This window comes from Callionymus lyra, chromosome 18 (genome assembly GCF_982586985.1).
Source record: "Callionymus lyra chromosome 18, fCalLyr1.hap1.1, whole genome shotgun sequence".
Classification (NCBI taxonomy): Eukaryota; Metazoa; Chordata; class Actinopteri; order Syngnathiformes; family Callionymidae; genus Callionymus; species Callionymus lyra.
In genome coordinates, this window is record NC_141835.1 from 11347314 (window position 1) to 11491492 (window position 144179).

Genomic DNA, 144179 nt, shown 5'->3' on the forward strand with positions numbered 1-144179 from the left:
TCTAGTGGACTCTGAAGATAATGACACTGCTTCATGAAGCTTCATCAACACACTAGGACTAACTATTTCAGTTTTTATAAGAAGTAACTTAATCAGTTTTTCATAGAAATCATTTTCCTGTTGATTATTATGTTTCTTGTGCAATTTTCTTCTGTTTTTTCAGCATTTTTCCCCCATTTTCCATTTTTCTGCTTTATGAAACATATCTTTTGTCGTATATTTTTGAATGAATGATGTGAGACTAGTTTTATGTATTTTAAACCTAAATATAATGGATAAAAAAACCTGAAAATTCTAGCTCTTCGCAGAAAACTCTCAGCCTCTCGCTAACTTCCCGCCGACTTGACAATCAACAGCGAAATCAGCGATGATGTCACTCGCCGCGGAAAATATGCTTTTTTTTTTTTTTTTTTTTTCCTCCATCTCTTCTCGGGTGGACGTGAACTCTCCGTTCGTCCTGTGAGCTCTGGAGACGCTCGGTCTCGACCCGAGCAGCCCCGGTTTTCGCGAACGTCGGTCAAATTCCTGAGCGACGCCCTCACGACCTTCAGGTGTTCAAACACGGCTGACCTTGAGGTCAATTATTCAGTTGATGCTTCGTAGAAAGTGTCGTTTATAAATCATATTTAACAATAAAAACCAACTAAAATATATATTTAATTAAGATTTGATGTGATTTTATTTGTGCTTCATCAGCTGAATCGTCGTAAAAGTAAAAAAAACATTTTTATGATGCATGAGCTGCAGCGACTGAACATGAATCAAACATATTTAATAAGATGAAGTATGTCATCAGAAGATGAGCTCATGGATCTGGTCACTGAACCACAAACATGTGGCTTTAGAAAAGTTCCACACGAGCTTTGTCTCCATGGTAACCTTGAATCTCATTGTTTAAAAAAAAAAAAAAGAGGAAAAAGTAGTAGTTTTAAATTGTTTGCGGTTTAAAAAAAGACTGGAATGATCGTGTTGTGAAAATGATTCACTAAGTTTGTCAATTCCGACATATCGGAGCTTGAAGATATTTCACAACAAAGTCCTTCGTTAAACACCAAAATAGTCGGAAATCTAAAGTAAAGTTGTATTCTTTTAATTTTTTTACACTCATCGCATAATGAATGTCGGTCGATAATCCATCCTCACTATCATATTCATCACTGTGGCAAACAAGCAGCAGCGAGACAAACAAAAATATGTACTCAACAGTATTTACAAAGTATGAGGGGAAAAAAAAAAATCATTTTTGGGGCGTTAACTAGTGATGTGTTGATGAAGCTTCATGAAGCAGTGTCATGTTTAGAGGTCAGTAATTGGCGCCATCAGTTTAAAAATGATGTTGTATTAGAACAGTTGTTCATGAGAAAATAAAATAGTGCAGAGACCGCCATCTAGTGGACTCTGAAGATAATGACACTGCTTCATGAAGCTTCATCAGACCGTAACCAGGACTAACTATTTCAGTTTTTATAAGAAGTAACTTAATCAGTTTTTTCTGTTTTTCGTAGAAATCATTTCCTGTTAATTATTACGTTTCCAGTGCAATTTTTTTTTAGCATTTTTTCCCATTTGTTTTGCTGTATGAAACATATCTTTTGTCATATTTTTATTTTTGTGTGTGCCACTTTTGTTTATGTTATTCCTTTTTCCGTCTTTGTTTACAGACATGTGGTCAGACATGACGAGTGGAGAACCGTCGGTGGAAACTTCTCTTCTGCTCTCTGGTCCTCGGTTCTATTCCCGCCGCCCTCAAGAGAAGCTGCTTCTGCGAAAAAGCGCTGAAATCCAGATAGTTTTCCTCAAACACCTGCCGCGAGACGTCACTCGCCTGCATGGCTGTCTCGCACAGTTAATCGCTGATTTGGCAACACGTCTGGTGACAACATGCTCAGGTCCAGTTTCACTCACACACACACACACACACATACTCTGTGTCACGGCTGACCTCTGACCCTCACGTGCACACACACACTTTCACTTCAGCTGCAGACACTGGAACCTCCAGACAATCTTTAATTTCCCTGCGACCGAAATAATGTCCAGTGTTTCCAGACTGAGGCTGTAATTTTCAACGTAAGTCCTGATGAGAAATCTCCCAGCATGCATCAGTCACAGATCCCAGACACCCCCCTGTTGATCCCAGAACCTCCTCCCGTCTCATCATCAACATCCATGTATTGACATATTTAATCCTCCTTCAGCTTCTCCTTCTTTTTCTACATCAAGTTTAACCAAATATGTGAGACCCGTGGGCCATATGAGGCCCCACGACTGCACACCTGAGGCCAGAATTAAACTATGTAACTAATGTAAATGTTTTGACTATTTTTGAGTCGAGTGTTCATCACCTTAATTACATTTTTTTTGTTGCCAATTGAAAGTAAATCACAAGGATTAAAAAATGCCTCAAAATTGTTTTTCTTAAAGAGTTAAAACATTTTTTTTTTCCTTCAAGACTCATTTATTACATGTTCTATCTTTTTGTGCGAGAGTTTTATCCCGATCAGACATTAATATTACAACCATAACAACAAACAAAAAAGAATATTTTCCTGTGGATTTAGAACTTTTATTTTATTTTCATTGGATTTATTTATCCATGAGTTTTTCTTTTAAATTTTATTTGCCTGACTTTTTTTTTTTTTTAAACTGGATTTTCATTTTTTTGTGGATAATTTTACTTTCCAGATTTATTTTTTATTTCTGATTAAAAAGAGAATGTTTTACTTTCTCTAGGATTTTTTTAAATTTATTCTTGCATTAGATTGAATTTCTTGATTTTTTTTTTTTTAAAGAATAATTATTTGTTTTCTTTTTAATTTTTTCCTAAACATTGCTTTTTGGCTACTAATACATTTTTTTAATTATTTTATTTTATTTATTTATTACTTTTTACTTTATGATTTAATTTTGAAAACTTTTTTTTTTTATTCTTTAATTTGACCCTGAGATAACACGAGTTGAATGTATTTCTTAAAAAAAAAAAATATTTGTGGATTCTGGTATCATCTCTATGATTATTATTAAATATTTTTAATTTATCTGTATTTTTTAATTTGATTTACTTTATTATTACTTTTGTCAGCTGCTGTAGAAGTCTTTTGCTGACACTCCTTCGTAGTGTTTCATCAGAAAAGTTTCATATTGTGACATCACTACCATGGGCGGGCATGTGGAGGAGAAGGAGGGATGGAGATGGAGGGATAAAAAAGGAGCGAAGGAGGAGAGCTGGAAAAGGAGGGATAGAAATGAGAGCTGGAAAGAAGGAGGGATGTAGGAGGAGAGCTGGAGAGGTCGAGGGATGGAGGAGAGAGCTGAGAGAAGGAGGGGTGGAGGAGGAGAACAGCTGGAAAGAAGGAGGGATGGAGGAGAACAGTTGGAGGGATGGAGGAGAGAGAGAGAGCTGGAAAGAAGGAGGGATGGAGGAGAAGAGCTGGAAAGAAGGATGGATGGAGGAGAGAGAGAGCTGGAAAGAAGGAGGGATGGAGGAGAAGAGCTGGAAAGAAGGAGGGATGGAGGAGAAGAGCTGGAAAGAAGGAGGGATGGAGGAGAAGAGCGAGCTGGAAAGAAGGAGGGATGGAGGAGAAGAGCGAGCTGGAAAGAAGGAGGGATGGAGGAGAAGAGCTGGAAAGAAGGAGGGATGGAGGAGAGAGAGAGAGAGAGAGCTGGAAAGAAGGAGGGATGGAGGAGAGAGAGAGAGAGCTGGAGAGAAGGAGGGATGGAGGAGAGAGAGAGCTGGAAAGAAGGAAGGATGGAGGAGAAGAGCTGGAAAGAAGGGGGGATGGAGGAGAAGAGCTGGAAAGCGTCCACCGGTGCAAACGCCTCCTGCCACAGCAACAGTGGTCGAGCAAACAAGTCTCTCTCACTCACTGGTGAATGAAGCACTTGAGCTGCAGGAAGTTCCATCGAGGGACAGGATGTTCCCCTCAGGAGGCACTTGAGGTGGGCCGGGCGCCAAAGACCCGCTTTCTCCTGTCGCCGTCCAGCTCTGGTGGCTTCAGGGTCCGGGCCACCGACCCGCCGGGGCTGCTGGGAAATGTAGCGACACGAGGAGGCGGAAGGAGAAGGAGTCGCTTCGACGACCAGTTCGTCCAAGAAAATGTGTCGACGTTTGTTTCACAGAGAAGATGAAAAGACTTGCTTTGATTCTGACCATAAAAACTGGTTTGAAACGTTACTTTGAGCTGATTATTGTTGAACTTCTGTGACGCCAAAAATGTTTTTGCAGAAAACGGGATAAGAAACAAGGACACGCCTCCATCACGGAGGAATTGTGGGTAATGTGGGTCATTGTCAGAACCACGATTATTTTATTGCCTTTGTTTTTTTGTTTTTTTTCTTTGGACTTTAAGTTTTTCTATCCGTTTGAAAAAAATATTTTCTAATCTTTCAATTTAAAATAAAATAAAAATAATAATAAGACTAACTTTATGTTAAATATAATTTTTTTACTTTGGGTTTTTCAATGTAATTCCTGTTTTGTTTTTTTAAACTGTGTGTTTTTCTTTATTTATCAGTTTATCAACTTTTTTCTTTTTATAATTTCTTCTTGGAATTGGTTTATTTCCATGATTTATTGTTTTAAACATTAGTTATATTTTTGTGAGCTTTATTATCTTTGTTTTTACCTTAAAACGTCCATCAGTGGATTATCTTTTGGATTTTTTTTTAAAACTTGTTTAAAAATCGTAAAAATTCAAGATTCGAAAATGTATTTTAATTTGATTTAAAATAAAATCGACTAACTTTATGTTAAATATTTTTTTCTTTGTTTTTTTTCCGTTTAATTTCCGTTTCTTTTAACTGCGGGGTTTTCATTATTTTGTGGATATTTTACTTTTCTCATTTCTCTCATTTCCGTGATAAGAAAAAAAACAAAACTTTTTTTTTTGTCAAATAAATGTTTATTTTTCAATTGTTTATTTTTAAATTTCTTCTTGGAAATGGTTTCATTTCTTGATTCATTGTTTTAACCATCAGTTATAAATTAATGAGTTTTATTATCTTTGTTTTACCCTTAAAACTTGTGTAAATCTGTGGATTTTCTTTATTTTTCATAACATTTTTGTGGAATTCAATAAGAAGTCTTGTTTCGGAAGCTGCTTTAGATGTCTTTTGCTGACCCTGCTGTCAATTTAATTGAACGTAAAAGTGTATAATATTGCGACATTAATACAAGATCAATTATTTACTTATTTGTTTCGCACTTTATTTTGTTTATTCTATGTAAAATTCCAAAAATAAAGCACTACTTTCTCTACAGAAAAAACCATGAAAAACACCAACATCATGTTCTAGCTCTTTAATAAAAAAGAAAGCAGGTAGTTATGAATAAGAAACTCTCACCATAGGAAGAGTTTCTTCCACAGCATGAAGAATAAATAAAACAGCGTCTGTTTCATTCCTCGACACAAGAGCTTCCGTCGCCTTCAGCTTCGAACTCGCAACCTTCTCTCCGTCTTACATTCAAACACTTCAGGCACTTCATGGGTTCGACGGGAAAACAAACTTGTGCAAGAATTTCACTTTCAACGTCCGTCGTGTTTGAAAAACTCAACAATTAAACGACGATTTGAAAGCACTCGACGTCCGAGGAAGTGTTTTTGATTGACAGGCCGTTGAAAAGTGTCATCTCCGGTTTTCATCAATATTCCCTTTTTTTAAAAGAAATTACACAAAAACAACCCTGATGCCGTTTCAGTCCACGAGCGACTGGACATAAACTTTTAAAATCCGTGTTTTAGGTTCTGAACAACTCAGTGAAAGAGACTTTAAGACAAATTTGGCAAAACAAGAACGATTCACCCGACACTTGTATATATTTTTATATATATATATATTTATATATATATATATTGATCGATCAAATGTTGCTGCGACACAACATGCCTTCATTTCAGTTGAAATACTTCAACGACAAACTCAACATCTGCAGCTTCAACATCATGATCGAGGAAGACATTCTTTTGTAATTCATCCGATTAATATATTATTAATTTATTGTTTCTCCGACTTCTATTTTAATTTCTGTTTCTGTTTGGATTTTTTTTTTTTTTTTTTCAGATTGTATTTTTATTTATAATTTTCAATAAAATAATTTCGTATTTCTCTATTCTGAGTTAAATTTCTCAATGAATTTTTGTATTTAAATTAAACTGTAGGTGTTTTAATTTATTTTTTAGATCGGATTTTTTCTTTTTCAAACTTCTTTCTCATGTTTAAAATGTTAAGTTTATTCTTAATTGTTTTTGTTTTGTTTCGCAGTGTATTTTAACGTTTATTTTTAAGTAAAGTAAAATTGAAGCATTTTTTTTAATTAAAATTTCTTCCTTCATTTTTTTCCCAATCTCTCTTATTTGAATGAGTTGAAAATTTTATAGTTATTTTTCTTTCAAATTTCCTATAAATTTTCGTAATTTACACAAAAAAACTTTACAAATTAAACATGAAAATAATCCACAGATTTGTTCAAAATATTTCATTAAAAGGCAGTTATTGCAACTTCCAAAAATACTTGTTTCTCTTAAAAAAATTGTTACAATTATGTGTCAAAGCTTATTTTTTTTAAATAATTCAAAACTATTTTGACGCTACTATTTTGGTCAGAACGCACAATTTGGCTAGTTGGTCGCTAGCTTTCTAGTTAGCATGAATTAGCTTCACCTGCGGCTTCAGAATGGATTAAATGGAAGAAAACGTCATCATAATGTTGGAATATAATCTCTAAACAACTTTAAAGTTAAAGCAATATTAAATAATTCAGTTTAAGAAATAAAACAAACGTTAACGGATCTCGCTAGTTAGCGCAAACTAGTTAGCGCTAGCTTGCGCGGCTAGCTAACGTTAAGCTCCGTTAACGTTTGTTACTTCATCTCCTCTGGTTCATGCTGTGAAGCTGCTTCATGAAGAGTTCGTCGTTGCTCGTAATCCAGATTAAAAAATAATCTCTACAGTCCAGAGATCCATGAGTTCGTAAAATCCTCCATTTCTGAAGAAAAAAAAACAAACAAAAAAACACGCAGAAGTCTGCTAGTCGTGACGATAACTTCTGTGAAATAAGTTACAACGTAAATTGAAATAAAAATCTTTTCGTACAGTACTAAAACTCTAGACCTCTTCAACTTAAACATGTTTAGTCTATAAATATCTTTACAAATATACAAGTTAATAATTCAAATAAAACCTTTTTTTTCTCGCTTGTAGATGATTAAACGTTTTTTTTTTAAAGACAGTGTTTTTTTTTGTTTTTTTCTTAAAGTAATCTTCAACCCTAAAAGTTTTTCTGATGGAAATATGATACATATTTGCATCAATTTATTTACAATAAATCTTTTGTTTCTAAATATACATTTATATAAATCCTGTGGAGACCAGTCTTGCCAAACAAGAACATCTGAGTAGTTTTTTTTTGTTCATATTTAGGTGATTATCTTTATTTTAAAGTATTTTAAAATAAAAATCTTTCATGATTTAAACTTGAAATTATTTAGATAAATCTTTAATTCATAATTATTTAAGTTGTTGCTTTTTATTTTAAGTGCATTTGAGTGAAAATATTGACTTAAATGTTTCTATTTAAAGTCATACTTTTTTTTTTACCAAAATGTACTACTTTAAACTAAAAACTTTGCCCCTCCCCCACTTAACACGTGTTAAAAATTAAACTTTCAAATCCACTGATCCGACAAAGACTGATTTACGAAAATAAAAATACTGAAAACATCCCGGATGATCGTCATGACGACGACACGTTTAGAATCTACTGCCGAGATTCTCGTGTCGACGCAAGTTTTTCTTCTTTTTTCTTTAAAGCTGGTGTTTTTGTTTCTTTTTCCGGTGCTCGACGAACGAATGCCCTTCATTTCTCCTCCAACATCTTCTGGTCAAAGTCTCAGAAGTTTTGATCACAGTAGGCACGGAATGGTCCCCCCCCCCCCAGAAAAGACTGGCCCGAGTATAAAAATAGAATTTCTGGAAAAAAGAAAGAAGTCCTTCAATGGTGAGTGGACCAGGAGTTAAGACGGAGTATTGCAGGCGGGGGTCGCTGAGAGGAGGCGTCCACACACGCCGAGGTTTTATCGTCCGGGGTCTCAGGTCTCAAGTCCTGATGGATCCGTTGCTGGCCGGCGGTTTGGGAAGACAAGGCTCGTCGGGGAGCGGGTCGTGAGCGAACACCGAGTCGTCGCCGGAGGAGCAGGTGCTGTTGGAGTCCTGGCAGGTCGGGGAGTACTGCTCGAAGGGCACCGACAGATCCAGGTACTCCTGGTGAGGAGAAGATCAAGTCCTTCGTTAGCGTTGGACGGAAGGAAGGTTTGGCTCCCACAATGCATTGCAACAGTTTAAAGAAAATAGAAACGTGATGATAAAGAGGCGTAAGAAACTATCAATATTGAAATATTTTATTTTTATTGTTTACATCCAATTATTCAGTGTTCATTTTTGTGTTTCTATTAAACTTCCAGCCACTAGATGGCGGCAGTTATGTCCTCCGCAATCTAAAGAATCGTGGCGATGACTGAGGATGAGAGGATCCAGTCTCTCGTTTTCAAGCTGGTGTTTCGACATATTTCTCTACATGGTAGCAGTCGTTAAATTGTGATTCTGGCGACGACTGAGGGCGAGAGGATACAGTCGACTCCAGCAGCTTTTAAAGCTGATGTTTGGACATATTTTGCTAAAGTAACGATGACTGAGGACGAGAGGATACAGTCACTAGTTTTTAAGAAGATGTTTCGACATATTTCGCTACGCTTAATTGAGATCCTGGCAATGACTGAGGATAAGAGGATACAGTCGACTCCAGTAGCTTTTAAAGCTGATGTTTGGACATATTTTGCTAAAGTAACGATGACTGAGGACGAGAGGATACAGTCACTAGTTATTAAGAGGATGTTCCGACATATTTCGCTATGCCTAATTGAGATCCTGGCAATGACTGAGGATAAGAGGATACAGTCAACTCCAGCAGCTTTTAAAGCTGATGTTTGGACATATTTTGCTAAAGTAACAATGACTGAGGACGAGAGGATACAGTCACTAGTTATTAAGAGGATGTGCCGACATATTTCGCTATGCCTAATTGAGATCCTGGCAATGACTGAGGATAAGAGGATACAGTCAACTCCAGCAGCTTTTAAAGCTGATGTTTGGACATATTTTGCTAAAGTAACAATGAAACCTGGTGATGACTAAGGACGAGAGGATACGGTCACTTGTTTTCAAGCTGGTGTTTTGACATATTTTGGTTTCAAAACAAAAGCAGTTACGACTTCGACAAGAGTCATGTGGTCTGTAAATTCTGCAACACCAGAGTCAAGTACTCGACAATACTACACATATATGCTATTGCAATACATCGTATTATTGCCCCTGTATCGTGAAACTTAATGGTGATCGTAGATTCTTAGAATTACAACTTCCTTTAGGTTAACTTTTACCAAAGTAAAAAGTGGTCGTACTTTTTTCCACCTTCTTACTGCTACTTAGCTCATGCTAATGATAAAATGCTAAACTGTTAGCAGCTTGAAAAACTAAACAAAGTCTCTGGTCAATAAAAGTTGTGAAACACTTACGTCGGTGGAGGTCATCGACAAAACCCGATCGTGATCCTCGACCAACTGCCTGAACGTGGGCCTCTGAGACGGGACGGCGTGCCAGCACTCCCTCATGATCATGTACCTGCGGCGCGAGAAGTCACACGACCCACGTTAAGATCCTTCTTAAGAGTCTTAGATTTGAACGTGATCCACTCACAGTTCGTGTGTGCAGTTGGCAGGTTTGTCCATCCGATGTCCCTCCTTCAGCAGCTTGAACAACTCCTCCACGGGGATCCCGGGGTACGGGGAACCCCCCAGAGTGAAGATCTCCCACAGCAGCACGCCGTAGGACCAGCTGAGGAGCACACGGAACATCTTCTTGAGAGGCAGCGAGGGGTTAAAAAACACAACATCGATTTCCCCCAGAAGTCTGGACGAGCAGATATTGATCTTCGATGACAATTTTCAGAGTCACTTTGACTTTCAGAGAGAATCACTCGGTCAATATTTGGTTAACGTCGTAGATCACAACCCGACGCCTTTAAACTAACAACAATTACAATTGAATTCTTTACATGTTTTACACTAATATTTGCACAAAATGTAGAGAAAACCTAGAGCTCAAGTATCTTTCCTTTGATCTCATTCTCTAGATTAGATGGAGATCTCCTTTCGGGAAATTGTTATATAAGAAATTAGGCAGTTTTTCATTCGTTGTCCCCTCGTGGCTCAGATCAGGGGCCACGTTATATACTATGACTTTTACGAGGGGCCGTCAAACTAAAACTAAAAAAAAAAGACTTGAATAAAAATGTCCTACAAATGGCAGGAATAGTTACTATCATAAAGATGAACAATGTCAAGATCAAAGGCAAATTTAATTTATTTTTAATTCATTAATAAACATTACATTTTTAAACATTATTAAAGGGAATCCATAAAAGTTAAAACATGTAAAACGTTTTTTTTCCCTATTATCTTTCAACTAACATTCCGAAAGAAAAACGACATTCTAAAAAGATTCCAATTGAAGTAGTAATGACTAATAAAAGAGTCACAAATTGTGTTTGTGTTCATTTTTACAATTTTACTCTGATCTCATTTGGGCCGCGTTAACACCATTGAGGGGCCGCACGAGGCCACTAAGCCAGGAGTTCTTACTGTTCTTTTAATGACAAGGACTCATTTCTTTATTTTTATTTTTTAGTTTAAGGGTCAACAAGTCAAGTTAGCAACTACTCAATGAACTCAGCCTGTATCTGCTTGAACGAAGGATAATAAGATAAAACTGTCTTCGTCTCCATGACGGTTGTTTCTTCACATGTCAATCAAAGCAGATCAGAATCATGTATGCAGTGACTATGTAAATGTGTTTTGATTGACAGTTTGAATGATAGAGATTCGTCCCATTATTCCAGCGACTTCAAATGATTATTATTCCGAGGGTCAGTTGACGGAAAAGTTCATTAACAATGAATCTAATGCAAATATTGCAGCTGCACAAAATCACATTATTATTATCCCAATTATTATTTTTTTTATCTAGTTATGTCTAATTATTTTCCAAGAGAAGTAGTTTTTGCTGTTTATGAGTGTGTGGAGAGAGGAAATGATTTGGATCATTCGAGACGTTTGTAAAATTTGTACGAGTTTTACGAGTGAAATTTTAATTTAGTAAAATATAATCCCTTTTGATCTTATTCAAACTTTTTTTTTTTCTAACAAGAAACTATCTACCCTGTTCGCACTCTCTTCTTTACCTCCTTAATAAAGTTGTATCTATCTAATAATATTGTAAATAATTGTAAAATAATATATAAATAACATACCCATAACATAATTATTTAAAAAAGATATTAAAATATATTAATTAAATTGAACGATAAAAGGTATTTGGAAAAAATGAGGGTTAAGAAAAATTTACATAAAATGTATATAAAAATAACTTGTTCATAAAAGTATTTAAACCTTTTTTATCGCTTCCAAATATGCAGCTCCTATTTACTCCATCCATCTATTTATTTGTCTTCTTTTTTTTAGTATTTACTTCAAAATAAAGTGAAAAGCAATACAATATTTTAAACAATAAATGGATATTAAATGAAATAATGTTGGCTTCTCCATTTATCTCTTGTTAATAGTTAGGTTTCCCTTCAAAATAAGACCATTTGTTTCGTAGGTTTCCTCGTGTTTCAGCTCCTGCTTCAAACCAAACGTTCAAGCGCTGACTCAGCAGTTAATCCAGCAGCTCCTGTGACGAGTCGTCGCGACGCTCGTGTCGGACGTGTTTCTCGCCCACCTCGACATGTGAGGTTCTGGGAGTCGTTTCCTCTCCGTGTCACGGTGTTAGATTTGATGAAAAAAACCCCATCACAGGTCAGAAGACAAAAACCTCCCCCGGGGTGAGTTAGAGTAAACGGGCCGCGGAGCGACTACTGTATAAAAGGAGGGTTCTGGCGCGAGGCTCGACTTGGTAATCCAGACCTGCTGAAACAACAAGAGCCGATCCCTGCTCTCGGCCCGTTCCCAGTCCAGTGTAATCACCCCGGCGAGCCGGTGTTGACAGGGGCCCCGTGTTTGGTTTGGACGCCCGGGCTGGGGACACGGCGTCTGGGCCCACGCCGGCTGGGAGGCTTTTCTTGCTACCGCGGAACAGACTGACTTTGTGACCTTTCGTCCTGAACTTGCCTCTCGCGTCTGGAGCTGGGATTGAAACGTCCAGGAGAAGAAAAAAAACAACAAAAAAACAGGAACATCTTGAGATGATTCCACAGGAACCCCGGCTATCTCCCGTTACGGGGTTCTCTGGATTCAATGGCTGATAAAAAGATGTCGGGTTCGGAGTTAGTTTCTGTCTGATGTCGGGAGATTAGAGAACAAACGAGGCGAGGAATGCTTGGATACTTGAGCTCAGGATTATCAAGCGATCACAGATGACGGCGAGCAGGAGACGTTGTGCGGGGGAACGCCGGTGTTCCCGTGTTCACACGCAGACGCTTTCTGATCCTAACGCGCTCGGATGGCATATTTGGACGCGGTGTACATGAGCGGATCGGTGGCATGTGACGGTTGACGATTAAAAAGAAAAACACTCACACGTCGCTCTGGTGCGTGTAGACCCGGTCGAACAGAGCCTCCGGAGCCATCCATTTCACGGGGAGACGACCCTGGACCAACACAGAACCGCCATGTTTTCGTCAGCAGATGCACTTTTCAACCGTTAACCTGGGGTGACGTCGACTCACGTTTGTGGTCTTTTTGTAGTAGTCTATGTTGTGCACATCTCTGGCCAGACCGAAGTCCGCGATCTTCATCACGTTGTCGTCCGTCACCAGGACGTTCCGGGCGGCGAGGTCCCTGTGGATACACTGAAGGAAGGACAGATATTAACACATTGAACTTACATTTCTAAGTATCCATTTGTTTAGAAAGAGCTGAGCTAAAAGACAAAGCAGATGGGTTTACAGGGAGTACTACGTCCCTTGGGGCTAAATCCAACCCACCAACTCTAATTCTATGTATATCGCAAAGGATTACAGTAGGGCAAAAAAAAAAAAAGTTGCTTTAGAAACTAGATAATGCCCAGTAAACTTTGATAACACCCCCCCCCCTCCAAAGTCGTCTATAATTCAAACTCGACTGGTCGTGGACGACAAGATTGGGGGGTAAAATAAAAAATGAAGAATAAAAATGATTCTCTACATTTAGCATACAAAGCTAAATATGCTAAATGTGTTAAAATAAAGAGTTCACTTCACAATGTTGTTCCTATTTCCCTATTATATTTGACTATTTTCTAACTTTAAGCTAAACTCAGCATTTTAGAATTTTAACCAGGTGTGTCAAACTCTTTTATATGTCTAAATTGCAGGCCAAAAAAAATGTATCTAACCGGAAGTAAGAGTCTGAGTTTGATACAATTTAAATGTATCTTTTTATCTCCCTTTCTCTCTTTATATTTACACTGTCGACATCCATAATATCTTTCCCTTATCTTATCTTAAACATTTGTGATTTTTTTTTGTTTTGATTTTGAGCCAACCATCCGCTGGGCCACATAAAATGACTTTGTGCCATGACTTTGAAATAATCAAAATGTTTTTGAGCCCACGACTTTATAAAGTTCTTCCCCCCCCTTCTGAAATCTGGGCGAACGAGAGGTTACGAGAGCGGAGTCCATTATGACATAATAATGGCTTCACTCCTCCTCACGCCCCGCTTTGTTTATACAACGAGTCCCTTGGCGGTGGAGACTCTCGGGATTCATGACGCGTGGTGATAGACCTCCATTTTTGACCCATCACAGCAGAGTGGGTGTGGTTATGGTAAACAAGATTTAATCTTCAGAAAAACAGTGTTTTCAGAGGGCGGGGCTTAAGATCATTTTCTAATGTCAATATTTAAATAAGAAGAGTTTTGTACAAACACTGATGGTACAATAGAGTCACGCATCCATTTAACACACACTTAAATCAACACATTAGTTGAACTTTAACATATTCAGTTTCTTATCTTGATTTCAAAAAGACCGATTAAGGATCTGAGGAGTTGCGTTGACCGTGGACTCACCTTCTGCGAGGCGAGGTACTCCATGCCGCGGGCCACCTGGTAGGCACAGGACACCAGGTCTTTAAAGGTCAACTGCTCATCAGGAATCTTGCAGGTGTCGAAGGAATAATCCATCCCCGGCGGGCGCCGCGCTCGCAGGTACTCCCTCAGATTCCCCTTGGAGGCGTATTCCACCAGAACGTACAGCGGACCTGCGGGCCGAACACATTGACCTCCGTGACCTCCTTTGACCCCTTTTTTATGAAGTTAACCCTCCCAGTGACGACGACTCACCATCTTGAGTGCAAGCTCCCAGTAGGTTGATGATGTTTTTATGTTTGCCGATCATCTTCATCATCTCCATCTCGGACACCAGGTCGGACAGATCTTTGTCGGTGGCGTCGTCTGGAAGAAGGAAGTTGGGAGGAAGTTTTGGGGAAAAACGGAAGCCAGGAAGTGGAGTTGGCGATTTTTTTTTTTTTACCTTTCAGCATTTTCGCGGCGACAGTCAGAGGCTTGTTGGGCTTTTCCTTGTCGATGCCGATCGCCTCCGCCATCACCACCTGACCGAAGCAGCCCTCGCCCAGTGGTTTACCCAAAGTTAGCCTGAAAAACACATGGTTGATATTAAGTGTTTGTTTTTACTCCCATTAGGACTTTTCATTTTTGCCTTAAAGTGAGTCAGAGACGGGAATCCTGGCCCTTGAAGTTTCACAATAAGCAATTAATTAACAGTTTATCAATGTCTGGAGAATATTATATATATATATATAATATATTTTCATTTACTTTACTGGTAAAATTATGCCATTGATTATAAACTGTGATTTAATGAGAACAAAACTACAATTAATTGTATATAAATACTGATTTATGCCTGTTCTGTAAGTGACATCACGCAAACTGTGATCAGGAGCCAAGGTCTTAGGCAAGTTTCAACTACATTTTAAATATTGTTTTTTTGTAGTTAGATTCAGGTCCTTAAGCTTAAGCTTTTTTTTCCAATTAGCCACAGCAAATACAGCAATTTTTCATATAAAATAAAATAAGAACAAGAACAAGATGATACAATCTAAGTCTAAAGATAAAGACAAAGAACAACCTTAGCTTAGGACCACAACACAGCGTTACTGGACGATAAGGGAAAATGTCCTTTGAGACATTTCAATCAATCACATCGCTCGCTCCTTCTATCAGAGATTACGATTCTCACCGCGTTCGAGAAAACTCCCACTTGGGATCCGAAGGCAGCTCCAGCTCCGAGACGTTGGCCAACATGGGTCCGTCGCTGGAGGACAGCCGGGCGATCCGTACCAGCGGGGTGTTGGAGTTCATGGACGAGTTCGAATCCAAGGACACCTGCTTGGGTGCAAAAAACAAAAACTGTTATAGACTCCGAAGAAGAACAGGTTACGGGGGAATTCAAGGACGGAATAAGTTTCTACAGAAGATCCAACCCGGGGGTAAAAAAAACTATTTCTGCCACTTTCTTTGCCTCGTTACACAAAATAACTTTCCCATCTTTCAAAGAAAATCACCTTATTTCTGAATAGTTGTATTTATTTATTTATTTTCTGGAACTCCTGTGTCATTCTCGCTGTAATCTTGACCTTTTAAGTCTATATTTTATTGAGTATTGTTTTGATTTTTTAAGCGCTTTGTGATCCTAGTCTGGAAAAGTGCTCTATAAATATAAATTACTTACTCATATTCTTTGACAGTTGCAAATTTATTCTCTTTGCTAATGAGGTTATATCTTTTGTTGCAGTGTGTATTATCGTGAGGAGGTTCTTAGATTGGATTTTGGTGTTTCGTCTTTCACTTGTATGGCTTCTCACCGCTGCTGCTCCCACAGCCAGTTTAGTTAGGAACCAGAATCTGTAAAAGTTTAATCTAATCCCGAAAAATAAATGACCTTTTCATGTAACTTCAATTGTGTCGTTACTGAGCATCCATATATCGGAATAGAACTGACCCAAGCTAGCTGGTGGACTAGGGGTTAAGACTATTACATCACTGATCTGATCCAGCCTTACACCCCAGCTCGGGCTCTGAGGTCTGTGGATCAGAATCTACTGATGGTTCCACGCACACGGCTCAGGACCAGAGGAGAGAAATCTTTTCAGGCTGTTGCTCCTAAGCTTTGGAACGATCTTCTTCTCTCTCTGCGCTTGATGATCTACTGACTCCTTCAAGAAACATCTTAAGACGTTTCTATTTGTTCAGGCTTTTCCTTGAATTTCTCGAACTCCTGTGTTGTTCTCAGTATATACTTTTTTGAGTATTGTTTTGATTGTTTAAGCGCTTTGTGACCCTGGTCTCGAAAAGCGCTATATAAATAAATATTACTTACTTACTTACTTACAAGTGTGTTTCCATGCAGCCAACACAATTCCTGAATTGTGAAAGTTGATTTAATAGTGTTTAGAGTTACGCACTGTCTCAGGGAATTATCTTAACTCGTCGGACATGGAAACTGAATCTCCAGGTTCCCGAAATCATCGCTCATTATCGGAGATCTGCATTTTTATTGCTTGTCAAATCCGACAACCAGATTATACGCCTCCAGTTTGTCGCCCTAACAGTTCCAAACACCACAAGATGGTGGCGGAGGCTCCGGGGTGAACTCAGGTGATAGAAAGCAGACACCAGGACAAACACGGTTCAGGGAGTGTTTGGCAGGAAAAAGAGTGACGAAGACGTCGCTCGAGCCCGACTCGTCAATCCATCCTGAACAAACCTCCCGCTGGTGGCGATCCAGCAGGAACCGGAGTAACAAAGACGTATGACGGAGGCAACGGGAGTCCAGGGCGAGCGGCTTTGAAAAAAAAAAAGGTGGCTCTCGGACCCTGCCATCCATCAAGAAAACTAACATTTGGGATTCTCCTGCCAGACCCGCGGACTTGACATCGCACGACCATTTATCTGAGTGTGGCGCTGAAGGGCCCCCGTCTTCTCTTTTGAAAGATCTGTTTGTCAGCCCAGACCCTTCTGCTCCGGGTCCTGAAACAAACATTCCCACTTACCACCCCCCCTCGCCCCCCACCTTAAAAGGTCAATGAGAAAAAACTGCTGCGAGGATTTGAGAGGCATGAAAAGTAATATCTGATAGAACATGCCAGCAGGTTTATGGGAGATTTACTTGAAGTTATGAGAAAGAAAGGAGAGAACCTGGAGATTAGTTTTATAAAGACGAAGAAAAGATTACAGAAGAATGCAATAAGATCTTTCGCCGAATTACCTTATAAGTGCATATGAAGGATCTCCAGGAGATGAAAGATAAGGACGGTAATGAAACAGAGTCATTAGGAAAACCCCAATTAAAGGAATTCCCTGATTGTTCTTCGTAATGAAATATTAGTTTGTAAAGAGGTATTAGTTTGAAAACGTACTCTCTGTTTTAATTCGATTTTAACCAACTCTAATATTACGTATTTAAATATACCTTTAAAACGTATAATATGTTAAACTAGACCCTAGACCAGACCCGGGCATAGTGTGGCCGGGGGGCCACATGCGGCCCTTTGACTGTATTTATGCGGCCCTTGTAATGTCAGAGTATGATCCTGTACAAATGGTTCTAATGCATTAAAAACTGTATTTTGTATTTATTATTCATTTACATTTTCACATTACAACACTGATTTACTTTTTCCAACCTTTTTGTGTGTCATTTTTTTTAGTATATATTAATCCCTCAAAATATGTTTTTAAAGTTGGTTGAAAAAATGTTTTGAATTTTTTTTTTTAATATATATACAAGAATACAATTGCAGCTTATTTAGCTTAATAAATGTCACGGCCTAATGACAAATTTCCTTTTTTTTAGGGATTTTCTTGTCTTTCTTTTTGCTCGACGGCCCCTAACAACATTCACAGAATTTAATGTGGCCCTTGAAGAATTATAATTGCCCACCCCTGCCCTAGACTATAGAGACGTTGTGGGTCAATTTTGACCAAATTCTGCATCGATTACATTAGAAAAATGAAACAAATCGATAGAATTATTCATCGACTTTTCTACTTGTGTTTGGGTTGATAATTCCAGGTGAAAATACAGACGATAACCAAGTATTTTAACCAAGAAGCTTCGAAACAATGGTAACAACTCAGAAAAAGATCGTAAGTAAGAATCGGGAAAATGGTAAGAAGTTTCAAAATGATAAGCAAACTCTGAAGAAAGAAGGAAGAAAATAAAAAGACGAATATTTGGACGTGTAATGATGACTGATGTTTTTTTAATGGGACTTAAAGTGATACTTTGACATCCTCTTAGTGTAAATAATGAATATTTGATTCTACATTACTACTACATTTTATTTTTCATTCAATTTTTTATTGAACAAACCAAAAATATAGAAATATGTCCACAATGTATATACAGATATTCTCACTTTAAATATATTTGAGAGACATAATGCGACTGAACATTTCAATATTGTCGTGGTTGTCTGGGAAGAAATACAATTTAGAGCAGAGCTTTTTTTTATAATAAAAACGGTTGCGGCAGACCAAAATATTATTGTTCTACTCCAACCTCACGAGGACCACATGTGGCCCCAGAGCTGTACTTTGCCAGGGTAGGATTTCTATGTTGTCATTTCTGCATTTCATAATACATGTAAATGTTGAAAAGTCACAGATGCTGCTAGTAAGTCATGCTGCCATTAGACTGTATGAATGCGAATTTGGGGGGAGGAGCAAATTGAAAGGATGTTATTCTATGTTATTATTTGTACTCTTTTCTTTGTGTTATTTCATTTGATCTGTGTTCTTTATATTTGCACTTTTTCATCCCTAGCATGTTGTTCTTATATTTGCACTTTTTCATCCCTTGCACTTTGTTCTTATATTTGCACCTTTTCATCCCTTGATCTTTGTTCTTATATATATGCACTTTGTCATCCCTTGCACTTTGTTCTTATATTTTCATCCCTTGCACTTCATTCTTATATTTGCACTTTGATCTTGTTATGAAAGTATCCTCTGCTGTGAACTGGGAACCCAATTTCCCGAAGATTTTCAGACGGATTAATGAAGTCTATTTAATCTTATTTAGCAAAGTAATTTGTGTTTCAAAATAAAGGATGATTTGTGTCAACTAAACTTCTTTATCAACCACAAAAAAAACCTGTAGATCATGTGTTCATTGTCAGCTCACCATCTAAAAGTAAAAAGAAAAACGCTATCTTTCATTTCAAACTGTCATGTTGACCTTGGTTTTGACCTGAACTTCATCTGGTACCAAAAGTTCACTTCAGTCTTCGAGCTGCTGAAGATGCAGCTGCTCCACTTTAAGTTCCACTCCAAATAGTGAAGCGACGAGTGTGCGTTACACACAAGTGAAATCTAAAACTAACACTGACAGTGGCAGGGGGGCATAAATATCCCTGAGCTGAAAGTGCTCCAAGATAAATGTGAACACATGTCACCGGAGTGATGCCTTCCAGTGTCCACAATACGTCAGCGCAGCAGCAGGACAGACAGAGAGATCCACAGAGGATAGACATTCAATAACCCGCTGTATTTATTTATACTGCGGCCCGTGTGAGTCCAGGCCTGCGTGCAAGTCTCCTTGAAAGTTACACAGTTTGAGGAAGAAAAAGCAAACACGGAGCTGAAGGAGGGAATAGTTTATGATTTATCTCTTGATCTGAGTTTCGAAGACAACAGCTCTCAGTGCTCATGACTGCTCCACTGAGACTTTTTTTTTTTCCTTCAGAGCACGTTGTGTTTGCGAGCTGGCACGTCTTCTGAAGAGCTAATTTGTCAACACGTTTAAAGATCCTTTTAAGTTCCGACACGCCTAAAAGCTCTACACGAAGCAGATGGAAAGAGCGAGAGAGACAGAGAGAGAGAGAGAGGAAAAAAAAAAAAAAAGGTTTGTTCAAATCTTGTATCTACTTTCTGTTACCTGTCGCTTGAGCGGGAACTTGGACAGCTTCTGCACGGGCGGCGTGGGCAGCGTCTTCTGCGTGGTCATCCTCATGCGACACAGCACCACGATGACGACAGCGAGGATGAACAGCACGCATCCCGTCACGTAGAAGAGGATCTCGGCGTAGTATTCCTCTTTCTCTGTGCTGACTGCTCGTGGAAAACATGTCAGAAAAATGGAGTTAAAAAAAAGAAAAATTGTTTACACAGCTACCGAAACACATTTTTGGATTGGCAAATTGTATTTGGGATTTTCTTGTTAAAAAGTATCGTAAATTCATTCATTCATTCGTTTTCTAACGTTTTATCCCTTATGGGGTTCGCGAGGAGACTGGAGCCAATCCCAGTTTCATTGGGCGAGAGGCAGGGGACACCCTGGACAGGACGCCAGTCTGTCGCAGGGCAGTATCGTAAATTATTATTTTTAAAATAATTTCTATTGCTTTTAACTTTATATATTAATATAAAATGTGTAGAAAAGTCGACTGTTAATGTCCGATCGACATTGACTTCTTAAATGCGAGTTGATTTTTGTACTTGTGCAGTGAAAGTATCTGGATGTTCTGTTCTATGTTATTCTTTGTCTTTGTTATTTTTCTTTGATCTATGTTCTTTGTTCTTATCTTTAGACTTAGATTGTATGATCTTCTCTTTATTTCTCTTTTTTTTTGTTCTTATTTTATTTTGATTTATTTTTTATGAAAAATTGCTATATTTTCTGCGGCAATTGGAAAAAAACAACTCAATAAAGTTTTACCTTACTTTAAAAATCAGAAATATTATCCTACATACGCAAAGTTTAATATTTTCTTGTCTTAATGGTTGCTAATACTAGTGAGATTCTTGAGATAATTACCTCCGCCAAGAAGGTTACAAGATTTATTTGTGTTGGCAAAATATTAACACAAGAATATATGGTTTAATTTTGGATTACCATCTGGAACCCTGTACAATTTGAAGAATGTGTCGCTCTGTGTTGAGATGGCTTAAGTGCAGTTCCGGAAATATCGCAACCAATGATATTTTAAATTCTTAAAAATAAATTATGGTTAAAAATAAACAAAGGGTTTGGCGGAGGTCTGCACCTTATGAGTGCTTTTTTCTACTTCAAAAGTCAAACAGAAATATCATAAAATCCCAAAAGTAAAATCACACAATTCAGAGGAATCACTCGGACGAGGAAGAGGAAAATACCTGGAAGCACCGTCAGCCAAGCAGAGTGGTGAGTATAGCCGATAGAGTTCCCTGCCAGGCAAGTGTACATGCCGGCGTCCTCAAAAGACACATTGGTCAAGAAGAGAACCTCTAGCTCCTTATCTGTGGTGTTAATACCCGCTGTCTGTGGAGGGATAAAAGGAGGGAAGAGAAACAGAAGGTGAGCCCAGAGAAGAATCCCAATGGAGGAAGAAGGATTGATTCAGGAAAAATAAGGGGGCAGTCTCGCCCCGGGAAACACCCCAAAAGCACCGTCACCAGCAGCAACCAAAAGCCACAATATTTTGGAAATTATGGCTTTTGATTCCCATTTTAGCACCGTATTGACCATGAGAAAAAGAGCTCCAAAAGGTGTCAAACCAGTAAAAGAAGACCCGTAACCAAGACAGAAACCGTCACGACCCGTCGGCTCGTTGGTTTACCTGGACTGTGTATCTTAAGCCAGAAGGCGTTTTCCGACCGGCCTACAAAGTTAAAAGCGCGACACCAGTACTTCCCGGCGTCTTTGGCCGTCACGTTGGACAGTTTCAACCTATCGTGGGCCTCGGTGTCTTTACTGACAATGGTCTGTAGGGGGAACATCGAGAGACACAAATGATGACATAGAAAAAAAAACACACTTTTTAACTGTCAAAACATCCACTTATTGTCTTTGTTCCGCCACCAGGAAAAGGTCAAACACTTTTTTTTAATAGATCGCCTTCATGATACGGCATTTTGTTTTGATAAGCTTCTGCAATTTCACAAGATTTATTTCCCTCCAGTTTTTGTTTTCTACCATGACCTTCCACTGATAATGGGAGGCATCAGCCACCAGCACACCCCGAAAACATCCTCAATACGTGCATGAAATCTCTGGTCGCCAATTATTGTGGGGAAATTATGCTCCACGTCATACAGTTTTAGGGAAATGCAACCTTAGATCTGAACAACTACAACCATTAAAATAGGTAAATCCAGGTGGAGACGTTTTCTCTTTTGGCCCTGCAAGGTATCAAACCAGTAGGACGGATAAAGGTTGAATCCTTTGACCTTGGATTACGTTTTGGTCCATAAATGTAACCCTTTACAATCATTTTTTAACCACATTAGAACATAATCAAAACCATTTTTTAGTAAAGTTTCAAGTTCTTTTATTGTCAAATATACATGTAAAGTTGCATTGGTTATATCATACACTATTATACTAACATATACTTTTATCTAAACAAAGGATGGAAAAATGGATTTAAAAACCTACTAAATTAACAGCAGGTCCATTTCAAAGCAGGTCCATTTCAAAGCAGTTATATTGCTTTTTATTCTAAAACAGGACTCTTTCCTCCCAAGTTTTTTTAAATGGTATCTTAGTAGAAACGTTTATTTTAATTATTTTAAGTACAATTCGCACTTAATACTTTTTTTTACTAACAGAAAAGTAAAAAGAAAATGAATGGCTATCCCTGATAGAAGTAAGAAAGTGTTCTCCACCTCTTTTTTGATTTTGATAATGACACTCAGCTGGAGGTAATCCACCTAATCTGAGGTAATCCAATCACCTGCTTGTAAACCTCTCAATTCCAGCATTGTGTGTCAGGTTGTCTTTGCTCCAGGTTCTAATCTTAACGTGGTTTTTGTCAATTCTCTTTTTATTCTTGTGGTGGTTTGTTACTGTTGACCGTTAAGCAATACTTGAATTCCCTTTGTTTAAAATCTGCTTGTACTCTTAGAATCTTGTCGAGCGTCTGTTCTTTGTAACAACATGAAAACATGGACTCGGGTCCAGATCCTTCTGGTTTCTTGACAAACCTCTTCTGTCACATTTGGTTAGAGAACCAAAAAAAAAACAGCTTTCTATTATAACTAAACTACAAAAGCTTTGAGTGTTTAAATAAAACATAATAAAAAATATTTTATTTACAATTCCCAACGTTTGTTCATTTTGTGTTGCAAATAAACCTCCAGCCAGTAGATGGCATCAGTCATTATATGCTAGAAAGCTAAAGGAACAATAAAATCCTGTGTGAAGACTGAGCGTGAGAGGATACAGTCGACTCCAGCAGCTTTTAAAGTTGGTGTTTGTTGGTTGAATTAATATAACAGAAATCCAAAACATGTCCAGAGACTGGAAAAATCACAAGATGTCGCAAAAATCTGTCTCTTAAAATTGTTGTGGAAATTTTGCAAGTGCATCAAAATATTATCTTATTATAATTCGAACTGTTAGCCGAATATATCACTTTGTATCGTAAGCTCAATATATCGTATCCTGAATTGAAAAGCTTGTATCGTGAGTCAAATTTATGAAATGGCATCGTGAGATCGTAGCGTGAGGCCAATAGATCGTATCGTGAGCCGAATAGATCGTATCTTGAGCCCGATAGATCGTATCGTGAGCCCGATAGATCGTATCGTGAGCCCAATAGATCGTATCGTGAGCTGAATAGATCGCATTGTATCATTACCTGAATAGATCGTATCGTGAGCCGATTAGATCGCATTGTATCGTTACCTGAATAGATCGTATCGGGAGCCGAATAGATCGTATTGTATCGTTACCTGAATAGATCGTATCGTGAGCCGAATAGATCGTATTGTATCGTTACCTGAATAGATCGTATCGCGAGCCAAATATATTGTATTGTATCTTGAGCTGAATAGATCATATCTTTAGCCCAATAGATCGTATCATGAGCCGACTAGATCGTATCGTGAGCTGAATAGATCGCATTGTATCGTTACCTGAATAGATCGTATCGCGAGCCGAATAGATCGTATTGTATCTTTAGCCCAATAGATCGTATCGTGAGGCTAGCGCTACTCTGCCCTACATGTTAAGGCAATAAGAATGTTTTAAAGTAGATGCTAGGCTAACTAGCTAAGCTAAACCTAAAGAAATGAAGGTTCCAGAACCGTTTTTTAATATTCTATATCTACACACTGGCCGCTCACGCGAGGCTCACCAGCGCCGATGAATAATTAAACGCTTTAAGCACATGAAAGGGAAAACATATCAAGCTGTATGGTTTCTTAATGAACATCAAGGGCACGACTCCCAACATGCCCCCCCGACCCTCCTCCGCCGCCCCTCCTCTCATCATTAACTCATTTTCCAGGTTCCAGAAGAAAAAAAAGAAAAAAGTGACACGAACCACTTGCCTTTCATTCTAAGCTGTGTTTAAGTGTGGAGTTTGAGATGTTGCAGGGCGTCTGCACACGCTGTGGTGGGCCTGAGCGAGACCCCCGCCTCTCCACACACACACACACACACATAAAGTCACACATCTCAGTAAATACTGTTTCAATTATGTGGTAGTCAAATATAGAGCGTGGAGCCGCGGTCTGGGCTTCACTCGGCTTCTCTTCCTGTCTGTCTGCGCTCCCTTCATCGCTTCAGTCGTCTGTGTTTTCCTCACGTCTTCTAAATACGAGGGTAATTTTACATCGCCGTGTTTTGAGGGTCCCGGTGTAACAATAACAACGGCGGCCACTGTACTGCAAACACGGCCCCGAGAACCCGGGCGACGTTAAATAAACACCACGAGCGTCTTCTCCGCTCCGCGACGACACTTGAAAGATCTCTATTCATACCAACCTTCGCTCGGTTTACTTCGAGTCATCGCTGGAATAGTTGCGGGGACAGGAGGAGGAACGTTTGTACGCGGCGGCGAGTAAACATTTGTTGGCGACGGCGGCGAAGTATGACTCAGTCCGAGTGTTAATCCTGCAATTTGGCCGTTTCTAACTTTTGTTTCATTCCGCGGAGAAACGCTTTTATTGTTGATCGTTCTGCGGTGGGTTTTTTTTTTGTGGAGTTTTCAGCGCCACCCAAGAAGACTGCTTTTAATTTAACCAGACGCAAACAAAGCCCAGCAACAGAAGCTGGAGGAGTAAAGCGCTTTAATTCGCCGACGCGTTGTTAATTCAACCGGCTCCGTCTTTTGAAGATGTTTGATGAGCAAGTCTGTCAGAAACTATACTTTGATTTGAATTGACCTAAAAAAAACAAACATTCAGTTTATTGTTTTCAGTAACTTTTTATTTTAGATTTAAAACGTTCCATGAGGCTTATTTAAGACCGTTTTATATTAGTATAAATAAAATACATTCAGGGTTATTATTCTTTTCCTTCTGGAACTCCTGTGTTGTTATCAGTATTATCTTGACCTTTAAAGTATATACTTTATTGAATATTGCTTTGATTGTTTAAGCACTTTGTAACCCTGGTCTGGAAAAGCGCTCTATAAATACATATTACTTACTTACTCACACGCCTGAATTCTTATTACTTTATAAAATAAAAGCGTTTTCTTGAATAAAAAATGAACAAGGTGTATTTATAAAAGTGTTTTTCAAGGAGATCACTTCGATCACATGAGAGGAAACTTTAGCTGCTTTCATTCTGTGGCTTCACTTTGATCAAACTGACGTGACGTTGTTCCACAAGAACGTCTGTGACTCTCATAAAGAAGCGATCAGACGCTGATTGTTCGTTGTATAATTAAAAACAAGCTCAAATTTCCTTTACATTTTTTTTCTGAATAGCGTGAAATGGGGGATTAAAATAGAATAAGAAAATATCAAGTACATGAGGCCTCAGGTGGTTCCTAGGACTTCACTTTTCCTTGGAGATGGTCCATGTTTCCTTCACCTTCCAGGCTTTTCTTTGTGTCCCTTCCCAGTTTCTCTGATGTTGCTCTGGATCTTTACATCTATCGAACCGGTTCATCTATGACCACAACTTGTTTATTTGTTACCATTTTGTTAAAAAAGATAGATGGACTCATAGAAGCTTTATTTACTTTACACTCTCCTCTTTTCTCTCACTGTATCCTCCCTTACTTGTTTCTCCATTCATCCTGTTTGTTGTCAACACTGAGTCTGGTTCTGCTCGAGGTTTCTGCCTCCTAAAAGAATTAAGTTTTTCTATTCACTGTCTATTTGTTTTTGTCAAAACAGGTAATTTTGCTCCGTTTCGCTTTGACGTTGGTATTTCTTTCAGTCGACACAAGTACACTTACGACTACACGGTCCTGAATAACGATTGGCAGCTGGAGAATGAACCAATGGGAGGCTTTCTTTTGACATAAGGTCCGCCCATTTTTGCAGTGGCGCTAAAATACTTCATTGGATGAACCGGCTGTCAACGTAAAAAGCTGATTTGACGTTTCAAAGATCATCATAATGACAAGTGTTGTGTATAATTGGCTCATGAGGTTGTAGAAGGAACATGTAAATACATTGTACATGTAGAAAACTTCTCAATGTATTTAAAAATAAATGTATTATTGCGTTGTTTTAGTATGTAGATCATTTTACAGGGACGTCTGAGCAACATCTAGATGTTCCTTTTAATTCTAAATATTTAGTTAATTGACAAAATAGTCATAATAACATATGACAAGACTCCTCTTAAAGAAACATCATAAGAAAAAAAGGCTGATTATCAATCTCCTCTTCTCCTCCGATATATCTATCATCTCTCCTTTTTTTCTCCCCCTCTTTATTTCTTCCGTCTCCAACTCAAAAGTTGTCTCTGCTGACTCTGCCCTTCCTTGTGTTTCTCCACTCATTTTTTCCATGGCTTCTTGTGCGCCTCTTCTCTCCCTCTCTTTCTCTCTCTCTCTCTTTCTCTCCCTCTCTTTCTCCCTCTCTCTCCCCCTCTCCTCAAACCACGCGACGCAGCACATCTGACGGCAGCGGCGGTTTCTGCCGAGCCCGTCTCTCTCCCCGTGTTGCCGCCACCACAGCAGTTAACTTAGTCTAAACCAGATGTTTGTTTTATTCCCTCACTCTCTGGAGAGAGGATGAAGAAAGAGAAAATGGGGAATCCAAATGAGAAGGCAGAGGACATTTTCCTTTTGATGAAAGCCTCCACTCTTCACCCCCAAAATAAAATGAAAAAAAAAGAGAAAACAACTGTAGGGTGTAGTCGGCCCCTCTAAGAATATCCTGTATTCCTGAAAATTGGCTGAAGGAGACAAACGGGAGTTTAATTTAGTTCCTGCTGAACCAATGATTGATCTGAACAACCCACTGAGATGCTGCTCAACCTTTTCTTCTTCTACTAACACATAAGAAACATTTAGTCCTTTTAATTGAATATTGTTTATTGTCAAATATTTTTTTAGATACTTATTTGTAATATTTTTTGCTTTATTGAGGGGGAAAAACCCTAGAGTAACAAAGTTAGCATGTAGCTTTTCTGCACTTCTTTTCATCCAATTATTCAAGATATCGCCCCCTGCTGGTCTCCATGCCTACCTGCAATCACCTGATCGCCTCGCTGCAGGGGTTGCTGGTTCTATTTCTTTAGCCGTCAGGTGTTGTTTTCGATAATTTACAATATACTTGTCGGCTCGTTGTTGCTAACGGTTTTAGATTCACACTTGTCGCACAGAAAACAACATTAATTTTGATTAAATTCACTTTTTCTTTGTAGAAAATAATAAACTACTTGCCAACATGCTGTCAAGTTAGCAAAAACAAACCAAAAAAATTAAACGAAGTCTATCCTGCATGAACATTTATTTCTTTTTTTGTTTTCCAGTTGTGATCTTTTTATTCTTCAAGTCTACCTTTCAAACTCCAGACCAGACATATTTTCACGTGGTCCACGACAAAATATTGGTCAATGATACCAAAGTCCCCACCCAATGGACAAGTCCCATAATGCACTGCGACAGCTTTAAAAAAAATGTTATTTTCAGAAAATTCAATAAACGTTGGTGATATACTTTTTTGGGGGGGGTAAAAGATATATAGTTATGTGTAAAGAATATACTTTAAATTAAATAAGAAAATAATTGATGGAAAATATTATTATCAATATTTATCTATATCTTTGTAAGGGCTCCTCTTTTCTCTTAGAAAAACAGCCAAATATTTTTAAGATAATACCTTTAAATGAAAAGACGAATCGACAAAACGTACCAGTTTACAAGCAAAAAAGGAAAAATGTTTATCGTTCACCTCGTAATTAACCTTTTTATTGAAATGAAAAAGTCATTTCAAACTGGGGGTCTTATTTCAAGATCACTCACCTTCAGGATGTTGACGTAGGGGACCTCGTCGGGGCCATAGCGGCTCCCGTTGACCTCGATGTGCTTCAGCCACTGGATGTGCGGCTGAGCATCGCTGTAAACTTTACAATGGAACTCCACGTCGCTGCCCACCACCACCGTCTGATTGGCCGGAAGTCCCGCCTGGAGGATGGGTCTGTGCGGCGAGCGCTCTGGCGACGGAGGAACGAACACAACGACGTCAATACATGTTGGCGCCGGAGAAGTGACGGCGGTAGTGGAGGCAGAAGTTGTAATTACCCAGCACGTCCAGCTGGTAGGTTTGCGTGATGGTTCCGTACTTGTTTTGGACCAAACACGTGTAGTTTCCACGGTCTGACGGCACGGCACTCTCCATGACCAGACTCCACTGCTGGTGTCTCAACTGTGGTGGAAACACATAAATACATGAATACATACGTTTCACTGACGACAAAGGATAGACAAGCTCTTTATGTTGCTATGCATGAGTTTATTTTTGGATTTCTCAAAGACGTTGGTGTTCATGGGAAGTAAAAACATATTTTTTTCCTATTCTTTTACAAAAAAACCTGTTTAAAGTAAGTTAAACTAAACATATTTAAAAAAATAAATGGATTGTTATGTTTTAGTTAGTACAGTGATCGGAACTACTATGAGAAGTCACATGACCTAACACAACCTTGAAAGAGATCAGTTTGTCAAATAAATAATGAATACATAACAACATCATATAAATGATAAAAAAAACAACAAGAAAATCAATGTACATTCACTCTTAGTGACTCCTTGTTACAACCATATCACCAAAAAACACATTTTTCATTCTGAAAAGGCAACGTTTTAAATTCATTAGTTCGATAAATACTTTTTTTTAAATTGCAAAAAAATACATTTTCGTGACTACAAATCGTACAGGTAAGGTTAGTTTCCAAGGCTCTAACAACTTAAAATATGTTGAAAGACCATCAAAGTGTATGAGCAAATCTTCAAAACCTTACTGGATCCAGATGGAACTACAAGTTATCCTGTTTCACCCAGAAAACGTAATTTAGTAGTATTTTAGAACTTTTATTTTCGCGATAAAAGAACTGTCTGCAAAAACATACCCTTGTTGGGTAGTAGGGGTGTGAGAAAATATCGATAGATTGATTGAATTGATTGATAGTTTTTTAATTTTTATAAGTGGGGGAGGGGCTTTCAAATCACATCTTATTTTAAATAATAGTTATTTTATGGTTTATATATTTCAATCAAGTGTGTCTACGATAAAATATATATATATATATATATTTTTTATTAACTAATGACATGCAAATATTTACAAACTAATGCGAGATCCTGTCGATGACTGAGCACAAGAGGATACAGTGGATTCTTTTAAAGCTGAAATATTTTGGTATAAAAACAAATTAAGCAGTTCCGACTTCGTCAAGAATTATGTGATCTGTAAATGTTGCAACACCAGAGTCAAGTACTTGACAATACTACACATATATACTTGTTACTACAGTATCCCAGTATATCGTATCGTAGCGCCAGATTGTTGCTAATACTACTTGGCAGATGTACTGAATCAAGACTATATTTAGGCGTGTCATGTAAAAAAAACACTTTGATAACAGGCAAGTCAACCGAGTCTTCTGATCTACGCGTGGAATAAAGAATGATTTCTTTTTTTTTTCGTAGGAAGCATCAAAGTTGATTCCCCTTGGGTTTCGCTCAACCTCAGTCAATTTCACACGGTAATTCAAAGCAGGTGTGGCCGGATGGCGGCGGCGGCGTCTGACAGATACTAACGTGACAGATTCTGGGGCCGAGGGCGAGAACAGAGACGCCGCCACGCGTCGATAAAGCGAAGTCTCTCCGGGGGCCAACAGTGACGACCACTGTTGCCTTAAGTGGAAACACGCACTGACTGCCGCTTGTGTACGTGAACTCTCTCGGCGAAGAGGTCAGAATTACTAAACGCAGGAATGTCAACAAGGAGGCTTTTCACGCTTTAATACTTAACATCACCTGTGCAAGGAGCAGGAGAGGGGGCTCAGTGTTTTCACAAACGTTTAACCCCAACGCACCAACTGGCCAGCCATTCACAGAACTCTCACATTTTGGAGGTAGGAGGTCGTACCCCCCCTTTGAGTCCCCCGCCTCCCCCGTCTCACTGTACACTCCTTGACTCGCTCTCTTGGAGGAGCAGGCGGAAAATTATGTAGCCGTATAAATATTGTGCCTGTGTATGCTTTTTTTTTTTTTTTTTTTTTCTGCAGTTGCGTGGTAACGCAGCCCGCGCTACCCACACTAAGCTGGCGAGTTTTTTTTTTTGAAGAGACTGGCTCCACCCCGTCTACCCCTCCAAGAGTCCAGGAGTCAAACTCAAGTCAAAGGCGGCTCTCATGAGCAAGATGAGTGACGCCTTGTGCTGCGGTCGCTGGGCCCGAGCCTGCGTGGAGGAGGGCGAGGAAGGGGAAAAAAAAAAAGAAGAGAAGAAGAAAAAAAAACTCATGGCAAAGCTTGAAGAGAGGATCTTAAAGGTGGTAAAGGAGTCGCGGCCAAGACCACCAACAGAAACCATGATTATGGAATTCCGTTGATGTCGAGAAACGTTCTGATATTTGTTGCCGTTTAATTTACAGGTCTTGTAAAATGATGACGCGTTTTGGAAAGTTGTTTTTCTTTTGGGTTATTCTATCATGGCACAGTTTGAACACAAGATAACTTTCCATTAAATGTAGTTTTGACATCTGACTTTTGGCTTGTAAAACCAAATATATATGAACATTAAGTTGATTGATTGATAAACTAAGTAGCAAAAACAAAGTGAATTAAATTAAATAAAAAAAATATTAAATATATTGTATACACCTTTACACTTCGGGATTACCAATATATAAAAAAACAACTCTGAAAAATATTCTAATAAATATTAACTTAATTATAATGTTTACTTTCATTTTGAGATAAAATATATTTTATTTGTGCGATTAAAATTAATTGTTAATTTAAAGTTAATTTTTGGTTATTATTGTGGATTCTTTTCTGCGCTCCCAAATGAACACACTTTTAGTTTCATTAAATTAAGCTAAAATCTGCTTTTTGTCTCATAAACCAATTATATATTAGCATTACGTTTATTCTATAAATTAAACATATGCATGTTTAGGTAGAAAACCCCCCAAAAGATATTTTATAAAATAAAACTACCATATTTTAAATAATGTTTAAGATTTTCAAAAGAAATGTGAATATCTGTAAAATACCTACGCAAAATATGATAGTAAATATTCATTTAATTGGATTTTTTTTAATGGAATAATTTAGAAAACATCCTGTGGGATATATTTACATATATGTATATATATTTATTCTATATATACTATTAATAATTACTATTCATAATCACAGGAGCCACAAAAATACAGACAGTAGATAATTCCCAGAGGGAACTGTCAAAAACATTGCTAAGCACGAAGCAATCCCTCCAAAAAAAAAAAAGCTACAGTTATGTGTAACTTGAGAACTTCCTAAACTTGGGATTTAAAATTCAGTTTATTATGTTTCGTGCCACTCTACGAGTGTGTAACATCAGCTAACCCCTGCTGAACCTGCAGCATTAGTCACCAAATGTGATAATCCCATCCATTCCAATCATGCCAGATTCCAAACAGAATTAAATTATTAAGGAGCTTAAGTTTGAGTCATACGAGGCTTTAAAGGTTTTAGGGCTTTTCGGTCGCGGACCGGAGGAGAAGACATGGGAATTCACACGGCGAGACATCGAAAACTGTGACACACACTGTCGGCTGGTGATTCAAACAACACATCTACCTTTCCAACATCCACGAGATTTCGTACCGGTCCAACAATTCCTTCTCGTCTCCCGTCAGAACCAGCCGGTCCGTCACCAGGATTTATGACCGTATTGAAGCCTACTGTCCAAATTGACCCACAAAGACGGCGCCGAGAGTGTGTACATTTGCACAGCATTGCATCAACCCGTTGCAAATGAAAGTCAGAGAGTTCAAACGTGTGCGAGAAAACCTCATGAAAGGAGCGTTCTGTCCTCTGTGACTCATCTTAACTTAGTGTCAAAGGACTAGAAAGAGATGCAAATGGTTACGGCAGGTCTTTGGCTAAATTGTATAAAAATAAGTCCAACAAAAGAGACAAACAGCTGCGTTTTTTAAATCCGCCCTAGAAGAAAGTAATTAAACTCTTAAACGGAGGAAGATGGTCAAGATGGCCGAGACATTAATCTAGTATTGATTAAAAAAAAGGTTCTATACTGGAACGATGCTTTTTTTTCCAAAACCAATTTCACAAGATCAATTCTACCAAAAAGAAAAATGACATTACACATGGTAAAAGTGTTTAGTTACTTTTTTAAGCTTTGGTTTATTTCCCCTCAAAACTGTTAAAGAACAAATACAAATCAGTGAAAATTAAAACTTGCCAACAAGTGACAAATCACCGATTTTTAACTGCCTTATGTGACAGTTTTTCTCCAGAAAAATCCACAAATTTTCTTGGCTGTGTCCCAAATGGCGCACAGATCGCAACCAGAAGTTGGAACACTATCGTCAACACTTGACAGCACTTTTTCGCAATTAAAACAAGTTATTAAGTTGTGTTTCATTGTGTTATTATAGTTGTTTTGTGGTAAAATTAGTGTTTTTTCTTCTCCGAAGACGCGTTGTCAGGGACGTTGAGGGTGGAAATTGTCCATCGATCCACACTCAATTTTCTGGCCATTTGAGTGGTCATTGCGCACTCACTTACACTTAAAATATTAAGTGTAAATGCAGAAGTGCGCCATTTGGGACAAACCCCAGGTTTCGATCACTATTAAGTACCGAAACTTGACAGGAAAGACTATGCTAAGTAAGATGAAGTTTTGATATTATACCGATACTACCAAAGTATTTCAGTGCCATGAAACGACCAAGATTCAATCCCAATTCCTTACAATCTAGTCGTCAACTTTTATGTCATGCCGCATGTTGAAGTGACCCGATACCTTCACATCCGAGTGCTTCGGTAGCGAGTCAACGGGACTGTGTACATTTCTAGGACGACGTTTCCCCTTCATCCGAGAGGCTTCTTCAATTCACGAATTTAAGAAACCTGCCAGATTACAGGTTTGGTACCATAATTATTCATCAAATTTTTAGCCTTTATTTCATTTTAACTCTATACAGTCCAGTTGACTTGCTTTCGAAACACTTGGACAACCATGACGTGGACGAATGAGAAGCTTCACGGACAGACACCGTCACATATTGACTAAATCTTAAAACTCCGATATAAAAGTACATTTCTTTCATTCGTGCACTTTCATAGGTGATGGAAATTGAGCTGTTGCGACACAATGAAGTCCACCACACGTCCTCCCGCCACATGTGGTGGCAACAGAGCAGCGTAGCCTTTTGTCAAAGACTCAATGGTGCCACGCCCCTCTGGCCCCGCCTCCTCGTGACGACTCAATAGACGACTGACCTCTCGACTTTTAGTCCACAATGAACAAGCAACAGACGAGACAATCCAGTCTGAGTTTTTAGTCTGGTTTCTCACCTTCTTTTTTTTTCAGTATCCTTAAAGTCAAACCCTGGAAAGACTTTTACTTCCCGTTACATTTTGTTTGGCCCCCAGACGGCTAAAAGGTTAAAACTGTTGTTTACAAATGTATTCATTTGAACTTTTAAGATCATTTTTAAAATAAATGCTTTGCTAGCTTAGCTAGTCGATAATGGTGCTAGCTGCAGTTGCTAAGGTGAAGTGTATTCTTTGTTTCTTTGTTTTGAAGATTAGCATTTCAATCTTTACTTCTATAGTAAAAACTCTATTTTTTGCTTATTACTAAATACAATTTTTTTGCTCTTTTAAGTGTTGCGATAAAGCAAATAGCGTGGTGTTATTTCAGCTTAGAATAGATCTAACAAAACAAAAACAAAAAATGGTCTACTTTTCAGTCACACAACACTATCAATTTCTAAAAAAAATTTCCACAATGCCTCTCAAATTATCCTTTTTTTTACCGAAATGTTCCACCATAAGGATTCCATCGATACAAAAACAGTCGGCTTAAAAAACAAAGTCATCTACACCGATCAATAAACCGATCGGGTATGAAGCGAACACGAACCTACACGTCAAAGACAAACTGACGGACACGCTTCATTAGCAACTCAAACGCATAGATTTGGTGACAAAGTCGTCTGTCAAAGCGTCAATATCTCACCCGTGACGGTTCCGTTCGGGCGGAATTAAGCACGGCTGTCAAATCGAGAACTATCTCGTCATGCCAATACTTCCTGTGGGGGGGGCGGGAGGACGGTGTCACCTTCGAGACCCGGTTGGGAAAAATGGGGTCTTTAGATGGCCATTGTAAAGCTGTCAGGACCCCCCCCCTGATCTGCCCGTGGCCTCTCCAGATGAACTCATCATGGGCAGATGTGGGGGGGCGAGTGAGGGCCGTGACACTGAACGCACCACAAATATCTCTGTTGTAAGTGGTTGTTGCTGTCAACGGACGACTCAATGATCAGTTGCCTCCGCACTACTGCAGTAGTTTGTACTTCTGTACCCTCATAGGTCAGGATTACAACATGTATTCAATTGTAAGGGTTTGAGAAAATATCAATGCACTGATGTATATCGCAATACTTGACACAATAATGTATCTATATTCTAATTCATTAGTTTTGTTTTTGGCCTTTATATCATCATAGTTATTGTATCGTTTTCTATTTCAATAAAGGGTGTTTAAAAAAAACAAATTTTTAAATTGTATTCACTGCATTTGTTCATTTAGTTACAATTAAACTTCCGTGCACTAGTCATTACATCCTCCACATATAATGGAAGAAATCCTGCAAGATTCCAGCTGTGACTAAGGACGAGAGGATACAGTCGACTCCAGCGGCTTCTACGGCTGATGTTTTGGACATATTTTGCTAAAGTAACAATGCAATCCGGCGATGACTGAGGACGAGAGGATACGGTCACTCTTTTTTCAAGCCGATGTTTCGACATATTTCGCTACGCTTATTTGAGATCCTGGCCATGACTGAGGATGAGAGGATACAGTCGACTCCAGCAGCTTTTAAAGCTGATGTTTGGACATATTTTGCTAAAGTAACGATGAAACCCAGTGATGACTGAGGACCAGAGGATACAGTTGACTCCAGCAGCTTTTAAAGCTGATGTTTGGAGTCATGTGGTCTGTAAATTCTGCAACAGCAGAGTCAAGTACTCGACAATACTACAAATATATCCTTGTTCCTACAGTATTGCAATATATCGTATTATTGACCCTGTATCGCGATATGTATCTTAATTATCTTACACAGTAGTCACATAGCTGGTGTCACTTTCAAGTTAACTTCTCGGCGTGAGGAGGCTCTTCAGGGGTTGCGACACGAAGACCTGGTCAAGCTGTCACCTTTGACCCGGAGGAACAGGACTGTCCGTCACCGAGCCGAGACTCTGACCCCCCCATTCACCTCCCAGAAGGCCAAATACGACCTCAAGCTGAAAGGCTAAATTGATTTTCTTTTAAACGTGGGAGACCATTAGCCGGAGATATAGACGTGGCAATAATTGTCAACCTAGTTACTGACTATTTTGTTTTGATTACTAATCAACATGGCGGATCAAAATTGTATTTTTATTAAACCTGAGCGTAAAACTGTCTTCAAGGGTGCCCCAAAAAATAAAATCGCAGTTCATTTTTTAACTTACATTTACTAACTGGCCATGCACCCTATCTCATTGCACTATTAAGTTAATATAAATAGTAGAACTTTCAATTAAAAATATAAATACCTCTAAGTCAAGATGGTTATTGTTGACGCTAATGCTAATTTCCTTTTTATTTTCTGTACATAAAGTAGTTCCGAATTAGATCCGACTTTTGGAGGTGCCCGGAAAGTGTCTATTGTTTTTCTGCTGGTAACCCTGACTAGCTGGGACTCAGCAGAAAAAAAATTGCACTAAAAGCTATTTGGAAAAAATGGGTTAATGGCTCACAAATATAAAATCCCATAATAATAATAAAATAGTCGACAAAGGCAACATGAAAATGTTCAATCGTACGATTAAAGGAAGGGTAGGTGTTCCAGGTAATTTTAAATTCCAACTCCCCTTCGTTAGACTCTCCCCCGGAAGCCTTGCTAACGGGTCGAGTGAATGGTGGATCATGTTTTTTTTTTACTCCACTTTTTAAGGTTCATAAGACTTGGTAGGTGCATCTCTAGGATGGTGGTCTACGGGGGGGAGGGGTCTCATGGTGGGAGCGCTGAGCAGTGGCGGGCTGAACGCCAGACTTGTCGCTCTCAGATTGTACCGAGCTGAAAATGCAACAAGAATTTGTCGTGGCGGCTTGACAGCATAGTACAAGGCTAATGGGACCTCGCGCCGAAATGTTTTCTGAGGACGACCGGTCGAACAGATTAGAGCTTCCGTTCAGGATCTCATGGAAAAACCATGGCGAGAACTTCCACAGACGCAGGAGAACGAGGCTTCTCTAGCGTCTTGTGGAGCCGGAGGTGGGACGCCACGGACGTCCTGAGGCCTGGCGACAGGTGTGTGCGGACAGAAGGGAGGGAGACAACTGCTGGAAGTCTGCGGGGAGCAGATGTTGGAGATCTCCGTAAACTGTTAATAGCTGCAGGATCCCGTTACCCTTAACTCTTTAAAGGCCAAACCCTCCACCGAGGAGTCTCTCGCTGGTTCACTACGAAAAAGGCTGGATCGTGTTCTCCACGTTTGAGAATTTCAGCGCTCGGATTACAGCCCACTTTCTTTTTTAAATGTCTTCCTCATGTCCTGCAACGTTTTAAACATTTGTTTATACTTACTTAACACAAGATCATTTTGGATTTGTATTTTCCATTAAAATAAGCATCATTTGCATTGAAAAGTGAGGTTCCAGGGTCACAAAGTTATTATTAATTTAACAAATAAATTGATTTAAAAGTACTTGAAGTAAATTTGTCAAATGTAATTTAATACCAGTTTTTTATTCATTTTCTCTTCCAATTTTGTGAGTTATTTCTACGATTCCATTTTTTTTAATGCAATAAAGATTTATTTTGAAACCACTTTTCACAATATTTACTGTATTTTTCCCTCAAACTATTTTGATTCTTAATCAAGAATAAGGATTTAATTTTTTTAATACTTCAAATAAACGGAATAAAATAATATTTAATTATACATACATGCAATTTTTACAGGCTTGTCGAAGTCTTCGGAATTGGATAAACAAAAATTAGATGAGGATTATAGAAAAGGATAAACAATATATACAAAAAAATAGTGCCGTAATAATAAATATTTATAGAGTTTTTTCTACTTGTCATACAATTTTTTTTACAATTGTCTTCATAGGAAAAACAAAAATCCTGTTTTTAGTGTCATATTGTATTATTTTCTTACATATTTAGTTTTATTGTTATTAATTTGACCTCTAAATTGCTTGAAAAACAGATAAAATCTGAAAATTATTATTATATTATTGTGACAAATTTTTCTCCTTACAAAAATGAACACGATTGCTTTTCTTTTAGTCCAAAATAATGCTTAAAATCAGAATATAATCTTGAATTATCTGACTTTTTTCTAACCGAATCCCTATTTCAACAAACGTCCGAGCGAAAATCTAAATGAGTTTTTCGTATTAATCCGATCGTTTAAGAACTCAAACGATGCTTGTCTGAAACACTTGTTTGAAGTCTATTTCTTCCCACGTCGACGTTGGTCTTGAGTCCATTAGCGAGACCCTCGAAAGTAAACCGAGCTCCGTCACTTAAAGCGACAGCGGCCCACACGGGGACCCCGGAGCGTTTTGGCGTCGCAACACAAAAGCGTTGGAAACGGCAGCTGTTTGCCCGGTCGGTCCGCTGTCAGCGCCCGGGCGTCAACGCGTATGTGCGCCGGCGCTCTGATTACAATGCGAGGGGTTCTGACCCCCGACATCTTATTTTGGTCTAATGTGATCCGGCGGAGGAGACTCTGACCTTTGTTGACCATGAGAAGTTACACTAAGCATGAGCCGTCCTTTCAGCACTCGTCCAGTTATAGACATTCACACCGGGGGGAGCTTTGCAAGAGTCACACAGCGATGGACGCACAACAGGACATCGGACACAGTGGGATTAAAATGCCGCACTAAATGGTTCCCTGATGATATCCCTGAGCCGCTAAATCATCCCGTGCAAGTTCCCAACCCACGTTTTTTTTTTACCAACTATGAGTGTGTTTTTTCTCTCACCTTGATGCCGCCCATCCTCTGCTCGCCCTTGAACTCCTTCCCGTTTTTCAACCAGCGGATCGTCGGCGGCGGGTTTCCGCTCGCCGGGCAACGGAACCGGACCGTGTTCGCCGCCGGGACCGCCAGGAGTTTCTTGTCCATCCGGTCGGGCTTCGTCCAATAGGGCGCCAGCGCTGGTTTCGAGAGGAAAGAGGAGAAAGTTTAGCCTTGAAATGTATGAGCGTTTGAAATGTTACAAGTCGAACAAGTGACCTTGAAATTTCTTTCAGAAACTTCCTCGAACCAGATGAAACTAAAACGCTATTGGCTAATCTGTTTTTGAGTTTAGTTTTTAATGAAATAATCCAACCAACGCTAGTGACAACGTTATCTCCTTGGCTAACGTGTTAGCGTGCTACGAGGGTGACCTTTTCACTTTTTGAGAGCTGAAAAAAAAGTTCAAATTCGGATTTTTAACTTTTTTTTTTTACTAAACATGCGGATATAGCGTTTGTTCATTTTTTGTGTTGCAATTCAACTTTCGGTCGCTAGATGGCAGCAGTCATTACATCTTCCACAGGCAACAGAAACGATGAAACCTTGCGAGAGCCTGGCGATGACTGAGGACGAGAGGATACAGTTGACTCCAGCAGCTTTTAAAATTGGGTTTTTCAGTATATTTCTTTGTTTTATAGGAAATATACTTTTAATCTTGCATATCACTTTTTCAAGTGGATCTTAGGGGGGCGGGGCTTAAAGAGCCGACCAATGGGAAAGGATGTAGTTCTGTCATTGGAAATATTCAAAAACAAACACTCAAAAAATCTAATAAAACTTGCATTTTACTGAATAAAATATAAATAGTGTTATCTTTATTTTTGACTTTCATGGTTTGATAACTATAAAGAGTCAACAGTGTGTGTTTTGGGACGTTTCCCTCTCGTCAATTGATTCAAAATGTGAGATACGTTAAAACTTTTTCTCAGTTTCTGTTTGTAAAAAGTGTCCGGAAAGAGAGAACGCCGCATACTTTCCGGGTGTTACTCGCGGGTCAGATGCTTTACATGTCCGTTTATGAACCTGTCGGCCTGAATGTCAAGCTCCTCGTTCTGTTTTTTCTAAATGCGGCACGAGAGTTGAAGAGAGGGAAAAAAAAAAATGAAGGTTATTATCTTGTGTTAAAAAAACTGTGGGTGAACCCTCGGAGAGCTCGGAGACCTGTCAGTGCAATTTATTGAGTTGTATTGAGAAGAAAAAGGACAAAAGGAGGTCGAGCGAGTCAGCTTGGTTTATTGTTGCTGGTGTGAGCGTGTGCAGTCCACTCATGCGTGGCTGTGTGTGTGTGTGTGTTGTGTGTGTGAGTAACCCTCGGACAAAGGCGTTCAGAGGTTGGTGACCGGTCATCAGATGTCTCTTTAATTCGGTGAATAAAGCCTGGACTGAGAGGAGCTAATTATCATCTCAATGTGTGGCTCTGTGTGAGAGCGTTCACAGCAGAAGCAGGAGGTTGGAGAGCGAGCAGGTCAACTCAGGTGATGTCATGACCCAAATACCTCCTCACGATAAGCTACGAAATATATCCTACAAAAAACGACCATCCTCAGCTCGGACTTTGAAGAAAGAACTTCGGAGTTTGAAAGTTAAAGTTTTAAGGACAAACTTCAGCGGAGACACAATTTTTTCTGCATAAAAACAGACAATAAAATCATGTTTACTCTTATCTTTATAAGTAACTAGTTCAATTGTAAACAAAAAATATTTTATGATGTACTTTTCTCTTTTAGTGTTAGGGTTAGGGGGTCTTCTGCCCCCCTTGCGCCCCCTTACATTTACAAAATATGCTGAAATTAATGGTTATCATAATTATTTAATATACAGTTTAACACTTTCATTGAAATGATATGCACTCACATTTGTTTAGGGGGGTGGGAAGGGGGTCTTCTGCCCACTTTGTGCCCCCTTACAATTAACAATGGGAGCTGAAATGAATGGTAATCATAATTAAAATTAGATGTATTTTATATTTTTTAGGGACCTCCTTTGTTCTCTCTTACAATTAACAAAAGGAGCTGAATTTAATGGTAGTCATAGTTCTATACAATGTATAAAATATGTTGTAAATTTAGTTGGATTTATTTTAATTTTTAACTTTTGCCCCCTTATAATTGCAAAAAGGAGCTAATATTATGTAAATCATACTTAATTAAAATTAGACGTATTTAAAAAAAATCAGGGGGGTCTTCTGCCTCCTTTGTGCCCCCTTATAGTTGATAGAAGTAGCTAAAATTATAGATAATTAATATAGATAAAATATACTGTAAATGTCATTGACATAGACTTTTTTATTTTTTAAGGGGACCCTTTGTTTCATCTAACAGTCGAACCTATTTGAATTTCCAGGGGGTCTTCCGCGCCCTTACAATAAATAAAAAAGGTGGTGATATTCTGGAAATTCCCATTAATTAATATGTATTAAAGCTTCTAAAAATTCACTTTAAATTGGATATAAATTAAATTTCAGTGGGGGGGTCTTTTGCGCCCCCTTACAATCTTTGAAGGGAGCAATTCTGGAAATCTCTATTACTTGGTAAGTAATATATCTAGTTTCAATTGAATTATAATAGGTCATACCTGAAAAATAGACATTTTTTAAATGGGTAAAATCAAAAATCTAGTAAAATAAAATACAACTATTTAAGTAGATCTTAATACTATATATTTCATATACCCTACTTTAAGATACTACCAGCATGTGAGAAGTTCTATTATAAGTTCTTTTAGTCCTCGAGCGGACTAGTTAGTGGACGGGTCCCGTGTCTAATTGGAGGAATGGTATTTCCTCAGCGGAGTGGACTGGGATTTCGGGGCGATCCTGGGAAAGGGGGGGTACACGTTGGCAGGTGTCCAACATCACCCACTGGGGAGAGAGGATCTCAAAACTATCCCCGGGTTTATCGCGACGTCTTGTCCCCCCGGTGTCAAGCCCACCTGTCGGGAGGTTAACTGAGGAAGGAAACCAAGCGCCCGGTCTAAAAATACTGGACTGTTGTTTGGTTTACATCTGATAACACATGCAGAAGATGCACTTATCAACAAGTGGGACGCAGGGGTCAGCACAAGTGTCACATTCACACACATAGCAATCCCGGGGCTCAAGTTTGAAGACGAGCTGGAAATGTTTACAGGGATAATAATCCCATTACTACACGCAGTGAGAGGAGCTGATCCCAGATCTTTATTTAGACGCGAAAATCTTGTTTTTCATACTGAATACATTTAAAATGTGTGTTTATTTATTTACGTCCAGTTTAATTGCAATCATTATAATCCTATTTTACTCAAAGGAAGCCTGTAAAAACAAAACTAATCTTCATAATCCACTTTTGGCGGCTAGCTAGCCGTTTCTGATTTAAGATTAGCTCGTACTTTTGATTCTATTTTAAACTTTTGCGGGCCACGAAAAAACGACTAGCCCGGTCGGATTTAGTCTGTAAGATTTTCAAGTTTGCCTTTTATATATATATTTGTTTTTTGGGACTTTTAAGTAAACATAAGTACGGACAAAGTTATTTTTGGGTGCTAGCATTGCTAACTACCATTGTTAGCTCATCTTATCAGTTCTGCTTCACCCTTTAAAAGAATAAAACTTTTTTTATTCGGATTTAGTCTGTAAGCTTTTCAAGTTTGATACTATTATATATATATATATATATATATATATATATATTATTTGGGACTTTTAGGTAAACATACTGTAAGTACGGACAAAGTTCTTTTAAGGTGCTAGCATTTCTAGCTAGCATCATTAGTTCATCTTATCAGTTCTGCTTCATTTTTTTTAAAGAATAAAACATCTTAAATAAGAGCTAGATTTTTGGAAACGTACAAGTATTATGACTATAAATATTTATTAAATCTCGTTATTAAATATGTTGGATTTAAAATCCTCCAAAAACCGTGCAGATACGATAACAGCATTAAAGAAAGTCCAATAACAGTGATTTCAGTTCACTTTTCTCTCTGAAAGATTACTTATTTTCTTAGCAGTTTCTCATGAAATACCAATTCAAATATACTATTAAAGTACTGCTTCTGTCCTTCACCTCTGCCTGTTCTCGTTCTGTGGTCCAACTTGACGTTTCTATTGAGCAAAACCCGACACTTGAGCAACAAGAGTTGCATAAAGCGAAGGGGAGGCTCCGTTGCATAACTTTGCAAGCAGATATTTTACAGATTGAAAGCGAGACGCTTTGAAGGTGCAGGGTCCGGAGCGACCCGGGGGCCTGGAGGCGAACACAGAGGAGGGGAATTGTGGCGGCGGAGCAGCGTAGCGTGGCCCCGTGGTCCCGCTCTCTGCTCTCCTGCCAGGGTAAACAGCAGCGCCGCATAGTTGGGCAACGCAGCAAAGATTACACTGTTAACATTCCTCCATCTTGGTGGCAACCCACAGACACACTTCGACTACACAACTCTGCTGCGTGCACAACAGCCGAGCGCAACTTTAAAAGGTAGATTTTGGTGTTTTAAAGAAAAAAAAACTTCATTTTAAAAGTGATTAACACTTTACAATTCTTATTATTAATGTAAATACATATTTCTGGAGAAGATGAAAAGTGACCTTAGGTTGTTCACCTGTTTCTCACTGATTTCCTGATAGTGTTTTTTTTTCGAAACATTCAAAAAAGAGGTAAAAAAAAACTAGTATAAACCCCCCCCCCCAAAAAAAAGGTATTAAATTAACAAAAAGGGGAGCTAGTAAAGAAATATTGATACACAAAAGTATTTTTTTTTCACAATACTTTATCGACATTTAAAAAAACAAATACATTAAAAAGTTCCTTATTTTTATCTGTTTGATTTTATATATATATTTTAAGTGTGTATAAAATTGATTTTTTTTTTTTTTTTAACTTAACATGCCGATAAAGCATTTGTTAATTTTTGTGTTGCAATTAAACTTTCGGTCGCTAGATGGCAGCAGTCATTACATCCTCCTCAGGCAACAGAACAATGAAGTCTTGCGAGATCCTGGCCATGACTGAGGACGAGAGGATACAGTGACTCCAGCAGCTTTTAAAGCTGCTGTTTGGACATATTTTGATTTGAAAACAGTTACGACTTCGTCAAGAGTCATGTGGTCTGTAAATTCTGCAACATCAGAGTCAAGTACTCCATAATACTACAAATATATCCTTGTACGACAGTATCACTATATATCACAATATATTGTGTTGTTGCCCCTGTATCATGATAGATCCTGGCGATGACTGAGAATGAGAGGATACAGTGGACACCAGGTCTTTTTTAAAGTTGATGTTTGGACATATTTTGGTTTGAAAACAAAAAAAAACAGTTACGACGTCTTCAAGAGTCATGTGGTCTGTAAATTCTGCAACACCAGAGTCAAGTACTCAGACAATACTACAAATATATCCTAGTTACTACAGTATCACAGTATATTGTTGCTCTGTATCGTATCGTTGACTTAGTCTTAGGTTGCACTTTTTTGTTCGACATTTATACATTTTCTTGATGTTTTATTGTTACGTTTTTGGACTTTTCGTCTAATTTTATCAGTTTTTAAAACGTGTTCCATCTTAAGTACATAATCGAAGCTGAGAAAATACTATAATTTGACGTGACGATCTTCCACCAACTGACATTTAAGCGAGAACGTCGTCTTCCATGATTTTAATTGCTTGAATATTGACTTTTATGTTGCATTTAATGACGGCAGAGACACGACAGCAGCGGCTTTACTTCACGTCCCGCATACCATTAAACAGCTCTAGACTGCTGGACTTAATCTCTGGTCGCCAGTCTACCTCATGACACGAGAGGCTTCGATTTCCCGGCCAAAAGAAGAGGGATTAGCCCAGAAACGTTAAAACCCATATCGCTGCTTAATGTCCACTAAACCACCACTAATTATCCTGCTCGTAGCAGGACAGAGTCATGTGACAAAACTGCCAGTCCTTGTAATTAAGCAGAATAATGTCGTGGAGGAAAAAGTTATTTATTTGCACGGACTGTAAAGTATGCAACAGTTCAAAAAAAAAAAAAAAGAGCAGGGAGGGAGGAGCGTGAGCGGAGCTGCCAAGTTAAGATGATTCTGCCAACGTCCTCGCTGCCAAACAGACGAGAATAAAAAGAAACAAGCTGCTGCAGACGTGAGATTATTCTCACAGAGTCTCGCTCGTAACCGTCTGCCTGGACGAGGTCGACAGATGAAGTCGACGCCGATATGATCTTTAATAGATTTGGATTCAAAACAATCTTTTATTATATAATTAAGATACAAAACTATCTTCGGCTTGTGGCTCCGTCTGGACAAGAGTTAACCTCTGGCCAGTTGAGTCTGAGACCCCATCAAAGGTTAATGTTAAACACTGAAAAATGTTTTTTTTTTCCACGATATATTCAACAGCACTGTATCGGTTTTGAAATTGACAGTCAACATCCAAATATTAACAGTGTTTGCTCAGTTTTGTGGTTTTTCGCATCTTAAGGAACATTGAAATCCTGTAAGGTCCCGGCGATTACTGAGGACGAGAGGATACAGTGGACTCCAGCGGCTTTTTAAAGCTGATGTGTTTGAGATTCAAAACAATTGAAAGCAGTTACGACTTCGTCAAAATTTACGCAAGTAAAGTACTCAGACCAAACTATAAATGTATCCTTGTTACTTCAGTATCACAATGTACTGTACCATTGACCCTGTATCGTGATATGTATCGTACAACTTGAGAATATTTCTACCTTAAAAATGTATTTTAAAAAAAAGTATTTAAATTTGTGATTAATAGCGATTAATCAGAACTCATGACCGTGATTAAATCATTTCTTTTAATCGCTGAATATTGATGATTGATGTGTTTTAAGAATAAATAAAGGATATTCTTTCCATAATGGTGATGACTGAGGACGAGAGGATACAGTTGACTCCAGCGGCTTTTAAAGCTGATGTATGGACATATTTTGGTTTCAAAACAAATAAAAGAAGTTAGGACTTCATCAAGAATCATGCAACGCCAGAGTCAAGTACTTAGAAAAAACTACAAATATATTCTTGTTACAACAGTATCACAAGATATCGTATCATTGCCCCTGTATCGTAATACGTATCGACGGAATATTTTCCAACCCATCCACAAATGTCTCAAAGTTTTTGGTTAAGATAATAAAACTTGATTATAACCTACCTTATTTATTTATTTTAATCATTTTAATCATTGAATATTGACGTTTGTTTTAAGAATAAATAAACGATATTCTTTCAAGGAAATCCTCTTCAACAATAAAAGAAAAATATATTTTTATAAATCCCTGTCGGCTCTTTCTCCTCACCTATAATATACCTTCACCGGCTGCTTTTGATGCAACAAAGGCAGCGCGACGGGAAGTCTGACAGGTCCGATACTTGCCGAGGAGACGTTTCCTATAGCTCCAGAGAAACAGTTCGACACGAGGGAGTATGTAAAGCGTGAGCAGCCTGTGGAAAAGAGTCTCTCGTTGTTCTTTGTTCACCTGAACTCTGCGTGACTCTCAAAGCAGCTTGTATCAGTGAGGAGTTTTCCGAGGGTGTAACCTGCTGAGAATACCATCTTTTGATCCACTTGTTCGCGCTGGTAAGCTCAGGGCGTAAGGAGACGCTATCGCAGCCATATAGAAGGTTAAAGTGTGACTTGTAAAGCTTTGTTTTTGGTTAAATAAGTATTTAGTTATTCAATTATTAATGGTAGATCAAAGGAAATATACTTGATTAACAATAAACGTGTTTAATAGGATCTTAAAGTAGAAAGAAAGTCAAAATAATTCACCATTTTCATTACCTGCATCCTCCGCGTCTACATCGTAGTCTTCGTCATCACCAGACGATAGAGAATCTTGAGCGAAAACAAGACAAAAAAAAAAAAGAGGTTAAAATCCATCTATCAACGCATAAATCTGAAGGCGTTTTGACCTTCAAGAAAAGCAGAAAATCACTTTACCACACTTGTTACAAATCAAGGGACATGAAGAAACAAAGAAGATTAAAGCTGGAATGTTGTATTTGTCACGGCCAAGTGGAGATTAAACCGTATGTACGATCACACACATACACACACAGACACACACACTCACACAGGCAGCGACTCGCACACCAGCACGACACAGTCGACTGTTTCATTGGCAAACTTATGAATGAGCCTTCAGTCCTCGGACGCCGATATAACAACTCAAACATTTACACAGACGTTCGGGTCCATTAGCGCTGCAGCGGCGCACACTCGTGTGACTGTGCGCAGACACAAACGCACACTTTTTTTTTTTTCAGAAAAACAACTGTTTCAAGATATCATGCGAAACATACCAGCGGAACACAAGTTGGTAACAGAGTTGTATTATGTTGATTAAATTACGCGAACCGTGACATTGTGGCTCTCCTTTAACATGGTTAGTAAATCAACTGCTGATCATAGTTTTGGTTTTCTTACCATAAATATAGAAAGTTGTTTTGTTTAAGTTTTTGTGAAAGGTCTGAGTGTGTGTAGGCGTGTGAGCAGCAGCCATACAACATAATTCAATCATTTTCTTCTTCAACTTTTCTTGACCTCTTGAACTTCTTGGAATAGTTTTAGAAACAAAATCATAAATGTTTCATTAGATATTTGTCTTTTAAAATAAATAAGTACATAGGTTTTAGATAAATGTTTTCCAGAAATAAACAAACTATCAACATTCACAACAATCACAATACAAGTAAAACATCATAACAATAACAACATCATAAGGACAATAACAAGAACAACATCATGACAATAACATCATCATAAAAATGACAAAAATGACAACAGAATAACAATCACCACCACAACAAAATAACAACAGCCACCACAGCACAACAACATTATTATGAAAATAACAACAACAGCATCATAACAATACCAACGATTACAACAGACTAACAATCACCGCACAATAACAACAGCAACTATATCAAAATAACAACAAAATCATCACGACAATAACAACAAAAACAAAATTACAACAGCCACCACATCACAACAACATCATTATGACAATAATAACATCATCATAACAATAACAACAGAATAGCAATCACCACCACACAATAACAACAGCCACCCCACATCACAATAATAACATCATCATAACAATAACAAGTATTACAACAGAGTAACAATCCCCACCACAACACGACAACAGGGACCGATTCACAATAACAACAACATCATAACAATAAGAACAATTACAACAGAATAGCAACCACCACACAACATAATAACAACAGCCACCACATCACAAAAACGGCATCATCATGACAATGACAACAGAATAGCAACTACCACACAACATAATAACAGCAGCCACATCACAAAAACGGCATCATCATGACAATGACAACAGAATAGCAACCACCACACAACATAATAACAGCAGCCACATCACAAAAACGGCATCATCATGACAATGACAACAGAATAGCAACCACCACACAACATAATAACAGCAGCCACATCACAAAAACGGCATCATCATGACAATGACAACAGAATAGCAACCACCACACAACATAATAACAGCAGCCACATCACAAAAACGGCATCATCATGACAATGACAACAGAATAGCAACCACCACACAACATAATAACAACAGCAGCCACATCACAAAAACGGCATCATCATGACAATTACAACAGAAGAGCAACCACCACACAACATAATAACAACAGCCACCACATCACTAAAACAACATCATCATCATGAAAATTACAACCGAATAGCAACTACCACACAACATAATAACAGCCACCACATCACAAAAAACAACACCATCATCATGACAATTACAACAGAATATCAACCACCACACAACAAAATAACAACAGCCACCACATCACAACAACATCATCAAGTCAATAACAACATGACAATAACGGCAGCATCATAACAATAACAACAATTATAACAGAATAACAATCACCACCACCAACAAAAACAAAAAAACACAATACAATCCCCAGCCCACAGATTTAACATGTGGCAGATGCACAAACGTTGACTAGAAGTCGCTCAGTAGACAGGGTCACGTTGACTTCACGAGGAATAATGATGGTTGGAAAGAAAAATCAACAGTTGACAGAAGAAAAGTGGGAAACACATTTTTTGTTGTGGAGCTGAGAATAAGCTGAGCAGAAGAAGTAAACAAAGAGCACTTCCACTGAGCTGCTGAGTGCTTGCTAGCATCATGCCTCCCGCCTTCAACCGAGACGCTGATCAACACCATTTCCACGCAGCTTGCAACCAAACACACACTATGTGAGTGTGTGTGTGTGTGTGTGTGGAGGTGGGGGGTGAATTAAGAGCGAGCAAACTCTCATTTCTTGCCACCCCATCTGTTTCCAATGATGAAATGTTTCAAGCTAATTGCTTTCTAACTAGTTGTCAATAAAAGGCTCAGCTTGTGTCCGCGGGTTAAATGGGAAGTAGCTGTGACTTTTAATCGCCTTTTTGATTCTCTTTTGACCTTTTTAAACACCCTCCCCCCCCCACCACCCCGACACTGTAACACCCACTCGACTCCCAAAGAAGTTCTGGTCGAGGAGGAGCTGTTTCTCCGGGAGAGAAGTCGCCCTGTGCCTCCGTGATAAGCCTGTTTTTGTGTGTGTTTGCAGCCGGAGCGAAGCTTAGGTACATCTTTTTTAATTAATGATCAAACAACAACAAAACAAACCTTTGGTAACGGATGCTGCGCTTCAAAAACAGGTCGTAAAGGAATCTTTAGCTTGTTCACTTTTTATATTTCCCCCTTAGACAGGCGTTAAATAGTTGTATAAAATGAATAAATCAAATAAAAACATGATGATTGGTTAATTGTGTTGAGTTTTTGGTTTAACGGCATATTAACAATGAAACTTTTCATTATAATCATTTATTTTAACTCCATCCTAGGAACAAAAACTCCCTCCCATAATGCAACACTAAAACCAAAGCTCTTTACAGCTTCAGTTTCCAAAGTTTAATAAATTATAATCATATTTGATCTAATCTTTTTTTTTTAATATTATTTATACCGAAAGGTTCAATTTACTAGATATTAATTTACTTTTAAATACTTTTTTTTTTTTTTGTATTTCCTGTATTTTTTTTAATTTTTAATTGAACCTTTATTTATACAGGTAGTCTCAAGGTCTCATTCTCAAGAGGGACCTAAGAGAGACTATCAACGATTAGTTACAGACAGACAAAATATATAATAAAAGTACCAACACAGTCAAATTCAAAGCAGATTGAAATGTAAAAAACAGGAACACGTTTTCAGAGATTTTTCAAGTGCTCTAAAGTTGTCATATTTTAAAAGAAAAGGAGGAAATTAACTCAAATTATGATTTAAAAAATAAAAAACAAATGATTCCTTACATGATTTTTATACAAAATGATGAATAAATCTATTTAAGAAGAAAATAAAGTCATCATTTTACAGCTTTTTTTGCCAATAACATTAACTTTTCACATTGTTTTATTAACAGCAACTGCCATAGTTCTCAAAGTTATTTCCATGTTTGCAAAAGAGTTTAAGACACTGAAGTTGATTCATTGCCTCAATAAAGACAATTATTGCGGCAAAATTAAAATAAATAGCTTCCATCTTCTACTACACCCTCATATATACACTTCTGGTTTATATAGCTCCGCCCACTTATGACTTATGAAACTGCCCTCATCATCAATCATCGACTAAAAGAGAATTCATCTCCACTCACCCGTCACCCTCACGGTGTAGTTGCTGAGCAGCGCGTTACTCTGGGCCAGTCGACACGAGTAGACGCCCGAGTCCTCGTACGACACGTTGATGATCCGCAACCTCTGACCCAAGCGTGTCCGGTTGGTCGGCACCAGGCCGGCGCCGTCTTTATACCAGACCACGCGCTCGGACGGGTCGTCCAGATCGCACGCCGTGTCTAGCGTGTCGCCCATGCCCAGGACATAGTCCTCCAGGGAGGGCACCTCGCTGGACACGGATTCTGAAGAGACACAAAAAGTAGAGCGGGTTAGATTTTTTTTTGGGTTACCGCACAGGGATGCTGACACACGTGCAACAATGCGGCGCCAGAACTCGCCCCATTGGTCTTTCAACAAGTGTGTTGAAACACACCCACGTGAGCCTTTGTAAAGACCGTGAGGTGTGTTAAGTGTGTGATTGATGTCCAACAACACACCCACTGTTGCGACACCGGGCTGGATACCAGCATTCCCAAGCGTGTGGAGGGAATAGAAAGTCGCCGGATCTCTGACTGAGATCTCCGAAAATTTGGAGCCCCCCCCCCTGGGGCGAGACTCGGATCCAGACTCACATCGTACTATAGGTGATGTCCATTATAGATGTGCTCGACCAATTATGATCCGAGGCGAATGCGGAAGTTACTTTTATTTTGTTGCCAATTTGTCGTAATAAAACATCGATTGCAAAAACGTAAAAATATGACTACGGTTGCGTATCGGCAAAAATGTTGTGATACGATGCATACCGCGATACAGGGTCAACGATACGATACATTGTGATACTGTAGTAACAAGGATATATTTGTAGTATTGTCAAGTACTTGACTCTGGTGTTAATTGACAAAGTCGTAACTACTTTCGTTTGTAACCAAAATATGTCGAAACTTGGAGCTGGAGTCGACTGTATCCTCTCGTCCTCAGTCATCGCTGCGATCTGATTTCAATGTTGCTTCAACTGCGGAGGACGTTATGTATGCTGCCATCTAGCGGCCAGAGGTTTTATTGCAACACAAAACATGAACAAACACCCTGAGTATTTGCATGTCGATTATACATCTTAAAAAAACCCCACAATTTTAATATTAATACAGTGATGATTAATATTGATAGATTATGGATATTTAGCTGTACTCATATTTTACTACAACCTGAAACATTATTTAAAAGTAATTAATTACAAAAAGTTTTATTGGATTTAACTTATTTTAAGGGAGAACGAATATTTACAGATGAAAAGATGGAAACAAATTAAAAACGAAATATAATGAACAAAATACTTTTTCTACACAGAGTGTAAGGGACGAGGTATGTCTATCTTATAGGGCCAAACTTTTATTTAGCTTTTTATCTAACCCTTTTCTTTGGCTTTATTTATTCGTGATAATCCTCATGACTTTTTAAAAAAAAGTGCGTCTTCCAGTGAAACTATATACTAGTGTTATTCTCTGAACAAGCAGGTCCATTCAAGAGAAGAAAAACACAGAGGCACTGGTGCACGAAACATAAATTCAAACGCAGCATGAACAGCTCGCTAATGCGTTACCTTCGACTCTCACCAACGTGGAAAGAAAGCCAGAGTGTTTCTTCGGATCTTAAAGCTGGATAAATGGACTTGATGACGGAGATTAAAGGGTCTCCGGGGACTCATAGTACTCCTGGACACTTAAAGACTTCTTCAGGAGCTCTGACCTATAGACGTCCCCCCGACTCGTTTTTTTTTTTGTCAGGGAATTTTCTCAAACGTCCCGGTTTGCTCCCGTTTTCTCGACTCATCCAGTTTCAGTGAGGATTCAATAAAAGTGATGATGCAGTAAAAGGGAATGTATTCTCTTTGATCGTTCTATCGGGGCCTCGGTGACCAATGTTTACGCCTCCCGAGGCCCCCCCACACGTGACATTTTCCAAAATGGACCAGATGAAATTAAAACAAGAAAATGTTTCCACTGTCAGACAAAAGACAGAAAAAAGCTTGTTTTTGATCACTATTGATGCTTCAGATGTCGCTCTTTGAAATGCAAATGCAATTTGCGGTTGGAAGGTGTTTTAAAATAGGACGTGATTATCGGAGTCCTGCAGCGCCTTTGAGCTCAGACAGTGGAGTCCCTGAAATTCCACTGCGTGGGCGCCTTTATTTTGAAAAATTATAAACGTCTGCAGTATTTTTGGGACTATAAGGGCGCACCGGATAATAAGGCACATTAAACCCAGTGGGGGTTTTATAGTATACCAGAGATAATAATAATACCATGGAGCCTCGTAGAGTAATAAAATGCTGCCTTGCAGGGTATTACTAAGCCACCTCACAGGGTAATACCACGTTACCTTGCAGAGGAATACAAGGGCGCTTGGAATGGAAATACTGTGGTGCCTTGCAGAGTAATACTACGGTGCCTCGCAGGGTAATACCACATCGCCTGAAGTTGAACGACTAAGGTGCCTTGTGGAGTAATACCACGATGCCTTACGGGGTAACACCACAGTGCCTTGAGTGGAAATACTATGTTGCCTTACTGAGTAATACTACAGTGCCTTGAGTGGAAATACTATGGCGCCTTGTGGAGTAACACTACGATCACTCACGGGGTAACACCACAGTGCCTTGAGTGGAAATACTATGGTGCCTTACTGAGTAATACTACAGTGCCTCGCTAAGTAATACCGCAGCAGATTACATGGAAGTATCACGAAGCCTCGCAGATACTAATACCAAGGCACATCGCGGAGTAATACCAAGGCACATCGCGGAATAATACCAAGGCACATTGCAGATTAAGGGCACAGCCCCATTGCGGGGTAATACTACGGATCCTAGAGATGCTGCTTCATAGCTTACAAACATAACAACAGATTTTGGAGCCTGGAGTAAAAATTAAAACTGCTCAAGGTTCGTAAGTACAGCCAGAATGAATACATAAGGCTGATTTCGGAGAAGATTTTTATGGATTTGAAATGCACCATATAGTCCAAGTAAAACACCCTTTTTATGGCTACTATTTTTAACATGTTTGGTGAGCTTGACCTTGTGACTTCCTGCGAGAGTGCGTATCTGTGCGAGTGACCGTCAGACTTGTTTGTACGTTTGTGTTCACTCCATATATCAAGAGGCCCCTTTACGCCCCGTGGCTAAATATGATAACAAATGGCCCTTTAAAATAACACAAAATCCCTCTTTGAGATACAGGGACGGGCTGTTCGTGAATGGGCGACTGGCTCCATCTTTTTCAGCGCGTCTGAAGAGGTTTATTTATCCTCCACAAACTTGCCCAGGGGCCGGCAGGCATGCTGTGGCCTCGGGGATGAAAAGGCCCCTTTATTTGGAAGGCCTTTCCATGTCTGCCTTTTTTTTATGCCTCACCAACACGCACACTGCCAAACACACACACACACACACACACACACACAAGATTGAGCGAGGGATCCTGGAAGACCAGGAAGTGGTAAAGTCTTAGAATCCATCACCAAGGCGGCCGTTGTGTCAGGCAGCAGGAGGTCCAAAACCTGGATCATGGTTGGAGGCAAATACTGTTTAAAATATGACGTGACAAGTTGACTAACGTTCACAGAATGAGTCGAAAGTCATTAGTTTATGTCATCTGGACACATTTAGTCTGTTTAACATTTTGACATGATAATTATGAAAGTTTTAGGGGCGTGGGGTGGTGGGCAGAAGACCCCGTTAGAAATGTAAATCCTTCCAATTTTAATGGAATTCATACTATATTTAAAAGATTCTAAAGAAAGATGATTTCCATAATTATGATGCTTCCTAAGAATGTGCTTCTGAGTCGGTTTATATTATAAACTATGGGCGAAGGGTGGCGTGCCCTCATAGAACCAAGGTTATTGTTTTGCTTGAGTTCTTTTAATACAAACGTTTCAATTTGATCTGCCTTAAAAAACAGCATCATTCAAACTTGTGTTTATATTTGCAAATAAACATTTAGGCCTTTATGAAAAACTTCCAAAAGGGCATCCTGGAAAAACAAATCTTTACTGAAGTCCAGCATGTATCAATAGCTTTGTTACTTTCCCAGTATAAGGGGAGAACAGTTATTGCTCAGTAGTTCGTTATATTATCTGTAAAAAAAAAAAAAAAAAGAAATATGACAAATAGACATTTTCGTCATAAAATATTAAATATTAAATAAAAAATATATATGCATGGATATGTATTTTTGTGAAATTGTTCCAAAAAAATTACTTTTGAATGAATTGAGTGTGTTTGGAATCACTAAAAAGGGACTTAAATAGAATTTTCTTTAATTAAAACCAGACTAAAATTTGTTTTTGTTAACAAAAATGGACTCAATTGGTTTAAAAATTGGACGTCCAACATTACAACATATGTTTTTGAGATAAGTCACTCGCGGGACGTGTCTTAGCTTCGATCAAATAGAGCTGATGTCTCAATCTCCGGACGCCACTGATATAGGAGTTCACACGTGGGTTAGGGTCGTGACTGGAAAAAACCTGCTGAATAAGGGTCGGGGGTTGTGCATGTTTGTGTTTCGGTCTTTTAGATCAGGAGTCCGTCCTTCAACTCTCGCCAGTGTCCATGTTAGGGTCATCGAAAGATTTCAAACCTTTATTACAAGACATTTTTCAGCCGCTGGTTCCTAACTTTGACTTTAATATCAATCATTTATACTCATCGAAGTCAACTTCCTTCCCTCAGAGTGGATCAATCGTATTGATCTCTAGATCGTTTCCCAACAAAAGTGCTGACCGAGCACTATTTCATCATCCAAAGTCTTAGTGTCTTTTGACATCAGATCAATAAACCTCCCCCAAAAAAACAGATTTTTCAAGGACTCCCACCCTCCAGATTAACATCCAGTCGTCTTAAACCCGTACGTTTGAAACCGGTTAAGAACATCTAATCGGATTGGTTCCTCCGCGTTGTTTGCAAAAGTGTGATTATGTTGTAAACGCAGAGCCTCGCACACTCCAGACATCCTGACCATTGTGGGCTTCTTACACTTTGTCTCCTGAATTGAAACTAGGCCAGTTCGTCTTTGGAATGGCAATTACCGGAGACCCAGCCCTTTTTTTTGGGGGAGGACGGTGAAATCGGGGGGCGACGATGAGGGTATGAAAGGGAGCGAAGGCAATCGGCCAAGATGGATGTACAGTAGCGTCTGATGCCTGTTAGCATCCCGGCGCGCCGGGAGGAAGACGGGGGAGGGCGGTTGGCACAGGCCTGGGCGGGATGTTTAGCGCTAACGTCTATGGTTAACTTGCTTTTTTTGCGAGGGGACCCTTTTGATAGAGCTTGGCAAAGAAGAAGGGGCAACAAGCTGGGGGAAGCCCTCCCTTTCCCCCCTTTTCTTGTCCTTTCTCCTCCGGTTCTTGATCTCGGCCGAGCCATCACTCTTTTCTCCGGCGGCCCGTCTTGGCAGGCTTCTCCACACCGGTGTGAGGTTGTCAGGCTGGCCCAGATTAAGGCCATTGTCCCAAGGTATTTACATCCGGCCAAACCATATTAAACAGAGATTAGGGGTTTTCTCTTTGCCCGTCGCATAAAAAGGAAGAGAGAAAGCGCTCGGGGGGGTTAAGGATTTACTATTGGCATAGCTGTGAAATGGAGGAAGAGAAATGTGCTTTTTATGCACAGAGGAGTGGACGGTTGGTGGTGGTTCTTGGGGGGATGCATTGGATCCTGTTTGAAGGTCGTACGACTTTGGCTTGTCGAGAGGCAGTAGGGTTTGCCAAATGGCTGGCAGCCGGTGCAGTTTCTTTTCTTTTTTTTCTTTTCCCCGACATAGAGAGCGGTAAAGAATCCGTTGGCTGAATTGAAGAAGACTAATTGCTGTTGTCCACTGACTAATGAAGGCTTGAATTGCCAAAGGTTTTTATTTAAATAGGAAATGAACAATATGAGGACAACCAGGGATGTAGAAGATTTATAAAGTTAGCAGCCTCAACTGCATCTGAACAAGTGCACTTTACTTCAAATCAATGGGTGTAAAAAAGTATATTGTATGCATGTCCATGTGTGTATGTGTTCCTGATCTTAATCTTAAACTGGGTATTACATAATAACTAAGAATGATTTACAGGGTTTCAGTTTATGTTGTGAATTGTGTGGGGGCACTAGGGGGCAGCCCCTTGTGAAAATTCAAATAGCCCTAATTTCAATTTGATTTATACAAGATGAGTAGATAGATAGATAGAGAGTGATAGCAATATGTTCTTTAGACCCTTAGAAAAGCAAAACTAGGTACCAAACTTTCCCTTGTGATGATGTTTCAGCTAGTAAATATTTTAGTAGGGGTGTGTGTTGGTAAGATACTGGCGATAAAATACGTATCACGATACAGGCGCAAAGATACGATATATTGCAAGACCAGAAGAACAAGGATATGTTTGTAGTATTGTCGAGTACTTGGTGTTGCAGAATTTACAGACCACATGACTCTTGGCGAAGTCGTAACTACTTTAATTTGTTTTCAAACCAAAATATGTCCAAACATCGGTTTTAAAAGCTGCTGGAGTCGACTGTATCCTCTTGTCCTTGTCATTGCCAGGATCTAGCAGGATTCTATTCTTTTTTTTGTGTTGCAATCAAACTTCCGGCTTCTAGAGAGCAGCAGTCATAAGAACCTCCACAGCTAAACAGTGTAAATATTTGCATTGCATGTATTTAAAAAAGAAATAAATGGAACACTTTTTTTTTTACTTTAAGCCATTACACAACTATAGATAAAAGTGCTGTTGAATATCATTACAGTATTTCGGAAATAAATTTTGCGATATACTGTATAAAGGTATCAATATTTTCAAACACCCCTAATTTATACATCTCTTTGCCCATTAAAACTACACCCGAAACGCTACAAGGACTACCAGGCTTAAAAACATTTTTTTTGTGATGATAAATTAAAGTAGCAACAAAACTTTTGAACATGGAAAAAGTGTTTCACACTCACGTTATCAAAAACCGAGGCCCTGGAAGCGTCCTTCTGATTGTTTTTAGTAAACTGTCTAAAGCGCACACGAAAGACCTTCATTGATTCAAGATAAACGTTATTTCTTACGAAAACACATTTGTACTACAAATATCTCCAGCTTCAGTCCCACGCTAATAATCTGGAAACAATCACTGAAATGTGGAAAGTATTTTCCTCCCGTTTGAGAAACAGTCTAATCTTCGCAGCAACCAAACACCTAATTACCTTCAATAAAAAAGTCCATTTGTTGTTGGATTGTTTGCCACTGGTTTGGGAACAGAGAGCGCTGTGAGGGCTGGCTTTTATTTTTAGCACAGTGGAGTTAGGGGGAGAAAATGAACGCCTTAATGGAGACGAATATCTCCAAGAGCCATCTGGGATTGATCATATTTTTAAAAAGTAGCTGAAAGTATACATCATTTAAAATGCGTGTCTACGGAAGTGTCTTTATTTTCGAGGGTGGAATACATCACCCTACTTTTCAACCTATTTCTAGTCTGACTGTTGAAAGCAAAGTAGAGCTCACGTTGTTGTATTACAAGTTTTGTCGGTTATGAACATGTGAGACAAGTATGGACTCTAGCAATGTGGTAACAGCTGTAACATAAGTAATAATACATGAAGTATCTTAGCAACGAAATAATAAATCACAAGCATATATTCATCATTATTGTAATCGCTTCTAGAAAAGTCACCTGCACATAACTCGTAAGAGTAGGTGTTGTATTTTGTATTCTAGAATCTGGTGATATTGCGATACTGTAGTAAGGATATATTTGTAGTATTGTCAAGTAGTTTACTCTGGTGTTGCAGAATTTACACATGACTCTTGACAAAGTCGTAACTGCTTTCATTGGTTTTGAAACTAAAATAAGTCCTAACATCAGCTTTTGAAAGTGACTGTATCCTCTCGTCCTCAGTCATCACCAGGATCCCACAGGATTTCAGTTTTCCTCTGACTGCGGAGGACATAATGACTGTGGCCACCTAGCATCAAGTTTAATTGCAACACAAAAATGAACAAACACCGAAATATTAGATAATTGTATTTAAAAAACCAAAAACCATAAAAGAATTATGATAAAAAATTAAAAAACTATTGAAAGTTAAAAAAAGGTATAAATAAAATTGATACAATGCTGTTGAATTTCGATAAAGTATATAAAAAAATATATTGCGATGTTTATTGCTTCATCGACTTTTCCTTAGACCCCTACTGACAAATAAAAAAAAAAACTTTTAATCACAGTTTTACACAATATGTTGTTTGGCCCAAAACTTGCGGTGAGTTTTTAAAGCTCTTCATCGAGTTTTAAATTGTGCTTTTGTATATAAAAGTAGTTCTAAACAAAGCTTGGTGCGTGAGCGGCTGCCAATAAAAGCCATACAAGCCAACGAAAATTCTTCAAATTTAACTATATAAACTGAAAGAATAATTAATAAAAATAACAAAAGTGCTTGTTTATTGTCTTATAAAGAGTGCAGCTGTCCCAGCTGCTTAGGGTGAGAGGCTCAAAAGGCAAACAAACAGTTTAGACAACACAGTTTATCTTAATTTTTAACAACATTTTGTCGTTTCAATCAGTTTGACGTCATCCTTTCTTAGCGTCGAAAATATGGTTCTAGCAGCGTCTTCTATTGTGCCACAGACAACACAAGGGTTTATTATTTCGACTCCCCTGGCCAAACAACATCAGGGCAGGGGGGATGGGTGCCCGTGCAAGGGGTTTTCAATATTGGATGTGTCAGCTGCCCTGGGTGGATCAGTCTGGGGATGAAACAGATGTGCACAGAGGGGTGTGAGGGGAGACCCCACCAGACAAAGATGGAAAACACAGTTTAATTAAACCTGCTCCTCCAAGATGAGGACCAAACAAGATCGAAAGAATAAACTCCAGAATGAGGTGCAGGTAAAAAAAAAAGGTTGAGAAACAAATAAATCAGGAACACACCTGCCCTTCATTCCCACACACGCCGCATCTATCCTGCTTCTATTCACAGAAATGTAAATTGGGTGCAGCAGAGCCAGACAGAAGTGCTTCTGCTTCTGATTAGTGGTCAGAGATCGAGCGCTTCCGTGGACCCGAGCCAGCAAACTGCAAAAAAGTTGCAGCATGAGAACCACTTATTGTCGTGATATATCTTCAGGAATAGAAATCCTGTTGCACTTATTGTCTGGGGTAAAAAAAAAAGAAAAGAAAGTCAATTTGAAACGGCTGTTTGAGCAGCGTTTTTTTATATTTTTATTTTTGGTGATGTGGACCATCAAATGCAAATCTTGTTTTTCTTTCTTCGGCGTGAAGGAATTACACCGTCCAAAATGTCTGGACTCATGTGGAGACTGAGGTTGATGTTTGTGTTTAATGATGGTGAGAATGGATCAGTTGAGTAATGGTCGGTCTCGGTCTTTGTGTTTCTTGGACTCTTTACAAACTACCATCTGTTTTTGCAACAAAACACATTCGAACTGAAGACTTGAAAACACACAAAAGTCTGGTCAACATCTATCAACGGGCCTCGGAGGAGAACTTGACCCTTTACTAAAAAAATCTTCAGTATTTGCTAGCTATTGCTAGTTTGCATTATGTCATTTGCTAGCCAATTGCAAGTTAGCATTATGTCGTTTGGTAGCCAATTGCAAGTTAGCATTATGTTGTTTGCTAGCCAATTGCAAGTTAGCATTTTGTTGTTTGCTAGCCAATTGCAAGTTAGCATTTTGTTGTTTGCTAGCCAATTGCTGGTTGGCATTATGTCGTTTGGTAGCCAATTGCAAGTTAGCATTATGTTGTTTGGTAGCCAATTGCAAGTTAGCATTTTGTTGTTTGCTAGCCAATTGCTGGTTTGCATTATGTCGTTTGGTAGCCAATTGCTAGTTAGCATTATGCACATCGCTTTTCAAATTCTACCTAGCATTATAAAAATGTATAACCAATTACATTATGTCATCACATGTCAATTGCTAGTTAACATTATTTCAATCGCTAGCCTATTGCTAGTTAGAATTATGCAAATTGCTTGTCAAATTTTAGTTAGCATTATGTTAACCTATAGCCTGCCAACTACTAGTTAAAACCATGTCAACAGTAGCCAATTGCAGGTTGACATATGTAACTAGCCAGTTGTTAGTTTGCATATTTCCTTCGCTAGCAAAGTGCCAATTAACATTATGTAATTATTAGCCAATTGCTAAATAGCTTTATGTCCTTCAGTACCCAATTGCTAGCAGAAATTGTGTCGATCGCTAGCCCATTGCTAGTTAATGTTATGTAAATAGCTAGCCAAGTTGGTACGGGAGATTCGGTCACTTGATACAGGTAAAGGTTTTAGTAAATTGAAGCCTTATATTACATTAAATTCCTAAAATGATACAACAACATGCAGTATCATTTGAATTGGATACAGTTACCTTTCATGAAGCGATCAACTAAAAAGTCACAACAATTCACAACCTGAAAAGAACACAACGCCGCTCTTTGTTTCTTGTATACACGTCTTATCTGTTAAGTATCTCAGCGATTTCCTTAAGGGGAGCTTTTGCAATGAAACCTTCTCCGTGTGTCAACATCGCTGTCAGCCGGCGGCTCAAGAACCTTCAAGAACCTTCACCATTGTAATGCTTGTGTTCGCCTGAATGTTAAAGATAGTTTCTTTTTTTTTTTTCAAAGTGAACAATAAAAGGGTTCAGATGTGTCAGTCAGTCGTATGCCTTCCACGTGAGCACATCGGGATTTGAATCCATAATTCATGGCTTGACATGCAGCGATGGTTTCAAAGGGCATTAATGAGGTGTAATAATTCATCCCTCGCTCTGGCCCAAAGACAAGTTTGGTGCGTAAGCCAGAGGCTGACGGTGACCCACTGATCTTCAGCTGTCCCACAGCACTTCGAATATTTTAGAAGCGAGTTTGGAACCAATAACACAGACCTTTAATAGTATCGATAAATCAAAAAAAGAAGATTTTTTTTTAATGTGGGAATGAAACATTTAAAAGTTTCTTTTCTATCTAGAGGAATCTTTTTTTCCAAGGAACTCTCTTTTGCTCTCTTAATAGTGTATTTATGGACGCATTAGGCAATAAATAATAAATATTTTAAAAATATTTATTCTGCAATAAAAACCTGAAGAACCCACTGCTTATTCAAAGCCCATAATGTACTGCAACTGCAACAGATTAAATCAAACATTTTCCTTAATGTTTCAGCACTCAAAACCTGGTAGGGGCCAAGGTCTCAAGTTCCCACACAATTTTATACTTTTTATTTGCTCTTTAACACTATTATATTAAGTGTTTTTTTTACAGTAATGTAAAGAGTAAGTGCTATACTTTTGCTAGCAATGCTAGCTGCAGTTAGCTTCAGCCACTTCTTATCTTTCTCTATTTTTATCAATTGAAATCCTGTAAATTAAATAAGAAATATATAATTTCAAATACCATATTGGTAATATGTGTTAGGCAGAAAAAATGTTTTATTCAAATTATTGTCTGAAATGGATTTTTATAGTTTGTTGCGTTAGCTTTAGCATTTAGCATCAATACATATATATGGTGTTGTCTTGACCTTTAAAGTATGTATTTTATTGAGTATTGTTTTGATTGTTTAACAATTGACCCTGGTCTGGAAAAAGCGCACTACAAATATAAATTACTTACCTAAGAACTTATATGTATAAATAAACAGGAGTGACATGTTCTCTTCTTTCAAATAATTTGATTTAAAAAGGCTGTTTACCTTTATAACATCCTTTATTTTCCAATAAAAAAGGTTAATAGATCTACTCTATTAATATATTTTTTTTTTTCTTAATGTCTGATGATGTGTCTCAAGTATTGTGATGTCATAAAAAAGAGACGGTCGAGCCTCACGAGCCTTATTTTTCAACGAAGTCAGCAAAATAGCTGGAAATATTCTCTCAAAATGACAAGTCGCCGTCGTGTGTCATTTGTTTATCTGGATCTATATTTGGACGAGCACTGCCTGCTCCTGGTCTTTAATTATCGCCCTTTTCTTCTTGTTCCTCTCGGCCTTTCATCTGCATGCCTTTCATTTGCACTCACTAAAATAAACTTCTTCGGGGGCCACAACAACAACACACATTGATCCACTCACCTACGGAACAGAAAAGTCGGTGAAACGGAAAGAAACCTAAAAGGAAACAGGTTTGTTCCTGCTGACGTGGTGATTGACAGGAAAATCAACGCATCTGCTTGTAAGAACTGTCGTTTTTTATTCCTGCTGCTCATCCATCTGTGAAATTTAAAGAGTGGGCCGAGGGCCAGAGTTGTACCGGCAACCTGCCTGTCCACTTTGTTACTCATTCGTTCATTAAAAAACTTGATTATTATCAAGTCAGGGATAGGTCGTCATTTGATAAAGTTTTCTTTACTCAAAATCCCTTGTTTTTCTTCACACTTCAGACGACGTCCCGCTCAGAATACTTTAACAAGGATACATACCGAGCATGTACACAGGTCGAGGGGGGGGGGGTGGGTATGAAAAACCACCCAGAGGGTTTTAAAAAAAATATACTCGGCTTTCAGCTGATGCCAAACATGATGGGCTGCGAAGGCTCCCAGCAGGGAGAGCAATCAGGCGAACACAATCACAACATGTCTCTTGTAACTGTGAGTTTTAGAGCGACACTGATCGGGGGCGCCACCACCAGGAGTGAAACACACACTAATCACTCATAAAAAAAAACAAAAAAAGCACATTAAGGCTCTGGGGGAAGTCGAAGTTAAAAGCACATATATTTTTACCGTTCAATTAATGTGTTCACAGTTGAAGGGGATCAACTGCTGCTGTGCATGATGGGATTTGAAAGTTTATAATGCTTTAAGTTTAACTTTAAATCTGAAAAAATCTAAAATATTGATGCCCCCGAAATCATACATGTTGTTTTTACAGGCATAAAGATTGATACGATACAATAGATACGATCGAAAGATAGATACAAAACGTTATGATAAAAATACACAAAACGATAGATGGACTGGATATATAGAAACGATAGAAAGACACAATGAATAGATACGATAGAAAAACACTAAATGATGGATGCAATAGGATAGACGGACACGATGTATGGAAACGATAAAAAGACAATTAATAGATTCGATGGAATGAAATGTTACGATAAAAAGGCACGATATACATGATATGATAGAACAACACTATATCATAGATGAACATGATACACAGAAATAATATATGGTCACGATAGAAAGAAACGTTAAACGATAAAATGTCTCATATCTATTTTAAAACTTGTTTAGTGTGTTGTTTTGTTTCCGTAGTTCCATAGCGCCTGTTGCTCTGACAGCAGCTGCAGCTCGTCACACAATCACCACCTCAGCAGCAGATCTTAAATGCACCTCTCCTGCGGCAACAGGCGCCAGATTATTATCATCACCTCCCTAGTATGTATGTTCCCTATTCTCTCGCTGTGGATTACATTTTTTATTGTTCTTAGTATTGTTGTCTTCCTTGTGTCTAAGCCTACTTTTATGTCGTTTTATTCAGTGGTACATGGTCACTTGAACTTTGTTTTTGCTTTTATATGAACTATTGTGATTAAACCCTTTTTGATTCTTTCCGTTTTTGTCGTCTACATCAGCGCCTGTGTCCAGCTCTAACAGAACTGTCTAGAAACAATGGATAGCCACTATAGAAAGACAATAAATGGATACGATGGAAAGAAATGTTACGATACAATAAACACAATACGATAAAAAACCCAATACGATAAAAAGACACAATACAATACCAAGCCACGAAAAGTTTGAAAACACTATACGACAGATACAATACGTCACAATATATAGAAAAACAATGGATAGCCGCTATAAAGAGACAAATAGACATAGCCAGGCTTGTTTGCTACAGCAGTTACAAGCCGAGAAATCCTTCAAAAACAATACTCAATCCAGATGGTATTAGTTTTATTATATTTTATTTTCTAAATAATTGAAATCTAATCACAAAATGACAGAAAATCAGATACAACCCTCCTTGGCAGCTGTAATTATTGTTGTATTTTTACCAACATCCAAAATAAAGGGTCATATTTTAGTAAATGAGTTACAAATTAATCTTTGGAAAGTAGGAGCAAATCAGGAAATTTACACAAACACGTTGAGTTTCAAATAAATGGAATTATAATCATTAAAAAATCCCTTTTAGTTCGACGAATGTGTAAAAACACTGAAGAAGTGACACGCGAATGTCCAGGAGGTAGAAAAAGTGTCGTTAAGCGAACATTTCCCTGACATTACCGACGGCAACGAGGCGCGTAAAGACTCTAATAAATCAAAACATAAGTGAAAAAGTAGAGGAGTAGAAAGAAAAAAAGAGTTGGCGAACGCTTCAGAACAGATTATGCTGCTGTGTTAGTTTTCTTTGTTCAATACGGAGTGATTAAAGCAAACACGCTCTCCGTTTACTTTGGCCTGATCTCGGTGTATTTCTCTGCTCCGAGTACAAAGACGGGAAAACGTGCGAAGCTCAGCGAACCAAGAGTCTAATTAAATTCTCCCGGAGAATAAAAAGCACATCAACAACACAAGAATCTTTCGTTCTAGAAGCAAATATAAACGCAGACAATAAGAGCAGGTGATTGTATTTAAAAACGACGATGAACCACTAGTTTCTCTTCATTTAATGGGCCGTGCGATGAAAGCGTCGACGGCATATTTGGGTGGTGAGCGCTGACGCACCTGTGGGCTGCGAGGTGGGCAGTCTGGCCGCCGTGACGCACAGAGGCAGGAAGGTGCAGATCCACAGCGAGCACCGCAGAGCCGTCATCCCTCCGGACGGAGCAGCGAGGCCCGACTCAGACGACATCCTCCGTTTGCATGCTGCGCCGCAGAATCCTCGCCCACCCCCTGCTTCTCCGAGTCTGGAGAGGGGGGAAAAAAAAAGGTATTTTTGATGAGAAAAGACACGGAAAACACGAGGAAATTGAAGGGAAGATACACCTTCCACACACTCAGGCATTTTTAAGGATTACAGGGGAAATCCCTCTAAACACTTAGTTTGTCAGAAACTTTTCCAATTCAATTTAAATCTACTTATACCTTCAAAACCCGGTTTAAATGCATCAATAACTCTCGTTTTCATTGATTTATTCCGTGAATCTTTACGGAAATTAACACGCCACATTCTCCGAGAAACGCTTGACAGATGTGTCCAGAGCCGTGTCTCAAATCACATACTTCTCTTAGTGCACTGGAGGTTAGTATGCATCAGGATAGTGTACGTGCTAACTAGTACTCAAAATTCTCGACAGATAGTATGTCTCAAATAAAAAACTGCCGCTACACACTAACAGGAAATGACGCGACAGCTTCTTCTTCTACTACTATTTAAGGATGATTTCAACCAGCTGTAGGAACACTATCGCCACCTGCTGGCAGCACGTTTTGTTTGGATCAAGAAATATGAGAAGTATTGGCGAGATATTTACGCCGGGATCGGCACTGAAGACATGTCATCCTCCTACTAATGGATGAAAATACACCTGTAAGTATATGCATATATAAATATATATATGACGTAACTTCCATTTACAACGTCACTAAGATGGAGCCGTTTAGGGTAGAAAGTGTCCATCGATCTATACTCAGTTTTGTGGGCGTTTTAGTGACAATTTAGTGTGCACACTACATTTCACATACTAAGAATTGACACGCACTTATGCACTAAAAATACTAAGTTTAGGTATGCAAGTACGCGATTTGATACACAGCTCAAGTCAATGGGAACTTTTACTTTTAGCTCATCGAGCTACATGAAAATGCTAACTTCAACTAAACCCCCCAAATTCAGCTTGGGTGGTTTGCTTTTAAAAAAAAGTTTAAATTAACAGTTTATTACTGGAAACAAGAGCCTAAACAGGATTGAGCATCTTTGTGGTTTGAAATTTGTCTTTTTTGCATTTGAATCTTTATACATTGTAAATGTATAATGTAATGTACTTTATTTTATTATTAATGTTTCCTTATTTTTTTAAATACCATTTTATGGTTATGCTTCTTATTTTAATTCATTGTATTTTATTTATTGTAATTCATATTATTTCATTTATTTATTTGTTTTTTACAACACTGGCAAATACAACATATAACTTATTTAGTGTATAAAAACATCAAAATTACAGTAAAAATAAGTTTTCTTTTAAAGTTTTCTATTACAAATATCCTTATAATCTTTACTTAAATACTGACCTTCATGTGTCTTTCAGTTTAAAAAAAACAAGTCCTTTACATGATCAAGGGCCACTCAAAACTATTGGGGGGGCCAAAAAAAAGGAAGTGACATCGTACCAATAACTATCTCATTGAAAAGTTAAAACAGGGGGCCTCTTACTCAATCACACAAGGGCCCAAAACAAAATGTTCTGTAACAGGTACTACTTATACTTTACTGTTATTGAAATGTTCTTTAACCATTATATATGTTCTTTTACTTATCTTAAAGACTATATAAATAAGTCACAAAATAACATCAATTTGTCTTGAGGGCCACAAACACTGATTTGACACGTGATTCTTCGGTATTCTCCACCCTGCCTGCACTCTCTTCTTTTCCTCCCTTAATCACTGAATAACTGATCCCAAATTCATTCGTTTTCACCACAAACACTAAAGTTTTCAACTAAATAGGCGAAACAACTTTGGTGGTAGAAGTTTCTCGCATGTGTCAGGCATGATATCATACCACAGGCATGTTCTGCCTTTTCAAAAGAGTGTGTGTACCCAGTGTTCTGCTGGTTTTGTGTGGATTAAAAAAAGATGTCACGGCGATCAAACCGGCCCTGACATGTTTGCAGTGGGGATTAGAAAGAAGGGCAGAGCGGCAGCTCTTGACGTTGTCATTGCAATTTCCAACCATTTACTAAAGTACATGCCAAATATTTGCTTTCACACCGTCTGCCTGACACCGGCGGTTGATATCAAATAACTTAATCTTTTTTTTCTTTCTGAGGGACTCTGTCGAACCAGTTTAGAAGAAGCGATTGAGGACTTTAAATAGTGAAGACAGAGAGGTGTGTTGCAAATAGTGTTGTCGTCAACTGATTTATTGACTCTTCCCTGTGATTATTGACCAACGCGTTATCTCGAAATGTGAGGAACTAACTAGTTTAGAACTGGGTAAGACAAGCAAGTCCGAAGTCAGTCATCATTCCATACGACCCATGAAAAACGCGCCACAAAGTGTTGACAATTATAGCAAGAAATGCCAAACTAGTAAAGTGAAACCAGCAACTATTGGGTATAGTTGAAAAGATATGTGTCAACATCGGGCCGGGGGTACCAAATTTGTCCCGCCAAGTCATTTTATGTGGCCCGCTGGAGCTTTAAGATGAATTTGTTATAAGCAAATTTATGTTTTTGCTTTTCGGAGAAACACTTAGCTTGTCTAATGGTCAAAAGTAAAAAAAATTATAATTTATTTTCAATTAATGGATTTAATAAGACGCTTATTTAGCCTCCAATAATAGTAATTAAGACCGATTATTAGGCGATACAATACTCATCAAGATACGATATTTTTCAATATATCGAGATACTTTTTTTAGTAACAAGGATATATTTGTAGTATTGTCGAGTACTGGACTCTGGTTTCGCCAGAATTTACAGCCCACCTGGCTCTTGATGAAGCCTGCTGTATCCTCTCGTCCTCAGTCAACTCCCGGGGTTACATTGTGGCTGTCAAAGCTTTGTGACCCTGGTCTAGAAAGGCGCTATATAAATAGAGATTATTTTTATTATTATTATTATTTTTGGTGATGTCACGACTGCTGCCACCTAGCGGCTGGAGGTTTAATTGCATCACAAACATGAACAAATGCTGGTAATATTTGCATGTTAACTGTAAAATAAAAAGACTCTTCACTGAAATTTAAACCAGGAAATAACTATGATAAAAAACAAAATGTGATTTGAATCATTTCAAGTGAATTAGTTGAATAAATACATTAAAAATAAATTGTATCGTTCTATTGATATTTTCTCACACTCCTACTGGCAAAGTTTATTTTAGAATTTTTATTCCCTGTTACAGGGTTTAATATGTATAAATATTGTCATTCTGGAGATTTGTAGTGACTTTTAAAGTTTATTCCCTTGCCTGAATTAATTCGACATGGTTTACAACAAAAGTAAACACACTTTAAAATGTTTAGAGAAGTAATCTCAGTGTTACACAAATCTTGATTCAACAGGTTCTATCATTATATATATAAAGTGTTGTGTCAGACTAACAGTTAAAAAGAACTTAGTCATTTACAGTTCAACACCCAATTAAAAGTTACAAAAATTGGATTTTTGGGTTAATTGTAAAGCAAAATGAGCTCCTTTGATGATGTGAAGTCTCCAGAACCGGTACCAGGTGGGTCACACGATAGTTCCATCTCGCAGCGACCGAGCACTGTTTGCTTAACCCGGCGGCAGGAATGCTCCGAGGTGAGCTCGGAAAACCCAACCCCTTACGAACGCGAACATTGACCCCGTTTTGGAATCGGCCAAAAAAAAGTGTTTTTAAAGAAATGGCTCACAGAGGGCTATTGTACGGCGTTTAGAGAAAGCTTGTGTTGTTTTAAACAGCGATGCTTTTCTTTCCTCTTTCTGCTCTGTTTGCACGTTAATGCTCCGAACACAGAAACCTCAATGGCTGAAGCAACACAAACACACACTGATCCTTCACCAAACACAAAACCTTTCACGCTCCGACTTAATGCCCGTCCTCACCTTCCAACAACACCAAACCCCCCCCCACCGACATGCCGCTACAATCCTGGATCGCGGCTAAATGAGTCTTTGTTCTCCCGAACATATCGGGCACTTGACTTCACCCGAGGCTGGCAACAGGTACGTGGGTTTGAACAGGTAACGCGACACTCGAGAGGACGGTGGGATAAATAGTTGTGATTGCGCTGAGCGCCGCGATTAGACACTTTCAATGAAGGTAATGTGGTGGAAACGGTGTGGGAAAATGCTGTTGATGTTGAATTACACGAGCCGTGAAAGGAGGGTTTTGTTCGCTTTAACTGATCTGTGTGACATCATGAGAGTGTTGACAGCGAAGGCTGACGGATACATTTACCTGATAAGGAAAACATAAAGGTATCGTTGTCCCACAAAAAAAAAGCTGTTTTCTAAATTAATATTACATGAATAGCAGCTTCGCTATCTGATATCACCTACAAGGCACCTATGAAATGTGTAATTCCATTATTAATATTGCTGATTTATGGACAGTAGTTTACATTTTTCATGAAATAAACTTCAAGAAATTGCATTTTTATTCATTAAAATAGATTTTTTTTTTAAACTTAAACATCACAATATTTCTGTTCCCAACAAGTTATCATACATATCAACATTAATGTATGAATACAAAAAAAGTATTTATGTAACTTGCTTAAAAACATGTTTTATTTTATTATAATTTTAAAGTGTGTATATGATTAAGTAACTTTATTTTATTAATACTACATTTTTTTTCACTTTTTTTCACTTTTCCTTTTTTGTGAGTTTGTGCTCTTCTACAAAATAAATTGAATCAAAATTTGTAGCAAAGTGCTTTTATATCATATTGAGGGGATGCAAGAAAACATCAATACACATTAATATCGGGATATATTTTCCCCTATCAATATAATTTTTTTTATTTACAATTAACATGCAACTATTCCTAGCATTTGTTCGTATTTGTGTGGCAATTAAACGTCTGGCCAATAGATGGCAGCAGTCAACACGTGCTCCACAGCTAAAGGAAGATTGGAATTCCCGCGATGACTGAGGACGAGAGGATACAGTAGACTCCATCAGCTTTTAAAGCTGATTTTTGGACATTTTTGGTTTGAAAACAGATGAAAGCAGTTACGACTTCGTCAAGAGTCATGTGGTCTGAAAATTCTTCAACACCAGAGTCAAGTACTCGACAATACTACAAATATATACTTGTTACAACAGTATAACAGTACATCGTATCGTTTATCGAGTATCGTGATACGAATTGTATCGTACACTTGGTCTTAGGTTGCATTTTTTTTTTCAAGATGTATTATTGACGTGCAAATACTCAGGGTGTTCGTTCATGTTTTGTGTTGCAGTAGAACCGTTAGATAGCAGCATACAGTTGAAGCAACATTAAAATCAGATCGCGGCAATGACTGAGGACGAGAGGATACAGTCGACTCCAGCTCCAAGTTTGGACATATTTTTGTTTTCAAAACAAATGAAAGCAGTTACAACTTCCTCAAGAGTCATGTGGTCTGTAAATTCTGCAACACCAGAGTCAAGTACTCGGACAATACTACACATATATCCTCGTTACTTCAGTATCGCAGTATTTCCCCTGTATCGTCAAACAAAAAAAAATGACACAATATCCACAACATGTCCACTATAACAAATGTTTTAAGATCCAGTTTTGCAAAAGTTGCCATTGAAATACTCAATAATACTTCTACCAAAAGTTTTTGTCAAGTATCTTCACTGTAGCACCGTCTCCGATCTCATGACGAAACTCCCGACACACATTTTCTTGGAGCAAAATACTTTGATTTCTCCTAAAGAACCATAAATGCCACATAAATGTTTCTTCTTTTTCATTCAAATATGATCTCAAAGCGTGAAAACGGTCACCGCCGTGAATAATACGCCACCATTAATCATGCAGAACCATCTACACGTTGTAATCGCTCACAGCCAGAAAGTGCTTAAACTGGGGGTTCAAATTCCTGTCATCCCTCAGCCCGGATCAATGAGTGGGGGTCACATGCTAGTCACACCTCTCCCGAGCGTCGTTTAAAATTAAGCCACAGAATCAACAGCTGAGATCGACTTTGTCAGTTTGTGGAGAGCGGATTAGTGATTTCTTTTTTTTCTTTCTTTCTTTCTTCTGGGGAGAGCAGGAGTGCAAACAGTGGCCAGAGGGGCGAGTGGAGACGGAAGAAGACGGACAGGTGTGCGATCGTCAACACTCGAGTCCTTCATCTCCTGGTTCTTCTCTGCTCGGGCCTCACCTGCTGTCGTTCAAGCCTGAGGTTCACCCTGATATTGATCAGGTTTTGGAAGATTTAAAGCTGTCAGGAAGACTTCGGGTGGAAAAGTGCCGCGGGGGCATCATCAGGGTCGACGTAGCAACACTTGTGTGTCAATTCTCTTTTTAAACCGATATATTTAACACATTTCCATTTATTTATCTAATGTTTAAATGTATATATTCATTAGAAAAGTATTGTTGACCTTCTGCTTTTTGTCTTAATAGTTTTTATGTGTTTAAATGTGAAGTTTTAATGTGTTTTTCTGTTTTAAATGCATTTGTTCGTTATATAGAAAGATGATTTTTAAGTAAAATTAAGTATTATTATGATTAAATATTGACTTTGATTTGAGTTTGATCAGTTTAAAATGTTTTGATTGCAGCTTAAATGTCTACGATTGTGACGTTAAAATATATATTCATGAAACATTTGTTCTACAGTTTTGGTTGAACTGCTACTTTCTATGTGTTTTAATGATGTTTTAATGTGTTTAAATTGGAAGTTTAATGTGTTTTTCTGTTTTAAAAGCATCTGTTCTATGATCTTGAGTGTCTAGAAAGGTGAATGTCTATGATTGTGACGTTGAGTATATATTCATAAAACATTTGTTCTACAGTTTTTGTTGAACTGCTACTTTTGTGTTTTAATGTGTTTAAATGTGAAGTTTTAATACATTTTTCTGTTTTAAATGCATCTTTACATTGATCTAAAGTGTCTAGAAAGATGATTTTAAGTCAAATGAAGTATTATTATGAATAAATAAGAGTTTTTTCTAATAGATTTTGAGTCTGATCAGTTGAAAATAGTTTCATTGTAGCTTAAATGTCTACGATTGTGACGTTTAAAAATATACAGTCATAAAAAAACATTCTTCTACAGTTATTGTTGAACTGCTACTTTTTGTTTATGTTGTTCAATGGGAAGTTTTAATGTGTTTTGCTGTTTCAAATGTATCTGTTTGTTGATATTTTGTGTCTTTCTGAAGAAATGAACTATTATATTGTTATTAAATAGTAACTTTTTGATAAATATCTTGTCTGATCAGTTGAATCTTGTTTAATTGTAAGTTAAATGTCTACGATTGTACATGTATGATGATGTATTTAGAGCTAAATTGTTTATGATTCAAAGTGTTTGATTGTTAAAAATAGGTTTGATTGTAGCTCAATTGTATAAATTTGTAAATAAAGAACGTATTCGAACCAGACTCAAGGTGTTAGATTGTTAGAAACTTACAAACAGATGATTAGAATCAAATAAATAAGTATATTCCATATATACCCACAGACTCTCCTGAGTCAGTCTGCAATACAATTCAAAAATACTAGTGATACAATGATTTCCCTTCTATTTGTCCAGCTAGTAACACATCAAGAATAACCCAAGTATTCAATTCAACTTTCCTCGTGATGTCTTTCGAGCAAAGAATCTCCACAGGAAAGTATAGAAACACCTAAATAGAAATTCACTCCAACATACTCAAGTCAATTTCGTGGAGGAAATGAGGCAATCACAGTCTCATTTGCAACAGAAATGTGATATGATGCAACAAAAAAAAAAGAAGAATGTCTCGGATCAATAGATGCAATTCATTTGCAGCGTTTCGTCTCAATATATTACGACTCCAAGGATTTCTAGTCCCAGATCTCATTTGTATCCCACTGTGCTCCATATCCATTTTTTCTCACTTCAATTGGCATTGTTGGATGTAAGAAACCACCCCGAGGGAGAGGAATCACCATCTGAATCCCAGAAGAGAGGATGAGAGATGTGTGAAGAAGAGTCGATGGAAGAAGGAGAAGATCTGCTGGAGATGGATGATGAGAAGCTGGGAGTGTCAAATAAAAGTCAAAATGACGAATAACAAGAACACTTATTTTATTTTTTGAGGGGAGAATTTTTTATTAATAGATGAATTAATAGATTTATTTTCATAAATATCATTATTAGATAAACGAGTTTTATTAATAATTAATCGGTGGAATACGTCACTATTCCTGAGGAGAGACGTAATGAGGTCATACATTTGCACAATTTATAACCTGCTTTTTTTATTTTAGTTTACATTTAAAATGTGTTAATATGAGTCAAAAAGGGAATACTCCAATTTTTATCCTTAAATAATTAACTTTAAAAAAAAATAATATATATAAATATGATGGAACATCTGCGCAGAGTTCCGTGTAACACCTGTGACAGACATGACACATCAACCCAGATCTCAACGAAAACACAAGGAAATATATATATATATTTTTAATAAATATTAACTCACCAACTTTTGACTTTCCCCAGGGAGTCTACAAAAGAATAGTTTCCCAAATAGAACTTTAAATCCCGTCGGTCCTGGATGGATTCATTGAAGGAATTTGTTTTAAGTGACACACAAAAAAAAATGAGGAGAAATTCCCTCCAAGAGTTTTGGCGATAAAAGTCCCGTCACTTCTCCACTAAATCCTCAATAAACGCGTTGGTTCCGAAGAGTCCAAAAGCTCCTGGAGTTCATCGTGAGAAGGAGAGGAATAGACGCGGCGGCTCGAACGTAGATGCCGCTGTTTCGCGAACCGACCTGAGAGCAGCGAGGACTCGGACTGAGTCTCTCCTCCGCCGCCGCCGCTCTAGTATACACCGAGCGCTGTCAAGCGCCGTGGATGGTTAGCGACAGCTTCCGGTTTGTCCTTCAAAAATAAAATGCCAGTTCCGGTCGCGAAGTTATATGACATCAATTGGGAGTAGTTCACTACATGGTATCATGTGCTTATTACATAGTATCTTGTGTTCACTACATAGTATCTTGTGTTCACTACATAGTATCTTGTGTTCACTACATAGTATATTTTGTTCACTACATGGTATCATGTGCTGATTACATAGTATCTTGTGTTCACTACATAGTATCTTGTGTTCACTATATAGTATCTTGTGTTCACTACATAGTATATTTTGCTCATTACATAGTATCTTGTGTTCACTACATAGTATCTTGTGCTCATTACATAGTATCTTGTGTTCACTACATAGTATCTTGTGTTCACTACATAGTATCTTTTGCTAATTACATAGTATCTTGTGTTCACTACATATTATCTTGTGCTCATTACATAGTATCTTGTGTTCACTACATAGAATATTGTGCTCATTACATAGTATATTGTGTTCACTACATAGTATCATGTGCTCATTACATAGTATCTTGTGTTCATTACATAGTATCTTGTGCTCATTACATAGTATCTTGTGTTCATTACATAGTATCTTGTGCTCATTACATTGTATCTTGTGTTCACTACATATTATCTTGTGCTCATTACATAGTATCTTGTGTTCACTACATAGTATCTTGTGCTCATTACATAGTATCATGTGTTCACTACATAGTATCTTGTGTTCACTACATAGTATCATGTGCTCATTACATAGTATATTGTGTTCACTACATAGTATCATGTGTTCACTACATAGTATCTTGTGTTCACTACATAGTATCATGTGCTCATTACATAGTATCATGTGTTCACTACATAGTATCTTGTGTTCACTACATAGTATCATGTGCTCATTACATAGTATATTGTGTTCACTACATAGTATCATGTGTTCACTACATAGTATCTTGTGTTCACTACATAGTATCATGTGCTCATTACATAGTATATTGTGTTCACTACATAGTATCATGTGTTCACTACATAGTATCTTGTGTTCACTACATAGTATATTGTGTTCACTACATAGTATCATGTGTTCACTACATAGTATCTTGTGTTCACTACATAGTATCATGTGCTCATTACATAGTATCTTGTGTTCACTACATAGTATCTTGTGTTCACTACATAGTATCATGTGCTCATTACATAGTATAGTGTGTTCACTACATAGTATCTTGTGTTCACTACATAGTATCATGTGCTCATTACATAGTATATTGTGTTCACTACATAGTATCATGTGTTCACTACATAGTATCTTGTGTTCACTACATAGTATCATGTGCTCATTACATAGTATCTTGTGTTCACTCCATAGTATAATGTGTTCACTACATAGTATCATGTGTTCACTACATAGTATCTTGTGTTCACTACATAGTATCTTGTGTTCACTGCATAGTATCATGTGCTCATTACATAGTATCTTGTGTTCACTACATAGTATCTTCTATCTACATAGAATCTTTTTTCAATTTGTGCTGGGATTTCCCTGTTTTGTACACTATCAATTATTTAAATACGTTTTTGTGAAGTAGAAGGAAAACATGGAAGATTCGCTCGGCAACAAGTCATATTATCTTTCTGATGCTTTTATTTTGGAATCATCGATACCACTTTGTTTGTTGGATGTTTTCCTTCTAGTATAAAACATGAATCACCTCCAGTTTACCAAGCAATTCTCAAAAATGATCTCCAACCACAAAATAAAACCTTTTTAATTCAAATATTATATAACTTTTGATTGGACTTCTTTTGTAGTAGTTTTTCTGTTTTCACTGTTATGTTTTGTTTATTTAATTACATTTATTTGTTAGTGTGATAATTGTATTTTGTAAGATTTCTTTCTTTTGAAGATTCTTTTTTTTTTTTTAATAAATTATAAATAAACTACCTTCATACACCCGAAGTAAAATTAATAATAAATACATTTTACAAAACATGTATTACTATTTCGATTTTGGAAACTAAAATAGATAATGATAGTTTATTACATGTTTTAAATAGCACTGATATTGTGTGAAAATTTTGTTTTGTGTATTTCTTTAATATTCTTTAAAAAACTGCCTTTAAAAAATGTCCTAAAAACTCATTTTGGGATTTTCTTTTGCCCTTATTTTATAGCTTTTCAGACATTTCATTTTTTCAAGCAGTTGAACAGGCCATGAACTTTTGGTTTTATTGCAACTTTTCCCCTTTTTTCATGATAATAAGTGTTGTTTTCTAATTGCTGCTTTAATCACTTGTATTATTTTGTTGCAAAAACTTGATCTGGAGAATAAAAGGAGTGTAAAATGTGAGAAAAACCGACAGCAAACCTTCCCTTATTCATGTATATTGAAAATGAAGGCGACTTTATCCTCCATCTTAACCACCTTGATCCCTCCATCACCCCTGAAGTGTAAATCTGTCTCCGATTCCTCGAAGGGTTGATTGCCCCCAATTTCTGAGCGAGTGGACGCACAAAACACTCAATTACAAATTAACCGCCCATTTGATCAGCCTCAAACCCTCGCCTCGGGGTCAACTGACGCCTGTCACGGCTCTGAACGACACGACCAATTACAGTCGTCTCTAGAAAGCGTGTTTGCAGAAGGAAACTTTATGACGCCCATAAAGCGGCAGCAGCACTTTCGCTGAGTGACTCCAGGCCGGCCAGGAGTGTGTCGCTGTCGTCCTCCGATGTTTACTGCACCAGATTTGTGACGATCGGCGTCGACGCGTCGTAACTAACGGAGAGAAGAAGATCACCTGCAGGTGGAGGATTGTGAGCTTCAATGTCCTGCGAAGAGGGTGATGAAAAACTGATTTTTACAACTTTATTGGGTTGAAAAGGCAATTTAGCCTTTTTTTTTACCTTTAATTAGTCGTTCATGGATAAGTGTGTACTTTAAATAATGCTTAGATGGATAGATAGACGAAAACACTTCCTTGTAACGGGCAGAAACCTCGTACAGAACCAGACTCAGTGTGAAGACTGATTGAACCAAAGGACACAGAAAATATGGAAATCATTTTATTAAAAGTTACATGGACGGATGGATAGATGGATGTATAAAGAGATGGATGGATGGATGAAGGATGAATAGATGGATGGATGGATACTGTAGATAGATAGATAGAAATCGGGTTTCCAGTTGGTACAGCAAGATTCATAAAAACAAGAACAAAATAACAAAGTCAAAAGAGATGACAAAGTGCAAGTGTAAAAAAGGGTCAATTTGCTATAATTTGTGTTTACACATTTGTTTTTATTATTTATCATTTCTGAAAAGTGTTTTATTTAAAAAAAAAAATTCAGCAGTTGACACGTGAATTTCAGTCACGTTAACACACAAAAAATAAACATGTTAACCACTGAAAAAACACAAACTACATATCATTAATTTTAAGTTTTAGATAATGCTGACATTAAACTGGTCTGCGGTGCAAATCCGGTTAGGTTGACAACCGCTTTTAGCCAATCGTATGGAAGAAAAACAAAGAAAATATACTTAAATGAACTTAAAGACAGGAACATTTCTTAAACACTGATGTTAAAATAATAAGCAACATTTAATTTATTACGTTTAAAAGTGCATTTTAAGTCGGTGGAGAGCAGTCGCGCACAAGCGCTTCTGTCCATGTTAGTCCGAGAAGGAGAGAACATAGCGATGGCGGCGATAAAGACGACGAAGGCTCGGTGACCTGCCGGGACTGCAGTGCTTGCTGGGAAAGGTTGGTGGGAGGGAGAGGAGCTCGGGAACAAAAGCCAGCCGGTCGGGAGAAGAGGTCATGCAGATGGTGAGAATGCTCAGTCAGACAGCTCCGGTACTGATGGGCACACTGACCAAGTGACCTCGGACACACACACACAAACACACATTCGTCATGTAGGTAGGCACAACAAACCTCCCTTAGCAACCCCCCCTCCCAACACACACACACACACACACACACACACACACACACACACACACACACACACACACACACACACACACACACACACACACACACACACACACACACACACACACACACACACACACACACCACAAGCCAAGACAGGCAAGATATTGAGGTTTTATAGTGATGAATGTAACCAGATAATAAAGAAAGCGTCGAGGGATTGTTGTGTTTGATACAGATCTGCTTCTTTTCGTACCAAATGAGAGTTTTTAGGAGTTTTGGAGTCGACAACAGAGTTAATATATCACACTAGTGCTCGAATAAATTAAAATGTATGATTCAATTAATCATTGGGACACAAATATTCTACCCATTATATGGCAAAAACACACAAGAAAAACTTTAATAAACTAAATTAGTAAATTAATGACATTTTTTTTTGATTGAAGCTACTTTTATTTCTTAATTGAATAATAAAGCGAAACACAACTTCCTTCTTAGTCCTTAACGTATATCACAAGTTCCACAAAAAAAAAAGAAAAGAAAAGATTACTACAATTAAAGAAAACCCTTTCAATCAAAAAAAGTTGTTAAAAGATTGAAGAATTTATTATTAATTGAAAAGTTATTTCAATTGAATAATCAAAACTCAGGAACAAAAAATAGGCTTAAACTAATTGTTATATTATTTAATGTAATCATAATTATAATTCGTATTAAAAAATGTAGATTCTACAAAATAAAATGGAAAAAAATAAATAATTAAAAATGTTATTGTGTTTTCTATGCCTCAAAGAGAGAGAGAATATAAATCAATTTTATTTCAAACATTTATACACACATAAATATTTAACTAACAGAATAAAGAAAATAAATAAATAATAATTATAAGATAAATACATAGAAACAGTGAATAGTTTTTAAAAAAGATTATGGAAAAAGTAAAAAAAACATTTTGGTTTCTTCCCCCTTTTTAACTATTCTCCAGTTTGTGTAACGATATTAGTAAATATGTTTAAATAAACACAGGTATCAATACATCACAGTTATACAGGGGCTACATGGGAATTAGCGAGACTTCTTTTAACCCCTGTGTTATCTCAGGGTCAAGGTGACCCGAAGGCCCAAAAACCAAACGTGTTTGTGGTATCCCTTGTGTTATCTCAGGGTCAAGGTGACCCGAAGCCTCGAAAACAAATGTGGGTCACCTTGACCCGGAGAAAACACAACATTTAACTGATTTTATCATGATTTATGTTAGCATTGTTAGCATTAGCATCAGTTTTAGCTAGCGGCGCCGCACAGTTCACAGACAGACGGAGACGTAAACAACAACGAGACATAGAAGTACAAATTGAAAACTTTACAAAACGTGACACGTGTCAAAGTGCAAAATTTAAGAAATGCTTGATTTATACAATAAAAAAATAAAATAAAGCCTCGAAAACAAATGTGGGTCACCTTGACCCGGAGAAAACACAACGTTTAACTGATTTTATCATGATTTATGTTAGCATTGTTAGCATTAGCATCAGTTTTACGCCTTTCTGAAGGTTTTCCAGATCAGGATTCGACTTCACGGCACCTATAGACGTGTTGAAAGATATCTATGCTGCAACACTTTCATACCTTCCCATCCTCCATCACCGCCTCCGGAGCCGACCAGCGCTCGAGATGAAAGGTGAGGCCTTTTCATTTAAAATCAGGTTAATAATTAAATCCTAACAAAACATAAAGCTCTGGAAAAAAAAAAAAAAGAAGAAAAAAGTCACATAAGGTTCAAGCGAGTCTCACACTGACTGTTATCATCCGACTAATGATGATACTTTAGAAACATGAGACACTGAGACAATTGACCAGGTCTCTCTTTGTTTGTCGGAGCTTCACGGAGCTGCAGGAATAATGATTAACGCTGGGGTTTTTTTTTTTTTTTTTCGGAGCCGAGGCACAAAGAGTGGGAGTCGATCACCGGGACCCGCACATGCTGGTGAGCAACTGTCGCGGGTCATCTCTGGAACCGTCACTCTTCTTCTTCTTCCCGTCCGGGGGGGGAAGACAAGCAAAGGACGATCTAGTGATAAATGAGAAACTCTGGTCTTAAGAGAAACTCAGCTTTTTCCCAAGGATTTGTGATCTTGAAGTTTTCGGAACAGAAAGAAAGGACGTTTCTCTTATTTGGTCAGGTTCTCCAGATTGGTTAAGAAGCTCTTAAGTGCTGCTTAAGAACAAGGATGTGTATCCCCTAGTCTTAGCTTACGAAGATCTTTCGCTGAGTAGGAAACATAAGATGGATCTGTTGCACTCTTAAGAGCCTTCGTAGTGAGCAAATGCTCAGTGAAATTTATATCGTCCACTTTTACAAAGTATCTTTTGTAAACCTTACGCTTTTCAGTAGACGAAATTCAGGAGATCCACGACTCAGTGGCCTGACCTTATGACAAAGAAAGATATTTGAGGAATGGACTTACATAAGCATTGTTTTCTGGGACTGTGTGGTGTCAATACTTGCATAAACAACAATAAAATAACAACGACAGCCAAAATAAATCATTTTTATTGAGTGAATTGATGAAATTTGCAGCCAAATCAATACACAATAAATGTTTTTACTGTATGAAGATATTGTGTGATCATATTATCATGACACTATCGCGTTTCGATGCAGTATTTCAGCTGTTTTAATTGACAGCTGTCGGAGCCAAAGAAAAGAGCGAGTCATTTTCTAACCATAATCCTCTGGGACCGTGTCGTGTCAATACTTTACATTAACACCAAAAAAAGGCCAGACAAATCGTGATGGACAAAAATAATAACTTTATTTTGTGAACTGACGATGCGTGCCGCCAAATTACTACACAAGGAAAGTGTATGTGTTGTGATCACTTTTTTACTTTTAGATTAGATTAGATTATGTAGACTTTATTAATCCCTCTGGAGATCTCATGCCGGAATAAACGATAGTTTCTGAAAAACAAGAACAAAGTGCAAATAAAACAAGAAAGTTCAATGGATGACAAAGTGCAAATATAAGAACAAAGAGCAAGGGATGACAAAGTGCCAGCAAAAGAACAAAAAGCAAGAGATGACAAAGTGCCAGCAAAAGAACAAAAAGCAAGAGATGACAAAGTGCAAGTAAAAGGACAAAGTGCAAATATAAAGAACATAGATCAAAACAACTTTAAAGCCTCAACAATGTCCAGGTGTTGCAATTCTCGCATGATCGTTAACTAAGTGTCTCAAGGGTAGGGCTGCACGATATTGGAAATATATGCGATATTCGATATTGGTGTCTTGAATTGCGATATCGATATTAATGCGATATTTTTTTCTTTCACTTAAAAATGTAGCCGTGCGAGTCGATTTACATCACAATTGACAATATGTTGTTTTAGCAAAGGGGGTTGAAAGAGAAGAGTGACTGGATCACTAGTGTTTGAGTAGATCATAAGTTAGTATTACTTCCGTATAAGGAAAAACGCGTTGCCATAGCAACCGAGCCTAGCAAACTGCGCCGCACAGTTCACAGATGGACGGAGACGTAAGCGACAAGGAGACATAGAAGTACAAATTGATAACTTTACAGAACGTGACACTGATTGGTCAAAGTGCGCATTAAAGAAATGCTTGATTTTTACAATAAAAAATTAGAAATTATCGCACATGTTTACGATATGCATATTGCGATATAGATAGTTTTCCGATACATCAGGCAGCCCTAATCCAGGGTAAGATAATGGTATATTGCTTTAAAAAAATCCCACATGGGAACCAATGATTTCAAAATAGCCTGTGATTTTTTGGGATTTTTTATTATTAATTTGTCCGCATTGCTTAATATTAACTTATGCATTTTCATGCTAAATTTGCACAAAACGCACATATTTTACCTCAGAAAGTAACTACAAAAAAAAACATTTTCTTTCTTCTAAGAGACCTTAGATTACAATTTTTGGTATCAGTGTGACGCAAATGGTTTTCTTTCCAACTGTTCCCGCGTTTTACAAGAGTCCGGTCGGTCATTTACCGGAGAAGGTTTCGTGTCTCGGCGACTCCACAAATTGCCATGTGCTCCCTCAACTCAGAGAGAAATGAGCTCATCAGGTTTGAAGTAGGCAGGAAGAAGATCTCAGCGGGTTTTTTTTCTTTTTTTTTTTAACTCTCCTCTCTCTGCTGATGGCTTCTGTAACCGAGAGAGTGTTCGCTAGTATGCTGATCTGCCAGTTTGGCGACGTCAGTCCTTGGGAGCTCGAAACTCACTCTGCAGTTGCTCGTTTTGAACCGTGACAAAGAGTGCTTAGTGCTCCGACCTGCAGAATAGTCGGAGTGTTCGGCTCGGGGTATTTGCTTAGAGATATGTATCTGAGTAATAAAACAGTGGATCCTTCAGGCACAACCGGACCTCTGTGTTCAAAACACTGCGGCTATTTTCACACACAAGTACTCCCAGTGAATACCCAGGAGTTATTGCGTGTGAGAACCAAACATTCAGAGTCGGACGGACCACACATTGAGAAAATAGTGTCCGGGCTCCTCCTCGTTACACATACATTTACGGCTTTATGTTCCGATGTGACGCCTATTTCAGCGAGTGAGTGTAAAACGACTGGTTTAAAAAATGCAATAAACCCGTCGGGTCAACACTTTATCGTTCAAAGAAACTTTTCTTGGAAGCTATTATTTAATTAAGATTAATTAAAATGATAAAATGTTGCACAAATGGGAACTCAAATGGTTATATTTTACATATAAGACGTTTTTATTTGTTCAGGCTTTTCCTTGATTTTCTGGAACTCCTGTTGTGTTATCAGTTTTTATCTTGATCTTTAAAGTATATACTTTATTGAATATTGTTTTGATTGTTTAAGCGCTTTGTGACCCTGGTCTGGAGAAGCGCTATACAAATAAAAATGACTTACTTACTTACTTACTTATAAAATAGTTTAAAATAAATAATGTGTACTTAGGTCTATTGACTTCCGATATATATGTTTGTATTTTATTGGTATGTCCAATTGAACAAATGAATCCATGGTTCAACAATTTACGACAATTTTTTACATCCCCATTTTCCCGCCACGTTTCCAAAAACATTTTTGTGTTTAAATAGTTCAAAGAAAGTTGTTATTTCTCTCTATACCCAACCTGACATTACAGAAAGATTGCGATGTGTCGATAGATTAGTAAAAAAAAAAAAAGTACTTTTGTGTTCCAAATGACCCGTAATGGTTTAGCGTTCACAATACAAATGACTTACTTACTTACTTACACGTCAGCACTAACATCAACAACGCATTAGCTCCAGCACTGGTATCTCGAATGGAGCTAACTTCAAGACTAACAAAAACAACACATCGCTAATGCAGCTAGCATTAGCACGAACATCTACATTACATTGCTAATGCTGCTAGTTACAGCACTGACATCAACATCACATTGCTAATGCAGTTAGCATTAGCCCAATCACCTACATCACATTGCTAATTCTGCTAGCTCTAGCACTGCCATCGCTAATGGAGCTAGCTACCATAAACAACACATTTATAATGCAGCTAGCATTAGCACAAACATTTACATTACACTGCTAATGCAGCTAGCTTCAGCACTGATGTAAAACATCACATTGCTAATGCTGCTAGTTTCAGCATTGACATCAACATCACATTTATAATGCAGCTAGCATTAGCACAAACATTTACATTACACTGCTAATGCAGCTAGCTTCAGCACTGATGTAAAACATCACATTGCTAATGCTGCTAGCTTCAGCACTGACATCAACATCACATTGCTAATGCAGGTAGCATTAGCACAATCATCTACATCACATTGCTAATGCTGCTAGCTCTAGCACTAGCATTGCTAATGGAGCTAGCTTCAGGACTACCATAAACAATACATTTCTAATGCAGCTAGCATTAGCACAATCATCTACATTACACTGCTAATGTAGCTAGCTTCAGCACTGATGTAAAACATCACATTGCTAATGCTGCTAGCTTCAGCATTAACATCAACAACACAATAGGCAATTTATTCTCCTTTGTCACTTCACCGGGTACTGATCACTGCAGACCATAATTACAATCCATGTCCAGAGTAAAATCCAGACATATTTTGCTTCAAAAACAAGTCGAGTCATAAAATTAATTTTTATTTGAATTTTTAAAAAGTACATTTGTGCAGTTGTTTTGTTAAGAGAGAATATGAAAATATATCGATATAATTCGTTTTTTATTCAATTAACTTAAATGACATGCAAATCGTTTTGGGGGGGAAGTCACCTGATCACACCTGAAGGTGGTCAACAATCAACACACCTGTCCAGGATCAGCCTCATGAGCCGCCATCTTTAAAAGTCACTCACGGCACCGTCAGCAGACACGACTCTCAATACTGTCCGGGTCCAAAAGATTATTGTATTTTTTTTTGCTCCTGATAAACTTTCTGCAACTTTGTTTACGACTTCTCGAGTGTACTTTGGCTTCAAAGCCGCTCTCTTGCTGTGTACAGACTGTGTTTGTTCTGAGTTTGGGTCGCGCCTCCATTTTCCTACCGTCGTGTTCCCAACATCCCGGTTCCGATTATTAGCCGAGGTGTGAGGCTGTGCGTCAACACAAACAAAACAGGCCCTCGATTGTGTTTTTTCTGTTCCCCACGTATGAAGCTTCACTAGTCAATGGTCACTCATTTATGGAAAAAGAAGCATCAACAGACACTTACAAACTGAAAAACATATTTGAACATTTTGACTTCTGTGTCTTTGATAGGGGGGCAGATCAGGTTAAGGAAAATTGAGTTCCTTGAAAATCTAATTGTGTCAACTTTTAAGCAAATTCACACCATATGTATTGCATTTAATAACTATTTCCTGAATTGCATTTTTGTTTTTTAATGGCAAGGGGGTGTAAAGACCCCCATGAAAGTGTTCTATTTTGATTAAATTCAAACAATGTGTTAGAAAATGCACAAGTAGTATCCTGAATTTCAACTCCTTTTTGTTAAATGTAAGGGGGCACAAGGGGGGGGAGAAGGGACCACCATGAATATTCAAAAGTTTTGCATAAATTAGAACTATATCTATTACATTATACATAAGAAGTATTTTCTTAGTTTCCAATCATTTAGTTAAATGTAAGGGGGAGTAAAGACCCCATGAAAATGTAATTGTTTTATTTTGATTAAATTCAAACGATACATTACAAAATTCAAGTTTGGGGGGATTTACACCCCTTTCAATGATTACAAGGGGAAGGGAGAAAAGACCCCCATGCATATTTATATCCGGTTTGATTTAATTTAAGCCTTTTTTGTAAAACTTTTACAAGTACAAAATGATAAATATTGCAGAATTTCTTTTATTTTTATTTTTTTTTTATGGGGGGAAAGACCCCTCCCCCCCCCCTTAAAACACATATGATCTTTAATGAATAGTTAATGTATTAAATAAAGAGGACTTTTCATAATTTAAATTCTTTTTTGTGGGGCGCATGAGTGTGTGTGTGTGAATGGTTGTCTGTCTTTGTGTGCCCTGAGACAGACTGGCGTCCTGTCCAGGGTGTCCCCTGCCTCTCGCCCTATGATACTGGGATAGACTCCAGTCTCCCCGCGACCCCGACAAGGGATAAAGCGGTAGAAAATGAATAAATGAATTCCTTTGGACAATTAAACTCTATCTTTTCTATTTTATTTTCCATACCAGGTCAACACTGAGCATTTCGGATGTTCTACACAGTATTTTATATATATATATATATATATATATATATATACGTGATTAGTAACTACGACGGTATCTCCTCACCGCAAGTACATTGAGTCACATATTTGTCTTTTGTCTCTTCCTCCAAACACTGCACTGGTAATAAGAGTCAGAACTGTTGGACGAGGACCTCCTGCTGAGAGGAAGACGAGCGAGACTGAGGATAATTTACACATTTTCTCCTTTTTGTTTGTCCTGAAACCAGATTCAATCTCTGCTTCTGGATGTTTTTTTGCAACTGTATATCTCCTGCTGTTTAATGTGGAAACGAAAGAAAGTGAATTAAATTAATTTTGTGTTCATTAATATAGTTAAGAAAACTGCATTTATATACTAACTGATGGGATTTCCGGAGGGTATTCCCAGCATGCATTGCAACACTGTGCATATTCGGTTTGTCTTTTACTATTTTAATTATTTATGTAGTTTTATTGAAGTTTTTCAACCAAAAGTTGACGTAAAACATTGATTTAAAATTAATTTAATTAATTCATGTTTTAAATAAACACCTTGGCAACATATTGATTCCTAATTTAATGTTGTTGTTTTTTTTTTTTTAGTGTTGTCGTTGATCCCTATTTTTTTAACATTAAAAAGTATATTAAACGGCAATCTTTTTTTCTTTTTTTTTTAATCAAGATAATCTGGCTTTTAATCTTTCATTGCTTTTTTACATCAATGCTTCAAATAATTCACCAAAAAAAGGGGAAAAATATAACATTATCTAAAGCAATTGCTGAAGGTTGATAAAAACTGTATTATTTCAACTTCAAATGTAAATCCCGCTACTAGATAGAACTTTATTGATCCCTCAGGATGCGATTCCATCGCTCATAAAAAAAATCTTTATACTAAAGATAAAATTGCCATCAATAAAATGGCTGTTAAATATTCATAAACATTCTCATGCATTTTTTTTTCCTGAGTTCAAAGACTATTTTATGTCTTTCTCTCTCCAGCAGATATTTTTAGCTTCTTTTTTCTGCCTCTTCAAATGGACTCACTTGGACACGAGAGGCTGAAGTTCATGAGCCAAGACTGAGATATGGAACGAGTACAAAGGTTCTTTTGTCAGTGATGATGTCATGCTTATCAGTATTTTTTGTATTTATTTATTTTTTAAGATTTTGTTGCCGACTCGGCAGATTCTTATCACGCAAGTCAACATTTAAATAAAATAAAATCAGATTCGTCTTATTTGCCGAGTTTGCAGTGGTTTGCTGCGTCTCCGACTTGAACAAAATTTTCGGGCGCGTCCTGAGAAGCGCATGAGCGTGGGAGGCCAGCGAGGGTTTTTGAGACTCGCGCGGCTGGTTCGACCAGTTCCCGTCGGCGCCGCCGCCGCACCTTTTGACTGACGGAGCATTGATTTACTCGATTAAAGAAACTTTCTTAAAGTGAAATAAGGATTCTGACTTGACAAATGTATTGTTAATTATTAATAACTTTATGAAGTTAAATCAAAGTTTTTATGGTGACGCCAAAACCGATAATGAATCATTTTTAATGATAATGAATCAGCAGTTGATTAGCATGGTTTTTACTTTCGCCTACAGTTAAACAAAACTATAGCTATAGTTGCTAGCTTAAGCGCTAGCTCCAGACATTAAAAGGTGAAATGCATGCATATTATCAGTTTTATCTTGATCTTTAAAGTATATACTTTATTGAATATTGTTTTGATTGTTTAAGCGCTTTGTGACCCTGGTCTGGAAAAGCGCTATTCAAATAAAAATGACTTACTTACTTGCATAACATCTTGGTCACGATAAAAAATGTAATATTGATAAATGTAAGCCTGACATTTGTCTTCTGACACCGAGAAAAGTTTTTAAATGTTAAATTCTGCTACTTCTACCTTAAGGGAAAAAATGCTTAAACAAGTTGTCTGTGGCTTAAGCTGCTAATAAATGTTAGCATAGCATACATCGGTGTATAATGGCAACCGTGTCACTTCAGGAATGACATGTTTTGGTGCTTTTTTTTTAAGCAAAGTTTAGCTCGACTGTGTGAAATATTAAATGTTATTAGTGAGTCACAGATGTTACAAGTCAGAGCTCATCTGCAATTAAATGCTTTCACCAGAATCATCTTCTACAACGACTTCAACCATTCGTACGAAGGAGTTCGGAGGTGGTTGGACGACGTTCTTCTCATGCAGTCGTGGACCATCAATCATCAGCGTCTCTTCAGCTGCTCCGGTTCTGTCACATTGGAAGCTGAACCTGCCGGCGAGAGCTTGTGTGTGTTTGGCTGACGGTGCAGACGAGCGAGCATTGTGAGATGTTGCTCAACAGAACTGCGGTTAATTCATCGACCTTAGTTGACGCGTCGGCGCGACACCGTTCTTTTGTTGTTGACGCCAGAAGTAATTTTCAAAAGGTACTCAAGAACAAGTTGTTTTTTTGTTGTTTTTTAGCTAATTTGTTAATTATTTTTCAATACAAAAGTGACTCACATCCATTAACTTGCATTAAACTACATCATTTTGTGACATTTTTCTTCTTCGTCTCCCTCTAAACTCAAAATAAGTTAAACTATGATTCAAATTTTATAAAAAAGCTTTAAAAAAAAGAGAAAATGGGAAGGTAAAATAAGTTGAAAAACAAAATGGGGTATATTAAATGGCTTTTAAAAACGTTCCCAGTTTTTCTTTTACCTTTTTTACCTTTACTTTTTTTTTTTTTGTACAAAATATTTATTAAATACTGTCATTTGTTTTAAATATTAGCCATTTCTCGTCAAATTTAAACATAATTAAGTTCAGGTTTTTCACTGGAATGTATTCTTTTTTTCTTCAGCCCTTTAAGTTGGTTATAAGTTGACGTCTCTTTTTAGAATTATTGTATAATACCAGTATTAAGCCACAAATGCAGTGTCTTGGAAGTGGAAAACACATTTACAAAACTGTTGCATTTTAAAAAACTGTTTTTTGAAAACCGTTGAATCGCTTCTGTCATTTGTTTTTAAATATTAGCTATTTCTCGTAAAATGTGAGCCTAATTTTAGCTGTTTTTTTTTCATCCCTTTAACTATGTATTTTGGAATTGATTTTTGTTTTGGTTATTACCAAAATTACTACTTTATTTATTATTACTTTCCAGAAAACAATACATTCAAATTGTAAATGTATAATTTGACACCAATAATTTCGTATTTTCTTTACCTAACATGATTTAAAAACATTAATTTAACATTTCCTGTCTGTTCAAAAGTATATTAAATCATTATTTACACTTATCTCACAGAAGTGTTTAAAAAAGCATTAGTGTGTGTGTGTGGAGGCATCAGTCGATCACTACACTGGGCTCATTTTTAAAAAAACGCTGCATCACCTAAAGAAAACCGTCCATATAAAGCGTTTATTGAGACGCTGTATGTTCTGTGTGAGATCCAGTCGTATATTTCAACACCTACTTGCACCGACACGCTTTCAAAACAATGAGTACGAGCAGAAGACTGAGGGAATTTGCCAGAAGCAGACGCTGTGAAAAAAGAGCAGCATGTGCTGTCAGTGGCTGCCCTCGGGGGCCACGGCACCGAACCGTCGCTCGGAGACTCGACTCAAAGTTTCTTTGGCTTGAGAACAAAAGGCCAAAAAATGGGTCCTGTGATAATTTAGTTTTTTCTTCAAGGAAACTTTCCTGACAGCTGATGCATTTGCCTAATTCTGAGGCGGCTTCTGTTGACTCGCAGTGAAAAGGATCCCAGGAGCCTCTGGTGGCTCCGGAGCCATTAGCTCGCTGCCGCTCCACCTGTCACACGTTGGTGACTTTATTTCGCCGCGGTCCAGGCCCCCCGGTAGATATCAGAGGGATCATCTCCGACTTAAGCTAAACGACTCCAACAAGCGTCGCGACCCTCCCCCTCCCCCGTGACCTCCGCGACCCCCGCGGCACCACAGGGTTCGAGGAGCAGAGGTCTGAGAGGGGGGGGGGGAGTGGCCCAGGACTCTCTGGCTCGAATGAAGTCTCTCATGCAGAAAACCGCAGGAGATCAGACACACACTGCCACCCCCACACACACACACTTATAAAGTCACAACACTTCACTCGACTCCGTATCACATTTTCAATATTTGCGTCGTTTTTGTCGTCTAATTATCGTCTTATCGACTCTCCTCCGCATGAAAACAAATGCGCTGCCGTGTCGCCATAAGATTAGCAAGTCTTTGTTGGCAAAACACAAACTACAAGAGTTGGAAGCTCCTCCCTGATGAAGGTGTTTAAAAATCACGGGGGTGTCATCACTCCCAGGCTGACGAATCAAGACAGAGTGAGCTGTCGCTTGACGTCTCTGTTTAGAATTATTGTTCCACTGCTAAGCCACAAATCCAGTGGCTGGGAAGGGAAAAAAAACAACCATTTACACACCGTTGCAACGCATTAACAAAACGGTTGATTTTGAAAACTGTTGGCATCGCATTTACAAAACTGTTGTATTTTGATAACTGTTGTATGGCATTTACAAAACTGTTTGAATGGCATTTACAAAACTGTTTGAATCGCATTTACAAAACTGTTTGAATCGCATTTGTATTTTGATAACCGTTGTATGGCATTTACAAAACTGTTTGAATGTCATTTACAAAACTGTTTGAATGGCATTTGTATTTTGATAACCGTTGAATGGCATTTACAAAACTGTTTGAATGGCATTTGTATTTTGATAACCGTTGAATGTCATTTACAAAACTGTTTGAATGGCATTTGTATTTTGATAACCGTTGAATGTCATTTACAAAACTGTTTGAATGGCATTTGTATTTTGATAACCGTTGAATGGCATTTACAAAACTGTTTGAATGGCATTTGTATTTTGATAACCGTTGAATGGCATTTACAAAACTGTTTGAATGGCATTTGTATTTTGATAACCGTTGAATGTCATTTACAAAACTGTTTGAATGGCATTTGTATTTTGATAACCGTTGAATGTCATTTACAAAACTGTTTGAATGGCATTTGTATTTTGATAACCGTTGAATGGCATTTACAAAACTGTTTGAATGGCATTTACAAAACTGTTTGAATGGCATTTGTATTTTGATAACCGTTGAATGGCATTTACAAAACTGTTGGAATCGCATTTACAAAACTGTTGGAATCGCATTTACAAAACTGTTTGAATGGCATTTAAAAAACTGTTTGAATGGCATTTACAAAACTGTTTGAATCGCATTTACAAAACTGTTGGCGTCGCATTAACAAAACTGTATTTTGATAACTTTTGAATCACATTAACAAAACTTTTGGAATAGCATTTACAAAACTGTTTTGTTTACAAACTGTCGGAGCGCCTTTGCAAAACTGTATAAATTCAATAAAACCAGTTTGAACGATTTTTTTGAGAACCAATCTGTCGTGAACCGACTGATCCCCCGGTGTTGACAAAATCAGGATTAGACGAACAACATTCTATATTAAGGGTTCTACAACTACGAAAACAAATGCAATCCCCGTCTCCAGCCCACTACCATGAATCAGATTTGTGATGAGCTTCACCACCGTTCGAAACGACCCAGATCTTCCCAAAAAAAATTAAACAAAAAGTGAAAATATTACTTCACAGACAGACTTGTGTCTTCTTGCCGTGCTTTCCTGGTCCAGACCTAACGAGCCGAGCTGCTCCTGGATATTGATCGTCATCGATCGAGGCAGGAGCTCAGTAATCATGGGGGTCGGGAGGTCGCGAGGGAAACGCATGCGATCCATCAACAGCCGGAGTTTTTCCCGTAATTATGAGCACAATCTAATAAAAGTCATTAAGTTATTCAGAAGATTTCACTTCGTTAACGTTTGCATTTTTAAGTGGCAGGAATTAATGACATCTTGGCTTTTTCACTTTTTATTTCCCTTAAAATACTACTTCAATTAAAATTATTGATCAAAATCGAATTAGTCTGAAATGTTTTTGTGTTTATTTTAGGTAATTACTTGATTTTTCAAAATCAATTAAGTTTTTTTTTTTTTTGATAAATGTATGGAATTTTTATTATGACATTGTTTTAGCGTTTGTTGAATTTAAAAACGTTCATCACTTACATTTTTTAGGTAATTTTTATTTTGTATAAATAAAAAATACCAAAAATAAAGGTATCTAAGTGCATTTAGTTTATAAAAAATGTTGAATCGTACTTTATTTTATTTTTTATTGTCAAAATATGTTCGTTAATGACTTAAAGAAACGCAATTTATTACTAAATATTCTATTGGGTCTATCATCTTAAAAACACGTTGTTTTTTTTTCAGTCAGCAGAATAAAATGCAACAATTCAACAAAAATAAAGGCATTATAAAGATATTTACTTAGAGTTTATATTTATTCTTCAACAGTATTTTTGGTATTTGTCAAAATACTTTTTAGCAGATTTTTTTCCGCTGACTTAATAAGAAAATTACAAACAGTTCACCAAAAACAAAGGTATTTAATTGACTTCAAATATATATATAATATATATATATATGTTTTTTAACAGTACTTTTGGTACAAATAAAATACTTGTCAGGTCGATCAAAAAACAACCTTATTTTCCTTTCTGCTGCTTTAATTTGATTGTATTTTTCTTCTCCATTCGGCAGAACAAACATAAGGTATCGACTGAGCTTCATCTCTTTATTTACTAAAGCGTGGTTACATTCCTTCCACGTCTTCAACGACCCCTTGACCACCTAATCCAGACGCCATGTGTCATAACTGAACCCGGGATTAAGAACATTCTCCACTTGATCGGAAAAAAAAAAGGTTTTGATGAACAAAACGCTCGAAGCAATTCTGTTGTTGATCTAAACAACCAGACGTCTTCCTACACAAGCGACACCTTCAGTCCGTGGAGGTGAAGAATCCGAGTTATGTGGCTTCGAGCGGAGGAGGATAACAGGCCCTCGGACCGGATCTGTGACAGTCTTCGGATTCTTGGTGCTGCTCATCTCGTCGTCCTTTGAGTCGGAGGGCGGAGAGAAGTTTCTCCGTCGACTCAGAAATAACTCTGAAAGGAAGAAATAATATGAATATATTCTGGGCTTTATTGAAATGCATTTACAAAACCGTTGAAACTGGTTTACAAAACTATTGGATATTTTTCGCATTTACAAAACTGTTTGATCATTATCGCATTTAAAAGCCGTTGGATCACACTTTGAAAACTAAACTGTTGGATCACATTTACAAAATTGTCAATTCATTTACAAAACTTTTGGGATCACACTTCTAAAACTGTTGGATCGCATTTACAAAACTATTGAAATGCATTTTTTTAAACTGTTGGGATCACACTTTGAAAACTATTAAACTGTTGGGACTACATTAACAAAACTGTGGGATCACATTTACAAAACTGTTGGATCACATTTACAACTATTGAAACGCATTTACAAAACTGTCGGATTGCATTTACAAAACTTTTGGGATCACACTTTGAAAACGGTTGGATCGCATTTACAAAACTATTTAAATGCATTTACAAAACTGTTGGATCACATTTACAAAACTGTTGGATCACATTTACAACTATTGAAACTCATTTACAAAACTGTCGGATTGCATTTACAAAACTGTTGGGATCACACTTTGAAAACTATTAAACTGTTGGGACTACATTTACAAAACTGTTGGATCACATTTACAAAACTGTTGGATCACATTTACAACTATTGAAACGCATTTACAAAACTGTCAGATTGCATTTACAAAACTGTTGGGATCACACTTTGAAAACGGTTGGATCGCATTTACAAAACGATTTAAATGCATTTACAAAACTGTTGGGATCACACTTTGAAAACTATTAAACTGTTGGGACTACATTTACAAAACTGTTGGATCACATTTACAAAACTGTTGGATCACATTTACAACTATTGAAACGCATTTACAAAACTGTCAGATTGCATTTACAAAACTGTTGGGATCACACTTTGAAAACTATTAAACTGTTGGGACTACATTAACAAAACTGTGGGATCACATTTACAAAACTGTTGGATCACATTTTCAACTATTGAAACGCATTTACAAAACTGTCGGATTGCATTTACAAAACTTTTGGGATCACACTTTGAAAACGGTTGGATCGCATTTACAAAACTATTTAAATGCATTTACAAAACTGTTGGGATCACACTTTGAAAACTATTAAACTGTTGGATCACATTTACAAAACTGTTGGATCACATTTACAACTATTGAAACTCATTTACAAAACTGTCGGATTGCATTTACAAAACTGTTGGGATCACACTTTGAAAACTATTAAACTGTTGGATCACATTTACAAAACTGTTGGATCACATTTACAACTATTGAAACGCATTTACAAAACTGTCAGATTGCATTTACAAAACTGTTGGGATCACACTTTGAAAACGGTTGGATCGCATTTACAAAACGATTTAAATGCATTTACAAAACTGTTGGGATCACACTTTGAAAACTATTAAACTGTTGGGACTACATTTACAAAACTGTTGGATCACATTTACAACTATTGAAACGCATTTACAAAACTTTTGGGATCACACTTTGAAAACGGTTGGATCGCATTTACAAAACGATTTAAATGCATTTACAAAACTGTTGGGATCACACTTTGAAAACTATTAAACTGTTGGGACTACATTTACAAAACTGTTGGATCACATTTACAAATATTGAAACGCATTTACAAAACTGTTAGGGTCACACCTTAAACTATTGAACTGTTGATTACATTTAAAAAACCATTGGGATCACATTAACGAAACTGTTAAAACGCATTTACAAAACTGTCTCATAGGATTTCCAAAACTGTTGGATCGCATTTACAAAACTGTTGGATCACAACTGTGAAAATGCGAAAGACTCGGTCAGAAGGAGAAATGGATTCTGAGCTTTATTAGCTCGTTGCTAATCCGCTGATGAGATCACAAAACCAATCACGACGAGATGATTCCAAATCAATTCCTCGGAGTGGCGTCTGTCTCGGGGGCGACGCCCGTGATTAACAACGTGGCGGCACTTAATTGAAAATCCATACTGAAAATAAATAAACCGCGGGAAGATGGTGTGAGGGCGAAGCTCCGAGGGTGATCCTCGATGGGATGGCGGTTACCATGGAAACAAGGAAGGGAGGACCTCACATCTGGTAGATATTGGACTTTAATGTACTTTTCCAAGATGCTGAGAAAGACTTTAATAATTCTTCATGTATGTGAGCGAGTGTTTTAACCGAGTTACCGAAACGTTTTTTTTAGGGTTTTTAATATTTCCTACCTTCAGTTCTCGTTTCAATAACTGCAGTTACCAGATGAAGTTTGGACCGAAGCACAAAGACAAACTTTATTTTTGGAGAAAAGACAATAATACCAGAGACGTCTGTGGTCAAGGAAAAGAAAATGGAGGCACGAGGTTATGTTTTCATTGGCCTTGGTTTGTTAGCATAACAAGAATAGTTGTGAGACGATGTTTTTAAGATTTGTTAAAAATTTGAGAAGTTATTAAAATGACAAAACTAACTTTCACTTTCATGTAACTATGGTGAAAGAGTTTTAAGGCCACCAGGAGGGAGCAGAGTTACCATCACTGGTGGTGCAGTGGTTAAGACCAGTCGATGGGAAGTAAATGTGTATCAGACTTTGAATACAAATTATTTTTTACACTGAATTTTTACAGCATCAAATTTAGACTTTGAATTTGAAAAACCATCATATTTCATTCACTGTTTTTTCAATGCATTAAAAATAATAATACTTAGGTTAATAAAAAAAAATAAAAAAATCAGTGTGTAAAAAAATATATTCTGACATAATAATAATAACAAAATATGAAAATGAATTGCGGGTTAAAATTATATGAAAATTAATTTTGGTATAAAATAAAAGTGTTAAAAAATTGGTATGAAAAATGCCTCTTTTCAGGTTAATAAAAATCTGTTTAAAAATTTGGGGTAAGAAAAATGTAGTGTTTGAAATGTATATTCATAAGTCCGATGGCATCTACTTCCATAGAGAGGACATATCTTTCATTTAATAATCTAAAAGAAATATGCAAGTTATTTTGAAGTTACGCTGGTTTTTGTGTCAACTGTGTGTCAACTATGCACCTTCTAAGTGCCTTTCTAGTCCTTTTTATCCCATTTCTTCAGCAAGACTTTCAAAGAAAAACTTCAAACTGTTGGTAGAGATATAAATCTTGCAGTGCATTATGAGATTTATGCTGTTTCTGACCCTGTCCTCGGTAACGATAGCATTTTTGCGTAGTAGTGAAAACGGAAGTGTTACCAGCACCGCTGCAAAAGCAATTATGTGTTTTTTTTTCAAAAAAAGCCCGGTCGGTTTTCCCTTGTTTTAACTGTCACTAATTGAAAATAAATGAATGCAACTGCCGTCTCTCTGATGTACTAGGGTTAAAATAGTAAAAAATAATGAGCTATGACTGTTACAAATGAAATTGTAAGAAGGAACTGTAAATGTTACATATTGCTGCTTTAATACATTCTGTCCCAATTACAGGTTATGTCTTTTGTGGTTTTCTAAACACATTTCAATGGCTAAAACATTTCAGCTGAAGTTTTGTTTTTCTCAGCGGGACACGTCATGATCTGGTCTTGGATCTTGTCGCAGTCTCAACAAAACCTCTCGCCCTCATACTTCTGTCTGGGCCACAGAACGTTGTTCATACTTTACGGCCACTAAATGTTTTGTTTTTTTTCCCCCTGACACGTCAGATTAAAATTCATTAGCATCATAGCATCTTACGGAGCGTATCATCATCTTCCTGATAAATGACTAGTTTCATTGCAGTCGTCGCTGTTGCTCATAAATGTCACTCACAACCGGCTGTTACGATTCACTCGGGAAGTTTTATCAACGGTTCTCCTTCAATTTAAATCCACAATTCCCTCTTGACTTTCGCTCCTATCTCCCGAAATATCCGTACGCCTTCCGTCCCTTACAATTTTTGTTTAGATTCACGTCCCTCCGTCAGAAACGCCAGCCAGTTAAACACGGGTTACTATGTCTGGTCGGTGGTTTTCTCCTCTGTTTTCCCCCCCGAGCGCCAGCGTTTTTGTGTTATGACAGCTAAATGCGGAGTGTAATTACTGCAGCATAGTAACCTAAGTGTTTGTGCGGCGCTCAAAAGACTGTGTAAACACACATACACATCGTGCTTAAATAGGTTGCATCCAAAATAGAAAGAAAAAAAAAAGCCGCAGTAACAGAATATGTTTTCGGTCGACGTCAGCGTCGCGAGCGCTTGATAGAGAGCGCCTTGTTTTGACGTTTGCGATGATTAAGAAGAAACAAGAGTCGCCGCGTGATTAACTTCTTCACCATAGAAATGACGAATGAAAAGAAAGTAAACATTTTTAATTTGACTCGCAGGCAAAAACAAGATTTTAAACTTTCTGCAACATTTTTCATATAAAACAAATATTGAAAAACTACTCTTTCAACAAACCATTAGCATTGTTAGCTTCCTAGAGGCGGCTAAATAATCTGCAGCGACGGATTTATTAGTAATTTTTTTTTACTCTTGTGTGAGTGTGATTTTGCTAAAAGTTTCTAGATTAACTATTAGCTTTGCTTCATAGATACGGCTAAATTACTCTGGAGCAACAGATAAATGATGTTCATTTTTTGACTCTTGTTCTTGTATAAACTTTTTTGTACATATAGTACTGGTCTAGCGCCATCTATTGACCAAATTCTTGCTGTGTGATTTTGCTAAACCAAGCTTTAAAGTTTCTAGGTTAAGCATTAGCATTGTTAGCTTCCTAGAGACGGATAAATTACATTCCTTTTTTGAATCTTGTTGTATAATCTTGTTTGTACATATTGGACTGGTCTAGCGCCATCCATTGACCAAATTCTTGGCGTGCGATTTTGCTAAAAGTTTCTAGATTAACTATTAGCATTGTTAGCTTCATAGAGACGGCTAAATTACTCTGGAGCAACAGATAAATGACGTTCATTTTTTGACTCTTGTTCTTGAGTAAACTTTTTTGTACATGAAGGAATGGTCTAGCACCATCTACTGCTTTAAAGTTTGTAGGTTAAGCATTAGCATTGTTAGCTTCCTAGAAAAGGATAACTTACGTTACCTTTTTAAATCTTGTTGTATAAACTTGTTTGTACATATAGGACTAGTTTTAGTGCTATCTATTGACCAAATTCTCGGCATGCGATTTTTCTAAACCAAGCTTTAAAGTTTCTAGGTTAACCATTAGTTTCCTAGAGATGGATAAATTATGTTTGATTTTAGCTTTAAAGTTTTAAGGTTAGCCTGGCTAGCAGTAGCATTCCACGCCAAGATATTTTGAAAAGTTCAGCCAATTTTTGTTTCAATGATGGAATAGAATTTAAGTTTGGTGAAAGACTTTTATATTATTTGAAATAAAGTCATGTCAATACACAGTTATAATATTTAAGATGTTTCGGATGTTAGGGTTAGTTATTGTGACCAGGAGGATTCCTATAGACGAAGGCACGGGCCAGTGTCAATCATGCGATGACCCCTCACTTCCTAGAAAACAAATGGTTCTTGTAAGATGTTAGGGTTAGATCATCAAACACAGAGGGAGAGGAAGATCGTTCCAAAGCTTAGAAGCAACAGAAAGATTTCTCTCCTCTGGTCCTGAACCGTGTTCAGGAACCATCAGTAGATTCTGATCCACAGACCTCAGAGCCCGAGCTGGGGTGTAAGGCTGGATCAGATCACTGATGGAAGGTCTGACCATGAATAGATCTGAAAGTAAAAACCAGAATTTTAAAGTTGATCCTGAAAGAAATCAAATAACAAATATCAAATAATAAAGAAACTGGCAGCCAGTGAAGAGTTTTAAGGATCGGAGAAATGTGAGTTCTTCTACTAGAGCAGATCAGAATTCTTGCTGCAGAGTTTTGTATGAACTGCAGGCCAGACAGATCCTTCTTGTTTAGACATGAAAATAAACTGTTACAATAGTCTAAACGAAGATCCAGATTGTCTTGTGACACCATCTGTGATCTTTTCAGAATTCAGAAATTGATAATTTTGATGTTAATTCTAAAATCAATTTGCCTGTTTTCGACCTATCCAACAACATTCCACGCCATGTCATCTAGAAATAATCTTTGTTTCTTTGTGATTGAACAAAAGTGTTTTTTACAATTTTTATTTTCTCGAAAATTTGGCCACAAACCAAGTTGCCGCATTGTGGCCATTTTGTAAAGTTAGACGCCAAGTTCTTCTTGTGCATCGTATTGTTTTCCTTTCAGCTCTTCAATGTCACTTTCTAGTCGCTCGCAACCTCGACTGCTTACTCTCCACACGAGTCTAAGTATATTCGTCTATATCGAGATACTTTCTGACAGTTTACAAACAACACGAGGTCGTTCAAAAACTCCTGTCGTTTCCCTCCTTTTTTCTTGGAGCTCCTTTCGTCTCCTCGCGATGGCTTGTTTTGACAGCAGGTCCACACTCCTGAAGTATTTCTCAACTCCCGGACTCCTTTTCAAGCAGCCGAGCTTCCAAACCAGATTAAAGCGCTGGACAATAATCTTCCTCAATTTCCACCCTCTCATCTTCAATCTCGCCTTCTCACCCCCCCTCCCCCTCCGGGGCCTCTGAGCCGGAGCCATTATTATTATTTTTGGGCTCTAAGAAGAAAAAAAAAAAAAAGGAGTGCATTGAGCACCCCACGTGTTTTCACAACTGCTCGGCTAAGAACCTTGAGCTGCCCGACGGCTCGGCTTGGTCCACGACTTGAATGCTCGAGACACAAAAGGATCTTTTGAAGGAAGGGTTTCACTCCATTCACCTCGTAAACCCAACCAAGTGTTATGTTTCGGTCCCGGTGTGGGTTTATCGGACCAGAGTCTTCCTGGCTCGCGTCGGTGGCAAAACAAGAAAACTGATGAATACGTACAAAATATTAGCCTTTTTCATTAGACTAGAAACAAACTTGATTTAAAGTATTTTAGAGATATAAAGTCCCAATTTGACTCACTGACATAACATTTTTAAAAGTTTTTGTTGGTTCTTAGAAGTTGTAAGAGATTCTCGCTCTCATATTTAAGATACATTATATCTAAGATTATAGCTAAACATCTTATTTTGATGCTAAATCAACGGCATTTACAGTTGTACAAAGGTGTTAAACTTCTTCGGTTAGTTCAAAAAGACTATAATATTTTCTCAAACTAAGTCCATGTGTGTACCTTGACCACGTTCTGCTAGCAAAGAAGCTAACTGGTATCATGGTCTATAGTTCAGATTTTGCTACTGTAGTAAAATTTGGTAAAACGTTACCATTAGAGTTTAAATGAACAACTCCTTGAATGTTTCATTTTTTTTTCTCCATTTAAAATAATGAATAGGATATTAAGTTGTTGACCAGTAAAATATCAGGCCCTAAAATGTTCCCTTAGTATCGAAGTGTATGAAGCAATTCAAGAAATCCAAAAAGACGAAAAGTTTAGATATTTTAATGGGAAAAATTACACAAAGGCAAAGATAAAAGGAAAAAAGTTACACAAAAGATGGATCAAAAAGACGAGTTGTCGAAAGACGGATTCAGAAAGGCCCTTTTTAATTTCATAGACCCAACGAAATGAATAAATAAATAAAAGATAAAATGTTAAATAAGTGAAGAAATAAAATACAAAATGTATAAATGACAAAATGTACTGTATATATATATGCATAGAAATAGCACCGTTCTTCGACAAAAAATTTAATCAGGAGTCTTTTGTTTTGACATATTGATATTTATCCACACATTTATTAATTTATACATTTTGTTATGTATTTATACATGTTTCATTTATCGTCCTTCATCAATAATTACACGTTAATTCCTGAAAGGGCACACGGTGGAACAGTGGTTGGCGTGACCACCAGCACAAAGGTTGCTGGTTCGGTTCCAGTTCATATGTTCTCCCCGTGTTGCGTTGGTTTACTCCGGTTTCCTCCCACAGTCCAAATACATACAGAGGTTGATTGAGAACTCAGGGTCCATAGATACGAGTGTGTGTGTGAATGGTTGTCTGTCTTTGTGTGCACTGTGACAGACTGCCGTCATGTCCAGGGTGTCCCCTGCCTCTCTCCTAAAGAAACTGGGATAGACTCCAGCCCCCCCCGCCCCCGCAACCATAATAAAGGGATTAAGCAAATAGAAAATGAATAGTTCTTGAAATTGGGACTTTTAAATTAACATGTTGTGCTGTTGTTTGTGAATCAAAAAAGTTGTTCTCTTAAAACAAACCCATGAAGAAATGAAAGAACTCTTGGTATGTTATTGCCTTTTTTTTTAAAGTTATTATTTTTAACGTAGCCTTTAGTAGAATGGTTAGTATCCACCAAGTCCAAAGAAGTTTTAGGGCGTTTTAATGATCGTGGTCAACTGTTGTCTGGCTGCACGAACACAGCAATCTATCTTCAAAGAGAAGAAGATGGAGCTCGTTCAACAACCTCAGCTCCCCCCGGGGGCTCAAAGGACGGAGCGTAACAACCTCAGATATCAATCATCGCCGTGGACGGCGTCTGTGGCTCGACTCGCGCAGACGTCGTCGGCCAGGTGAGGGTGAAGATGGTTTATCTCGCTTTATTACGAGGGACCAAAGCTGAGTTTAAACATTTGTATTGAAGATCGTTGGTCTGCTAATGTTAGCGTTAATGCTAACGATCATGACGACGTTTAACGACTATCAAAAACTATCTCGATTTTAAAAAAATTACCAAAATGAAAACAATAATAATAAAGAATAATACATTTTTGTTTCCTTGCTGTGAATGAATTAAATAAACTTTATTTATAAATAAAAGCGCTTGTTTATGCAACTCAAAGTGCTTCACGTTGTTTTAAATGTATTTATTTTGGTCAGTACGATGTAATATAAATAATAAGATGATTACTGTAATGCTATTTGTAGTATCCGTGACTTAAAAGTGATTTATTTTATTAAAATAAAAATGAGTGTCCTTCCCAGTAATGACCAGATAATTATACAATGACTTTTGTTACATTTAATTGATATTTTCTCATAGATTTATACTTAATAGCTTTGACCTATAAAATCCAGGTTGAGTCGGTAACATTCCTGTCTCGCTGGACTACCCTGTGACTCACCAGGTCTTGCTCCTCGACCGTGTTTGTGTGGAAACCGTCCTCGTTCACTTCAGGCGCTGATCAGACCTGCAAGAAAACACTTAAACACAAAGCGTGCCATTTTGACATTTGTAATTACATATTTTTTTCCCAAGTCCGTGCTTGTTGCAGAAAGTGATGGGAAGCCAAGTCCTTCTGACAGATTCCATTTTTAAACTGGGGAACAACAAAGTGTCTGAGAAACGACTGCGAGACGAGTCGTAATTACCGTCCACGCCCAAAGTATCTTTGATGTTACTCAACTCCCGAATAATGAAACTTGTTTACTTTAATCGATTTTTTGGAATTAAAACCAGACGACGGCGCCTAATTTCTTCAGCTTTTGACAGCTTGAGAATAGGTTTCATGTGACCTGTCACTATTTGGCTAATGAAAAAAATGACTAATAAATTATCAAAGGGCAACTGCTGTGTTTATTTAAGTGTATTTTAAATGGATGTTTGACTCTATTGTATCATCAGTGTGTTTGTACAAAACTCTTTTCATTGAAATATTGACAGGACCAGAGGAGAGAAATCTTTTCAGGCTGTTGCTCCTAAGCTTTGGAACGATCTTCCTCTCTCTTTGCGCTTGATGGATCTACTGACTCCTTTAAGAAACACCTTAAGACGTTTCTATTTGTTCAGGCTTTTCCTTGAATTTCTCGAACTTCTGTGTTGTTCTCAGTATTATCTTGATCTTTAAAGTATGTACTTTTTTGAGTATTGTTTTGATTGTCTAAGCGCTTTGTGACCCTGGTCTCGAAAAGCGCTATATAAATAAATATTACTTACTTACATTAGAAAATGATCTCAAGCCCCGCCCACGGAGAACTCTTTGTTTTTCTGGAGATGAAATCATGTTTACCATAACCACGCCCAATCTGCTGGGATTGGTCAAACATCATGGTTTGTCACCACACATCGTCAATCCTGAGAGTCTCAGACTCGAAGTGATTGGTTGTATAATCAAAGCTGGGTGTTATTATGTCATAAAGGACTCCGCTCTAATAACCTCATTCGCTGATATTTCAGATGGGGACTTTACAAAGTAATAACATGGGTATGAAAAGGGATTTACTGCATCTTTGAGGGGAATAATTCAACATTTCAAACATGCGAGTGAGTCAGGAGTTGGGATTCCACATTAGTTGCCATTAAATTAAACTATAATGGTAAAAAATGAAAATTCTGTCACAATTTATCACGACCAGACCATCCCTTTTTTGCATTACAGTAGTTTGTGGAAATGACCCTAATGCCTTTGACGTACTCAGTGTATCAGCGACATCCTACTTCTCACACCATTTCTCAGAGTTGGTAATACATACTGGATATTAAGATGTAAAACACATTTGAATATAACAATTTAGACAGCAAATTCCTGCTCATTTGTCAGTCAGGTCAACCATGCCCTTTATTTTTAAATTTTGAAAAACAGATTTCTTTCATTTTTATTTTCAATCTCCCACATTAACTTCACTTTTTATAACCGGGTGTTGTCCCTTGAGCCCCACAACATTTACGGACCCCTCCGGTCTCTTTGTCATCTGGATCCAGTTAGTTTTTTGAAGGATTAATTGCAAACATAAATTGAATTGATTCTTCCTTCTACCGGTGTTTATTGAACATTTCTGTTGGAATATTTTCATTTTTTATCATTTGGCCTCAAAATACAGACAAATCCTCTTTTTCATCCCAATATATTTCCTAACAGCAAGTCATAAAATAATAACTTTATTCATCCATGGAAATCAAGATTCCACGCGCAAAAATCTTCAAGATTTATCCTACAATGTCTTTTTGTTCCAAGATGACATTTTTTTTATAGTGAATTAAAGCTTTCATCCACTTAATTAAATTTACAAACTGACAAACGACAGCAAAACCATCATAAGTGATTAATTCACGTAAGTAAGATTTGTTTTAATAAGATTTGTTGGATCATAAAAAGTCTTATCTCCATTATTGGTTTGAAGTTCAGCAGCTCCGGCGTCGCCCGTCACAGACGGATGGACGAGCAGACAGACGGTCGGACGAGGGAACAGTTATTACTCTTGCAGCACAAGTGATCAACAGCAATTATCTCCTCAGAGCGGAGGACAGCGTTTAATGCGCCTCTTGTCGCTGACAGCTCATTAATCTCCGACGAGTCGAGCCGTACGAACCTGTTCCGACAATCCAGATACATACCTGCGAGATGACAAAAAAAAAATACGAAACCCTGCAGATGTTGCAGAAGCAACTCCTGTTAACACGCTTTCTAAGTGGAATTAAAGCAGATAAATGAAGAGATGTCGTCGGTTACGACTGTGGCGGGAGATTTTTAAAGCCTCGGGTGAGAATCCAAGATGTAGTTTGATGAGCAAAGAACCGTTTAAGATGTCGCAAATCAACTGGAAACTTAAATGTTTCGCTGTAACGACATGTTCAAGTGGGATGATTGAAGAACGAAGGAGATTCAAGAGTGAAAGAAGGAGGGTGAAAAGGCCCGGATACTAATTAAAAATACAGTATATTCATGATGGCACTGAAAGTAATGAGAAAATGACTTGTCCAAGAAAACAAATCTACTAAGAGATACCTCTTACTAGGGTTAGATACTTGAATAGAGACAAAATATGTCAGAAATCAACATAAAAAAAGCTGTACCATTGATAACGTAGCAATGTTCTGGCGCCTGTTTTATATCTACCAAATTCTACCTTATTAAGGATCCAGCTGAGAGACCCCCCAGAAGTAGACGGATTTGACAAGAACTTCCAGCAGAGGGCGGTGACGTTGTCACGCCGCAAACGTCTTTTTTTTTTTTTAAAGCTATTTTACGAGTAAACGAAACTGCAACTGAGCAATAAAATGACACTTTCTACCAACAAAAAACTGTCATTGCTCATGATTTTATTATGAAACTTGTTTTGTGTGTTCTTTTGTTTCCCGAGTCCCACGGCGCCTGTTGCCACCTCAGCAAAAGGGATTGAAACCACCTCTCCTTCAGCAACAGGCGCCAGATTATAATTGTCACTCTCTTACTGTTCTTGTTATTTTTTTGTGTTTTTGTCCTTCTTGTGCCTGAGCCTACTTTTTGTCTTTTGTCCAGCGTGTTATTTTTCTAATCACCGCTCTCTTCATTTTTCGGAATGTATCCGGGCTACAAGTGACGGAGCCGCTGATTGGTTAAAAGTGTTTTAATAAAATAACACACTTTTAACCGTACAAAGAAATGTAAACATTCAAGCGACAAATTATGAAAAGAAAATGTATTGATTAATGCTAAATATAAAAAGTGGAATGGGACACGGTTCAGCCAATCAGCGACGGCGTCACATGCGTGTGTCGTCAGACCAGGAAGTGAAACCGGGACAGATGTTTGGAAAATCATTTATGATTTGTTCGATTGACAAAGATTGTCTATTTGTTAACATATTTTACACGTGTTATAAAGGGTCCTTCAATCGCTCAGTTTGATTTCTGTTCACACAAAGTTTTAAAAAAGACGTTCGCGTTTGCGGCGTGTTATGTCTTCACGTAGGAAGTGAACAAAGATTTTTTTCATGAAAAAGTAGAAGGAATCTTTTCCCTTGTCAAGGGGAAATGTTGGCAAAACGATCACCTTCCCTACAGTACTTAAGACAAATCTCATAATGCACAGCAACACCCGCGCAACACGCGCAAGGTGACCCGAATGTGTTTGTGGTATCCCTTGTGTTATCTCACGCGCAAGGTGACCCGAATGTGTTTGTGGTATCCCTTGTGTTATCTCACGCGCAAGGTGACCCGAATGTGTTTGTGGTATCCCTTGTGTTATCTCACGCGCAAGGTGACCCGAATGTGTTTGTGGTATCCCTTGTGTTATCTCTTGCGCAAGGTGACACAAATGTGTTTGTAGTATCCCTTGGTTTGTCTCTGGGACAAGGTCACCTACCCCCCTGGCTTCCATAAATACATATTCCGTGGTGAGGGTCGTTCATCTTGACTTGGAGACAACACAAGGGATACCACAAACACATTTTGTTTTTAAAAAGACGTTCGCGTTTGCGGCGTGTTATGTCATCACATAGGAAGTGAACAAAGACTTCTTCACGAAAAAGTAAACGGGATCTTTTCCCTTGTCAAGGGGAAAGGTTGGCAAAACGATCACCTTCCCTACAGTACTTAAGACAAATCTCATAATGCACAGCAACACCCGATAGTCTTATCACTATAGTAACGGCATAAGGTTGAAATTAGTTTTTGACTGGGTTTTACCACATGGTTCAAGTGGATAAAAGCCTTAGTTTTATTCCACATGGCTTCTCCTCTTAAATACATGGAACACAACAGCAGCCCGTCTGACAGCTGTCGCTCGGCTAGTTTCGTCTCCGTCAGCCTCACTTATCACCATCAGGCAGAAGCAGGAAGCAGGAAGTGAGCTCTACTTTTCTGCTGACTCGCCTCCTTCTGTGTCGCCCCTGGTTGTTCGGGACCGGCAGCGTCTCACCGTGTAATGACGGCGATTCATTTATATTAAACAGGGTTAAAGTGCTCGGTCATTAAACGACTATTTGGACCTTAAATTTAAAAGTGGGCTCAAGTGTTTTCGCTCGACTGTTTTCAGACCATTTTTAGAACCAAAGGTGAAAGATTTCTATTCAACCACAGTGTTTCTTTCTTTTTCCCCTCAAATGACTGGCTGTGTGTTAGCACAGAGACGTTGTCTTTGTTAGCACGAGGTCTTTATTTCTCTGGCAGTCGCACTGAAAATCCCTTGTTAATAGCTTTTTCCTCTCCTCACCTCGGGTTCGAACTGTAACCATGTCTGTCTGGCGCAACCGTTACTTCTCTGAGCTCGTTGGAATCGCAGCTGATGATCGAAGTGGTCGAGCGTTTCCCGGAGAAAGATTATATTTACAGAATTTAACCTGAAAAATCTTGCAATTTATTATAATATGTTATTAAATATGGGTTATCAACCTCGTGCATCAAGCCTCAAAGTAGTGACTGCAAGTGTGATCTTAAATTAAACAGAATTATTAAAAGTTCTGATATTTTACTGTCTTTTTGGCGACAGGTTTGTCACATTTTGTTGACGATAAACCAGGTTATTACTGTGTTGAGACCTACACGAAAAGATCAGAAGTCAAACTTTTTACCAAAAAAACCCCGCCAACTACATCTCTATAAAGAGTGGTAGGATGTTCTCTATAAGACCAGATTCTAAGTAATGGAAAGCAGGCCGACTAACCAATGTTTTATTCATCGTTGTCCAGCTACCTAGGGCCAGGGGCAGTGTCATGTGACCTAACCACATGGACAGTTACTAGAACAATACTAGAGACATTTTTTTTTTTTTTCATATACTGTGCGTGACAAAAATATAGGACCGGAAGTACTCCAGGTTTTTTTAGTTTTTAAGCGTCTTTTCGGAGGTAGATGAACCTGAGCTCCAGTTCTACACTAAAATGAACAAACATTTTTGCCTATATAAAAGAACAGATTACTGTAAAAATAATCCCAACCCTTACTCGACATGAGGGTGTGTAGAAAACGAGTTTTAATATATTTGTGGTATCCCTTGTGTTATCTCACGGTCAAGGTGACCCGAATGTGTTTGTGGTATCCCTTGTGTTGTCTCTGGGTCAAGGTCACCTACCTCCCTGGCTTCCATAAATACATATTCCGTGGTGGAGATCGTTCTTCTTCACTTGGAGAGGTAGGTGACCTTGACCCAGAGACGACACAAGGGATACCACAAACAAATTTGTTTTTGGGATCTTTGGGTCACCTTGACCCTGAGATAACACCAGGGTAACGTAAGAGTTTTAATCTTGGAGTGAAAGACTATTTGAAAAGGACTATACGTTTTTTATAATCCATAAGGTTTTTCCTTCAAGTTTTAAAGCGTCTTTTTGGAGGAAGATGAACCTGAGCTCCAGTTCTACACTAAAATGAACAAACATTTTTGCCTACATAAAAGAAGGGATTACTCTAAAAATAATCCCAACCCTTACTCGACATGAGGGTGTGTAGAAAACGAGTTTTACTATATTTGTGTTATCCCTTGTGTTATGTCACGGTCAAGGTCACCTACCTCCCTGGCTTCCATAAATACATATTCCATGGTGGAGATCGTTCATCTTGACTTGGAGAGGTAGGTGACCTTGACCCAGAGACAACACAAGAGATACCACAAACACATTTGTTGTCCGGGCCTTTCGGGTCACCTTGACCCTGAGATAACACCAGGGTAACGTAAGAGTTTTAATCTTGGAGTGAAAGAATATTTGAAAAGGACTATACGTTTTTTATAATCCATAAAGTTTTTCCTTCAAGTTTTAAAGCGTCTTTTTGGAGGAAGATGAACCTGAGCTCCAGTTCTACACTAAAATGAACAAACATTTTTGCCTACATAAAAGAAGGCATTACTCTAAAAATAATCCCAACCCTTACTCGACATGAGCGTGTGTAGAAAACGAGTTTTACTATATTTGTTGTATCCCTTGTTTTATCTCACGGTCAAGGTGACCCGAATGTTTATGTGGTATGCCTTGTGTTGTCTCTGGGTCAAGGTCACCTACCTCCCTGGCTTCCATAAATACATATTCCGTGGTGGAGATCGTTCATCTTGACTTGGAGAGGTAGGTGACCTTGACCCAGAGGCAACACAAGGGATACCACAAACACATTTGTTGTCCGGGCCTTTCGGGTCACCTTGACCCTGAGATAACACCATGGTAACGTAAGAGTTTTAATCTTGGAGTGAAAGGACTATACGTTTTTTATAATCCATATATTTGTTATGTTTTTCCTTTAAGTTTTAAAGCGTCTTTTTGGAGGAAGATGAACCTGAGCTCCAGTTCTACACTAAAATGAACAAACATTTTTGCCTACATAAAAGAAAGGATTACTCTAAAATGAATCCCAACCCTTACTCGACATGAGGGTGTGTAGAAAACGAGTTTTACTATATTTGTGGTATCCCTTGTGTTATCTCACGGTCAAGGTGACCCGAATGTGTTTGTGGTATCCCTTGTGTTGTCTCTGGGTCAAGGTCACCTACCTCCCTGGCTTCCATAAATACATATTCCTTGACCCAGAGACAACACAAGAGATACCACAAACACATTTGGGTCACCTTGACCCAGAGACAACGCAAGGGATACCACAAACAAATTTGTTTTCGGGCCTTCGGGTCACCTTGACCCAGAGACATCGCAAGGGATACCACAAACACATTTGTTTTCCGGCCTTCGGGTCACCTTGACCCTGAGATAACACCAGGGTAACGTAAGAGTTTTAACCTTGGAGTGAAAGACTATTTGAAAAGGACTATACGTTTTTTATAATCCATAAGGTTTTTCCTTCAAGTTTTAAAGCGTCTTTTTGGAGGAAGATGAACCTGAGCTCCAGTTCTACACTAAAATGAACAAACATTTTTGCCTACATAAAAGAAGGGATTACTCTAAAAATAATCCCAACCCTTACTCGACATGAGGGTGAGTAGAAAACGAGTTTTTACTATACACTTAAATGTGCATCGCACTTGTGGAATTGTTTTTGGTAAAGCTCCAACAATAACTACGTTTAATCTATTTATAGCGCAAGCGCTTCAATGCCGTTGACGCCTGCAGCGATGTCGCTGCCTATTTGATATTCCTCAAATCTCCGGCAAGCTCTTATTTTTCCGCTTTTTCCCCTTTGGGACGCATTCCTGGTAGGTTAAGTGAGGAATATGCGCAACCGAAAAGCTCCAGGGGTGTTAAGCACAGAGGCGGGAAAAACAATGAGAAGATTGTGATTCCCGTCGATTCCTGACGGCCAAAAGCTCCTGCAGCCAAAGACCAGGTATTTGAGTACAGACCTGCTAAAGAAGCCTGTGTTGCCGCAGCGCTCGGTGTTGATGGAAAAATATTTTATGTCCCAATAAAAGCTGCTTCACCCCGAACTAACTGGGTGCGTATTTATGTCTATAAAAACAATTTAGCAAACTGAAGAAGTAGGACTCGGAGGCAGGTTTTCTCCGGGTATCCCATTGGTTGAACAAAAAAAAAAAGTGTCTGGTTGAAGTTATTTTTGGTTTGTTTTGTTGGTCTGTGTGTGGTGGAAACAAAACCAGACTCTAACAACGGAAGATAATTAGAAAGATCTAGTGTTTAATTTGTACTCGCCCAGACAGAGGGACTTTATTCCCGCCCAGAGGCCCGGGAGGCTAACCCTGAGGCGAAACGGGTCAGCAAATAACCCGCCCTGCGGTGCAGATGCCCGCGAAGCTGCACTTCCAGAAAACAGGAATTGCATTGGCTTGTGCGTAAAAGTATATAGGTCTTATTCAGGAGGTTAAATATGTGTTTTGTAAGCATCTGTGTTTGAGAGCGGTTTCTATGGTTTGCAGGACTAAAACCGGACTGGATTGACTGGAAACCTCGACCCAAACGCATGCTGGACCTTATTGCCTTCTTCCTGTTTTCGATGACTGAAAAAAAACATGGACGCACTCTGAGCAACTTCAAGAGAATTCTGAGACACAATCCACCATCGCAACGGACAGAAGTCCAGTTGGAGACCCAAGTGTTCAAGTCCCCTAATGACCGGGACAAATAAACCTGATTATCGGCCGTCGTGTGGAGAGGTCGGTTTCTAGAGACAGACTGGTGTGTCCTGGCCTTATGTAAGGTTCATTGAAGGGCAGGAGCCTGGACCAGAACTTTCATCTGCCTTCTGGAATAAAGTGTCTTAAGATATGATCCAGTCATGTTCCTCAGGTTAACCCCCCTTGTGTTATATAAGGCTCAAGGTGACCCGAATGTGTTTGTGGTATCCCTTGTGCTATCTCACGCTCAAGGTGACCCGAATGTGTTTGTGGTATCCCTTGTGTTATCTCACAGTCAAGGTGACCCAAATGTGTTTGTGGTATCCCTTGTGTTATCTCACACGCAAGGTGACCCGAATGTGTTTGTGGTATCCCTTGTGTTATCTAACGCTCAAGGTGACCCGAATGTGTTTGTGGTATTCCTTGGGTTATCTCACGCTCAAGGTGACCCGAATGTGTTTGTGGTATCCCTTGTGTTATCTCACGCTCAAGGTGACCCGAATGTGTTTGTGGTATCCCTTGTGTTGTCTCACAATCAAGGTGACCCGAATGTGTTTGTGGTATCCCTTGTGTTATCTAACGCTCAAGGTGACCCGAATGTGTTTGTGGTATCCCTTGTGCTGTCTCACGCTCACGGTGACCCGAATGTGTTTGTGGTATCCCTTGTGTTATCTCACAGTCAAGGTGACCCGAATGTGTTTGTGGTATCCCTTGTGTTATCTAACGCTCAAGGTGACCCGAATGTGTTTGTGGTATTCCTTGGGTTATCTCACGCTCAAGGTGACCCGAATGTGTTTGTGGTATCCCTTGGGTTATCTCACGCTCAATGTGACCCGAATGTGTTTGTGGTATCCCTTGTGTTATCTCACGCTCAAGGTGACCCGAATGTGTTTGTGGTATCCCTTGTGTTGTCTCACAATCAAGGTGACCCGAATGTGTTTGTGGTATCCCTTGTGTTATCTCACAGTCAAGGTGACCCGAATGTGTTTGTGGTATCCCTTGTGTTATCTCACAGTCAAGGTGACCCGAATGTGTTTGTGGTATCCCTTGTGTTGCCTCACGCTCAAGGTGACCCGAATGTGTTTGTGGTATCCCTTGTGTTGCCTCACGCTCAAGGTGACCCGAATGTGTTTGTGGTATCCCTTGTGTTATCTCACGCTCAAGGTGACAGGAATGTGTTTGTGGTATCCCTTGTGTTATCTCACGCTCAATGTGACCCGAATGTGTTTGTGGTATCCCTTGTGTTACCTCACGCTCAAGGTGACCCAAATGTGTTTGTGGTATCCCTTGTGTTATCTCACGCTCAAGGTGACAGGAATGTGTTTGTGGTATCCCTTGTGTTATCTCATGCTCAAGGTGACCCGAATGTGTTTGTGGTATCCCTTGTGTTATATCACAGTCAAGGTGACCTGAATGTGTTTGTGGTATCCCTTGTGTTATCTCACGCTCAAGGTGACCCGAATGTGTTTGTGGTATCCCTTGTGTTGCCTCACGCTCAAGGTGACAGGAATGTGTTTGTGGTATCCCTTGGGTTATCTCACGCTCAAGGTGACCCGAATGTGTTTGTGGTATCCCTTGTACACAAGGGATACCACAAACACATTTGTTTTCTGGCCTTCAGGGCACCTTGACCCTGAGAAAACACAAGGGATACCACAAACACATTTGTTTTCCGGTCTTCGGATCACCTTGACCCAGAGATAACAGGGTGACACAGGAGTTTTTATCTTGGAGTGAAAGACTATTTAAAAGGACTATACGTTTTTCATAATCCATAAGGTTTTTCCTTCAAGAAAAAAAGATTTAAATGGAATTCAGTGTGAACACGTGGACTCTCAGTTTCTCCTACATCCCCCCCTCATTTTCACTCGCATCTGTGTGTACGAGTGGATGTTTTCCAGCCGTGATGACATGGTTGCCCCGCTACAGAACCACTTGCTCTGTACTACTGAACCACCAGACCACCCACTCACTGCAACATCAGCGAATGTTGTGATCATATCAAAAAAAAAAAAAAAAAAAAAAAAGCTATCATGATGCTGTTTTCCTGTTCTCCGCAAAATCCCTTACTTTTGAAATATTTAACAACCCGTTCGCTGGTCATGGAGTGGTTAACTCATCTCTTCGAATAAGTTTTTAATTATTTATTCTCAGTCGCACATATGTTGCAAACGTCCTATTCGTATCATTTCATCATTATCTTGGATTAAAGGGTCCAAGGAGGTTCGGATCTGATTCACGAACTCAACAGAAGAACCGCTAATATCATCGCGCAGGTCTACGTAGTTAGGAGTGACCAAGTTTATCCCCCCCGTCAATAAAGTTTTCCAAATCATCTTAAAATCAAGTCTTGACCATTCGGCCAAACCTCTATCACATATGGTATCAAGTACACAAACTGTCAAAGAAGTACAATCACGAACAAAGAATCAAAGTCGTCTGAATCCATGACATGCATGTCACGTGTGGCCTTATGTTTCGGATCATGTTTCATGGCGTCATCTATTGGGGTCACGTATGGCTATTAGATATGGTATCACTAATGCCGTTAAAACTGTCAACAGTAGCTTAAGAAAATTATGAATCAAAGTCATCTGAATACATTACATACATGACGTATTGTTTCACTTATGGCCTTGTGTTTTGGGTCATGTATAGAGCCACGTATTGGGTCATGTAAAGGGTCACGTATAAGGTCACATATTGGGTCACGGAGGGGGTATGTCGTCGAAACTGTAAAAAGACTAGCATAAAGTGTGTCATTCCAATCCATGACATGCATAGCGTCACAAAAGGTATCCTGTCAAAAGAGTAGCATAAAGATTGGTAAATGGACTTCATCTGAATCCATATAATACATGTTGCCACTTATGGTGTTATGTCAGGCATTACGTACAGACTCACTTACGGTGTCAAATCATGCATGATTGGTTCATCCTAACCAAGCATTGACCAATAATATGCTGCTACTGATCTCAAACAGGAAGTTAAAGAGCCAGGAAAAATGAATGATTTATTATACAGCCCTACTATTGTTATTGCTCGCACCTCTTCTTCTTATTCATCCTCCTTCTGTTTTTGGCACTTTTCACGCCCCGCAGTGTTGAACGCATACGAACAAAAAAACCCCATCAGAACATGCGGCTCGATCGGACTCACGCTGCTATTATTTTTTCACATTTTTTGTTACGAAAGTCGTGAGAAACTTCGATAAATTTCCCATAAGGAATGAATGGGACGAGGTCAAATGTCTCCTGATCTGGCATACTTTCACGTAGAAACACCATTCAAACTTTAAACTGTAGATACAAGTCCATATTATCAACGTGGGATTTGACTCTTTTGTAGCTTTCATAGTTATTTCGTCACGGTTCAAAGCGCACAGTCCACTCTCGCGATTTCCCGGATTGGAATTGTCTTGTGTACAATTAATGTATTTGTCTTCAACATCCTGAGAACTTGTTTTTAAATGGAAAAAAGAGCTAATGTGACATAAAAAAGAAAGATATACTTAAGACTTTTTTCTGTAGCTTAGGTTATTTCATACCAACATACATTTCTGCTCAAACCTCCCCCTCGTGTTTCCACAACTATTTGAAACTAATGAACAGGATCTTATTTGCATCTTGTTCCACTTCTGTCACGTCATGTGTGAAATCCTCACGAGCTACAAAGACCACGTTGCAGTATGTCTGTCTCAGTCGACTGTGGCAACTGAGAGATACCTTTTAAATATGCATGGGCTTCATGGGTGGTGTACAGCGAGCTGGATTTGCAACTTGCGCCGATGTGTTGAGAAGGTCGAGTAAGAGCAGAACGAAGAGCAACTTATGACAAAACTACACTGAGAAATGATCGCGTCAAGACACAAGTTCTGGATAAGAAACCAACGATGGTGATTCATTCATTTTTTATTAGTGACGATCAGACTAGTTATTGAGCCCAAAAAGTCAAAACTTTTTTCTTTTTTTTTTACACACCATGACTCCTTGAGGTTTTTTGTTGACGCAAAAATCGAAGAGCCAAAAAATACTGCCTGTGAAGTCAATGAAAGATGCTTTATTCTGAAAGTGTCTGCTGTGTTTCTAAAGGTTACTTTTGGCATCATTGCAAATAAACCAGTTTGTAAAGACAAAATCTAAAGAAAGTAAAAAAAAATAGTTCAGATTTATAGCTATAGTTTTGTAGGTTTGACCAGTTGGTTTGTAAGGTATTAAGAGTTTCTTTCTAATGTTTGAAGAGGTGTTGGCAGGTGTTTTTCGCCCAGTTAAGGCCAAGGTCGGAGAGTTTTTGAAGGTTTGCAGATGGTGAGGCCAGGTTGATTTTCTGTGGACATGAGGTAAGTAAGTAATATTTATTTATATAGCGCTTTTCGAGACCAGGGTCACAAAGCGCTTAGACAATCAAAACAATACTCAAAAAAGTACATACTTTAAAGATCAAGATAATACTGAGAACAACACAGGAGTTCGAGAAATTCAAGGAAAAGCCTGAACAAATAGAAACGTCTTAAGATGTTTCTTAAAGGAGTCAGTAGATCATCAAGCGCAAAGAGAGAGGAAGATCGTTCCAAAGCTTAGGAGCAACAGCCTGAAAAGATTTCTCTCCTCGGAGGTGAGTAATGTTGCTGATGCCACGAGGCGGGTATTCTTGTGATACAATGACAAGGTGATGTTTTAATCTGGATCATCTTGAATGATCAGGTATTGTTTTAGTTCCAGTTAAATTGTCTGCCGTTGGCGTGATGAGAGGGATTTTCGTAAGCGGACACTATATAGACACAACGATTCAAATCTGGTTCTTCCTCAGGTGTGGACTGTCACACGGGAGACCCAGGTCCGAATCCCACCACGCACTACCAATACCCAACTCTATCCCATCATTTACCTTAACTTCCACCTGACCATTTTTTCTTTGCAGGAAGGGAGGGGTCATCACTTAGTCTACACTGGCCCTCCTGGTCACAATTACATACCTTTTCAGACACGAGTTAAAGATTGTTTAAAAAAAAAAGAAAAGATTCTCAATGAAAAAAGTCCTTGGTCAGAAAATAAATTATAACTAAAAATCTAAACTCTTTTTTTGAGATTTAAACTTCATCAAGCAGATATAATCCTCTTTACCAACCCTGTGTTTAATAAGGTACAGCCCATTTGAGACACAAATAAACATGGTTATTAAAGGGCACCTACTGTGAAAACCCAACTCTCCTGACTCACATGTTGAAGTCGTCCTCTTCAAAATGCAGTAGTTCATTCATCATGACGTTTCTCCGTTTTAAAGTTATTACTAAATAAAGTTCTTGTCTGAAATCTCGCCAAACGAAATTACGGTTTAAATTATACATTCTGACATCACACTGGTGAAAAGTCCTCCCCTAGTAGCCCTAAATCAGTTAAGAACCTACATGTTAATAATGAAACAAAATAAATATTGATGTAAACATGGTGAGAGTTACTTCTGCCTTTTAGGTGTTTTTGTTATTATTATTATTCGTTTTTAATGTACAAAACGGGAGTTTTAGGGGTGAGTTTGAAATTTACGTGAGTCCTTAAATGCAACTCGTGTTTTTGTGACCAATCAGAGCAGCTTCCTCTGAGCCGAAACAGCGCATTTTAAGTGGGCGGGGCTTAAGCGTATTTTCTAATGTAAATATCTTTATTAAATGAGAGTTTTATGCAAAAAGAAAACACACTGAGTATAATGGAGGTCCTAGAATAATTTAAGAGACACTTAAATCGGCACATTAGGTGCCCTTTAAAGTAAAACTTACACAATTCTGGTTCTGATCTTCAAAATATACAAACTTCCTTTGCCAACATTAATTTTTTTAACTCTCCAAATAAATATACAAAGTTACAGATGGTAGATTACAACCTAGAATGACCACCACTAACACTGCTACTAGCTAGCAAGTATCAAGTTCTTTCGTTTAGATTATAGTAAAAAAAACATGTAATAAATGATCGTAAGTAAAAGACATTTGTCAAAGTTGAAACACAAATTAATAATATAATTCCTCGTGTCAAGACATGTGTTACGTTGTGTTACAGTGTTACGTTGTGTGTCCTACTGTCCGACCGTGATTAATGAGCTGCTGCCAACATCTCGCTGAAGTCTCTGCCTGCTGTCAAAGTCTGAAAAGTAGCGTTCAACTCCCGAGTGTCTGTCAGCGTCCAGATACACACTTGTGAGAAACCATTGTCCGCCGAGCGCACACTAAACCATCTCTCCCCGACACACACCTAAACACCCGGAGTAAAAGTGATGGTTTCCCTTTTAGTCGTCGTCCAGGTGACACTAAATATTTACACTGGCAGTGCCCGCGAGTCGTCTCTTGAGAACCTCACTGGGGTTCTGGTCGTTTCTTTAAACTGTTTATATTAAGAAACAGAGCCGCGGCGCTAGCACCACTTTGTCCGTGACATCGTGGAATTCAGTTTTGTTACTTTATTGCTTTGAAGAAGGTCGGATTCAGTTCAACAAACATGAACCCAAGAAAATCCCAAGATAAAAGCGATATAACAGCACGTTTTCATATTCTACTATTTTGGTTTAGTCCATTGCTGTGTCCCAAATCATGCACTAATTTACAGTACACTGTAAGACAGTGCACTTTTTCCACAGTTTGGAAATTTCTACGTACTTATGTAATTTTAATACTTTCTCAAATAAAACGCTGTCACTACACACTTACCGGAAACGACTCGACAGCTTTCTTCTTCTACTACTTTTTAACGCTGATTGCAACCATCAGTAGCAGCTCGCTTTTTGCCATCGAAGTGATTAAGTTGTGTTTCATTGCGTTTTTATTGTTGTTGTGTTAAAATGAGTGTTTGCTCGAGACATTTACGCCGTTTAGCAACGTAGATCTAGACGTAGCGTCATCCACGTCGCTAAGATGGCGACCATTGAGGGTGTTTCATTGAAAGTAGTTTGTTCCAGTTTTTGAATTTTTAAATTAAGTCTGGTGTTTGACCCTTCAAAAAGTGTCCATGATTTAGACCATCCAAAAAGCAACCATCTCTTTACTCCATGTTCATTCTGTCATTCTGTTGTGGTTGAACCAAAATGTGGGCGGGGCCTAGTCCCGGGGTTCAAAGATTCTGAGATTCTGTAACCAAGTGACATTTTTCCTGTTGGATGGATGGATAGATACCAATATAACTGCTATGTCACCATTACTGACACAAGGTTTGACACAATTAAAAAAATGTTGACCCAAAAATCACTGAATTGACCTAACCAAGCCATAGTGTGTTTGTTAATGCGTTCCAAGAGCACTTGGTCGGAATTTTACGAATATCACTCGATCATTGTTTTGCCAAAGAAAAAAGGTTTAAAAGTACATGTATGGTCCTTGCAAACATTTTAATATAGAGTTCTGTGCAAAGATACATTGAAAATGGATAGTTGTTGGTTGTTGACGTCCATGATTCGGAACATACAAACACATCGTAACCCTCGTCAGGCACGAGTCCAGAAAATATTTATTTGGTTTTGTGTTGAGGTTGAACCCCTGGGATGCGGTGGTGGGCGTGGCTCACCTCCCAACCCCAAAGGGGGCGTGGTCTAGGGATGAGATTACATAATCAAGAAAGTCTTGCTTTCGCATTAGTTGGTACTAACGATATTTATTTTTTGTAGTAGTAGGGATAGGTACCAATATTGGTACCATTATTGCACCGGTATCGACACAAAGTTTGACAAAATTGAACTTTTTCTTTTTCCAAAAAAAACAAAAAACTGATCCGTTTCTAAATGCGTTTCAAGAGCCCTTTGTCGAAACTTAAGGAATACCATTCATTTATTATTATTCCAAAGAAAAGTTCTGGTTTCGGTCTTTAAACCTCAATTAAAAATGAGAATTTTTGTATTGTATGGTTTTCCATTTTTGTGTTGGACTTAAGGTTCTTTCACAAATATAATTTTACTTAAAAAAAATTGATTACAAAAACCTTTTTACTATGTAAAGAGAAACCCAAAATAATAATTTCTAACTAATTCAAAATACATCCTTATTACCTTCTCAAAAAGAAAAATCCAAATGAATATTTGTCTTTTAACAAGCTGGTTTAGTTTTTAACGCATGTCATAAATTTCAAAATTCCGTCCTATTTAATGTGGCGAAAGGTTCCAGATGAGTCAGCATTAATCCAGGAGTGAAAAAGGAAAAAAAATTAAGAAGCAACGTAACACTATTTTCACCCTGTGAGCGCTCCGACCTTGGACAAGGTCGTTTATCCTTCGAAGTTATTCCTGCTTCAGTATTTTACACAAGCCGAGGAATGTTACAGCCAAAAACAAAATGACTCCTCTGTGCCTGTTTTTTTTTTTTTTTTTCCTTGGATATAATTTGCTGGGCTTTTATTGGTGTTGCCTGTCTGGGCTTCTGTGCTTGTGGAGAGCCATTAACTTTAACAGGCTCAGTCAGCGACTCGCTCTGACACCGAGTGCCGGCCGGTGTCATTAGACGGCGAAGACAGTGAGAGCAGCCGCTTAAATGCATCTTAGTGCAGCATAAATCTTGTTACGCCCTCGTTTAAATACCGTCGAGTCGGAATCCATGACCCGCGAACGCTGACAAATGTCGCACTTGTGGCCCAGAAACTGCTCGGATTGGGAGATTGGGTTTCCAAAAACCCGATTCTAACGTTTTAAACGTAAAAACACCATTTTAAACGGATTAAAATGAGTTTATATGTCGTATTTACCCTCCTTAAAAGTTCCCAACCCCCCATATATCTTCATTATATCCACAAAAAAATATATTTCGCTCTCCTCAAAACAGCATATTTTTATTGCTTAGAAATTATTTATCAATTTATTTTTGTATATTCATTTATTGTATCTTAATTAACGTTGTATTTAATCTAAATTTCATTTTGTGTTTAGTTTTATACGTCTATCTATTGTAGTCTTTTGCTGCCAACATTGGACAATTAAAAATGTAATTTCATCGCACAGATGTATTGTTCTTAGACAATAAAGATAATCTATTTTATTATTAAATTAAATATATTGTTGTGAACACATTTCTATCCAAAATTCAACTTTTCAAATTAAACTCTGTTTGATAAAAAACAAACAAATAATTGTCGTATTCATAACTTTAATTAAAAAAATGACATTTTCTTTGACATAAAGTTGAAAAAATCTGTGACAATATTGCTCTCACGTCTTGTCTCGTGATTTTATTTTCAAACTTGTTTTGCATATCCTCTGTTTCCAGAGTTCCACGGCGCCTGTTGCTCTGACAGCAGCTGCAGCTCGTCACATGATCACCATCTCAGCAGCAGAGTTTAAAGCCACCTCTCCTGCAGCAACAGGCGCCAGATTATAATCGTTTCTCCCTTGTATGTACGTTCCCTATTCTCTCTCTGTTTATTACATTTTTACCTTTTTTAGTATTTTTGTACTCCTTGTACCTTATCCTACTTTTTTTCTTTGGACTGTTTTTATTTTTATATGAACTTTTGTGATTTTACCCTTTTTTTATTCTTTGCATTTCTGTCTATTTGGTTGTTTACATTAACACTTGTGTCCAGCTCTAGGAAAGAAAAAAATACAATTGCCTTTTAAAGCTCTTATAAAAATAATTTTTTTGAATAATGTATGACATGATGTTATAAAATAAAGATATAAATGTGTATTTCATTTAACTTATTGAGTGAATTGTTAAATGAAAAATACTATATATATATATATATATATATATATATATATTCTTAAGGCAGAATATCAACTGAACCTTTTGTTTACATGGAAAGCAAATTATTTAATGTTTTTTTTCTGCCTCTTTTATTTACAAATAATGACGAGGTATGTTTGGTCTAAACAGCCAATAAAACAATATAAACATGATTTTCTGAACTTGATTTTGTGTTTTACTTTCCTTAAGGACTAAAACTAATAAATCCGGCAATAATGGAGCTAATGGCTACTTGTCATGGTTCACTCAGGGGGGATTAAATTCAGCGAACAATGGACGGTATCATGACGGGCTCCTGACTCGACGACGCCCCACAGCCGCCCAGAAGCACCACCCGCCCCTCAGAAGTGGTGTTTGCTCAGGCTGTCGCTCTGAAGGCGGCCCACTCGCCCGGGATGTTCTTTTCCCAGGCGAGAAGTGACGGCTACATGTTTGCTTTCCCTCCGATCTCAAAGGCCACATTCACCTCCGGCCGGCGGCAGAATGGGAGACGCGTATATGAAAGTATGCAGTCGGCTCTGAAACCAGGAGCCTGGTATGTGGAGCCGGAGCTGCTGAACTCATCATCCGTCGTCATCGCAGGATAGTTACTCCTGTGTTTGTACCTTCAAATCGTAAACAAAAGTGTTGTGCGACTGTTATCGAGTGAACACTGGTGAAGACTTTGGCCCCGGGGCCCTCATGCGGCCCTTAGACTGCATTAACGTGGCCCTCAACCATAAAACTGATAGTGAAGAAATAAATGCGACGCCATAAAGTTTGAAAAGAAACGCTTCCAACTTGGTCCCATAATGCACTGCAAAACTTGAAGCTAGTCAAAGTTAATATTGTATAAAAGTGTTTATTATTTTTTTTTTTTTCTTGGTACCTTATAACAATTTCGAAACATGTATTTAGTATTCTGTGTATTTACCTGTATTTCATATTTAGAATGTTATGCTGTTAGCAACTTGGTCCCATAATGCACTGCAATACTTGAAGCTATCCTGAGAGTTGTTTTTCGTAAAAGGTAAAATTGTATTATAAGTGTTTTTTAGTTGTTTTTTTTTGGTACCTTATAACAATTTCATAACAAGTATTTTGTGTATTTACCTGTATGTATAGAATGTTACGCTGTTAGAAGCTTGGTCCCATAATGCACTGCAAAACTTCTATCCTGAGAGTAGTTTTTCGTAAAAGGTAAAATTGTATGATGAGTTTTTGTTTTTTTGTCCGTTTAAAGTATTTTCTTTAAAAAAAATGTATTTACTATTTTGTGTATAAACCTACATGTCATGTTATAAAATGCTACGCCGTTAGCATGTTTTCTAGAAACATTTCTAAACTAGTTCCCATAATGCACTGCAAAACCTGAAGCTATCCTGAGAGTTGTTTTTCGTAAAATTGTATGATAAGTGTTTTTGTTTTTTTGTCCATTAAAAGTTATTTCTTTAAAACAATTTTTTTTTACTATTTTTTGTATTAACCTACATGTCATGTTATAAAATGTTACGCCGTTAGCATGTTTTCTAGAAAAATTTCTAAACTAGTTTCCATAATGCACTGCACAATTTGAAGCTATCTCAAGAATAGTATGAAAACTGATTTTTATTTTCTTTCTGACTCATTACTATTTTTATTTGCGTCTTTATCTATAAAGTAATAATGTTAGAAAACATGCTAACAGCATAAAATTTCATTCTTTAAAAAAAGTTATCTATTTTTCGTCTTTTATTTTAGTTTTTAATTGTTTTGCTTTGATTGCTAACTACTGTTATAATTTATATATATTGTGTATATCTGTTTAATCAAAAACATTTTTTACGTTTTTTTTTTAATGTGGCCATGAGCACAATGATGTTAGCTACATGCTAATCACTTCTAGCTATACTAAAAAATAACCTGAATTAACCAGAAGGTCCAAAAGTGTTCCATGCTTATCAAGACCTTTATACAGTTTACTTGATAATTCTCAGAAAATAAAACACAAAGATTCGTCACGGCCCCTAAGAAGCCGATCACATTGTGAGTCTTCCCAACCTCTGTTTGTGTACCTGTGGGAGTCATTTTTGCAACATCTACTCTGCCAAAAAAAGGCCAAGAAGATGGTAAGAAAAGATCAATGTTTTATATTATCGCCATCCGTCACTTAAAAACGATCACGTCAGATGATATTGAAACTGTCAGTAACAGACAATACAACAGATGAAGGAAAATGGCAGGTTAGCATGAACGCTAAATGAGAATGCCAGCCATTTTCCCCCATTATTGCAGGGTTGGTATGAAGATGCTATCAATTTCGTTGCAGCTAAAATAAGGACATTTTCTGATTTATTTTTTACATTTTACTTCTGAAAATTGTGTGTGTAATATTGTGTGTCCAATATAAATGAGAATGATGAGTCACTATTAATACTTTGCACTACTTGCAGCGTTGAGATGAATATTCCTCAGATGCTTACACTTTATTTGCAGCTAAAATGAGGAAAATTTCTGAATTTCCTTATTAATTTTACTTGTGAAAACCATGTGTGTAATATTGTGTGTTAAAATATAAATCAGAATAAGAATCATTTTGACCATTTCCCCCTATTATTCCAGGGTTGATATTAGGATGCTATCCTCAGATGCTAACACTTTCGTTGCAGCTAAAAGGAATTTTCTTTTTCATTTTACTTGTGAAAACCATGTGTGTAATATTGAGTGTTTAAATATAAATGACAGAATCATTATGACCATTTTTTTCCATTGTTGGAGGATTGAAATGGATACATTTTCCTCTGATGCTAACACTTGTGTTGCAGCAAATATAAGAACATTTTCTAAGAAATGTAAAATTGTATTTCAGAAAATTCAAGTTGAAGTCTCACCCATAGTCTTGTTAAAATGCTAAAATGAGGACATTTTCTGAATTTTCTTTTTCATTTAACTTGCGAAAACAATGTGTGTAATATCGTGTGTTCAAATATAATTCAGAATGCTGAATCATTATAACCATTTTCCCCCATTATTGCGGCGTTGAGATCAATATATGCTATCCTCAGATGCTAACACTTTTTTTGCAGCTAAAATGATGACATTTTCTGAATTTATTTTTTCAATTTACTTGTGAAAACCATGTGTGTAATATTATGTCTTCAAATATAAATGACAATACCGAATCAAATAAGACTTTTAATGATGAATCATTATGACCATTTTCCCCCATTATTGCGGCTCAGATGCTAACACTTTTTTTGTAGCTAAAATGAGGAAATGTTCTGAATTTTCATTTTCATTTTATTTTTGAACATCGTGTCTAATATTGTCTTTTCAAATATAAACGAGAACGATGAATAATTATGACCATTTCCCCCCATTATTGCAGGGTTGATACGAAGATGCTATCCTCAGATGCTAACACTTTCTTAGCAGCTAATATAAGAACATTTTCTAAGAAATATTCGATTTTATTTTAGATTTTCACGTGGAAGTCTCGACCCTTGTTTGCAAATAAAAATGAGTGCCAAATCATTATGACCATTTCCCCCTATTATTGCAGGATCGATATGAATATGCTATCCTCAGATGCTAACACTTTTTTGCAGCTAAAATGAGGAAATTTTCTGAATTTTCTTTTACGTTTTATTTTTGAACATTGTGTCTAATATTGTGTTTTAGAATATAAACGAGAACGATGAATAATTATGACAATTTTCTCCTATTATTGCAGGGTTGATATGAAGATGTTATCCTCAGATGCTAACACTTTCTTTGCAGCTAAAATGAGTACATTTTCTGATTATTTTTATTTTATTTTATTTTTTTCCTTACATTTTACTTCTGAAAATCATGTGTGTAATATTGTGTTATAATGTAATAATAATAATATAAATCAGAATGATGAATCATTATGACCATTCCGCCCATTATTGCGGCGTTGAGATTAATATATGCTATCCTCAGATACTAACACTTTTTTTGCAGCTAAAATGAGGACATTTTCTGAATTTATTTTTTCATTTTACTTGTGAAAACCATGCTTGTAATATTATGTGTTCAAATATAAATCAGAATAAGAATCATTTTGACCATTTTACCCTATTATTCCAGGGTTGATATGAAGATGTAAACAATGTGTGTAATATTGAGTGTTCAAACATAAATGACCGAATCATTATGACCATTTTTTTTCCTTTGTTGTAGGATTGAATTGGATACAATTCCCTCAGATGCTAACACTTTTGTTGCAGCACATATAAGAACATTTGAACACTAAGAAATGTAGAATTTTATTTCAGAAAATCCATAGTGTTGTTAAAATGCTAAAATGAGGAAATTTTCTTTTCATTTTACTTGTGAAAACCATTTGTGTTATATTATGTGTTCAAATATAACTCGTAATGATGAATCATTTTGACCATTTTCCTCGGATGCTAACATTATAGCGACTCCTGGGTATCATCGCCTCTCGTCCGCTAATCCCGAGCGAGTTTAAAAAAGCGAAAACACTTCCTGCCTCCTCTCCTCGCTCTGTTTGGGCGATATTGTGACTGTGCAGCTATTCCTGCCTGCTTTCGGGGTAAAAAAAAAAAAAGCAAGAAAAACGCTCCGGACAATGGACGGCATGCAGTGAAGTGCAGGCTTTAATGAGGCAGATGTCTGGCTACTGGGAGTCCACAGCAGGCGGGGGAGACCGAGGGGGGAGACTGGTGATGGTGGGGGGGACACACATCCACGGCTATTGTACGAGTCTCCCGCCCTCTTGCTCTTCTTACCACTTCGCCTCTCATGGCCTCTTGCTCTCTCCCGGGTCCTCCCTTACAAACATGTGAACACGCATACAACCGAAAATCTCCCCCCCCTGCCCGACTCCCCCCTTTTCCCATTGCTTTTAATTATCCCACTCCAAACCTGCTGCTCCATTAGTAGCCGTATTATAAAGCCTCCCCCCCTAAAATCTACCTCCCTTCGCTCCTCCGTCCATTCACGCCGGCGAGAGGAGCTGCCCTTTGAGCTCCTGTCAGCCGAGGTCTTCAGGTTCTCACATTCTCCGTCGGCCAATCGGAAGCCGGCGCGAGAGGCAGGGGCCCAATTAGACGACGGCGTCCCGCGGGAGACAAAAAAAAAAAAAAAAAAGGCGAGACACCCAATCGTCGCCCCGTTGATTTATTCGGTTCTTCTCGGGGAGGTGCGACTGTCCTGGAGCGCACCCCGTTTTTTTTTTTTAACGCACCCTGTTTTTGTTTTTGAGTGATAAAAGAATGAAGTATTTCTCCATGAGGTACTTTTAATACCTCCTCCATCCTCCCCCCTTTCCTCTCGAGGTAATTACGGGGAAGTTTCAATGGACGGGAATGTCATGTGTCGGAGCGTCGGCCTACGATGTATGACGGAGAATAAGAAGAGGCCCCCCCGGGGGGGACTTGAACCCGCGAGTGTTATTCCGAAGAACCGCTGAAGGGGCCAAAAACATGGTGTCCGTGGTAAATAACCAAAAAAAAAAATCTTCTCTTCCCTCCTTCCTCCCACTTCTTCCCTCCGTGACCTGTTGCTTTCTCTCGGCCGCCATTGTGTGCGAGTGTGAAGTGGGTGACATCATCGCTTCCTCTCGAGAACAGGTGTGATGGGATGGAAGGGGATGGAAAAAAAAAATCTCGCCCACTCCGAATGCTTTCACTGGCCCCCGGGTTCCATTTCACCTCCTGTCCCTCAGAGCCACGTCTGTGGGGGCCCCCTCGAGTGACCCCGGACGCCTCTTCGCAAACCACTCGCGGCTCGAGCACATGGAGACGAACGAACAACAAGAAACGATGGTTTAAAGTTACGACCAAAATTGTATTATTGTCGACAGTATTTACGGCGTTTTGTTACTATTGCTATTATTTATCTTTAGTTCAATTTTCTTTTCTTTTATCGCCAAAAATTACAATTTTTAATGTGTTATATATTTATTTAACTCAATTTTAACTTAATTTTTAAAGAATGTATTATTTGTTACGTAGCAATTTTTAATTATAATCATTTTTACCTTGAACTTAAATCCATTGAATTATTTTTATTTTTGTGAACCAGTCGAGATTCGAGTTAAACTTTTGTTAATTAATTGTTTTCTACATGTAAGTTATCGATATATAAAAAGTATAAAAAACGTAATCTTTAATCATTTAAATCATGTGTTAATTCTCTCTCTGCAGCGAGAATTCTGACCCGCTCTAGTAGAAGAACTCACATTTCTCCGATATGACTCCTTCAAGAAACATCTTAAGACACTTTTATTCGTTCAGGCTTTTCCTTGATTTTTCAGAAACTCCTGTGTTTGTCTCGGTGTTATCTTAATTTTTTAATTATATATTTGATTGAGTATTGTTTTGATTGTTTAAGCGTTTTGTGACCTTGGTCTGGAAAAGCGCTATATAAATATAAATTACTTACTTACTTAAATATTTAAGTATTTTTTGTTAGCGTTAAAAGCAAAAGTTAGTTTGCGCTACAGTAGGCTAGCAGATGTGTCGACCAATCAAAGCCCGGTTGGTTTATTTTTCGCTTTATTTAAAACTTCCATGACTATAATTCCGCCATTTAGACTTTCCACTAGTCTTAGACCTAACCCCCGGCAGACTGACCTAAAATTTTGAAATGTGACTTGAGAGGCAGCAGGAAATAGTTTACTCCCCATCTACCAATCAGGTGTAAGCATCTCATTGAGAGAGTAGGATTGAATTTTATTTACAAAATAAAACTGATTTAGCTTATATAGGTTGTATTTTTATTTTATTTTGGCAAACCGTTTCAATTAAGACTTGAGTCAAATGTTTGTACGTCAAATGTTTTCTGATCCAAGTTATGAACATCGCAGTATATGGTTGCAAAATCGTAGTCATTTGTGTACAATTTTCAATTACTTAAGAGCTTTTAAAACACGTAAAGGTGACGACAACGACTCGTAGCTTAAAGCGCGTTAAACGACGTCTGTGTTAAAAGCAAAACATTTGCAGCTCAAAATTACAGTCAATACGTGCGACAAACTTTGCGTTACAATACGCTAGCGGAGGATTGGACCCCGTTTTTGGCTATAGTTCATTCGTTCCTGATCCGCCATTTTGACTTCCCACTAGCCTTAGACCTAACCCCCGGCAGACTGACAATTTATTTTAAATGTGACTTGAGCAGGAAATAGTTGAATCGCCATCGACCAATCAGGTGCAAGCTCCTAAGCAAGCGTTACAATCTCGAGAGCGTAGCATTGAAACATTTAATTTACAAAATAAAACCTAATAAATTCTCAAAATACTTTCTACAGAGAAGCCTCTTTACCGAATGCTCTCCAGCTTGTCCACCTGTGAGGTGTAATTACACATAAATAAATAAACATGGATGTCCAGTGGGAGGTAAACGCTCCAGTGTCGGTGCATAACACGCGAGATAATTTGCAAAAGTGAATTTTTGAAAGCATATTTGCTGAAGAGCAGCTGCTGCGACGCCCCTCGATTCAATGTTTGAGGTGAAACCAGAGAAAAATTTGAATGTGTTGAATTTGAGCGATGTTGACCAGTCGCAGTGACGAGCGGCTCTTTTACTTGTTTTTTATTACTATTATTATGTTCATAAGTACTAAAGTATGTACTTTTTAAGCATTTTATTTTTTTCAAAAGTTGAGTTAAATATTCTCTTTATTAAAAGAAAAATGAAAAAGAAAAAGAAATTAAATAATGGCATTAAAAGATGTCTATATTGAAAGTTTGAATTTGTTTTTATTAAATAATTAAATGTAAAAGTCTTATATAAAGAAAATATGTAATTTGTTGTTACAATAGTGCCAATATTTTTGTATTCAATTAAAAAATATATATATATAATAATTAAAATACATTTCTGAATTATTGGAATTAGAAAATGAAAATCAATGTACACAATAAATAATCCATTCCATATTTCTAAAAAACATTTTAATTTAAAGAAAGTGAAATATCAACATTTGAAATGTTAAATTAAACCATAGAATATTCTGACCACACTGATAGTATTGGGGTGGAAATGTGTCCAAGAGGAGTGTCAACAGGTTGGACAGGTTGATCAGGAGGGCTGGCTCTGTGGTTGGAATGAAGCTGGACTCACTGGTGACAGTTGCTGAGAGGAGATCATTGAACAAACTACTGTCCATCATGGATGATGACAGTCATCCTCTGAACACTGTCATCAGTGAACAGAGAAGCAGAATGAGAGTGTGAATGAGAATGAATGCTCCTCCCATGATGCAACACTAATAGACTCAAGGACTCATTCATTCCTCGGGCTATTAAATTGTACAATTCTGAGTTCGGGGGCAGGAGTGGAGTAAAAGTATCTGGATGTTCTGTTCTATGTTAGTCTTTGTATCCTTTGTCTTTGTTCTTTTTCTTTAGACTTAGATTGTAAAATCTTCTTTCTCTTTATGTTCTTATTTTTTATGAAAAATTGCTGTATTTTCTGTGGCTATTGGAAAAAAACAATTTCCCGAAGGAGACCTCCTGAGGGATCAATAAAGTTTTACCTTACCTTACCAAACCTTTTTACCTTTTAGCAGATCACCTTTTAGGTACAAAAAAATAAGAACAAATTTAAATCCAAACTGTCCTTTTCCTTGGAGTGAATCTACAGAATGAATTTTCCTGGACACCAGCCCGGCGAGCAGTTTCCTCCAGCGGTGCAGCAACACACTAGAAAGCTCTTTAACCGCTCGTATTAACCTCTATTAAGCGAGTGCTGATGATTTATGCATGTGAGCCGCGCTCCATAACTAAAGCTCACACTGACAAAGATGCACCGGGGAAGCTAATTAACGGACACTTTGGCGCCTCATTACGCCCCAAAAAATAAAAGAATCGTTGCCGGAGCTTTTTTATCTGATCACGACTCGCCCGAGATCAAGAGTGTTTGTGAAGCATCTTTGTATTTGCTGAAGACAGGTTTGATATTTCCTGCTGATGTGTTCCAGCTATTGATGTGTCTTTTAATAATAACAAAAAAGTATTTTCCCTCATCAGTGAGTCAGAGTCGGAGTCTTAATCCAGTCCAGAGCTGCTGAGAAAACATGAAATATTCATCGAACAGTGAATTAAACAGTCCGTCTGCCGGCACTTAACCCCGGCTCTTCATACCTGGAGTCTCTTAAAAAAAAGTCTCCGAGAGAAGATGAGGAAGTTGACGAAGGGTTTTCTCTCCTCGACTCATGATCCATCATCGATGATCACCTGATGACTCGGGATTTACTGTGAATCAGTTTCTCTTCACCAGAGATCGTTTCCTGGATTCACTGCAAAATGATTCCTCACATTATTATAGTCAATATTTCAATGTATTGAGACTAAAGCAGCTCAACAACACCTTTGGACTGAAGATTAAACCCCACTTTATACTTTGATTTGAATGTATTTAGAGGCTCCTTTTTAAACCTGGGTTGGCGGTTAAATTCCCATGACTTCATAATAATGTTAAATGATGGTTATTATAATATATGAGTTAAGAAAAGTGTTGTTTTTTATATAAATATATCTCAAAATGAGGACAAAACGGGTTCAAAACTAACAAAAAATTTGATTACAATTAAGAATATATAAAAGAAAATCATATTTTAAAAGTTAATATATGTAATCAATTGTTTTTGAAAACAATATTTAAAATAATCTGAAATATCAATGATTTTCTTTTATTTATGTATTTTCAACTATTTTCTATTTACCAGTAACAGGGAAACGTTACGCCATAATAACATACATAGTATTTGATAGATTGATAATAAAATGAAAAAGTTGTAAGTACTTTAAAGTATATAAAGATAAATAATTGTTTACTGTGGAAGAAGAAAAATAAAAATTAACTAATTAAGTTTTTAATAATGACTATTAGGGGGAAAAAAGTACTGATACTGATGAAAATCGGAATTTAAATTACAGTTAAAATTAAGATATGTCACAATTATATGTTTTTCAAAACCTTAGTATATTAATGAAACCATTTAAAATACCAAAAATATATTTCAAAAGATTTTCTGAACGTCCTGCAAATATACTTTGGATAAAACATTGGGCGGCTCTTCTTCAGGTGTTATGTAGGTAGTTTTTTGCATTTTCTTCAAATTTCTGCAACTTTATCTACCTTATTTTATAATATATAATATAATAACATACATAGTATTTGATAGATTGATAATAAAATGAAAAAGTTGTAAGTACTTTAAAGTATATAAAGATAAATAATTGTTTACTGTGGAAGAAGAAAAATAAAAATTAACTAATTAAGTTTTTAATAATGACTATTAGGGGGTAAAAGTACTGATACTGATGAAAATCGGGAATTTAAATTACAGTTAAAATTAAGATATGTCACAATTATATGTTTTTCAAAACCTTAGTATATTAATGAAACCATTTAAAATACCAAAAATATATTTCAAAAGATTTTCTGAACGTCGTGCAAATATACTTTAGATAAAACTGTGGGTGGCTCTTCTTCAGGTGTTATGTAGGTAGTTTTTTGCATTTTCTTCAAATTTCTGCAACTTTATCTACCTTATTTTATCGATTTATATAAATATGTATAATGTAGAATATATGTACATGTAAGAGACCCATTCTAAGGCTGAATAAATTAGTGATAAAGATACACAAAAAGAAAATCGGCGAAATTTAAAAAGGACATTTGTCGCAAAATAATCCCTGTTTCCAGTTAAGGTTTTTTAATCAATTAAAGAGTTTAATTGCATAAAATAAAGTCACATTGATCTTCTATTTGTTCATAAACCTCCATTTCATTGTTCATCATCATCCAACAGTTTTTTTTTACCATCTTTAAATTTCAATGATCACAAATCATAATTACCGTCACACTGCGTTGAAACATTTGACTAAAACCGAGGGAAACGTTGCCCATTAAAAAAAAAAAAATCCTTGATTGTCATTCGCACCATCATACTTTCATTCTTTCTCTGCTATGTGAGAGAATCCCCGCGGTATTCATTAGTCAACCCCCCCCCCCCCACCCTTCAACCACCACCACCCTCTGAACCTCCGTCCTCGTCTCGTCGTCAAATAATTGCCGGCTTCCACAAATGGATCCACTTTGAGTCCATATTGTGCAGCGTGTTTTATGAGAGCTGTCAGGGCGTATTGATTCATGTTCAAGATACGATGAAGAATGGAAGAGGAGGAGGAGGAGGAGAGGACGGGGTTGGGTGCTTTTTTTTCATCCGGGGTGTTGTCGCGGCGACGGCGTGTGATGATGAGGAGGCAGATGAAGCTGATCTGAGATGCCTTTTCATCTGCGTCGTGAGATTCCAAAACGCCGAGCATCGCAACGATGTCATCAGGGAACTTGAAAGGGTGACATTCGGGGGTCAAGACAGAAGACATTTTACTCAAGATGCCATGAATGAAATAAAAAAAATCCAGATTCCGACTCTAATGCTTTGAATGTGGCGCAACAGGGCGACTTGTCTTTACACACTTTCTGAGATTTTTTTTTTTTATTATGTATTATGGATTCAACAAGTTGTGTCGAACTGAATGTAAATAAAGAAACGAGAACAACGATGGCTAACAAACTAACAGTATTGTATTCAATTGGAATAGTCGTCCACATCATTGACGGACAGTCTCTTATGATGGATTTACTGCTATACGTGTAGTTCAGAGTCCAATAAAAAGACCTTGGAGTCGCCTCTGGTTTTCACCGCGTCGCGCTTCGAACACGTTGCTTCATAGCAGCACTTGCTGTCTTCTCTAGATGCCAAAGTATCCCACAGCTGTTTTTTCAGTTGTTTTTTTTAACGCAATTCCAACATCCCGAACTTGGTTATTTCCAACACCTCTTTTGGTTGTCTTACTCACTTTTTTCCTGCTGCAATCCTCTTGTCTGTTTGCATTAGCCACTCAAGTAACGCCACTCCAGTAACGCCACTCAAGTAACGCCACTCCAGTAACGCCACTCCAGTAACGCCACTCCAGTAACGCCACTCCAGTAACGCCACTCCAGTAACGCCACTCCAGTAACGCCACTTCAGTAACGCCACTTCAGTAACGCCACTCCAGTAACAAACCTCAGTAACAAACCTCAGTAACGCCACTCCAGTAACAAACCTCAGTAACAAACCTCAGTAACGTCACTCAAGTAAAGCCACTCAAGTATAGTCACTCAAGTAACACCACTCCAATAAAGAACCTTCGGTAACGCCACTCCAGTAACACCACTCCAGTGACGCCACTCCAGTGACGCCACTCCAGTAAAGCCACTCCAGTAACGCCTCTCCAGTGACCCCACTCCAGTAACGCCACTCCAGTAAAGCCACTCCAGTAACACCACTCCAGTAACACCACTCCAGTAACGCCACTCCAGTAAAGCCACTCCAGTAACACCACTCCAGTAACACCACTCCAGTAACGCCACTCCAGTAAAGCCACTCCAGTAACACCACTCCAGTAACAAACCTCAGTAACGTCGTTCAAGTAAAGCCACTCAAGTATAGCCGCTCAAGTAACACCACTCCAATAAAGAACCTTCGGTAACGCCACTCCAGTAACGCCTCTCCAGTAACGCCTCTCCAGTGACCCCACTCCAGTAACGCCACTCCAGTGACCCCACTCCAGTAACGCCACTCCAGTAAAGCCACTCCAGTAAAGCCACTCCAGTAAAGCCACTCCAGTAACACCACTCCAGTAACGTCACTCCAGTAACAAACCTCAGTAACGCCACTCAAGTATAGCCGCTCAAGTAACACCACTCCAATAAAGAACCTTCGGTAACGCCACTCCAGTAACACCTCTCCAGTAACGCCTCTCCAGTGACCCCACTCCAGTAAAGCCACTCCAGTAAAGCCACTCCAATAACACCACTCCAGTAAAGCCACTCCAATAACACCACTCCAGTAAAGCCACTCCAGTAACGCCACTCCAGTAACGCCACTCTAGTAACAAACCTTTAGTAACGCCACTCAAGTAACACCGCTCCAGTAAAGCCACTCCAGTAACGCCACTCCAGTAACGCCACTCTAGTAACACCACTCCAGTAAAGCCACTCCAGTAACGCCACTCCAGTAACGCCACTCCAGTAACACCACTCCAGTAAAGCCACTCCAGTAACGCCACTCCAGTAACGCCACTCTAGTAACAAACCTTTAGTAACGCCACTCAAGTAACACCGCTCCAGTAACGCCACTCGAGTTAAAAACCTTCAGGAATGCCGCTCAAGTAATGCTGACCCGGTAACACCACTCCAGTAACGCCACCACAGTTACTCAATTTTGCGGCTTGTCAATTTCCACGGAAACCAAGGGACCAATACATATGAAGTATATTTTGTTGTGATACAGAAGTATTGTCCAGCTTTTTTATAATACACAAGAGGTCAAACATGTGACAGAAGTTGCGTCATTCTTTGGTTAAAATTGCATATTTGTATAAATGATCATAATAAATTCTTCAACTGGAAAAGCGCTCTACAAATTTAATTTACTTACTGACTGACTGACTGCAGGTACTGTGCTTTTTTTCTGGGTCAAAGTCATACAAAACACCTTTCAAAAAACACTAGCATTACAACGATTCCACTGCTGCTGTTTTGCAACTGAAAAACATTTTTCCCTGCCACTTCTATTGCCTTCCCCTTGGATGTGCGAGGTGAATGTGACGGAGGACAAATGCGAGGAATCACTCTCGTCGCACGACAAGCCGAGCTGCAGAACAGACAGCGATCCCAGCCTGTTTTCCCAGACGCGCCAGCCTGGACGTCGTCCTCAGCGACAGAGCGACGAGAATGATTGTTTTCTCAGATGTTCTGCGGCTCCGCCATCGCCCCCACAGGGATGGTGACATGGGCATTCTGGGATCTGCTGTGGTTGTACTTGGCAGGCCTCAAAGGCGTCAGGGCTGTTTCCCCGGGACGTCCTGGCACAGCCCCCCGTCCCGCAACACTGCTGAAGCCGCCTAATTAAAACCACACCGCTCCTTCTCCCTACATACTCGCGTTCACTGTCTCCCACGTATACACTCGCAGTTAACAGCATTTTCTATTAGCTCCTACTTAAAGCGACTGTTTTTAGGAGCTTTATGGCAGTAGACGCCTGTCACTCACGACCAAACACTAAATGCTCTCCGAAGGGAAAACCCACCCATCTGGCTCTGAAGTCTGCGATCAGACTACCAAACAGAAGTAATAGCCAATCTGTGAACTTTTGACTCCGTCCTGAAGGACACGGCGACGGAGATAGAAAAAAAAATCCATCCAAACGGGGTCTCACTTCTGCTGAGCAAAAAAAGGATTTCAGCTTATTTTACGCTTCCATTTCGGTGAAGTTTTGTCAATCGCCGGCGGTTCCAGGGGGGGTGAGAAGGTTGTCGGAGTTCACGGGACCTGGATCCTTTCACTACATGCATGTCAAGTTCTTGTGGTGAGCTCCGGCTTCTGTAGGCGCCAGATGGTTACGGCGTAACACAAACTAAAGAGACAGTTTGGCTCGAAGGTGCCAACGATTTTCACGATTGGAGGAAAGAATTTGAGCGTGTTCATGACTGACATCTTCCCCGCTCTGAGACCAGTTACCTCAAAACGAGTGTTTTGGGGAGACTTAGCGCTGTCAGCAGTAATAATCTATTAACCCCTTTACAACCCCACAAGGGTCGGCCATGTTTATTTACATTTCATGGCTGTCAAGTTGTTTAAAATGTGCCGTTAGTAAGTGGGGTTTTTTTCTCCTTTTCCAAGATACATTTCTTTTTTTTAATATGACAGTAATTCAACACGACAGTGTCGTACTTTCAATGGGAGAAAAAAATACAAAAATGCAACTGGATTTATTCAACTTTTACGTTTAAAACTTAAAAGTTATGCAATTGTCAATTTTTTAAAATTATTTCCACACTTTCAAAGTAACATTTTGAATGACATGCAAGAAGAAAAAAATGAAACAGAACTGATCAACTAGCTATAAAAATAACATCAAAGGCAAAACTAACAACAACAACAAAGGCGAGATCAAAACAACAATAACATCTAACCCAATAACATAACAATATCAAAGGCAGTATCAAAAACAACAAAATCAAAGTCAACTACGTGAGCATGAACAACCTCAAAGGAAATAACCTAAACAACAACCTCAAAGGAAATGACATAAACAACAACAAAATCAAAAGAAATGACCTAAACAACAACAACATCAAAGGAAATAACCTAAACAACAACCACCTAAAAGGCAATAACCCAAACAACAACAACAACATCAAAGAAAATGACCTAAAATCAAAGGAAATAACCTAAACAACAACAACCTAAAAGGCAATAACCTAAACAACAACATCAAAGGAAATGACATAAACAACAACAAAATCAAAGGAAATAACCTAAACAACAACAACCTTAAAGGAAAATAACTATAAAACAACAACCTCAAAGGCAATAATACCACCTGTAACGCCAGTGTAGCTCTTGACTCGTGAACATGTTGAATCTGGTTTGTGTTTGTTTATGCATCAGTAGTTCTTTGTGCTTCATAAGAAAAACTTGAGTCACACAAATTCAACTGAGATGCTGTTAAAGGGATGATATTTATTTATTTATAAGGAAACAGAAAAAAGCTCAATGGTTTGTTTTTCATTGTTTGTTGACTATATTGATGATATAAATAGTTTCATTTTACTTTTACTCGAGTAAAAGTACTTCTTCCATCTTTGACTAGTACATTTGATACATTTGTTAACAATAACTGAACGATGTTGTTTTCAAAAAGTAATCTTCAGTTGGTTGATACTGAGGTGGGAACTAACCGAATGTGCTGGACTATTGTAGACAAACAACCATTTCCTCAAAGAATGTGCAAGATGGTGACTAACTTTTTTTTAGTAGGTGTTGTTTCCACTTAATTTAGAATAAGTGAAAGAACCTGCTAATTAACCAGGAATTTACAGGCTGGTGGTTTCAGCAACTGGCCTCCATTTCCCTGCTTTTTTCCCCTTAAAACCGGGAGCAGAAGTTTTTTTTTTTAAAGACTTCAGTCAAATTCCTTCATTCACATGTTTATACTGAGAAACTACATATTGTCTTGAAGTGACGTTCAAGTCGAACTCCAGCTCGGCCTGCGTTATCGCGGCGTCTTCCTCCTCCACCGTCTCTGGCCATAAATTTCCCGAAGACTCTTTAATCCCGCCGCGGTCACATGACTCGCGCCCTTCGGTCAATCGGAGGATCCTAATCTCACATGTGTCTCAAATGGGAGACAGAAGAAGAAAGGTTTCGGGGGCCTCCGATAAGCACCAAGAAAGGAGATAGTGCTGGAAGTGTGTCGGTCATTTTTTCGCCAGAGATTCTGAAGCTACTCTCTGATGTAAAGGCCAGGAAGAGGTTCAAACAGAAGCACGATTTAATGAAACAGTTTGTCCCAATGGGCACATTTATTTTCAACTTTCACCTCTATTTAACCTTGTGAAACATATAGGTTTTTAAAGAAGGCTAAAGTGGACAAAATAAATTACATAATGCATTGGCACAATTGGAACCTTAAAGAAAGGTGATAAAGTTAATGCTTTAAAATGGGACAATAGAACGTTTTTTTGATCCTATTTCAGGATAAATGCATGTTTTATTAATATGACAGTAATTCAACACGACTGTGTCATAGTTTAAATGGGTAAATACAACCACCATACAGCTGTTTAACATTAGAACTGCTTAATAATAAGTACAATAATAAGGATTTTTTTGGTTGGTGAAAACAACAAAAAAAGAATCGAAGGAAGTAACAAAAACGAAAAAATCACAAACAATTATTTGAACAACAATAACAACATCAAAAGCAATAACATAAACAAGAAAAATATCAAAGGCAATAACATCAACTGTGATGCCAAAAACAAGATAAATAACAACAAGAACATCAACAGACAAAAAGACAAGAAAAATAGGTAAATATAATTTGGATAGATTTGCAACTTTGACCTTTATTTAACATTGGGAAACATTCAGGTTTTTCACTGAAGGCTAAAATGGGTAAACTAAATTTCGTAATGCATTGCAAAGGCAATTTTTTTTAAAAAAAGAAACAACAACATAAAACGCGAAAACAACAAAAAAAATCGAAGGCAGTAACAAAAACAACGAGATCACAATCAGTTATAAGAACAATAACATCATCAAAGGCAATAACATCAACTGTAACGCCAAAAACAATAACAGGCTAAAGATAGAAAAAAAGAAAAAGATATGTTTGGTAAAAAATAATTTGGATAGATTTGCAACTTTGACCTTTATTTAACCTTGTGAGACTAAATTCCATTATTGCATCGCAACAGTTGAAACCTTGTTCAAATTTACATCTGAAATTTTCTGTAGAACCCCACACACACACACACGCACACACACACAGATGATGACACACACCACTTCACCACTCTCTAATTGTCTCCCTCTCTTCTGTCCTCCTTAAATCTGAGAGGCTTAGACTTGTGAAGCGAGGGGTGATAGTTGAGGAATGATGGAGTGAAGGACGACCTTTTGAAGCATCGCGGCGGAAATCCAGAGTCTTCCCTCTCGCCGTGTGAAGCATGTGTGGCGCACATGGCGGACGAGTCTCTCCATATCCTCTTCCCTTCTTCCCCGAGGAAGCTTCCAAAACTTCTCCCTGGTTTATTTTCGGTCACGAGGACGAGCCGCTTCCTTTCTTTTCGGGGATGAAGCCTCCGAAGATTAAACGGACCTTGTCGAGGCGGCGTCGATGCCTTTGATACATCGGAAAACATATAAACCGCGTTAATAGAAGTGTTAAACTACGAGGATGCTAATGATTCAAGGCCTTAATGAGCGGCGTTTACGTCTTCGCGCGATAATTGCACCGAGACGCAATCAGCTCGCAATTAAAGCGAGTGATTATTGCGGAGTTACACAACTGATTTAAACTCTCTCGACACTTCTACACAACAGCCACTAAGACACCAACTAGACCAATTACCAGGTTCCTTTTTTCTCCGATTTCCTGTGCTGTGTCTCAAATCGCATACTACTCTTAGTATACTAGAAGTTAGTATGCATCAGTTTAGTGTAGCTACTAACTAGTACGCAAATTCTCCACAGATAGTATGTCTCAAATCAAACTCTGCTGCTACACACTAACAGGAAATCACATGACAGCTTCTTCTTCTACTACTATTTAACGATGTTTCAACCAGCTGTTTGAACGCTATCGCTGACACCTGCTGGCAGCACGTATTGCAACTTTGGAAAAAGAAATAAAGAAAAAATATGAGAATCGAAATATTCGCGAGATATTTAAGCTGGTATCAGCACCGAAGACGTTTCATCCTCCTACTACTGCTGAAAATGCACCTGTAAGTATATGAATATATATGCATTTATATATGACGTAACTTCCGTTTAAAACGTCACTAAGATGGCAGCCGTTTAGTGTGGTTAGTGTCCATCGAACCATACTCAGTTTTGTGGGCGTGTTAGTACGCCAATTGAGTGTGCACGGCGCACTAAATTTCGCATACTAAGAATTAAGACGCAATAACGCACTAAAAATACTAACTGAGTACGCAAGTATGCGATTTGAGACACAGCACTGGTTTTCATTGTGATGTCATTCCAGCGTAACATCCTGGATCGTCTTTATTAGAAGCTTGGATTAGTTTGGACACAGTTTCAGACGAAGAATATTGAAGATGATGATGAAGAATGAGTCAAGGGAAGATAACCAATGAGGAGATGACGAAGATAGGAGTGACTTTTGTAGATGATCGAAATAGTTTAAGGTTGGCCTTTTTGCGGAAACTCATGTCGGAATAAGCAAAACATCTTGTCATGATTAGCATGTTGTCCGACTCTGATATGAGGAAGTACTTTACTTTCTTTCCAGGTTGCTAACAACAACATGCCAGACATATTTGTCTAATCTCAGACCTACTACTACTTCTTCTCGGCCTTAGTTTTAACCAATAGCGAGGCTTGGTTAGAGTGCAGCACTGTTAAAAGTAGAAGCCCTAAGTTATCTAATTCATAACTTTGGTGCAAAGCCCTCTAATAGTTCATTTGTTTTAATGATTTTATTTTAATACTTTGTTAAAACCATGGTGAAGGCGATGTGGTTAGAGGGCGGAGCACTAAGAAGTAGAACCTTTTTTAAAAAAACAATTGTTATTGTGAAAAGGTACTTGTGAGTAAAGTAAAAATAGCTTAAGTTCTGCGACAGTTCTTTCAATGAAGATCGGAATTATAAAAATACTTTTCGTACTGGCTGGAGGAGTGAAGCCATTATTACGTCATAATGGACTCCACTCTTGTAACCTCTTGTTCGCCCAGATTTCAGATGGGGGAGAATGTTTCAAAGTAGTGATTTTAAAACATGGTCATGATGAGGGACTTACTGCATCTTGGAGAGAAAGACTTGAACATTTGAAACATGTAAGTGAGTCAGTGAGAGTTGACATTAGTTGAACTTTTAAACGAGCTGTATTGCTAACTAGCGTTAGCTCCAGATAAGTCTGCTAATATAGTGACTGTATCACTGCGGGAAACGATCCTGGCCTCTCGTCTCCCTCAGAGTAGAGTTCACTCTGCAGTTCCAACTGCAAACTACAATTACACACATTCCAGGTCAACTTGTGGTCGTCCGACTTCTTCTCACAGCAGATTATGAAAACGGACCTGTGTGCCAATTGAGGTTTTTAAACAATTTCATTTATTTATTGGCTTTTTTTTTTTCTTTTTTCACGGTTTGTGGATAAGACATGGCGAGTTCAGTCACTTCGGCCGCCAACTGGAGACAGAACTCCAAACCTCATCCACATTATCAGGGCTCTTAAGTTACAGGGTTGATTTTTTTAACTTATTTTTTTTCTTGCCTCCTCAAAAGAGTCAGTTCTTTGACTTTCAAAGGATGTTTGTTCATACACGTGTATGAGGAAGATATTTTTAATTCCCACACTGATCAGTATCAAGCCTGGTTCTTTCCTTTTATCACCTTCCACCTCTGAAGCTTTTACGTCTAACACCGGAGCTTTTTGGACTTCATACGCTCCGGCTCGGGCGACTATAAATATAGCAGATCACATCAGGCGTCGGAATGCTGAAAGATTTGAGGGTCAAAGTATCGCGACCCCTGCACCCTTCACCTCTCCTGTAGTCCTGATTTAATGAAGCAGTCCGTGAACCTCACCCTGGAGACTTAAAGAGGACTTGGGTGAAGATTTCTGGAATGTTTTCTTATCAGTTGATATTCCTCACATGGTGTTTGTTCCATTTTCTTCCGGTGGAAACAACAAGTAAATAAGATATAAGGTGTAAGGCTCTGTATTGATGTATTACTCTGCAAGTTTCCGTAGTATTACTCTGTGAGTCTACTTGGTATTTATCTGAGAGGCTCCGTGGTATTTATCTGTGAGTCTACGTGGTATTTATCTGAGAGTCCATGTGGTATTACTCTGTGAGTCTACGTGGTATTTATCTGCGAGTCTGCTGTGTATTTCTCTGCAAGTCTCCTTAGTATTACTCTTCGAGTCTCTGTGAGTCTCTGTAGTATTACTCTGCGAGTCTCTATGGTATTACTCTGTGAGTCTCTGTGGCATTACTCTGCGAGTCTTCATGGTAACACTCTCCGAGTCTCTGTTGTATTACTCTCCGAGTCTCCGTAGTATTACTCTGTGAGTCTCTGTAGTATTACTCTGTGAGTCTCCGTGGTATTACTCTGCGAGTCTCCGTAGTATTACTCTGCGAGTCTTTGTAGTATTACTCTGCGAGTATCCGTAGTATTACTCTGCGAGTCTTTGTAGTATTACTCTGTGAGTCTCTGTAGTATTACTCTGTGAGTCTACGTGGTATTACTCTGTGATTCTACGTGGCATTTATCTGCGAGTCTATGTGGTATTACTCTGTGAGTCTATGTTGTATTACTCTGTGAGTCTACGTGGTATTACTCTGCGAGTCTCCGTTTTAATACTCTGTGAGTCTACGTGGTATTACTCTGCGAGTCTCCGTTGTATTACTCTGCGAGTCTCCGTAGTATTACTCTTTGAGTCTCTGTAGTATTACTCTGCGAGTCTCCGTAGTATTACTCTTTGAGTCTCTGTAGTATTACTCTGCGAGTCTTCATGGTAACACTCTCCGAGTCTCCGTAGTATTACTCTGTGAGTCTCTGTAGTATTACTCTGTGAGTCTCCGTGGTATTACTCTGCGAGTCTCCGTAGTATTACTCTGCGAGTCTTTGTAGTATTACTCTGCGAGTATCCGTAGTATTACTCTGCGAGTCTTTGTAGTATTACTCTGTGAGTCTCTGTAGTATTACTCTGTGAGTCTACGTGGTATTACTCTTTGAGTCTCTGTAGTATTACTCTGCGAGTCTCCGCTGTATTACTCTGCGAGTCTCCGTAGTATTACTCTGCGAGTCTCCGTAGTATTACTCTGCGAGTCTTTGTAGTATTACTCTGTGAGTCTTCGTGGTATTACTCTGCGAGTCTCCGTTGTATTACTCTGTGAGTCTCCGTAGTATTACTCTTTGAGTCTCTGTAGTATTACTCTGCGAGGCTACGTTGTATTACTCTTCAAGTCTCCATTTTAATACTCTGTGAGTCTCCGTGGTATTACTCTGCGAGTCTCTGTAGTATTACTCTTTGAGTCTCCGTGGTATTACTCTGTGAGGCTACGTTGTATTACTCTGCGAGTCTCTGTAGTATTACTCTGTGAGTCTCCGATGTATTACTTTGTGAGTCTCCATTGTATTACTCTGTGAGTCTACGTGGTATTACTCTGCTAGGCTACGTTGTATTACTCTGCGAGTCTCTGTAGTATTACTCTGCGAGTCTCCGTTGTATTACTATGTGAGTCTCCGTGGTATTACTCTGTGAGTCTCTGTAGTATTATTCTGCGAGTCTCTGTGGTATTTATCTGCGAGTCTATGTGGTATTTATCTGAGAGTCTATCTGGTATTTATCTGCGAGTCTATGTGGTATTTATCTGAGAGTCTATGTGGTATTTTTCTACGAGTCTATCTGGTATTACTCTGTGAGTCTAGGAGGTATTTATCTGCGAGTCTATGTGGTACTACTCTGTGAGTCTACATGAAAACCCTTGCGCTACGTTACTTCGGCTCATTTTAAACACAAGACATGCCCAGCAACGATATCAAGTTTTGCTAGCTCGAAGTTATATTTCTTGCTTAAATACACCAGACTGTTCAAGGCTACGTTTGGGGAACCAGAAACAGTTCTGAAAGGCCTGGTCGTGGTCTGAGAGTAGTCACTGAACAAATGTTTTTCTGAGGCTGGTGTCACAGTTAGAAGAAGACAGGTAAAGAGTGAGGAAAGGTGGGGATCAAAACGAATAAAGATCGGTCGTACAGAAAAGAAATGGAGATAACAGCTGATAACAGCTGATAATCTACTGGTACCACATGTGTTTTAGAAGTTCTTGCAGGTACGGCTTTGAAAACAAGACAAGAAACAAAGGTTTTAAGTTCAGACTTTCCTGCAGAAGATTCAAAGGAGCAGAGGAAAGCCTGACGGGATATCTTGTGATGTTAGATGTCTATCTTTTCCTGCTGTCATTCATACATAATGTAGTGCTCAATTCTGCCGACGCGGCACATACAGAAATAGAAAGAGGCAAAAAGAAAATTACTGCTTTTCTTTTTAACTGAGGCAGTATCAGCAAATACTGATATAAAGTAGTTGATTAAAAGCTCTGAGGACAACATAAGAGTTTTTTTTATGGGTAAAAAAATACTCGTTCTGAATGTACAAACTGGACTTATCGGGTTGGGGGACGACACTTTGAGCAACACATAGACGAGTTCAGAGAGTAAACAAATCTGGCCATAAAACTCATTCCACAAGAAATGCTCACAGTCTCTCCTGAAGTGGAAAATCTGAAGTAATTGCTTTCCGAATTGAAAAAAAAAAAGGATGAAAACAGGCTCTTTATTGGGAGAATGAGACGAGAAAAGAACGTTGAGCAGCATCACTTAAGACGGAGGTGTTAAAGAACGTAAGTCGTCCCCGAGTGTGATTGGAAAGAGAACGAGTCCACTTGAGAATTTATATCATCTTCGTTGGCACGAAGACAAATGAAGGAACACACACAAACACACACGGACGCACACGTTTGTGACATTCTCTAACTATTTTTGTTCCTAATTCGGACGCATTTTGTTGGTGATTTTAAGAATGTTTGAGTTAATGTTCTGCTCAGACACACAATTACGGTTTAATGATAGCGGCAGAGAATATTATTTATTCTACAACCAAGAGTTAGTGAGTCTTTTTTGAGCTTTTAGATACGAAAGAAAAATACAATTCTCGTTTTTAGTCTAGAATATGTTTGCCAGGGATTGAAAAACATTAAAAAACTAAACTTATCCAAGACTAATTACATGTTAAATATAACGTAACAAAAAAAATGTCCATTGATTTTATTTGTCACATTTTCTTTTGTATTTTTTGTCCCTTAAAATGTTTTATTTTGTTGTATTACATTTAATAAAAGTTTGATTTATCAATCAACCTTTATTTCTTTTGGATTGGTAGACCCTTAGAACAGTAGTGGACAATTCAATTTCCTCAGGGGCCACACTTTTATACAGTGTCTTTCGTGAGGGCCCATCAAGCAAAAGTAAAGCAGCGAAAAGTATAAAATCCAGCTAAATAGGCTAAAGTTCTGTTCTTATTGTGTCATGTCTGATTTTATTTTGAAACTTGTTTTCTTTGTCCTTCCTGAGTTTCACGGCGCCTGTTGCTCTGACAGCAGCTGCAGCTCGTCACGCAATCACCACCTCAGCAGCAGAGCTTAAAGCAACCTCTCCTGCAGCAACAGGCGCCAGATTTTAATCGTCAATCCCTGGTATGTAGTTTCTCTACACTCTCCTTGTGGATTACTGCTCTTTCTTGTTTTTTTGTGTTTTCGTCCTCCTTGTGCCTGAGCCTACTTTTTGTCATTTTATCCAGTGTGTATGTTTCTTTTTTTGTTTATGTTGTCCGTCCAACTTGTGGTGCGCTTTGGACGGTGATACGGACAATTAAGAATAATAAAAATAAATGTTTATTGAACTATTGTGATGAAACATTTCGGGAGTCTTTCTGTTTTTGCCCGTTGTTTGGGTTGTTTGCATCTGCACTTGGTTCCAACTCTGGTCTAAACCCCACATTATTGCACTTATGTTACGTTTTTAA

At 38.1% G+C, this 144179-nt stretch overlaps 1 protein-coding gene across 6 annotated transcripts; it reads right to left on the reverse strand.

The window, feature by feature from the left end:
- Positions 1 to 6039: 6039 nt before the first annotated feature.
- Positions 6040 to 73870, reverse strand: fgfr3 (fibroblast growth factor receptor 3). 6 transcript variants are annotated; one of them, XM_087780556.1, is made up of 18 exons: positions 73572 to 73870; positions 64959 to 65140; positions 50275 to 50535; positions 46337 to 46390; positions 38526 to 38698; positions 28535 to 28658; positions 28256 to 28446; positions 21213 to 21357; positions 19996 to 20171; positions 15295 to 15443; positions 14566 to 14687; positions 14376 to 14486; positions 14103 to 14293; positions 12779 to 12901; positions 12630 to 12700; positions 9751 to 9888; positions 9570 to 9675; positions 6040 to 8259 (listed from the first exon to the last, which is right to left on the reverse strand). In XM_087780556.1, exons 2-18 carry the CDS (start codon positions 65083 to 65085, stop codon positions 8095 to 8097), a joined length of 2427 nt encoding a protein of 808 aa, XP_087636682.1. In that variant the 5' UTR covers positions 65086 to 65140; positions 73572 to 73870; the 3' UTR covers positions 6040 to 8094. The 6 variants fall into 6 exon arrangements, with proteins under 6 accessions (XP_087636682.1, XP_087636683.1, XP_087636679.1 ...); XM_087780557.1 differs by lacking the exon at positions 21213 to 21357 and adding an exon at positions 21656 to 21800 and having other exon boundaries at positions 19996 to 20168; XM_087780553.1 differs by having other exon boundaries at positions 19996 to 20168; positions 46325 to 46390.
- Between the last annotated feature and the right edge of the window lie 70309 nt (positions 73871 to 144179).

Coding starts and splice junctions, on each gene's coding strand:
- fgfr3 (XM_087780552.1), bottom strand. CDS start 65,085: ATGTCGTCTGAGTCGGGCCTCGCTGCTCCGTCCGGAGGGATGACGGCT. Junction 46,391..50,274: donor CTACACCGTGAGGGTGACGG/GTGAGTGGAGAT, acceptor TTTTCGCTCAAG/ATTCTCTATCGTCTGGTGAT. Junction 12,701..12,778: donor ACTACAAAAAGACCACAAAC/GTGAGTCGACGT, acceptor GTGTTGGTCCAG/GGTCGTCTCCCCGTGAAATG.